General features: G+C 40.5%; 2 protein-coding genes across 8 annotated transcripts; both read left to right on the forward strand.

Annotated features, from left to right (window-relative positions):
* The first annotated feature begins 22,249 nt into the window (after positions 1-22,249).
* Positions 22,250-34,470, forward strand: LOC125461463 (serine/arginine-rich splicing factor 6-like). Of its 2 annotated transcripts, none has more exons than XM_048550284.2 (6): positions 22,250-22,497; positions 24,613-24,773; positions 25,386-25,504; positions 25,598-25,800; positions 28,944-29,033; positions 33,258-34,470. In XM_048550284.2, exons 1-6 carry the CDS (start codon positions 22,391-22,393, stop codon positions 33,628-33,630), a joined length of 1,053 nt encoding a protein of 350 aa, XP_048406241.1. In that variant the 5' UTR covers positions 22,250-22,390; the 3' UTR covers positions 33,631-34,470. The 2 variants fall into 2 exon arrangements, with proteins under 2 accessions (XP_048406241.1, XP_048406242.1); XM_048550285.2 differs by lacking the exon at positions 22,250-22,497 and adding an exon at positions 23,016-23,187.
* A 4,693-nt stretch (positions 34,471-39,163) lies between these two features.
* On the forward strand, positions 39,164-121,673 carry l3mbtl1 (L3MBTL histone methyl-lysine binding protein 1). Of its 6 annotated transcripts, none has more exons than XM_048550211.2 (23): positions 39,164-39,236; positions 44,136-44,306; positions 45,745-45,953; positions 50,362-50,512; positions 65,343-65,493; positions 68,477-68,624; positions 71,078-71,192; positions 78,679-78,773; positions 82,422-82,526; positions 88,951-88,989; positions 89,066-89,201; positions 89,813-89,904; positions 92,339-92,490; positions 94,733-94,809; positions 101,195-101,280; positions 101,422-101,532; positions 102,212-102,326; positions 102,783-102,885; positions 112,713-112,910; positions 114,287-114,348; positions 118,103-118,272; positions 119,995-120,057; positions 120,546-121,673. In XM_048550211.2, the coding sequence occupies exons 2-23, from the start codon at positions 44,171-44,173 to the stop codon at positions 120,678-120,680; spliced, it is 2,649 nt and encodes an 882-aa protein (XP_048406168.1). In that variant the 5' UTR covers positions 39,164-39,236; positions 44,136-44,170; the 3' UTR covers positions 120,681-121,673. The 6 variants fall into 6 exon arrangements, with proteins under 6 accessions (XP_048406168.1, XP_048406169.1, XP_059508755.1 ...); XM_048550212.2 differs by lacking the exon at positions 39,164-39,236 and adding an exon at positions 39,492-39,737; XM_048550213.2 differs by lacking the exon at positions 39,164-39,236 and adding an exon at positions 39,745-39,808.
* The last annotated feature ends 223 nt before the right edge of the window (positions 121,674-121,896 follow it).

Consider the following 121,896-nt stretch of genomic DNA (forward strand, 5'->3'; position numbering starts at 1 on the left):
GCCATTGTAAACACAGAGGTGAAAAGATACTCCTAGTTAGATGTATTGGCAAAATGATTTTAATTAAGTTCCACACAGATCAATAGAACCAAGCATTTTACTCATTAATAGGCATGAGATGAATGATGAATTAATTTTTCTAATCAATTTTAATCAAAAACATTCTGTGTTTGTATGTAGTCCCATGTGAGCTGTTATTTCCTTTAGTACACTGATTGATGTCAAGTTGAAATCTCAAGAAAAAGGTTTGTCAAAATCATGTTAGCAAACTTAATGAACTAAATTAACAAAAAATTTAACCCCTGATGCTCTAACTTCATTTACAAGTTTGCTGATGACACCACCGTAAGTGGGTCAGATCTTAAACACTGACGAGACAGAATACAGGAAAGAGATAGAGTGCTTAGTGACGTGGTGTAAAGGCAACAATCTCTCCCTCAATATCGGCAAAACGAAGAAGCTGGTCATTGTCTTTTGGAAGTGGAGTGCAGGACACACCCCTGTCTGTAATAATGTTGCTGAAGTGGAGGTGGTCGAGAGCTTCAAGTTCCGAGGAGTAAATATCACCAACAATCTCTCCTGGTCCATCCACATTGACACCACAGTCAAAAAAGCATACCAATGCCTCTACTTCCTCAGAAGGCTAAGGAAATTCAGCAGGTTCTTAATGACTCTGACCAACATTTATAGATGTGCCATAGAAACGTATAACAGCTTGGTATGGCAGCTGCTCTTCCCAACACCCCAAAAAATTACAGAGAATTATGAACGTTGCTCACGCCATCACCCAAGCCAGCCTTCCATCCACTGACTCTCTCTATACTGCCCGCTGCCTCGGGAAAGCAGCCAACATCATCAAATAAGCCTCCTATTTTGGTTATACTCTCCTCTATTGGGTAGAAGATACAGAAGTTTGAAAAGACATACCAACAGATTTCAAGAACAGCTTCTTCCCCACTGTTATAAGACTTCTGAATGGACCTCTCATATATTAAAGTTGAACTTTCTCTGTAGCTGTAACACTATATTCTGCATTCTGTTCTATTGTCCTATGTCCTTATGTAAGGGATGATTTGCCTGGATAGCTCACAAAACAATAACTTTCACTATCAAGGTACACATGACAATAATAAAATAAATCAAACTCAAATCAAAATTTTCTGAACAAGTAGTTTAATTACTGGATTGGAATCTCTATATTACTAAACATCTCAATCCATCTATTTTTCTTTTGGCAATGGATCTGTATGGGGGAATAGATGATACCATCCTATATTGGTATGTCATTAACATATGACCTAATTTAGTTTTCACAATTGATGATGTGTACAATGATACACACTGGGAAACCAAAAAGTGAACATTGTTTCATGGATGTGAAAATGTCTTAATGTTGATTACATTTTAACTATATAATTCAGAAACATAGGCAGTACTTTAATTAAGGCTAATATTCAAATTGCAAAATAGGTAGGACTCAATAAAAGTCACGCTGCAATGTTTGTGGATGTGTTTCAAATTCATATTTCTCCATTCTTTTATTTACTGTAGTCCATGGGTTTGCACCAAAATGAGCTGAGTTTTCAGCACTTTGCTCTAGCATTCTGTCACAGTGGTAGGAAATATCAGGCAGTAACCTGGATTGGCTCAAATTTTGTTTGCCCTCTGGAGAAGCACCTGCCATCTGTTTGGCCCTTTCACATTACAAATCTGTTGAGATCAAAGGCTCAGTAATGCATCAAAGTACATCTATCTATTTATAAATTCAAATAGTTGCAGTCTGTTAACCATTCCTTATTTGGTGAAAATCAGAATATCTATGAGTCCTCCATTTCATTTGCAAACAAGAAAGTAATATCAAGGGAAATTGGAATTAATAGTAGAACAGAAACAAGAAACTTTGTATGGCTCTGAAAGAGTTAATGCTGAAGTTGCATTAGCTCTACTCAATGAAATATAGCCTTTGTTGGAGAAACAGGCAATATTGCATGAAATAGCAAGAACTGCAGATGCTGGAGTCAGAGATAACACAGTGTAGAGCTGGAGGAACACAGGAGACCAGACAGCATCAGAGGAACAGGTAAGCTGAGGTTTGGGGTCAGGACCCTTCTTCAGAAAATTAGATTAGAAAATTCCTGAAGTAAGGGTCCCGACCCAAAACGTCAGCTTTCCTGTTCCTCTGATGCTGCCTGGCCTCCTGTGCTCCTCTAGTTTCAGCTCCATACTGTGTTAATCTTGCATGAGGTCTTGGTGGAGGTAGATGTGCATTATCTGACTCCTGTCAGTTATAATTATTGCCTAATTAATGTTTTGGCACCTTTTCCTATAATGTATTAAGCTACACTGTGTAATGTAAGACTCTTCTTGTCAACACTTTCAACTAGATTATTCCCTATCTCTGGAAATTAGACAATCCCTGAGACTCAGTTTAGATTTATGGCAGTGAATTACCGGAACCATATACCACAGGTGGTTGGTAGCCAGAGGCCAAAACAACTGTCACATAGTGATTATATTAAGAGATACTAATTCAGAATCTTGCAATAATATCTGTAGATGGAAGTTCATTTTCAAGTATGTCTATTGGGGAATTTAAATTCAGTCATTTACAGGGAACATTTACTGGTTTTTGTGCTGAAATGATGGATTGGTCATCAACAAGCTTTGGAGCTGATACAAGCCTTAAACATTTGCATTTTCCGATGTTAATTCTAATTATCTATATAGAATAAAATTCTGCCTTGAACTATGTTGATCTTTGGGAGCTCCCCCAAAGGGAGTAATGACAACAATTCTATTTGCCAAATGGATAGTCCAAGTACATAGGTCAAAATATGTTACTGATTAGCTTGACCGAAGATTATTACTGGTCTACTCCAAGCCCTCACTCATATTTTGCATTGCTGTGAATAGTTTGATTTATCATGATTTCCATGCAACTTCAATTGAAAGTCTGGACATTCTCAAATCATTGAATGCTCAGTAACAGAATTTTTGTACAACAGAAAGAGGCTATTAGGGTCCATCACGCCTGATGTGGGTAAATCATCAAAAGTTACCTTTAATTTGTTTATTTACTAAGTAATCTCACAGACAATTAAGTACTGAAACAATGATTTAAAACTTAATTGCATGTAGCAATCAGCATAAGACCCCTTAAGAAAGCAAGTTAAGCCTCACAACCCAAGGAGATAGCAAGAATTGCAGATGCTGGAGTCTGAGTCGATAAAGTGTGGAGCTGGAGGAACACAACAGGTCAGGCAGTGTCAGGGGAGTAGGAGAGTCAATGTTTTGGGCCTAGACCCTTCATGAGTACTGGTCTCAGCCAGAAACGTCAACTGTCCTTCCCCTCTGATGCTGCCTGACATACTGTGTTCCTCACAAACCAAACTGATGATTACCCATTAATAGTGGGACTTGGTCGCAATTCCGCAACAGCGTCCGCCCTTGGAAGTGTCCAGGATTTGATTCTTTGCAGTGTTGTTCTTCAAATCTCTGTGGAAAGGGGAGTTCTGGTGTTCAATTCTTATACAGATTTTTGTTCTTCAGATCTAAATGTGATATTATTAATTTTTTTTATAAAGTCCTTTCATCCAAATTACTGCAAATCTACAGCTTGCCTTCTTATCAGAAGTAGCTTCTTTGTTATATTTGGCATTGACTGGCTGTTTGAAGACACAGCTCACCTGCAACTAACTCCTTAAATTCTTCTGCAGGGTAATCAGTTATTGTCGTGGCAATAAAGCAGCCAATTATCAAGCAGATGTCAAAGCAATTTTTTTCACAGAGTTTTAACTCCCTCTTTTCTCAGATGTGGCTAATTGCTTTCACTTCCTGTATAAGGTTTTTTTCTATGTCCTTTCATAGTTTATTCCAGACAGAGTTATCGTTGCTTCTTTCCCTGACTAACAATTTATCTTTGATCTTTTTCAATTTATGAACATATTAAAGTTCTGTAGTTTCTAATTTCACCTGTCTGCATCAGCACCTTAAACCAGCAACTTACTTAGTGTAATTCTTCTGCCTTCTCCCCCTAGGCCTTCACATTCTTCATTTTCACACAACAGTTCAATTCCATTTTGAATTGAACCTGCCTCAACCATGCTCTCAGGCAGTGCATTCCAGAACTTAAACACTCACTGCATAAAGAAGTTTATTTTATCATATTGCTTGTGCTTCTTTTGCCACTTATTTTAAATGTTCCCTTTGTTCCGATTCCTTTAATAGAAACATGGCAAAAACGGAAAGTAAGTGTAGCCATTGCGGCACATTGAACCTGCTCCGCCATTCAATATGATCATGGTTCTATCTCAATGCCATATTTCCCCCTATTTCCTAATACCCCTTAATGCTTCTAATATCTAAAAATTTACTAATCTCTTTCTTGAATATATTCGGTGATTTGTTTCTACGATCTTTGGTGGTGGACAATTCTACAGGTTCACTACTTTTGAATGAAGAAACTTATCCTCATTTCAGTCCTAAATGGTCTACATCATATTCGCTTGATCCCTCTTGTTAATCTCCTTGCTCTTCCACTTGTCACCTCTTGTTCTAAACTCCCCAACCAGGAAAAACATCCTCTTGCATCTAGTTGAACCAGCCCTGTCAGAACTTTATTCATTTCAATCATCGTTCTAAGCTCGAGTATATACAGACTTTATCAATAGTTTGCCATTACTTACTACCAATTGTTAGCCACGAACAGTCTCCATTACCAGCTATTCAGTCTCCTAACCAGATCATCATCTATCCTTTATCCATCCAACTGTTCTTCACTCTCTTTGGGCTCTATCCTCAACTACCATTTACTCCTTATCCCCTCCACCTGCCCTATCTCCTGCATATAAACTGACATTTTCCTAGCTACTATCAGTTCTGAGGACGGGTCACTGAATCTGAAACGTTAACTCTGATTTCTCTTCACAGATGCTGCCAGACCTGCTGAGCTTTTCCAGCAACTTCTGTTTTTATGTTAAGTGAATACAATCCCAGTTTAACCAGTCTCTCTTCATGAGGCAAGATAACAAAGGGTGGAGCTGGATGAACACAGCAGGCCAAGCAGCATCTCAGGAGCACAAAAGCTGACATTTAGGGCTTAGACCCTTCATCGGAGACGGGGATGGGGAGAGGGTTCTGGAATAAATAGGGAGGGAGAGGGAGGCAGACCGAAGATGGATAGAGGAGAAGATAGGTAGAGAGGAGAGTATAGGTGGGGAGGTGATAGGTCAGTCCGGGGAGGATGGACAGGTCAAGGAGGTGGGATGAGGTTAGTAGGTGGGAAATGGAGGTGCGGCTTGAGGTGGGAGGAGTCTATAGGTGAGAGGAAGAACAGGTTAGGGAGGCAGGGACGAGCTGGGCTGGTTTTGAGATGCAGTGGGGGGAGGGGATGAGCTGGGCTGGTTTTGGGATGCAGTGGGGGACGCACCTCCATTTCCCACCTACTAACCTCATTCCGCCTCCTTGACCTGTTCGTCCTCCCCGGACTGACCTATCCCCTCCCCACCTCCCCACCTATATTCTCTTCTTTTCTCTCCATCTTCGGTCCGCCTCCCCCTCTCTCCCTATTTATTCCAGAACCCTCTCCCCATCCCCCTCTCTGATGAAGGGTCTAGGCCCAAAACGTCAGGTTTTGTGCTCCTGAGATGCTGCTTGGCCTGCTGTGTTCATCCAGCTTCACACTTTGTTATCTTGGATTCTCCAGCATCTGCAGTTCCAATTATCTCTCTTCATGAGCTCCAATAGCAGCCAAGTGAATCTCCATTGTATTTCCTCCATGGCAAGTATATTCTCTTTCTTAAATAAAAGCCCAAAACTGCACATGCTAGCCCATGTGTAGTCTCACAAGGCCCTGTGTAACTGCAGTAAGACATCCCTATTTCCCCAAATCCTCATGCAATTAACATCATGCTTCCCAATTACTTGCAGCACTTGCCTGTCTATTTTCATTGACTGGTGTATGAGGATGAGGACACTGAGGTCCCTTTGTACAATGACATTGCCACCTATATCACCATTTAAATATACTATGTTTTTCACAACAAAGTGTGCAACTTCACATTGTACACATTGTACTGCATCTGCCATGTTTGTACATTCACTCAAATTGTCTAAATCATCTCGAAGAGTTCTTGCATTATAACTCTCAATCCTACCCAATTCATGACTTCAACAAATTTGACATGTATCATTTAGTTCGTTCATCCAGATCATTCATTTACTTTGTGAATGGCTGGTGCCCAAATACTACCTTTGTAGTACCTAACTGCTTGCTATCCAGAAAAAAAGACCCTTTTTTCCCATTGTCTGTTCCCTGTCTGTCAACCAATTTCCAATCCATGCCATTATATTACTCTAATCCCACTTGCATTACTTTTGCCCACTAACCCCTTATGTGGAACCTTTTCAAAAGTCTTCTAAAAATCCAAATATGCCACAACAACTGGTTCTCCCTTATCATACCTACTATTTCCATTCTCAGAAAACTTCAGTAGATTTGGTAAGCATGATTTATCTTTCATAAACTCACAATGGCTTTGTCCAATCCCGCTAACGGTTTTCAAATATTCTGTTGTCAGATTATAACAGACTTTTATGAACAGATTTATAAATAATGGGAAGAGTTTTTCCCCATCTATTTTTGTAGAACACTCATTATTTTAAATACCAAATCTCTGCTCAACATCTATTCCCGAAAGAAAATAGTCCAAACTTCTCCAATTGATCTTTATAATTGCTGTTCCTCATCTTGGAACTATTTGTGTGAATCTTTTCTAGACCCTGTTCAATGTCTTCCCATTCTTCCAAAGTACATTACCCAAAATTGGATGCAATACTCAAGCTGAGGATAAGCTATCCTCATATACAAGTTCAGCATAACCTCTTTGCCCTTGCATTCCGTGCTCCTAATAATAAAATGTAGGGAATAGAATGCTTTATTACTCATGTTCTCAAACTATCCTGCCACCTTCAACTGTCTAAAAACTCAAATCGCTCTGCTCCGACGCCCCATCGAGAATTGCATGCTTTATTTAATATTGTCTTTCCTTCTACCAAAATGAATCAGGTCACATTTAAATTTTCACTTAAAGACATTGTAATCCCATTGTAATGCTTCCATGATCACATATTCATTTATACAGTGGTTGCAGATTAGGCATTTGTCCAACTCTTGTTCCTTGAATTTGTAACATGTCAAGACTAATTCTCCTCTTTGCTCAGCAAGATGGCACATAACCCGACAGAGCAGAACCAAACTCTTAAAGAGCTTAGAAATAACTAATAAAAATAGAAAACACTGAAAGCATTAGACAGTGGGGAAGAAGCTGCAAAGGGAAAAATAGAATTAATGTTTCAGATGTGTAGCCTGTTATTCGAGTTCTTTATTCAACAGGTTTCAATAACTTGCAAAATGCAAAACTAGTGGATTTTGTTTTTTTAAATTTGAGGTTCAACAAAACTGCAATAAACAAGTGGTTCAAAGCTAATTAAGTGCTTCTGAAACAAAAACAGAAACTATAGGAAAAGCTCAGCAGGTCCAGCAGATTCTGTGGAGCGAAATCAGAGTTAATGTTTCGGGTCCAGTGACCTTTCCTGAGAACTCTGAAGTACTTTTGAATGTTAAATCCCTATAGTAGGGAGATACAGCAGCCAGAACAAGACTCCACAAATTGGAATAATATAAATGACCATACCCATTTTTGTAATGTTAAATAAGGGCTAAATTTTTATCAGATCACTGGAGAGAACTCCCCTGATCTTCTTCAAATTGATGTGCTAAGAACTTTGACAGCCACTTGAAAAAGCAGCCTCCATTTAATATTTTATTGAAATACTGTTTTAGGAAGTTTTTAAAGTCAATTAAATGATTCTTGATTCAGGTTTGAACCTTAATATTATGATCCAACATGTTTTTGAAATGTCATGTTATTAGTCAGATATTAAAGTATAATGGCTATTATGTTTATGTTATAGATTCAAGCAATCCAGTTTTTCCAGATCCAAGGCAATTAAGTTTATCCTTGTAGATGTTGTACCTCCGTCCTATGAATTTTCACATTTAGAGGGCATTTTCCCTGCCATTTTTTGTAATCATTGTTAGTTATATCACCAGATATCCAAAATATTAGATTGAAGCAAATTCCTTCTTGCTCAATATTGATTCTTTACATAATGAGCATCATGATGGTTTAACTGTTAAGCATTTAAGATCGTATAAGCCATTTTGTTCCTCGTAATCTCAAATAGTTAAGTGATACTATTTGAGCATTTCTATTTTTCTGGTCAATATTTTAAATGATGGGGGTACAGCCAACATGTCTGCTATAGTTTCTAGTGCCATTGGTTTGGTCAATAACAACACAAATTCAAATTCAGTTTAGGACAGAGGCAAAATTGAACAGTACCAAAGTGCCAGCCTCAACTAATAACTTCATGGATAGTAGGAACTGCAGATGCTGGAGATTTCTAAGATAACAAGGTGTAGAGCTGGATGAACACAGCAGGCCAACCAGCATCAGAGGAGCAAGAAAGCTGCTGTTTCGGGCCTAGACCCTTTTGTACAAATATATCAGGCTTGTCCAGTTTGCTTTAACTGCCGGCAGAACTGTCAAAATGAGCTGTCAAAAATAACTTGTGAAAATGAGCTATCAAAATGAATTGTCTCAAGGATTTATCAAGGCATTTAAAACTTTCGCCATTTAAATGTTTGGAATATAAACTAACTGTAGTGTTTCTTAAAAAAAGTGGGCCTGAAACATCAGCTTTCCTGCTCCTCTAATGCTACTTGGCCTGCTGTGTTCATCCAGCTCTCACCTTGTTACCTCTATAACTTCATGGGTCTGGAATGGCCTTTAACACACAATTCTTTGAGTTAGCTTTGAGAGTACTACCACTCTCAGCCAAAACTGAGGAAATACCATTCAAATATTGTAACAAGCAAATAAATGTTTTCAATTTTAGACTTTGAGTCGAAACTATCATAAGAATTCAAGAGCATTGAAGTAAAATTCAGACAACAATGCATATTGCTCGTCACATTCACTTTTTGGACAACCGGCATCTTATTTTAATTTTGGATCTAAATACAAGTCATATAGATTGGTCTTGCAAGATATATGCAATTGGGAAAATATTTTATTAATGATAAGTCTGCTGCTGAGTGGAAGAATACTTAGCAGGCTGAACGGGCAGATAAGCAGTGAGAAAAGCAGACCAAGGCATGCCATTAATAAATACTCATATGATGAATAAAATTCACAGGACTCTGTTAAAATAATAAAGGAATATAATATGAAATGAATAAACATTAGTTTTTATTTTACTACCACCAGCTATAATTTCTGTCTTTGCTCTTTAGGATGATAGTCTGATCATTGCATGAAAAGAGACATTTCACTAGTTCCAAATCTTGATTCAACCTGCACTGAATTGAAAACTAAAAATCGAAAGGCTTTATCTACAAGAGATACAATTGCTCGCAGCAGTCGAGGAATACAATTTAATGGGATTTTTTCTAACTCGTTCTGAAACTCAAATAAAATGAGCTTTGGCAAAATTTTCTGAAACGTGCAGTAAGACACAAACTTGATTAATCTTTGAGGTTGGTTGGCTCGCTAAGCTGGTTTCTTGTTTTGCAGACGTTTCGTTACCATGCTGGGTAACATCCTCAATGCAACCTCCGATGAAACGTCGGTGTGTTTTCCAGCCTGGTTTTTACACTCTGGGGTCCATTGAGATGGATTGCCTCACTTCTGGTTTTCCTTCATAGTGGAATGTATCTGGTGTCGAGTACAATATGTTTATTAATAGTGTGCTTTGTGAAGTGCCATGCTTCTAGGAATTCTCGTGCCTGTCTCTGCCTAGCTCATCCCAGGATCATGGTGTTGCCCCAGTCGAAGTGGTGGTTCCCTTTATTCATGTGGATTGAGATGAGTGAGAATTGGTCTTGTCTTTTTGTAGGCAGTTGGTGTTCATGTAATCTTGTTAGTTTTTTTTCCCTGCTGGTCCGATGTAGTGTTTCTCACAGTCACTACAGGGGATTTTGTAGATGACATTGGTCCTGTCCATGGTGGGGAGTGGGTCTTTAGTTCCGCTGAGCAGCTGTCGTAGGGTTGACATGGCTTGTCTGCCACTCTGATGCCCAGCGGTCGCAGGAGTCTTGTGGTTTGTTCCGACGTGTTCCTGATGTAGGGTAGAATGATGAGTGTGTCGGGGCATGTAGTGTCTTTCTGATGTTGTTCATGGAGGCATCTTCTGGCCCAGTTTTTTGGATGCCCATTATCCTTGAAAAGCTGAAAGAGGTATTCTTCTTAGTCTTGGCGTAGTTCCTTGCTGCTGCAGTGTGTTGTCGCCCTTTTAAACAGTGTTTGCGTGCAGCTTCATTTGTGTGTGCTGGGATGGTTACTGTTGAAGTTTAGTACCTGGTCTGTGTATGGCTTTTTGGTGTACTTTGGTTTGCAGTTCCCCATTTGTCCTGCGCTCTACCATGACATCCAGGAATGGGAGCTGCTTGCTCTTCTCCTCCTCTCTGGTGAAATTTATTCCGGTGAGGGTGTTGTTTATAAGTTTGTGTGTCTCCTCTAATTTGGTCCATTTAATGATGACAAAGGTGTTGTCTATGTAGTGTATTCATAGTTTAGGTTGGATTTGTAGAAGGGCTGTCCTTTCTAGACCGTGCCACACTGCTTCTGCTATGAGTCCGGAGATAGGTGATCCCATGGGTGTCCCGTTGATTTGCTCGTATGTTTGGCCATTGAAAGTGAAGTGGGTGGTGAGGCATAGATTCAATAGTTTGAGCATGTTGTCCTTGGAGATGGTTTCACTGGGGTCTTGCTCTTGTTCCAGTAGTACTGTCATTGTTTCCTTTGCTAGTGATATGTCTATTGATGTAGGTAGGGCAGTGACATCAAACAATATCATGGTCCTTATGTCTTTGATGGAGTTGGGGAATTCTTGGGCTTAGTGGATAGAGTGGGGTGATTTGTTGATGAGATGCCTGAGTCTCCTTTGTAGTTCTCTGGCTAATCTGTGTGATGGAGTGCCTGGTAGGGAGACTATAGGTCTGAGGGAGACTTCCAGCTGTGCACTTTAGGGAGGCCAAGAATCAGGGTGTGTTGGTTCCTTCGGGTTTCATTCTTAAGATGTCTGCTTTGTTGATCTGTCCTGATTGTTTAAGTCTTTTTAGCATGTGCAGGATGTTGTTGCCTAGTACTGGCTGGTATGTGTTCTCGTCGGCTAGCAGTGCTTGTGCTTTGGAAATATAGTCCCTTTTATTCAGTATCACTGTCATGCGCCCTTTGTCTGCAGGTAGTATAGTGATGTTCTTGTCCTTCTTTAATCCATCCAGGTCCTGCCTTTCCCGTGTGTTGAAGTTGTTGAGTTTGCTTCTTCTGGTTAGTGTCGGGATTACTGTCTGTCTTATCGTATGGGGAAATGCAAACCGCAAACGAAAGTACACCAAAAAACCACAGACACAGACCAGGTACTAATCTTCAACAGTAACCATCCCAGCACACACAAACGAAACTGCATGCGAACACTGTTTAAAAGGGCAACAACGCACTGCAGCAACAGGGAACTACACCAAGAGGAAGAAGAATACCTCTTCTAGGTTTTCAAGGATAACGGGCATCCAAAAAAACTGGGTCAGAAGATGTCTACATGAACAACAACAGAAAGATACTACACGTCCCAACACACTCATCACACTACCCTACATCAGGAACACATCGGAACTCATCACAAAACTTCTACGACCGCTGGGCATCAGAATGGCACACAAGCCCATGTCAACCCTATGACAACTGCTCACCCGAACTAAAGACCCACTCCCCGCCATGGACAGGACCAATGTCATCTACAAAATCCCCGGCAGACACTGTGAGAAACACTACATCGGATAAACAGGAAGGAAACTAACAACAGGAGTCCAACTGGCTACAATTCTCACTCATCTCAATCCACGTGGATAAAGAGAACCACCACTTCGACTGGGACAACACCAAGATCCTGGGATGAGCTAGGCAGAGACAGGCATGAGAATTTCTAGCAGCCTGACACTCCATGAAGCATGCTATTAATAAACATATTGAACTTGACTCCATTTACATTCCACTACGAAGGAAAACCGGAAGTGAGGCAATCCATCTCAATGGACCCCACAGTTTAAAATCCACATGGGAAAACACACCAACGCTTCATCAGAGGTTGCACTGAGGATGTTACCCAGCAATATAATGAAACATCTGCAAAACAAGAAACCAGCTCGGCGAGGCAACCAACCTCAACACCCACGACCCAACCTATAAATCTACTCCAAAACCTTGATTAATCTTTTCTCTGCCAAAAACGTTTAATAGAAGGAACTTTTGTGAATGTTGCTAACTTTACTGCTCATTTAAATTACGTAGTTATATCTTAGAATAGAAGGAACTTTTGTGAATGTTGCTAACTTTACTGCTCATTTAAATTACGTAGTTATATCTTAGAATTAGCAGTAAGAAGTAGTTTGTCCAAATCAAGGCTATTTCAGAACAAAGTTTTGATCACAAGATTGAAGCCAACTATTCAACAATGGGAGTCTTTATTAGCGATGATGTGCAAAATAGATTTAAAAATGACCAGTCACAAGTACAGATAGTTTTGCTATAATGCATGTTTCGTTAGTGTGATTGATGAATAGTGAACACTGTTTGAAAAATGCGAACTTTCTGCGGTATAGGTAAGGTGATTTTCCTATAACAGGATATTTTACGGTGATAGTCTATTACACAATTTTCTATTGCACAAGATCACACAAGAACGCAACCATCACATTATAGGAGAACGTTCTATAAGTGAATAAAACAAATTAACTTTTTTCTTTCATCAGTAACTACTTGCAGATCATTAGATAATATTCATCCATGTGTTGGGAAAAAAATGTTCCTTAATTTTCTATACTTTTCCTACAAACCTAAAATCTGAGACTAGGATTGGTTGAAAATGGCAGAGACACTTTGATTGATGGACAAAAAACAACAAAAACAAACCACTGCAGATGCTGGAGATTAGAAATGAACACAGAACATGCTGGAAATGCATAGCAGGTTTGGCAGCATCTCTGGAAATAGAAACATTATTAATGTTTCAGCTCTATGACCTTTCATCAGAGCTGTGAAAAGTGAACAATGTGAAAAGAAGACTTATGATGGTTGGATGGTAGTAGAGGTTAATTGACAAAACAATTTAATTGCCAGAGTCCAAAGATGCCATGGAACTTAGAAGAATTGTAAACTGTGAGGAGCACAATTTGGTACTTTTAAAGATGGTATTCTGGGTAATCCAAGGTGGAGGATGGGCAATAATTGTGGTTGCAAGAGCTGCTCCTTTATCGAGATATTTTCTGTATTGGAGTTGAGTTCCTTGAATTCTAGGAGCAGTAATTATTGTTTTATAAGCTGTTGCACGGTTTTGGAACTTTGGAGAAAAACAATCAAAACAACAGCACTTTAAAAAGGAGGAAGAGAGACAAAGGTAGTGACCAAATGAAAAGTGATTCAAATGGAGTAAGAAACCTGCTGTCTGACCCATCAAAACCCGCATTGCTGCTGCCTTCAATGTTTGGTTTCACCTATCTCTTGACGTTGAAGTGTTATTCTAAGCAAAATAAACAAACAGCGGAATTTGCAGCTGACCTCAGGGAAACCTGTGGAAGCTCACAGAAGGGGTAGCACCTAAGTGGCTTTTAAAGTACAACCTTGCAGTTATTCTTTTCTGAATCTAAAATAGTGAGTAGGGTGTTTTTTTCTTTGATTATTGAGATTTTTCTCTTGATTAAACTTCAAAAATATAAAAACGAAAGCTAGTTAAACTACCTTGGAGCAGTGTTTTTAGAGCAGTAAGACTGTGCTATTTTCAGGGTGTGTAGGTTGTTAAGGTGCAAAAAATGGCTTTTAGTAGAGTGATGTGCTCTTCCTGTTGGATGTGAGAGATTAGGGAGAGTTTCCATGTTATTGATGATTACGTGTGCAGGAAGTGTGTTCGGTTGTGAAACCTATCAGATCACATGGATCGGTTGGAGCAGCAGTTAGAGGCAATGAGGAATTAACAGGAGCTGGGGGTGTGATGGATCGCAGTTGCAGGGAGGGAGATAAACCAAAGTTACAGTCTGGTAGCTGGGTGAACTCTGAGTAAGGTAGGAGTGTAGGAGTCTCCTGTGGCCATTCCCATTTCAAACAAGTATGCTGTTTTGGAAAATGTACAGGGTGATGAACTCTCAGGGGAATGTAGCACTGACAGCCAGGTTTCTGGTACCAAGACTAGCTCTAATGTAATGAAGGGTACGCCAGGTTAAAAACTATCGATTATAATAGGGGAGTCTCTAATCAAAGGCGCAGGCAGATGATTCTGTGGCCGATAGCGAGATATCAGAATGGCGCGTTGCCTCCCTGCAGCCAGGGTCAAAGATAACTTGGAGAGGGTTCAGAATATTCTCAAAGGGGAAAGGGATCAGCACGAGGTCATTGTACACATTGGAACCAACTACATAGGAAGAGAAAAGGACAAGATTCTGAGGAAAGAATGTCAAGTTCAGCAGGAATTTCAAAAGTAGGTCCTCGAGGGTAGTAATATCTGGATTACTCCCATTGCCACATGCTAGTGAGGATAGGAATAGGAGGATAGAGCAGATGAATGTGTGGCTAAGGAGCTGGTGCAGGGGAGAAGGATTCACGTTTGTGGATCATTGGAATGTTTTCTAGGAGTGACCTGTATAAGAAGGACGGATTGCACCTGAACTGGAAGGGGATTGTCATACTCGGGGGAGGGAGGGGACAATTTGCTAGAGCTGCACGGGAGGATTTAAACTAGTAAGGTGGTGTTGGGACCCAGGGAGATCATGAAGAAAGAGATCTGTATGAGACTGGTACAGTTGGGAAAAGGAGCAAGTCAAACAGACAGGGCAGGTAGGAACAAAGTAGAGAACGAAGTAAGACTGATAAATTAAACTGCATTTATTCCTATGCAAGAGGCCTAACAGGTAAGGCAGATGAACTCAGGGTGTGTTTAGAAATATGGGATTGGGATATCAAAGCAATTACAGAGATATGATTCAGGGATGGACTGGACTGGCAGCTAAATGTTCCAAGACATAGATGCTACAGGAAGGATCAAAAGTGAGCAAGGGAGGAGGGGGAGTGGCATTTTTGATTAGGGATAACATTACGGCTATAGGGAGGATATTTTTGGGAATATATCCAAGGAATTATTTGGGTGGAACTGAGAAATAAGAAAGGGATGTTCACCTTATTGGGATTGTACTATAGACCCCTTCCAACAATCAGCAGGAAGCTGAGAAACAAATTTATAGGGAGATCTCAGTATCTTTTAGAATAATAGTGTGGTTATGGTAAGGGATTTTGACTTTCCAAACTTAGACTGGGACTCCCATAGCGTAAGGGCTTGGATGGAGAGGAATTTGTGAAGTGCCTACAAGAAAATTTTCTGATTCAGAATGTGAATGCACCTACTAGAGAAGATGCAAAACTTGACCTACTGTTGGGAAATAAGGCTGGGCAGGCGATTGAGGAGTCAGTTGGGGGGCCCTTTGGGGCCAGTGACCATAATTCTATCAGTTTTAAAATAGTAATGGAAAAGGATAGACTGGATCTAAAAGTTAAAGTTCTAGATTGACGAATGGCCAATTTTGACATATGATGTATAATACAAGGACTTTCAAAGGTTGATTGGGGACGGATGTTCACAGGTAAAGGAACAGCTAGAAAATTGGAGGCATTTAAAAATGAGATAATGAGAGTCCAGAGGCAGTATGTTCCTGTCAGGGTAAAGGGCAAGGCTAGTAGGTGTAGGAAATGCTGGATGACTAGAGAAATTGAGGTTTAGGTCAAGAATAAGAAGGAAGCATATGTCAGGTATAGACAGCTGAGATCAAGTGAATCCATAGAAGAGTATCAAGTCAGTATGTGTATACTTAAAAGGGAAATCTGAAGGACAAAAGGAAGACATGAGGTAGCTTTGGCAAATAGGGTAAGGAGAATCCAAAGGGATTCTATAAATTCATTAAGGACAAAAAAAGTAATCAGGGAGAGAATAGGACCACTTAAAGATCAGCAAAGTCACCTATATGTAGAACTGTAGGAGATGGGGGAGACACGAAACGAGTGATTTGCATCAGTGTTTACTGTAGAGAAGGATATGGAAGATAGAGAATGTGGGGAAATAAATAGTGACCTCTTCAAAAATGTCCATATTACAGAAGAGGTGGTGCTGCACGTCTTAAAACACAACGATGGATATATCTCCAGACCTGATCAGGTATACCCTAGAATTCTGTGGGAAGTGATTGCTGGGCCCGTTGCTGAGATCTTGCATCATCGATAGCCACAGGTGTGGTACCAGAAGACTAGAGGTTGCTAACATGGTGCCACTATTTAAGAAAGGTGCAAGGAAAAGCAAGGGAACTGCAGACCAGTGAACCTAACATCGGTGGTGGGCAAGCTGCTGGAGGGAATCGTGAGGGACAGGATTTAAATGTATTTGGAAAGACAAGGACTGATTAGGGATAGTCAACATGATTTTGTGCATGGAAAATCATGTCCCACTAACTTGATTAAATTTTTTGAAGAAATAACAAAGAGGGTCGATGAGAGCAGAGTGGCGGACATGATCTACGTGGACTTCTGTAAGGTATTTGATAAGGTTTCTCATGATAGACTAGTTAACAATGTTAGAACACATAGAATACAGGGAGAATTTGCTATTTGGATACAGAACTGGCTCAAAGATAGAAGACAGAGGGTGGTGGTGCAGGGTTGATTCTCAAGACTGGAGGCCTTAACCAGTGGTGTAGGTCAAGGATTGGTGCTGGCTCCACTGCTTTTGTAATTAGTATAAATGATTTGGATGTGAACATCAGAGGAATGGTTAGTAAGTTTGCAGATGACACCAAAATTGGAGGTGTAGTGGACAGCGAAGGTGATCTCAGAGCACAACAGGACCTTGGTCAGATGGGCCAATGGGTCGAGGATTGGCACACAAGGCTTAATTTAAATAAATATGAAGTGCTGCATTTTGTAAAGGCAAATCAGGGCAGGACTTATACAATTAATGGTAAGGTCCTGGGGAGTGTTGCTGAACAAAGAGAACTTGGGGTGCAGGTTCATAGCTCCTTGAAAGTGGAGTCACAAGTATTTAGGATAATGAAGAAGGCATTTGGTATGCTTGCCTTTATTGGTCAGTGCACTGAGTATAGGAGTTGGGCAGCTGTACAGGACATTGGTCAGGCTACTATTGGAATATTGCAGGCAATTCTGGTCTCCCTGCTATATGACAGATTTACAAGGATGTTGCCAGGGTTGGAGGGTTTGAGCCACAGGGAAATGCTGAATGGACTGGGGCTATTTTCCCTGGAGCGTTGGAGGCTGAGGGGTGACCTTTGGGAGGTTTAAAAATCATGAAGGTGTGGATAGGGTACACAGATAAGGTCATTTTCCCAGTGTGGGTGAGTCCAAAAGCAGACCATATAAAGTTCAAGGCGAAAGAGGGAGGATTTGAAATGGACCTAAGGGGCAAGTTTTTCATGCAGAGAGTGGTGTGTGTATGGAATGAGCTGACAGAGAAAGTGATGGAGGCTTGTAGGATTATACCATTTAAAAGGAATGTGAATGGGAAGGGTTTAGAGAGATATGGGCCAAATGCTGGTAAATGGGAAAAGATTTGTTTAGGATATCAGGTCAGAATGGACAAGGTGAAGCAAAGGGTCTGTTTCTGTTCTGTTTATCTCTATGACATTGACTGGTTGGTGGTGTGAGCAAAATAAGTGGCAGGTGAGGTTCAATACAAAGAAATGTGAGGTGATGTACTTTAGTAAGATGACTACTGAAGGACAATATAAAATAGGACATATCATTCTAAAAAGAGCATGGGAGCAGAGAAACCTGGGGGTATATGTCCACAGATCACTGACAGTGGCAAGACTGGTGGAGAGAATAGTTATTTGACCACATTGAGTGGCTGGAGCTGTGGACGGACCCACTATGGAGCATTTATGATGCTGAAAACCAATTGCATGATTAGCGAGCTGGTCCCAAGTAATGGCTACACAGGCAGAAAAATGTTGGGTGACGACAAGGAGCCTCGTAAATATGAGCAGGCAGTGCAGAAGTCTTCTTTGGCCATCCTCCTCTTAAACAGATATACTGTGTTGGATACCGTTGAGGAGGTGTGTGGCAGGATAATGACAGGAAAGCAGCAACATCAAGTTTGTCGCACGACAGTTGGTTGCGCTGCACAGCAGGGGAGAAAAATGACTGAGAAAGCTTTACTGATCAGGGATGTGATTGGAAGGGGAACTGACAGACGTTTCTATGGCAGCAATTGAGACTCTTGAATAGTATCAAAAATAGAAGTTGCTGGAAAAGCTCAGCAGGTCTGGCAACATCTGTGCAGAGAAATGAGAGTTAATGTTTTGGGTCTGTGACCCTTCCTCAAAACGGGTCTTTTGTTTTTTTATTTCATCTGGAATGGTCTGTTGCCTCCCTGGTGTCTCAGAGAGGTTTCAAGGCATTCTGAAAGGGGAGGGTGAACACCAGCAATCATAGTATATATCAATGCCGACTACGTGTGTAAAAAAGGAGTAAGGTTCCACAACAGGAATTTAGAGTGTTAGATAGTGGATTAAAGAGGAAAACTGCTAAAGTTGTAATCTTCGGATAACTTTCAGTGCCATGTGCTAATGGGAATAGGAATAGGAGGACTGGTCAGATGAAGGCATGGCTAAAGCGATAGTGTATGAGAGAGGGCTTTAGCCTTTTGCGTCATTGGGACAACTGGGATAGGTCAGATCTGTACAAGCTGGATGAGTTGCACCTGAACTGGAATGCGTCCATTATCCTTGCTGTGAGGTTTGCTTGCACTACTCAAGAGATTTGAAACTAATTTGGCAAGGGGAATGGGGCACAGAGTGAATGTAAAGTCAGGAGCAAATCCAATCAGAGAAAGAATGAATGATAGGACAGTCTAACAGGTGGACCAGATATGGACAGAAAAGGCACACAGAACGTCCAGAAAGTTAAATTGTATCTATTTTAGTGCAAGGAGATGGACTGGTAAGATGGATGGACATAGATCATTGACCAGCATGTGGGAATATGATATTGTTGCAACCTCTGAGACATGTTTTAAGGAAGGACAGGACTGGCAACTCGACATTCCAGAGTATGGAAATGTCGGGTGCGCTGGGGAGAATGTAACAGTGGTAGGGGCTCTGCACTATTGATAATGGTAACCATCACTACAGTAATAAGGGAGCATGTATTAGAAGGATTCTCAAATGAGGCCTTCTGGGTAGAGCTTAAAATACAAAAGTGAGTGCTTACTTTGCTGGGAGACACAAGTCTCTAAAGTCAGAGAGAAATAGAAGGGCATTAATTTAGGCAAATCACAGAAAAGTAGGAGAGAAACAAGGTTGTAGTTGTGAGTATTTGAACTTTGCTAACGTTAACTGGGATTGCCTTTGTGTGAAAGGTTTGAACGGGTGGAGTGTTTAAAAGTGCATTCAGGAGAACGAAGCCGGTTATTGATGCACAGGTGCTACTTGATAGCACTGCTGAAGACACCTCCCAACTCTTTCCTGATGTTTGAGAGTGCACTGATGGGCACTAACTAGCTGGCTTGGATTTGTCTTGCATTTGTGTACAGGACATACCTGGGCAATTTTCCACATTGTTGGATAGATGCTAGTGTTGTAACTGTATTGGAAGCGTTTGGTTAGGAGAGCAGCAAGTTCTAGAGACAAGTCTTTGGTACTATTGTCGGAATGTTGTCAGAGTCCATAGCCTTTGTACTATCTAGTACCTCTAATCATTTTTCCTGATATCATGTGGTGTGAATTATATTGACTGAAGACTTGTGTCTGTAATACTGCTTACTAGTTGCTGGTTAAGTGGTTGAGGTTTCAGTGGGCAAAGATTTTGGGGATAGTAACCAAAACTCAGTAAATTTCAATTAACTTGGAAATGGATAAGGATAGTGTAGAAGTTAATTTTCTTAACTGGGGGAAGCATCAAATTCAATATTAGACAGGATCTGGCCAACATCAACAGAGCAGTTACTTGCAGGTAAGTCTACATTTGGAAAGTGGGAGTCTTTTAGAAGCAGTAGTGAGAATTCAGGGCCAGTGTGTTCCCCTAAGAGTGAAGAACAAGGGAAGCAAGTTCAGGTGACCCTGGATGTCAAGGGAAGAAAGATCACTGGACCCAAAAGTCAACTCTGCTTTCTCTCCAATAGATACAACCCAGACCTGCTGAGTTTTTCCAGCAATTTTTGTTTCAGATTTCCAGCATCAGCAGTTCTTGGATTCCCACCCCCTAATCGCACGAGTTTCTCAGACAGTTTCTCATTTTGCTGCAGGGAGAAGCTTTCAGTACTTGGTCCCATTAATTAACCAGAAGCACAGCACGTGAGGGTATGAACAGAAATAACAAGGTGTTGAGATAATAGGAACTGCCGATGCTGGAGAATCTGTGATAACACGCTGTGAAGCAGGATGAACACAGCAGGCCAAGCAGCATCAGAGGAGCAGGAATGTTTGACATTTCAGGTCAAAGATCCTTCTTCAGAAATGGGGGAGGGGAAGGGGATTCAGAAATAAATGGGGAGGGCAGGGGAAGGTGGATAGAAAATGGATAAAGAAAAAGATAGGGTGAGAGGAGACAGACAGGTCAAAGAGGCGGGGTTAGAGCCAGTGAAGATGAATGTAGGTGGGGAGTTAGGGAGGGGCTAGGTTGGTCCAGGGAGGACAGACAGGTCAAGGAGGCAAGATGAGGTTAGTGGGTAGGAGAGGAGGGTGGGGCTTGGTTAGGGAGGCAGGGACTAGCTGGGCTGGTTTTGGGATGCGGTCGGGTGAGGGGAGATTTTGAAGCTTGTGAAGTCCACATTGATACCATTGGGCTGCAGGGTTCCCAGGCGAAATGAGATGCTGTTCCTGCATATTTCAGGTGGTGTCATTGCGTCAAGCGGGAGACCCAGGATGGACATGTTGTCCAAGGATCTGGGGGGTGGGGGGGAAGAAGAGTTGGAATGGTTCATGACTGGGACGTGTAGTTGTTTGTTGCGAACTGAGTGGTGTTCTGCAAAGCGGTCCCCAAGCCTCCAAGATAACAAAGTGTGAAGCTGGATGAACACCAAGCAGCATCTCAGGAACACAAAAGCTGACGTTTCAGGCCTAGACCCTTCATCAGAGAGGGGGATGGGGAGAGGGTTCTGAAATAAATCGGGAGAGAGAGAGAAAAGAAGATAGGTGGAGAGGAGAGTATAGGTGGGGAAGTAGGGAGGGGATAGGTCAGTCCAGGGAAGACGGACAGGTCAAGGAGGTGGGATGAGGTTAGTAGGTGAGAAATGGAGGTGCAGCTTGAGGTGGGAGGAGGGGATAGGTGAGAGGAAGAACAAGTTAGGGAGGCAGGGATGAGCTGGGCTGGTTTTGGGATGCAGTGGGGGAAGGGGAGATTTTGAAGCTTGTGAAGTCCACATTGATACCATTGGGTTGCAGGCTTCCCAAGTCGAATATGAGTTGCTGTTCCTGCAACCTTTGGGTGGCATCACAATGTCAGAAGATGATGCAATGGATTTGGAGGTTGGTGGGGTGGTACGTGAGGACGAGGGGGATTCTGTTTTGGTTATTATTGCGGATAGGGGATGTGAGGGATGAGTTGCAGGAAATGTGGGAGACACGGTTGAGGGCATTTTCGACCACTGTGGAGGGGAAGTTGTGGTTCTTGGGGAAAAAAAGGGCATCTGGGATGTTCGGGATGGAATGCCTCATCCGGGAACAGATGCGTGGAGGCAAAGGAATTGGGAATAGGGTATGGCCTTTTAACAGGGAGGTGAGAGGAGGAATATTCTAGATAGTTGTGGGAGTCGGTAGGCTTAAAATGGATATCGGTTTCCAGAGCTGGAGATAGAGGGGTCCAGGAAGGAGAGAGATGTGTCAGAGGTGCAGGAAAGCTGACGCCTCGGGTCTGGACCCTTCTTCAGGGAAAGGTGCTGCTTGGCCTGCAGCGTTCATCCAGCTCTACACCTTGTTATTTCAGATTCTCCAGCATCTACAGTTCCTACTGTCTCAAACTCTTTCACAAAACGAACTACAATACCCAGAAGGCAGAGCGTGCAGTGATGACGACAGGTGTGAGCTGGATGGCAAGTCCCGGTGACGTACCCGGCGAGTTTCTCCCCGAGGATGGGAGTGCAGAGATAGAGGGGAACGCTGACTGGTGTACCACATCACCCGAGAAGCACAAAGAAATAAAGCGGCGGGTCGATCGGAGTGAGGGAGAAAGCGCGAGCCCGGGGTGGGGGGCGGGGAAGAGAAATAATAAATAAATAGAAAGGGAAGATGCCGCGTGTTTACGTCGGGAGGTTGAGTTACCAAGTTCGTGAGAAGGACCTGGAGAGGTTTTTCAGGGGTTACGGCAGGCTGCTGGAGGTGGACCTGAAGAATGGGTGAGGGACGCGCGGCGGCGGCGGGTGCTGACGAGGTTGTGATAGGAGCCGAGGGGCCCCACTTTCCCCCTCTCTTCTCACCGCCCTTTTCTCTCTTCCCCTTACCGCTATCGCTGGAAGTTTACTGCCTCACTCCCCATCACCTCGGCGATTGTGGGAATGCCGCCTCCATTTTCACCCCCTCCCCTTTGAGCGGCGTTGGGGGAAGGGGGTGCCGCGTGGATTGGGATAAAATGGCGGCTGGGAGAGGGGAGGGTGAAGCGAGGCCAGGGCGGGAGAGAAGTGGCTCCAAACGCGAAAGGGTACACCTTTATTTAGTCATTCTCGGCCCCCCCATATACTTTGTTTTTATTTGATTTCTCTCCCTCTTGCCTTCACCGCCGAGCGCCTTGCGTTAGCTTTACTTTTCCACATTCCGCTCGATGCATTTCCCGTGCAAATGTCACACCAGGGACCACCTTCCTCCCTCTGCTCAGTCCGCTCTTCCAAAACGTGAGGCGGTTTCTTTGTTTATACGCTCGACTTCACGCCATCCTCTCGCCCTCGCCGCCGACAAATGCCCATTTGTCAAAATCTCGCCTTTAATAGTTAGTTCATGCTGTCCACGTGGATTCGGCCAATCATAACAACATTCCGTCGTCGACCTGTCGCTTTTCCACACTCTATTCGCGTTTTAACACGACTGCCCAGGTGCTTTCCTTCTGCAAATTGTGCCCTTTTAAATTCTTGCAGAATCACTTGCTGTGTGGTAGTATTTGACCGGCTGTCGCAAAAGCTGTGGTTATGAAAGTGATTGGGCAGAACTGCAGGAATTTTAAACTTACAGTTTTGGATCCGAAATGCAGAAAAAGTAAGGTAGCGCTTAACATCAGAATTGTCGTTTGTTCCAAATGAGGCCTTTGAAGACTTGAGACGCATTTTATTAACACAGAAGGTGGATGGTTCGTGTGTGTAATGAGCTTCTTGAGGAACTGTGTACAATTCCAGCACTTAAAAGGCATTTGGATAAGTCCATGAATAGGAATGGTCTGGAGGAATATGGGCCAGGAGCAGGCTGGTGGGACCTGTTTACTTTGGGATTATGTTTGGCCTAAACTGGCTGGACAGAATGGTCTGTTTCCTGGCTGAATGACCCTATAATGAAAAGGGATTTTTGTTTTGCCTCCATAATTAGAGGGAACTGAGTTGAAGTTAGTTACTAGTTGGTGAAATAACAAAGGAATGTCTGGTTGAAATTGATCTACAGTGTTGGAACATGAAATTTCCTATCAGATGATAGTGAAAGAATTCATATTTCAAAAGGGCGGTGGATATTTGAAACATATTAGGGTTTGAAGAATTTTCAGGATAAAGGACTTAATGATTTGCCACTGACCAATAATTCCGAGAGGAAATTGCTGTCAATGTTAAGAATTTCATTTAACTTGTTGGACTTCTCCACAGCAGTCAGGGTTGGAATATCATAGAAACAGAGAGACTATTGTGTCAAAATCTGTACAATCTCATTTTTCACTTGTTAGCATTGATCCACTGATTTATTTTTAAGTTCTACAACAAATGTTTTGTTAACTGGCAGCTAGAGGACCAGGAGTGTATTGGTTAATCAAGTATGCTGATTAATCAAGAGGTCCATGAAATCAATGTAAAAGCACGCTCCTAAATATTTGAAATGTAGTGCAAGGGGTGTGTGTGTGTTTGTATGTATATCACTTTTTACAGCATTAATCACTTAATCTTGCAACTTTGCCTTAAGTTAAACTTAACACCATATAGTCTTCGCACCTTCAACTGACTACTCGAACATCACTGAGATGACAGTAACATGGTAAACCTCTGGTAATTCAGGTATATAATTCTTGCTGATTTATCAAGGGTGCCGGTTAAAACACAATTTGCTGTAGTTACATTTAGAAGCACTTGCACTTGCATCCTCTTTGGTTTATTAATTCTCCACATTTTGAATTGACTTGCAGAAACCTTTGAACTATCAACGATAGTCCACTTTGAGGGTGCAATAATTGCTGGAGGATATCTACCAAATAACCTAGTTGCAAGATGTTCATCATGTGAGCCATGCAAAGAGTATTTCATAATGTTCTAATTGATTCTTTTCAGCTATGGGTTTGTTGAGTTTGAAGATGCACGTGATGCAGATGATGCAGTCTATGAACTGAATGGGAAAGAACTTTGTGGCGAGCGCATAATTGTGGAGCATGCAAGAGGACCACGTCGTGATGGAAGTTATGGCGGTGGTTATGGTGGTGGTGGAGGTCGCAGTGAGTGGTTTAATATCTTGCTTAATATATTCTTGCATTTAACTTTTTTGTATTTGCTTTTAAATATTTCTAATGGCATTTTTATTGTTTTAAATTATATAACATTGTTTAAATTATGTAAGTGTTCATCCAAACCTTGTTAACAAGACCTTGATCTTTTAATTAAAAGAATCCAGTGAGGCTAAGATGTCTGCCCGTTCCGATTGACCTTGGCTTTACCTTACAATATGTAGCCTTTGGCGTTTGGCTGACCTAATGGAAGCCATGACGACAGCTGCCTTTGCCATTAGACCCTGGGTGATGAGGATGCCAAGGGTTAGACATTACTGGTTAATCTGAACTAGGTGCCTGTTACCATATGTGTGTTGTACCAAACTTCTAAAATCTGCTAGAATGTAAGTACATGATGTAATATCTAGTTTTAATATTTGGCAAAATAAATGCAGACATGCATGGTAACATAATTGTAGCATTTAGTGTAAATGCAAAATCTCTGAAATTAATAATTAATTTGAGTTTACTTTATAGTCTAATCTGTTTTTATTTTCCTGTAAAATATTGCAGATTTATTGTAAGTTAAGTGCTCACTGACTCTTTGTTAAACTTCTTAAGGCAGTGGTGGTTATGGATATCGAAGGAACGGAAGGGAGAAATATGGGCCACCTGTCCGTACAGAGTTCAGACTGATCGTTGAAAATCTTTCAAGCCGTTGCAGCTGGCAAGACCTAAAAGTAAGCATTGGGACTGCGTACAAATTTTTCAGTAACATTGAAATTGCAGTTTCTTTCTTATTTGCATTTTTAAATTTACTTTCACTTTTGAAGGATTTCATGAGACAAGCAGGAGAAGTGACCTATGCAGACGCTCATAAGCAGCGTATGAATGAAGGAGTCATTGAATTTAGATCATACTCTGATATGAAACGAGCTTTGGATAAGTTGGATGGCACTGAAATCAATGCAAGAAAGATTCGATTGGTTGAAGACCGCCCCCGTAATCGACGCTCCTCTTCTGGTAGTCGATCGCGGTGAGTGCTGTTTTCAGTGCATGTTAGCTAAGAAGTATTTAGTTGATTAGGATCTTGCAATAAAGTTAGTGATTGCATCTTTAATTGGTTTGCTATTTGGAAATTTTAGTTATTGCATTTATGGCAGTAAGTCTATAATATCCTGGAGACATTGTACACATAATGTGATTTAATGCAGAATTAGACATGGGAGTTGTGAATAAAAACATAATTGTGGAAATATTAGCAACTATAAAAGAAAAACACCAGTTAATGTTGCTTTGAGTTCTGACGATGGGTTCTGGTCTGCAGACAGTTTTTTTTCCATATGATTTTGACGTGAATTGTTTTTAATCTCCAACCTTTGTTTTCTTTATACTCCCTGGTGTTGAAGGTGGTTTGAGGCAGAGGCAAGATATCACGTCCGTTAGAAGGTGGGGAGAAATGTCTCGGGCTAATGGGTTTAAAAGTATTTAAGAAGTTAGGAATATGCTAGTTGAAAATTTTACTTCTGATAGCAGGTATAGGACCAAGTCATTGCAGCGAATGAACTGAATGCGGCACTTGGTATCAAGCAACTTTCCTTAGCAAGATTAATTGACAGATATCTTACGGATCAAGGAATGGGAAACATGTGAAGTCAGTAACCAGTCGCTTGTGCCAAACTCCCATCTGTTAAATAATAAAGGTTGAACTGCAGCGGCAAGAGTGGTCCTTGCTAAAATTCAGGACGAGCTGTCACTTAGTTTTGGGAAGATGTATCTGCTAAATGAAGTAACTAGGAAGTGCAGAGATAAATTCTGAAGAACTATTCACAGGCATTGGTGTAAAGAAATGCTAGTGAGGGGTCTGTTAGAGCATTCAGAAACTGAAGAAGAGGGCTGATGTGGGTATGTAAGTAAGGGTCGTGCATTTGGAGTCACAACAGTATTAAAGATTTTCCCTAACATCAAGAAAACTGCTTAGAACATTTACTAGGAAAGATGTTGCTCAACTAGAATAGAACATCCTTTATTGTAACCTCTACCCTAGTAGAGGAGCACAGTGAAAAGTTTTTACAATGGCTACCTTTTAATGGCACTATCTTAGGTACAAGTACCCTAGGTACAAATTTTAGAGTTTAAAAAAATGTTGTTATTACAAAAGAGGATTAAGACGAAAGATGTAGTATTACTTACAGTATCTGGGGAATGAGTTAGAAATGTAGCTATAGCATTGTGAAAAGGATTTACATTGCAGTCAGGCAAGAATTTCAAACAACAGTAGCTCAGCACGTGGCGCCAGGTGCAAGTCCAACGGCTGTCCTGCATTGCTCCAGCCTCCAAACTGCTGCTCACCAGTACTCCGCAGCAGCAAGGTGAGTCAAACTGTGCCAGGATTCACTTCTCCATGTGACGTTCCGGGACTCAGCCCAGACAATGCTTGTTCAATGTCATTACTCTGGGACTTGGCTCATGTTTGTTCTGCTGCCGCAGCCGGACATGGGAGCTAGAGAGAGTGCATAAAAGATTTACAAGGGTGTTGCCAGGCTTGGAGAATTTGAGTTATCAAGAGAGCTGAGTAGGCTGGGGCTTTATTCCCTGGAGCTTTGGAGGTTGAGAATTGATCTTTTATAAAGGTTCATAAAATCAAAAAGAGCATCAATAGGGTGAATAGCCACAGTCTTTCCCCAGGCTAGGGGAGTCCAAGACTAGAGGGCATAAGTTTAAGTGAGGGGGAAAGATTTTAAAGGGTCCTGAGGAGCACTGTTTTCACGCAGAGGGTTCTGTGTGTGTTTGGAATGAGCTGCCAGAGGATGTGGTGGATATGGGTACGATTACAACATTTTTAAAAGGCATCTGGATTTGTTCGTGAATAGGAAGGGTTTCGAGGGATACAGGCCAAATGCTGGCAAATGAGTCGAGATCAGTTTAGGATATCTTGTCAGTGCAGATGAGATGGACCAAAGTGCCTGTGTCTGTGGTGTGTAACTCTATGACTCTAGAGTCCCCTGTTACAGTTCGTAATGCTTCAGCCACCCAAGATGGTCATGTTAATTTGCCGTGGCTATCTAACTATTGTAGGATAGGAATAAAGTTGAAAGGATGTGAACATGGACTGATGGAAAGAAGGAAGTTATATTCATTTGCGTGTTTCACAGTTTCGGCATCTTGTAGAGTAATATTACAGCCAATTTACGTACCTCATTATTCCAGGTGAGTTTAATGACCAGGAAATCCTGCTTAATTGATGTTTGGTTGAAGGAAGTTTTTGGCTTGGTGTCTAAGGACTTGTGTGTTTCCTAACTTTTTTGCTTACCTTAAAAGTCACGCAAGTGTCTGTTAGTGTCTTTGATAAATATGGCGTGCATCTGTGCAGCAGCCCCTCAGCACCACACTGAGCTCGATTGCGAGATTTGAGGTCAAGTTGAGATTTGACCTCAGTCTTAAGGGGTGTGACTGCTGCTACTAAATCTTGTGGAGCTGAGACTGAATTCTTTTGAGAATCTTCAACAATGTGGCATTGGATCATGTGGTTGTAGATAACATTTGTGATTGGACCCTCGTCTCTGATTCCAAAGGTTTTTGGTTGAAACCCCACTTCAGTACAAAATTAAGCTGACATTCCAGTGTCTATGTGCAGTCCTTCAGATGAGTTGTTAAACAAAAGCCTTGCCTTTTTCTCTTTGAAATGAAAGATCATGTATCACTCTTGGAAAGAGCATTCTCCCCAATAGTTTGCTCAATATTTGTCCCTCAAGCCAACAATACAAAAAAGATGATGTCATTATTGTCAAATTGCTGTTTGTGAAAGAACACTGTGTGCAAAATGGCTTCTTTCTGTATCTGTCCGTCTCTTTCTCTGTCACGGTCTTGTCTGCATCTTGGGGCACTTGAAGCCAATTGTTGTCTTCTCCAACTGTGATATGAGGACAAATTAAACTTTGGTTGTCAGATCCAGATGCTTCAACAGCATGTTGTCACCTTTTTATCTTGATGTTAAGCTGCTCTGTGTATCTTAAAAGTATCTTTATCATTTTTACAAATCACACTGTCCTTCCTATTTGTGGTTGTTGATAAACTTGGAACTAAGGTGCATATTTCAATCTATAATAACTGACAAAAAGAAATGCCAGTTAGTTTGCCGCCTTATCACATTTTTTTTCATGACATTTTAATTTACAGATCTAGGTCCCGAAGCCATCGTCGTAGTAGAAGTCGTAGGAGCAGTCAAAGTCGGTCTGGCAGTGCATCAAAGAGCAGGTCACGTTCTCGGTAAGTAAATTTATTGAATGGCTGGAATTTTCTTTCTTTGAAGGCAAATTCTGCATGGTATTATGTAACTTTACACAAAATTATAAAGTTTGCTGAAGGTACACAATATCTAGCGAATTCATGAAAAAAATCTCTCTGATTATATTAAGTGTGGACAGGTACAATTTTAAAAAGTGCTGAAATATTCAGCAGATCTGGCAATTCCTGTGAAGGAAGAAATGCCATTAGTATTGTAGTAACCAGGTCATGACCTGAAACGTCAACTGTTCCTCTTCTCAAACGCTGCCAGACCTGTTGAACATTTTGAGCACTTTCTCTTAATTTCAGATTTCCAACATCTACACTGTAATGCTTTATGATAAAAGCATATTTAGGTAGTCTACTATAATGGCATGCGGTAAAAGCAGTGTATAACTGAATAATGAGCAGAATTCTGATAAATCCAATGTAGCGTGGATATGTTGCATGTGATCTGAACTCCGGCAACTTGGCTGATAATCCAACAAACCTAGTCTTATTTGCTTTCATATTTGTCAGTTTTAGCATGTTTTATGTTGTTGGGATCAGTACACCTTCAGATCTTATTTGTTGCTTAAGGTAGATGTCCATGAGGGAAATTGTAATCTGTGGTTCAGCGCTTATTGGTGAGCGTTGTGCATTAGGATTGACTTGTATTCCTAAATCAATGATTATGTTTTGGGACAACATCAGAATTTGCTGGAAAAACTCAGCAGGTCTGGCAGCATGGGTCTGCTTTCTCTCGACAGAACTGCTAAATTTTCTAGCATCCTGACTGTGTGGAAGCAAGCTGTTTGGCCCAGCAAGTGCACACTGACTTTCTGAAGAGCATCCCACGCAGACTTGCCCACACCCTCTATCCTATCCCTGTAACCATGCATTTCCCTTGGCCAGTCCAAATAACCTGCGCATCTTTGGACTGTGGGAGGAAATCAGAGCACCCAGAGAAAACCTATACAGACTTCATAGACAGTTGCTCAAGGCTGGAATTGAATTGTTTTGGGTCCAATATCTCTTGATTTAATATTGAACTTTGTGAATATTCCATTTTTTAATCTTTTTTGGATTGTAGTGGGTGGAGAGATGAGTTAGTTTTGTGGTTAGCCAGTTTTAAGACCCTGTTTGTAATTTGCTAGCTGTTGGGGAGAGCCGAGACATTTTTAACTTGGTAATGACTCGAGGATTAATGATTTATTTTTTAAAAAGTTGGGTTGTATTCATGCATGATATGGTCATTGCATTTGTTTTTGAATTTGAGGCATGCAGACTTCCTTTAGGAAGTTTTATATTCCCAGAAAAAGTGTTACTTAGTTTCAAATGTTGCATCAACTCCTATAGACATCAAGATTTTTGTTGAAGTTTGCCACAAAACAAATTACTTGCCTTTACTATCTAGTTCTCCTGTTCTTTAATTTGCTTCGTTAACTTCAGTAATCAATGCAGGCAATTAGCGGTTGATATTTTACTCAGGAATTTAACTACTGTTTTCATAGAAGATGTGTATTGGTTCATTTAAAATTTCTGCAGGTACAAGATATACATTCACAAATGAATAGGAAAATAACCTTGTTTCTGTAATTCACCGCTACAGATGGGTTTTTTTTGTCTCTGCATTTACCCAACACGGTCCTATTTGTGAGTTGAACCTATTAAGTGATGTTTAAGCATTACGTTTTTGCCTAATTTTTCTCTTTCATCCTGTAACTTGTTAGGTGCTTCAGGGACCATGTCTCTGTCGTCATAATGGTCAGCAGCAGTGAGGTTGGGAGTAGCTTTCAGGACTGAACAACTCTATTAGCTGGAAATAGTATGTGAATATTCGTTTGAGCACTGGTAATAAAGTGTGAAGCTGGATGAACACAGCAGGCCAAGCAGCATCTCAGGAGCACAAGAGCTGACGTTTCGAGCCTAGACCCTTCATCAGAGAGGGGGATGGAGTGAGGGTTCTGGAATAAATAGGGAGAGAGGGGGAGGCGGACCGAAGATGGAGAGAAAAGAAGATAGGGAGGGAGGGAATAGGTCAGTCCAAGGAAGACGGATAGGTCAAGGAGGTGGGATGAGGTTAGTAGGTAGGAAATGGAGGTGCGGCTTAGGGTGGGAGGAAGGGATGGGTGAGAGGAAGAACAGGTTAGGGAGGCAGAGACAGGCTGGGCTGGTTTTGGAATGCAGTGGGGGGAGGGGACAAACTGGGCTGTTTTGGGATGTGGTTGGGGAAGGGGAGATTTTGAAGCTTCTGAAGTCCACGTTGATACCATTGGGCTGCAGGGTTCCCAAGCGGAATATGAGTTGCTGTTCCTGCAACTTGTCCTCACCCTCAACAACTTCTCTTTTGATTCCTCCCACTTCCTACAGACAAAAGAGGTGGCCATGGGCACCCGCATGGGCCCCAGCTATGCCTGCCTCTTTGTAGGTTACGTGGAACAGTCCCTCTTCCGTACCTACACAGGCCCCAAACCCCACCTCTTCCTCCATTACATTGATGACTGTATCGGCGCCGCCTCTTGCTCCCAAGAGGAGCTCGAACAGTTCATTCACTTCACCAACACCTTCCACCCTAACCTCAAGTTCACCTGGGCCATCCCTTACCTTCCTGGACCTCTCAGTCTCCATCTCAGGCAACCAGCTTGTAACTCAAGCCCACCGACTCCCACAGCTACCTAGAATACAACTCCTCCCACCCACCCTCCTGCAAAAATTCCATCCCCTATTCCCAATTCCGCCGCATCTGCTCCCAGGATGAGGCATTCCACTCCCGCACATCCCAGATGTCTAAGTTCTTCAAGGACCGCAACTTTTCCCCCCACAGTGGTCGAGAACGCCCTTGACTGCGTCTCCCGCATTTCCCGCAACACATCCCTCACACCCCGCCCCCGCCACAACCGCACAAAGAGATCCCCCTTGTTCTCACACACCACCCCACCAACCTCTGGATACAACGCATCATCCTCCGACACTTCCGCCATCTACAATCCGACCCCACCACCCAAGACATTTTTCCATCCCCACCCCTGTCTGCTTTCCGGAGAGACCCCACTCTCCGTGACTCCCTTGTTTGCTCCACACTGCCCTCCAACCCCACCACACCCGGCACCTTCCCCTGCAACCGCAGGAAAGGCTACACTTGCCCCCACACCTCCTCCCTCACCCCTATCCCAGGCCCCAAGATGACTTTCTATATTAAGCAGAGGTTCACCTGCACATCTGCCAATGTGGTACCCTGTATCCATTGTACCCGGTGTGGCTTCCTCTACATTGGGGAAACCAAGCGGAGGCTTGGGGACCGCTTTGCAGAACACCTCCGCTCGGTTCGCAATAAACAACTGCACCTCCCAGTCGCGAACCATTTCAACTCCCCCTCCCTTTCTTTAGATGACACGTTCATCATGGGCCTCCTGCAGTGCCACAATGATGCCACCTGAAGGTTGCAGGAACAGCAACTCATATTCCGCTTGGGAACCCTGCAGCCCAATGGTATCAATGTGGCCTTCACCAGCTTCAAAATCTCCCCTCCCCCCACTGCATCCCAAAACCAGCCCAGCCTTTCTCTGCCTCCCTAACCTGTTCTTCCTCTCAACCATCCCTTCCTCCCACACCTCCATTTCCTACCTACTAACCTCATCCCACCTTCTTGACCTGTCCGTCTTCCCTGGACTGACCTATCCCCTCCCCACCTATACTCTCCTCTCCACCTATCATCTTTTCTCTCCATCTTTGGTCCGCCTCCCCCTCTCTCCCTATTTATTCCAGAACCCTCACCCCATCCCCCTCTCTGATGAATGGTCTAGGCCCAAAACATCAGCTCTTGTGCTCCTGAGATGCTGCTTGGCCTGCTGTGTTCATCCAGCTTCACACTTTATTATTTTGGATTCTCCAGCATCTGCAGTTCCCATTATCTCTGATTCATTTGAGCACTGTTGAGTGGCAGTTAGCTGGGGACCTACTGGTTTGATAGGACAAGTGGGGAACTAAATAGTTCAAATGCCAAGACATTAGGTAGCTCAGCAAACTGAAGCACTTTCTGATCCAAATATATTTGCTGAACAAACACTTTTTAAAAATGATTTTAATGCATTTATATTCAATTTAAGTTGAATTTTTATCTCAATTTCTTGCTGCTGCCTGTTTTGCTAAATTTATAATGATGCAAAAAGAAAGGGGGCACTTCAAAATTTAAGTAATAATTTTCCTTTGCATTTCTAACTTCAGATCTCAGAGCAAGGGCCGTTCGAGGTCCAAGTCAAAGTCTCCACAAAGGAAATCTAGATCAAGAGATAATTCCAAAGTCATGTCTGATAAGGGCTCTCGTTCTCGATCTCCAAGCAAATCAAAATCTGAATTGAATAATGAGTCACACAGCAGATCCAGATCACCTCAAGTAAATGGTAAAGGAGATGCTCAATCAATGTCTCGTTCACGTTCAAAGTCCCGCTCAAGATCAAGAGAAGCGCCTCTTCTTGCATCACCAATTAACTCAAAGCCAAGATCAGTGAATGCCTCTCCATCCAACTCTCGTTCTAGATCAGCATCTAGGTCCCGATCTAGATCAATATCCAGGTCTAGATCTGGCTCTAAGGATTAGCAAGCAACTGCTTATGAATGCTGAATTTGAGCTGGATGTTTTTTTCTTAAAATAGCTGTATATGTAAACACAACTCTTGGGACTCCAGATTTTTTCCAAACTGGTGGTTTTCTTTTTAGTGTAGAGTACAGTATAGGGCTATTGTACATAAACCTCTAAATTACTCTGAGCAATAAGTGCAAATAGGCCAGTTGCTTTTTTTTTCTTCTATTGATAACCTTTTCAAAGTGTATTGTGCTATTTTAGGGTAGCTTTGGTTTTAATTTCCTACTTTTTTTCTATTGCTGGGATATTGCACAAAGTATTGTGCATGAAGAATTGTATAAAACATCCTGATAGTTACACTTAATTTTAGTGCCAAAACTCTAATTTTAAAATAAGAGCAATGTTAACTCTAAAAGTTTGATTTATCTACTTTTGGCTCCCCGGCATGATCTTGTGTGTGGCAGACATAGAAGTACTTCTTTTGGAGGTGGTAAGGCTATAATTGTGTATAATACTTCCTGAAGTATCTAATGCCATGCTTACGATTCCCAATCTTCAGTGGTTGGTGTCTGTGTAGTTAAACTATACAATTTAACAGTGTAATCTTGTCAAGCTTACGTGCAGCCGTGATGAGTTTTGTCGGCTGAAATGACCTTTCTAGATAACATTGAATATATTGTAATGGACACATTATTTGCAATTGAATTTGTGTAACTGTCCCCCTATGCTAAAAGTAAACTATTCTAATTTAGGTTTTTGATCTTTGTGCAGATCAGCATTTACAGATGCATGTTTTTTTTTACACTAGAACATACTTGAAATATGCATGGTTTCAATAAAGCATTTTTATTGCAACTTTTTTGACCTTTTTATTTCTCAAGAACTTCATTATTTTGTCTTAAGCTACCAAACAAGCATAATTAGAGATAAAGTGTGGAGCTGGATGAACACAGCAGGCCAAGCAAGCATCTCAGGAGCACAAAAGCTGATGTTTCAGGCCTAGACCTCAGAACAAGCATAATTGTCCTTTTTTAAAATTTAAGGTTTTTCTAACTGCTAAGCAAGGATAACTACATGTATCTAGTTAAGGTACAAAAGTTGACTTCAATATAATAAAATTGAAGAATTTTAGGCATGATATTTTGGAAACTGGTATAAATGCCATCATTTTTCACAACGATCCAGAAAGACTGTATAGTTTGCAACTAACGTCTTTTTCAACACACATGAATAGGTATGTGACCATCTTCTAGCCATGTCCCCGTTCTAAGATGGTGTAGCATAAAATATGCAGACAGCACCATGTTTCTACTGATCTAATATTTCACTTTAGAAGTGAACATCATTTGGGAAAGCAAAAATCAGTTCTCCTTTTCTCTGATAAAGCACTGATTTGTAATTTCTCAGTTAGAGCAATACATTGCTGAGCAGAGATCTATTATACAGGAGGAGTAAAGTGCCACAGACTAACGTTAATTATTTCTCTTTCCATAGTGGATGAATAGTCTTAACAACAGAAATTCGCAATTATGTTGGCAACAAGTGATTTATAGAGTGGAGGGAAAACTTGTGTTTTTAAGAGAAATTTGTGCCTCCTTGTTTTGTACTAAAATTTGGAAAACTCTGGTTTGAATTTTTGTATTTTAAAAGTTTTTAGCAGCATCAATTTCCAACCTAGCAATGTGCTGCTGTGTACAGCAAAAAACAATTCAGTTGTTTAAGATTCTGCAAAAATTAAGTTTGTTTTTTCCATTTTATTCTTGGGATTTGGGTTTTACTGGTAATGTTAATGTTTTATATTGTCTGTACCTCCATTTCCTGAGAAAGTTGAAGCCCCTGTCGAAGTACTGAACTCTAAAGAAGCAGCTATATTACTGCTATGTTAGGAGTTCAAGAATGTTGATCCTTTGAGAAGGAAGGGACAGTCATATGCCCAAGTCTGGATGGGGTGAATCTTAGGAGCTTTTGGCTATCTCTCGTAGGGTGATGGCATATTTATGTAGTATTCTTTAAGAAAAAGTTTTCCAAATTGCTGCAGTGAAGGCGTGCACACTAGCCAAATGTCAGTAATGGGTGTATAGGTGAGTGCATGAAGCACTGATTAAACTGCGTCTTTTGGGGCAGTTTGCAGTTGTATTCATCTGAACAAATGGTCAGTGTACTTCATATTTTGACCAATGCCTCATTAATAGTACAACAATTTTGGGCAGCCACTTACTGCAGGATACCCAGCTTTTGATTCTAAGTAGCAGGGTAATTTTGTGGGTAACTGAACAAGATTTTTTGGCTTAATGCTGGAAACCCCTCTTCCATTTGGCATATTGCTGGAGGAGTCAGAGGTCTACAGCACAGAACAAGATCCTTTGGCCCATCAGGTCTGTGTGAGCCAAAACTTACCACCTAACTATTTTAATCTCACTTTTCCTGCATTTGGCTCTTATCGATACGGTATTGAGAAATTGTTTGATTTTGGGATGGTCATTCAAAGCATTTGCAAAGTGTGAATTGTGAGATGTTGCTTTCTTTTTGTAAGCAGTGAATATGTTTGGATTTACACAGCTGCCTGGGTGAAGTCACATTTCCTGTGGGTGCATTATAAATGTGTGATAAACAAGGTAGACAGCTGCCTTCACTGGCTTAGAAAGAAGTTAATTTCGATGGTAAAACGTATACTAAAAGGACACATGCATGAAAATGTTTTTTTTTGTTCAAGATTGAATATGATTTGCTCCTAAATGATTATTTTTTTTTCCCCCCTATTTGGATTAGCTATCAGCACCAACTGGGAACTGCAAGTGGATCTTTGTGGCAGACTTGTATTTGGAATAGTTACCTAAGCATGTGAGAAAAATTGAAAAATACAGGGAAGATGTCAGTTTTTGTAAAGAAGAAAAATTAACAATCTGCTCCAGGCTTTTTGAGTGTATTTGTTAGGTTGTAGATAGTCAGATACAATAAAGTTTTTCTGACTGTACCCTCTGTACAACTATAATAAGCTCTCAAACTGAAACTGCACTAAACTTTCTAAATGCTGCTGCTTGTAGCTACTGCCAGGAGATCTGCTGTCATGTCATACCTGTTTGTCTTATGCCATCCTCACATGTTTGCTGTAGCTCATCTCTGTCCACTCTGATGCCCACATCAAATTCCACCTATGTTGACCCTTTATTGCTCTCAAGGAGGGATCTCTGATATTTGGCTCTGATGAAATGGCTAAAATAATGACTTTTTCTTGATAATTAATGGAGTCTATTTTGTGCTCGTAATATTAAGTTGCAATTGTCATGTGGAATTTTTCTAAATCGGAAGTACTAATTTAAATTCAAAAGTTAGTCCTAAAATGACTTGCAAGAACGGATGTGTGGTCAGAATGCTTCAAAGAATTCAAACAATAAGAATTTATTCATGATCCAAGTAGACAAGGTTTTCTGGCTGTTCCGCAAAGGTTGGAAGTTATTGAAAAGTGTAGACGTTCATTGAAATATCAACTTTTGCTAAATAACAATTAGTTCAAACAGGTGAAAATTTGTGTATGGTGTGATAGTTTTCTTTTTATAAAAAATGCAGTTTAACTTCGTGGAAAGAGAAGAACACATGTCTTTCTAGAGATAGACTCCAGGAACCAAACCTAATCTAACTTGCATGTTAGGTTGACAGCTGACAGCTGTGTGCATTTAATGATGTTTTACATCTTGTTAAAATGCGTCCATGTCTTTTGAGTTACAAAGGAAAATACCTGTTCAAAAGAAAGCAATAATAATTACACAACATTTTATTCTTTTTGCAGTCATTAAATTATAGATTTGAAATTGCTAAGATATTTTACTTCTAAGAATGTTTGCAGTTTCAAGCAGACGGCAAAACCTGCAGAAGCTTCTCATTGCATTTGGTTGTTTAGCATCTGGGTGGAGTGTTCACTTTGGCAGAAAAATACAAGTCAACCGTGTCCTGCACATATTAGAAAATTGTAGGCAAGGACTGTAAACGTGGATGCTGAAGGCTTTAAAAAAAACAATGGACTGAAGTTTCTCAGATTTTAGCTTTTTTTTAAGAATGTGACTCATGTTACTCCAGCCTGTAATAAAGGACGATGACTTTTCTCATGCATTTTTTTTGTATTATGTAAGTGGTTTCTTCAGTGGCCATCTTGTGGTGGAAGAAGTGAAAGTGTTCATTTACTACCCAGACTTCAGATGTTGTATATCGTGACACTGTGGTCCTGTACTGTAATCCCAGAGGAAGTGGTCCAGATTGAAAAGTTTGCTTTTCCTTAGTTCACTGTCGAGGATCTGGAGGTGAAGTGGTGGAAAGGGAGGCAGTTTTTGTTTTTGGCTCTAAAAGACCCTACATCACCAGAGTCAGCCAGCCTGAACAGAAGTAGCAGTCAGCACTTGCTGCAATAGCCCAAGTGAAACAATGCACAGCATTGCAGAACAAACGTTAATGATCTGTGCTCCATAAGAGTAATTGCTACCATCTTCTGTTTGCCATCTTATGCTCACAAGGCTACCATTTGCTATAATTCTGCCACTGCACACATCTCGCCAAATTTCAGGGACTACGGTGTTCATTATTGCATGGCCAATCAAGGGCTCTGTCAGTATCTACTATTCCAGCTGTCCATGTTTCCCATATATTCACTGGGGACACCCCACTATCTCTTTTGCTCCTACACTGCCACTAATTTCTCTTTCATTCACTATCATCATACTCAGTCTCCCCTTTTGTTTAATCGTAGGAGACATTGATTTACAGGAATTAAAGGATTGATGTACTAGTTGTTCATGACCTGCAGGACTAACCTAACACTGCACTAGATTTAGACATGTCCCTTGACCTACTGCAGCAGTATCACCTGAGTGACCAGGGAGAAGCATTTAAGTCGTGTGTCTGACCTCCTGACTGAAGTTTTGAAGGTCAGAAGTTGATCTAAGAGCATACAAGCATCATAGTATGCAGAGTTTGGTGGCTTGCTGATGCCTGACTGGCTTGGATGAAGGGAAGAGAATGGCACCCATTGGAGTATTTAGGAACATTATGGTGAAAGCAGAGTTTGATTAAGGCTCAGAGAAAAGCAAGCTGTGACTTACTGTTGCTAGATCATTTTTCTGACTTTCACATCAGGATTTGGTGCTGCCTAGTTCCTTGGGGAAAGATAGCAAAATGGGAAGCTGTGGAATTGAGATGAAATAGACCATGAATGTGATGCAAGTGATGGAAATAGGTCAGTCACTAGCTACTAGTGAAATTTGTAACTTGCAATTTGAACCTTAAGCAGGAAATCAAAAGTATTGTTCTTGACATCGAGATTCTGAATTTAAAAATGTTTTGCCCTATATTCCCACATTTCCTGCCCATGCTGCATGGGTGGGGGGAGAGGGGAGAACTGGAAAAATTCTAATGCTTCTAAGAAATAGACTGAAGTATCAAAAAAAGTATTAGAAGGAAACAAACAGTTAAAAAAAAACCCTGTTGGTGAATGAAGATGAAACCCTTAAGTGTACCAGAAATTATGCAAAAAACTGGAGGATCTGCAGAAAGAGGGTAACAGGTACTGAGAGCATTGCACATGCGCAATCTCATCCCTCAGCCCGCAGCTAAGACGCGTGAATATTGTATTGGTAAGAAAACCAATTATTTCACTATTAGTAAAATATCGTAAATGACTTCAGTGGGGCAAAAAAAGACAAGATCCCAAGAGGGCAAATAGCGTCACCCTTTAGTTAACATCTATTTCGGTATATTCCTGCCAAATTAATTCATTGCCTCTCAGTTGCATTCTGTTTTTACCGCGGGTGTCAGTTTTTAACTAAATATCATGTATATTTACGTGAGGGAGTCAGGAAATCGATGGGAACTCCGCACACATTCGCTTCAGAAGCGCCGCGCAGTGTGTGCGGTAGCAATTTGCGAATTTGATACCTTTTTCATTGCAACTTTCTAGTTAACTGTATCTCTGCCTAGAATTAAAGGCGTACATTAGGGAAAGACAAGCGGGGGCTCAGAGGCGGTGGATCCACCTCTAGTATCTCAATTCAGGGTGTTCATATGTATCTAAGTGTATCCCACTGAATTTTGCTGTGGCTTCTGTTCTCTGGCTCGCTGTCAGCTCCGCCATTTTGGTAAGAAATAAAACCTAGTGTTTGGATTTATTAGTCAATAAAAATGAATGGACGTGACATTCCCCGCTCAGGTAAATCTGAATATCATGATCTATTCTGTTAATTGATTTATCATGATCACATTCACAGGAATGGCAAGATTGAAGCCATTTAAACTGCAGTGATTTAATGACCTGTTTAGTCTTTGCTTTAACTAGAATTATTTTCAGCCGCCTTTTCGGATCATTTCAGGCAGGGTGTGAAATATACTTATTCAAAAATAGTAATAATTAGCCTTCAATTTCAGAAATCCGGTGAAGAAATATTTGATTTGTCCAGCAATATTTATTTATCGTACGCTGGAAATAAAGTGCACGTTGATAATGACAAGCAATATATTTTAAACTTAATTCATGCCCCGTGCATTATTTATACAACGAAAGGGAAAAGAGATTTAGTGCACGTCGAACATCATCTCATTCGATAGAGCAATGTAATGTGGCTTCACACCGACATATACCAGATTAAGCAAATAAGGTTAACTAAATTTCTTGAATTATTGTAATACTTTTTAAAATTGCTGTATTTTAACAGAACACATTTATAAGCCTCAATTGCAATTCTGAAATTTCCCTTGTGGCCAACTAAATCTCGTAATAATTGATTATAAACTAATCGGCAAAGTGGAAAACAAAGATTTGTTTACTTCACAGAAATGGACATGATAGCTAGACAAAACTGTGATAAAATAATGAAATAGGGCAGTGTTATTGATAAGCATTTACTTTTTAGGCAAATAGTTATACCATTTTGTTGGATAGAAAAAGAGGGAGAAATAAAACATGACTTGTCAACAATGGAAATCTGACTTTTTTTGAAAAACTGGAAATCGTCAACAGTTCAGTCAGTATCTGTGGAGGTAAAAACAGCATTACTATTTGGGTTGACCGTCTTTTATTGCAACTGGAAGATGTTGGAAATATTTTAAATTAGCTGATGATTTAATGCTTGTGGTGTAATTAAGAGCGTAATATCACCCAACTTTGTCCCTGCATCAACTGCTTTGCTACTAAAATCCTCATTCATGTCTTTGTTACCTCTAGACTTGAGTGTTTCAATGCAGTACTGGCTGATATCCCACATTCTACCCTTTGTAAACTTGATGTTATTACAAACTTTTTGTCTTGCAAAAGCCTCCAATTCCTTATGAATCGCATTGGTTCCTGATCAAGCAAGGCTTAATTCTTTATTTTCAAATTCTTACATGACCTCCTGTCTCCCTAGTTCCTTAATTTCCACCAGGCCAACAAAATTCTGAGGTATCTGTGCTCTTCTAATTCTGGCCATATAATTCTGAGTTTTAATACAGTTTCAATTACTGTACCTTAGGAGGTTGTGCATTCACTTGTGAGGCTGCAAGCTGCAGAATACTCTCCCTACTTCATAGAATCCCTACAGTGTGGAAACAGGCCCTTCGGTCCAACAAGTCCATATCGAACCTCGGAGCATCCCACCCAGACCCATCCCCTTTAACTCACCTAATCGACACCTCCCTAAACACTATGGGCAATTTTAGCATCGCCAATCCACCTCACTTGCACACCTTTAGACTGTGCAACGAAACCGGAGCACCCAGAGGAAACCCATGCAAACACAGGGACAATGTGCAAGCCCCACATAGACAGTCACCCGAGCCTGGAATTGAACCCAGGTCCCTGGTGCTGTGAGGCAGCAGTGCTCGTGCTACCTCATCTCTCTACCCTGCTCTTGTTAACTCCTTAAAATGACTCCTTTTGTCCTCACTATTGGTCATCTGATCCTACGTGACTTGGCACTATAATCCTGTGGAATACCTTGGGACTTTTTGTTATCAATTCTCTATAATGTAATTTGCTGGTTGTTGGGGAAATGATGTTGCAGGTGACCAAGAAAGGAGGCAAAGGGAGAGTGAGTAGAGTGATTAAATGGCAAAATTGATGGAAATGACAAGGTAAAACAAACTGAGAGTGAGACTGTTGAACAGACAAAAGATCAGTGTTAATGGGTAAAGGGTAAGAGAGGAGGAGGGATACATGGTAAATCTGGCATAAGAAGGAGTTTATGGCCCAGGTGGAAAGAAAAGGCAGAGATAAATGTCAGGAGTGAATCCTGCTTGAAATGCATCTGTACATCCTTCCAATACAAATACTAGTCCGCAGTTCCTCCAGTGGCGGTGGTGCTGAGGCAGGCATCCTCCATTATCACACCTGCTGTCTCAGACAAACTTGAAGCAGTTGTTAAAATTGTTAAACTCATTGTGAGATAGTCAGAAGGCTGCTTTTTATACAGTAAAAAGATGAGGTGCTGTTCCTCAAATTTATATTGTGTATTGTTGGTGAAAAGAAACATAAAGAGACACACATATAAATCTTTTCATTTATATGGTTCTTTTCATGACCTCATGGTATCCCAATGCACTTTAAGCCAGTTAAGCAATCCTCAGTCGCAAAGTATGAAGCATAATGGCTAATCTGTATACAGCAAGCTTCCAAAAATAACAGTATAATAGTGAGCGGGTAATTAGTTCCAGTGATGTTGACAGAAATAAATATTCACCAGAACACTGAGGATAACTTCCCTGCTATTTTTCAAAATGATGCCAAGAAATCTTTTGCATACATCAGAGAGTATAAGCAAGACTTTGGTTTAATGTCTCATCCAAAAGATAGTACCTCCAATGTATCAGCACTTCCTCAATACTGCACTCAGTGTCAGTTAGAATTATGTGCGCATGACTGTTTGGTGAAACTTGATCCCAGACTATTAATCTCCCAGCCATGACTGACTCAAACCGTGGAGAAGTGCAAGGATAGGGAATGAGAATGGAATGGAAAATTAAATTGGCAAGCAATCGAAGCTCAGTGTCATGATTGTGGACTGAACAGTTCGGGAAACTGATCACTTAATTTGCATTTGATTTCTATGGTGAGAAAGGAATAGCATAATAACTCAGAAGAAGTAAATCTCTGTTTCACTTGACTGGTGGAACGAGTGTAGTTGAAAGGAATTTAAAAAAATCATTCACAGGGTGGAGGCAACACTGGCCTGGCCATCATTTATTGCCCATCCCTAATTGCCCAGAGGGCAGTTAAGGGTCAAACATGTTTCTGGAGTCACATGTAGGGCAGACCTCCTGGTAAGGACAGTAGTTTCCGTCCATAAAAGACATCAGTGAACAAGATTTTTATTTCCTGGCAATCAACAATAGCTTCATGGTCATCATTAGACTGTTAATTCCAGATTTTTATTGAATTTATTTTCCACCATCTACCATGGGAGGATTCAAACCCAGGTCTCCAAAGTGAGACTTGAATCAGGGGCTACCATTTTGACAGAAGAGTACTTCCGTATACACACATTCATAAAATTAGCATATTTATAATTTCTGACAGGAGTAAGCAGGCAGAATCTTGAAACTTCTTAAGGATTTTCAGATTTTGGGATCATTAATCCACGAATAATCTCCTGCATGGTATTATGGTGGTAGCGAATTAGGAGGCTGTACATGAGAGCACTATCGAGTTAGGGATGGCAGCAGCAGTTCCTTAGCTGGACCAACAGAAGGGCATGTAGCACTGTTCAGCCAGTAGCTCCATGGGACGTGAGGAGCCCTTTGAGAAATTGCAAGCTTTTTAAAATTTTTCTCAGGCACAGCTGTCAGATTCTTACTGCAGTGGCCATACTGTTGCCTAGTGGCAGAAACTGACTGAGTGCTGGGCGTCCAGTTCCAGGTGTTTAAATATAGGAAGTTTTGCTGGTTCCCAAGCATGTTTCCAGGAGGTCACTTAAAGGAATATGCCATACTTTGCCAGGATCAAGGGATGGATCTTCTACCTGAACCCAGCGGTGCCTTCAATTTGGCAATGATTGGTTAGAAAATTGAACTAATTGGTGATTTGCTGCTGCCATTGTTCATTTGTCTGCGATAAGATCGGCTAGAGGTGGAGTGCCTTACATCAGCTGCCCGTGTGTCTTTCCCAAGATTCGCTGACCATCCGCTGTCAAAGCAGGCCTCTGACAGCTGATAAGATTCAACTCAACATTGCAGGTACTGACTCTGATCACAATCATGACTTTGTTTCTCTCTCAACATGCAGCCAGCTTGTCGGTTGTTCCCAGCACTTTCAAGTGGTAATTGAGCCCATTTTTGAACTGTTGTGTTTTACTAATTTTGATTGTCCAGAAAGATGTACTATAAAACTGAACAGATGTCTCAGAGTATGACATAATTGGGAGCTCTTGAAATTTTCTGATATGATGACTTGTGAAGTTCTGAACAAACCAAATATTCTGAGCAAGCGTTAGATGAAACACCAACTAATTCCTAATTTGTGACTTTTGAACATGACTGACTTTTCAATTTTCCTAACTTCACTCCAGACCCAGTTGCAATCAACTGCTGAGCCACCTTTGTAATGAATAGCAGAGTGGGATTGGAGGTCCTGTTGCCTAGTAGTGTGACTGCACCCAGGGATGTCAGCCTACAGGTAGTGAGCAGCAACAGCCCTTCTCAAAATGATCGCCTGTCAACTAAAGCCTTCATTATTCCAGGTATTGTGCTGTTAGAAAACAAAGAACATTCGTGAGAATATATTTAAAAGTTGAATTTCATTCGGCAATAACTGATCAACTGCCATAAGCTGAACTCATCTAACATAATTGGACAAGCTGTTAAAAAATTAAGAATAAAACTATTCAAGTATGGACAAACAAACTTAAAATTCGAGTCATATCACATAATTTTTCAATGGATAAATGTTTATATATGTTGCAGTCAAGTTCACTTCTATGTTTTGTATGTGAAGACAAATTTTACTGATACACAGCATGATACTTTGCCTGAATTTGGTATTGTAGTTCTGAAACTTGCATACCTTTTTAAAATTAAGAACATCGTATAAACGTCATTGGAAGAATAATCAAATTATCTTTAGAGATAGTAAGAACTGTAGATGTTGGAGTCTGAGATAACACAGTGTGGAGCTGGAGGAACACAGCAGGCCAGGCTGCATCAGAGGAACAGGAAAGCTGACGTTTCAGGTCGGAATTTTCTGAAGAAGGGTCCCGACCCAAAACAACAGCTTTCTTGCTCCGCTGATGCTGCCTGGCCTGCTGTGTTCCTTCAGCTCCACACTGTGTTATCTCAGATTACCTTTAATTGGTATTTAATAGACAAAGGTAGGTTATTTAACCTATGAGAATTTTGGTGAGAAACAGTTGACTTCAAATTGTAATGTACATAGGAAACGGAGACTTGAGTAGCTTTGTGGGCAAATTATTTCCGCATTGGTACAGGCAGAATCCATTGTGTGACTGGGAGAAATTCTCATCTGGATAAATGAAGAAAAATAGATTACGAGGTAGAAAGAAGATTCTGATTGAGTTCCTGCATTAAGAAATATGAACGTTGCAGTTCTAGTTCCATTTTCAGTATGATTTGAATAGATCTGGATCAAAGCAAACTGATTACCCAAACCAAGATAACGAAGTGTGAAGCTGGACGAACATAGCAGGCCAAGCAGCATCTCAGGAGCACAAAAGCTGATGTTTCGGGCCTAGACCCTTCATTAGAGGTCTGATGAAGTGTCAAGGCCCGAAACATCAGCTTTTCTACTCCTGAGATGCTGCTTGGCCTGCTGTGTTCGTCCAGCTTCACACTTTGTTATCTTGGGTTCTCTGACATCTGCAGTTCCCGTTATCTCTGATTACCCAAACCAAATATTCTTTTAGCTGCCAGATATCATGGTTAAAATTGTATTGTCTTACCAATTGGAATTTTTCTAGTTTGCTTTTAAACAACATTACAGTAGTGATTATGTCATGAAGAAAGCATTATTTAGTGTTACTCACTATAAATATAACAACAGTCAAAGTTATCACACCTTCACTTATAAGTTTGAGGGTCTCAAGGAATGCATGTTTGTTGTAGACTGATGAAATGTATTGTCAGGTTTTGTTTGTCTTCACTTTCTTCCAAATATAAATTCAGTCAGTGCAGCTGAGAATAATCGAAAACCACAGAATTTCTCCAGAGAAAACCAAGGTGCTTCTTTGCCACTCGAAGGGGAACAGTCCAACAGCACTGTGCCAGTGACTGCAGCAATTAGTCCACTGATTACTGCAGCACACAAATGTGACATGGTCAGTGTTTTGGAATGGAAAGATGGCATTGCTACCTTACCTGGGAGCAATTTGAAGGTGAGTTTTCCTGATTGAACTCTACATTATGAAATATTCTTTCTTTTCTTCTTTTACAAAATATACTAAATAATAGATACAATCCGTCAAGCAAGTAGAGGTATGTTGTGTTACAGTACACTTTCCCTTTCTCCTGGTAATCATCTGATCTTTTTTCTTGACCTTTTTTGAGACAATGTCTCACATGAAGATGTTGTTGCTCGGTAATATCTCTCCCAGGTTTTGCGTGTTGTCTTGTTGGTATGTGGGCCTGTCTATGAGTGACTGAAGGCTGTACAACTGTATGGTCATCAATAAACTTGATCAAATTTGGTTAATGAGTTCACAGATTAGGACTTGCATTAGATAGAATGTTGATCTGAATATGAAGCAAAATGTGTATTTACTTTGCCTACCCGATATTTTTGCAATATTTCAAACTACCCAAATATGAGTTCCTCCAATTCACCAGAATGATGATTCTAGACTCTAAGGATTTAATTATAAACAGTAATTAAGCAAACAGGAATCCATGAAATTTAAAAGATTAAGTAGTGATTTGATCAAGCTTCCAAAAGATTAAGGGGATTCATTAGGACAAGTGGAAACTATTTCTACTGTTTAGGAAATCAAGGATGAGGAGACATAATTGAGGAGGTACAGCCTAACCTTTTAGGTGTAAAATTAAGGAACACTGCAATATCAGAAAGTAGAAGACATTTAGAACTGTTTGCCTCAAATGGTAATTGATCCCGGATCAATTGTTAAATGTAAATCTGAAATTGATAGTTTTTGTCTTAATTAAAGATATTATATTTGTCTTTGCTCATTAATGAGTGACACCAAGTAGTGGCCATGATTTCATTTAATGGCAATATTGTCCTGTTCCTACATTCTTGAGTTGCTGGCCCTGTAAAGATTCAATTTTAACTTGGTCTTCCATACTGCTTCTGCATCCTGGAGCATTGTGGACAACTTTAATCAGCTGTGTATTAAAATCTCAAGAAGTGTTCGGGATAATGATGTACTGATGTCTGTAGATTGGCTAGTTAGTTGCATTTGTACTTGAGGAAGAACATCACTGGATGGATGTTTCTGAACATTCAAACAAGTAACAAGAAGAACCTGCTCCTCCATTCAAAAAGATCATGGCTGATTGATGCTAACCTCAGAACTATATTGGCACATATCTCCAATAGGCTTTCATCTCCTTAGTAATCAAGAATCTATCCAAATCTATCTTAAAACTATTTAAAAAGTTTGCTTCCACTGCCTTTCGAGGAAGAGAATTCCAAAGGCTCGCAACTCGAAAAAAATGACCTCATCTCTGTTTTAAATCAGTGTTTCCTTTTTAAACTATGACTCCTAATTCTAGATTCTCCCACGACAGGAAGCATAATTTCAACATCCACTCAGGATTTTATATGCTTCAATTAAGTTATCTCTTACTTTTCTAAGCTCCAGAAATACAGGCTTAGCTTGTCTAGCTTCCCTCATAAAGCAATCTGCTTATTCCAGGTGTTGGTTTAATAAACCTTCTCTGAATTGCCTCCAACACATTAAAATTCTCCCGTACATACGGTAAGCAATGTGGTGCACAGTACTTCAGATATGGCTTTTCCCAGCTAACTAAAGCATAACCACCTTATTATTTCATTTAATTCCCATCGTAATAGAACATAACAGTCTACTGGTTTTGCTGAGTACTTTCTAGATCTGCACACTAACTTTCTGTGATTTATGCAATTGGACACCCAGATCTCTCTGCAACCTGCAACCCTCGTAATTTAGATAATATACTTTCAAAATGTAATTTCTCAAAATGTACAATTTCACACTTCCCCCCCATTGTACTCCATTTGCCATATTTGTGTCCACTTACTTAACCTGTCTATATGCTTTTCTAGGCTCCTTATGTCCTGTTCTGAAGAAGTGACATTGTGTAATTCAGGTCTGTACTTTCTGGAGTTTAGAAGAATGAGAGGCAATCCAATTCATGTGTATAAAATCCTAAAGGGATTGACAAAGTCAACATAGAAAGAATGTTTCCTCGTGTGGGGCAATCTAGAACAAGAGGTCGTCGTTTTAGAATAAGGGATAGCAGATTTAAAACAGAGATGAAGAGAAATTACTTCTCTCAAAGTGTCATGAATCTGTGGAATTCACTACCCCAGAGCGTGGTGGATGCTGGGACATTGAGTAAATGTAGGGAGGAAACAGATAGATTTTAATTAGTAATAGGTTGAAGGATTATGAGGAGCAAGCAGGAAAGTGGAGTTGAGGATGAGAAGAGATCAGATATGATCATATTAAATGTTGGACAGTCTTAATGGTCGGAATTGCCTACTCCAGCTCCGAGTTCTTACGCTCTTCACAACTCACTTTCCTACTTATCTTTTGTCATTAGCCAATTTAGCTCCCATACCTTCAGTCCCTTCATTTATATAAACTGTAAAGTGTTCGGGCTTCAGTATCAACTCCTGTGGTACAGCATTCGTGACATACTACCAGCCTGAAAAAGATCTTCTTATTCCTACTCTTTCCTTTCTGTTTGCAACCTAATCTACTATCAATGCCAATATATTACTCCCTGACATGAGCTTTTATTTTCTGTTATAAACTTTGCTCGGGTGCCTTGTTAAATGCGTTCTGCAAATCTAAATACGATACATCCACTGATTCTCCTTTACCTATAGTACAAGTTATTTCTTCAAAGGACCCCAATAAAGTAGGAAGACATAATTTCTTTTTGACAAAACCATATTGGTTCTGCATGAAACTGGAGAATTTCTCATGCAGGAGACGACCTGAAGAAGCAATAAAGTGGACTAAGTGTGAAATGTTGTTTTAGATAGGTCCTTATCAAATTCTGTTGCACAGAGCAGCCAAGAACCAAAGTCTGGAAGACAACTTTAACTGGTACTTTAACCCTTTTCCCTCTTTTTATTGAGCCTTCTCAAACCCTTTAGTTTGAGGGGAGCTTTGCTGACATTTCTGTTGCTAGTTTCTTGTAATACCCTGTGTTAGATCTGTAATGCCAGGAGGATGATGTAGGAGCTCAGAAATCTCCCTTTTTTTGTATTAAGACACCAGATAAAGATGTATTGAAGGCAAGTGCCTATTGGTATATCTCTGGGGCCTGTAAAGTCCTAAATATTGTAAACACAACAAAAACTTAGTATTTTTCTTTTTTCTATGCTTTGTACCTGGAGAATAAGTGCTGCCCAATGCAACATGTTTCTGAGATTTAGCCCCAAAGTGTATTATTAAGGTTTATCTCAGCCACTTTTGAAAATTAGTATATTTAATAGGCAAAGAAGAATAGCTTTGTCACACTTATCTTGCAGAGAATATACTATACAACATTGTCAGAAAACACTCCAGCTCTTTCCATGCCCTGTTTATGGAGTTGGTTGCAAAAACAAAACTGGTCTGTATTATTTTATATATTATTAATTACATTCTGAATCATAGTGCTACTGAAACTCTATAAAATGATTCCCAATAAGTTCCCATTTATTGACCTAAACTGTTTCCACCAGCAGAGGGAGAGGGTCAGTAACTAACAAGCACAGAGAGTGAGGGGTAGCAAGAACTTTCTTTTACACAGTGAATTGTTATCATCTGGAATGCACCACACGAAAGGGCGGTAGGAGATTCAACTGTAACTTTCAAAAGGGAGTTGGGTATGAACTTAGGAAGGAAAAGGTGTGGGTTATGGAGAAACAATAGAGGATTGAGACTAGAGATAATGGGAACTGCCGATGCTGGAGAATTCCAAGATAATAAAATGTGAGGCTGGATGAACACAGCAGGCCAAGCAGCATCTCAGGAGCACAAAAGCTGACGTTTCGGGCCTAGTACCTTCATCTCTGATGAAGGGTCTAGGCCCGAAACGTCAGCTTTTGTGCTCCTGAGATGCTGCTTGGCCTGCTGTGTTCATCCAGCCTTACATTTTATTACAGAGGATTGAGACTAATTGTGTGGCTCTTTCAAAGAGCACAGTACAATTGCACATACAGATAGTAAAAATCAGCTACATCCATCGAAGCGATCGTAGAAGAAGGGTCCAGATATGAAACATCAGCTTTCCTGCTCCTCTGATGCTGCCTGGCCTGCTGTGTTCATCCAGCTCCATGCCTTGTTACCTGAAACCAATATGTGTGCATTAATTGTGTGATATTTTTCTCTATGTCTTCGATTGGAATTAAATCAATAATCTAATTTTATTCTATTCAATAAATTTTTGAAGCCTAAACAAAATATAATTTTGGAAACTACTTTGATTTTCCTTTCATATCAGAGGGAATTAAATGGAACAAAATATTGCATCATTATATTGTTGAACTAATTCAATTTTTGCAGCTTTTAAGTGTCCCTGTTGCCTTCTTGGATAAGCATCAAATAATGTATTTGTTTATTTTTTCAGTTCCGATTGAATGAGTTCGGTGTCCTGGAGGTTATCGGCACAGAAGGTATTGTGACAGAGTCATTGTCAGAGGTGTCTGTAGACACCAAAACAAAAGCAGAGAGTGATGCTTGCAGTGAGGCTGGCTGGAACGCAACTTCTCTGAATGAATGTAAGATATTCCACTGGAAAATATATTGGTGCTTCCGGTTTCAGCTAAATGTCAATTTGCCATTGTACGCCATCTAAGTGCACAGTGCATTTAGAATTATTTTATGCTCCACATTTTTTGGAATTGTTCTTTAGTTAGCCCTTTCCAGACTCCTTTAGGTGGGAAATGAGAAAACAAAGACCTCTTTCTTAAATTTTCTTCATTTTGGTAAAGACAATGACACCGTTGCTAGCCTGCAGTTTCACATGATGGGGTCATCCAATATTTTTATCAGGTGTTACAAAGTGTGGAGCTGGATGAACACAGCAGGCCAAACAGCATCTCAGGAGCACAAAAGCTGACATTTTGGGCCGAGACCCTTCATCAGAGATTCTCTGATGAAGGGTCTAGGCCCGAAAGGCCAGCTTTTGTGCTCCTGAGATGCTGCTTGGCCTGCTGTGTTCATCGAGCTCCACACTTTGTCATCTTGGAATTCTCCAGCATCTGCAGTTCCCATTATCACTGATACATTTTAATGAGGTGTCGTTGTTTATGTTTGAGCTTCAACAGTGGACATAACAACTTTTTTTAAAATTCATTTCCTAGAAGTAGGCATTGTAGGCAAAGCCAGGAGTCATTGTTCATCCCTAATTGCCCAGAGGGCAGTCAAGAGTCAGTCACATTGCTGTGGGTCTGACTCACATGTATGCCAGATCCAGGAAAGATGGCTGTTTCCATCCCTAAAGGACATTTGTGAACCAATCGGCAATCGTTTCATGGACATCATTACACTCTTAATTCCATATTTTTATTGAATTCAAATTCCACCATCTTCTAGGTCCTCAGAGCATTAACTGGATGCCTGTATTAATAGTCTAGCGATAAGACCACTGTACCGTCACCTCCCCTAAATTATACCATAATGGTCAAATGAACATTTTAGCTGTGTCCAGTTCTACCTGTACTGAAATTGCATAATATGTAAATCTAGCCAGAGCCCTCAGAAAGAGATTTGGAGCACTGGGCATATTTTCCTATCCCCCGGGACACGGAGATCAATTGCAAGTGCTCAATATGTTTTCATGTCTAAAGACTCAGTTACCGAATGAATAGTTTAGCTGAACCAATTTGGCCTCATTTACCACAATAATGCTGAAAGGTCTGCCGTTGGAGAAGCCATACAGTCTAGAGTTAGTTTTAATTAAATTAAGTTATACCTGAATTATCAACTACCACATCTGTGAAAATAAACATTATTTTACACAAAAACAAAATAAAGAACTGCAGCTGCTGGAAATCTGAAATAAAAACAGAATTTCAGGAGAAACCGAGCAAGTCCACAGCATCTGTGGAGAGAAAGCCACGGGTTGAGGTGTGTCTACTTTAACGCCAGGAGTATCCGGAATAAGGTAGGTGAACTTGCAGCTTGGATAGGTACCTGGGACTTCGATGTTGTGGTCATTTCGGAGACATGGATAGAGCAGGGTCAGAAATGGATGTTGCAGGTTCCAGGGTTTAGATCTTTCATTAAGGTCAGGGAAGGTGGTAAAAGAGGGGGAGGTGTGGCTTTGTTAGTCAAGGACAGTATAACGGTGGCTGAAAGAACTTGTGATGAGGACTCGTCTACTGAGGTGGTATGGGCTGAGGTCAGAAACAGGAGAGGAGAGATAACACTGCTGGGAGTTTTTTTATAGGCCCCTGCAAAGTTCCAGGGATGTGGAGGAGTGGATCGGTAAAACTATTCTGGGCAGGAGTGAAAGGAACAGGGTGGTCATTATGGGAGACTTTAACTTACCTAACATTGACAGGAAATGCTATAACTCTAGTAGTCAGATGGTTCAGTTTTTGTCCAGTGTGTGCAGGAAGATTTCTTGACTCAGTGTGTCGAAGGGCCAACAAGAGGGGAGGCCACACTGGATCTGGTACTTGGCAATGAACCAGGCCAGGTGTTTGATTTAGTGGTAGGTGAGCACTTTGGAGAGAGTAACCATAATTCGGTTATGCTTACTTTAGCAATGGAAAGGGATAGGAACATGCCACAGGGCAAGAGTTATAGATGGGGGAAGGGCAATTATATTGTGATTAGGCAAGACTTAGGAGGCATAGAATGGGTTAGCAAAATGCAGGGGATGGGGACAGTTGAAATGTGGACCTGGTTTAAGGAACAGATATTGCGTGTCCTTGATAGGTATGTCCCTGTCAGGCAAAGAGGAAGCGATAAGGCAAAGGAACCGTGGTTTACTAAAGAAATTGCCTCTTGTTAAGCAGAGGAGGGAGGCTTATGAGACGAGATGGTTCAGATGAGGCGATGGAGAGTTACAGATTACCGAGGAAGGATTTAAAGAGAGAGTTAAGAAGAGCAAGGAGGGGACATGAACTGACATTGGCAGGTACAATAAAGAAGAACCCTAAAGCTTTCTATAGGTTTGTGAGGAATAAGAGGACGACTAGGGTAGGAATAGGGCCAGTCAGAGACAGAGTGGGAAATTGTGTGTGGACCCTGTGGAGATCGGAGAGGTGCTAAATGATTTCTCATCTGTTTTCACTGAGGAACAGGAGAATGTCGTAGAAGAGATGACTGAGTTATGGGCTACTAGAATTGAAAGGATTAAGGTTAGTAAGGAGGAGGTGTTATCAATTCCAGAAGGTGTGAAGGTAGATAAATCCCCTGGGCCAGATGGGATTTTTACGAAGATTGTCTGGGAAGCTAGGGAGGAGGTGGCGGAGCCTTTGACCTTGATCTTTGAGTGCTCATTGTCTACAGGTTTAGTACCAGAGGACTGAAGGATTGCAAATGTTGTGCCCATGTTCACAAAGTAGTGATGACCCAGGTAATTGTAGACCTGTGAACCTTACGTCTGTTGTAGGAAAAATTTTGGAAAGGATTTTAAGAGATAGGATTTATAATCATCTAGCAAGCAACAATTTGATTGAAGATAGTCAGCATGGATTGATCAAGGGCAAGTTGTGTCTCACAAACCTCATTGAGTTTTTTGAGAAGGTGACCAAGCATGTGGATAAGGGAAGGGCAGTTGATGTGGTGTATATGGACTTCAGTAAAGCCTTTGATAAGGTTCCACATGGTAGGCTGTTGGAGAAAATAGAGGCACGGGATTGAGGGAGGTTTAGCAGTTTGGATTAGAAACTGGTTTTCTGTAAGAAGGCAACGAGTGGTGGTTGATGGAAAATATTCAGCCTGGAGTCAGATCACTCGTAGTGTGCCTCAAGGATCTGTTTTGGGACCACTTCTGTTTGTCATTTTTATAAATGACTGGGACGCAGGCACAGGTGGATGGGTTAGTAAGTTTGCAGATGACACTAAAGTCGGTGGAGTGGTGGACAGTGTGGAAGAATGTTGCAGGAAGACTTGGATAAACTGCAGAATTGGGCTGAAAGGTGGCAAACGGAGTTTAATATGGATAAATGTGAGGTGATTCACTTTGGGAGGAATAATAGGAAGGCAAAATAACGGGTCAGTGGAAAGATTCTGGGTAGTGTAGATGTGCAGAGGGAACTTGGTGTCCATGTACATAGGTCCCTGAAAGTTGCCCCCCAGGTTGATAGTACTGTTAAGAAGGCTTTACGGTGTGTTAGATTTTATTGGTAGAGGGATTGAGTTCCGGAGCTGCTGTGTCATGCTGCAACTGTACAAAACGCTAGTGTGGCCTCATTTGGACTATTGCGTGCAGTTCTGGTCGCCCCATTACAGGAAGGATGTGGAAGCATTGGAAAAGGTGCAGAGGAGATTTCCAGGATGTTGCCTGGTCTGGAGCGCAGGCCCTATGAAAAAAGGCTGAGGGACTTGGGTCTGTTCTCATTGGAGAGAAGGAGGCTAAGAGGGGATTTAATAGAGACATACAAGATGATCAGAGGATTAGATAGGGTGGACGGTGAGAGTCTTTTTCCTAGGTTGATGACTTCAGCTTGTACAGGGGGGCATAGCTACAAATTTAGGGGTGATAGATTTAAGACAGATGTGAGAGGCAGGTTCTTTACTCAATGGTAAGGGCGTAAAACGCCCTATGTGCCAATGTAGTTAACACAGCCCCATTAGGGGCATTTAAACAGTCCTTGGATATGCATATGGATGATGATGGTATAGTGTAGGAGAAGGGCTTAGATTAGTTCATAGGTCGCAACATCGAGGGCCGAAGGGCCTGTTCTGCGCTGTATTGTTCTATGTTCTATGTTCTATGTTCTTAACACTTAAGGGATAATAAGAAGTGCCAGTGCTGTAGTCAGAGATAACACAGTGAGGAGCTGGAGGAGCACAGCAGACCAGGCAACAACGGAGGAGCAGGAAAGTTGACGTTTTAGGTCAGGACCCTTCTTCAGATTTCTGAAGAAGGGTCCTGACCCAAAACATCAACTTAGCATTTTGGGTCCAGTTCTGAAGAAGAGTCGATTATCAGTTTACATGCAAAACCAATTAGGTCAGTGCATTGACAGCAAAAAAGAGGGGAAAGTAGGTAGAAAGGGAGGGGACCATTGGTGAGACCAGCATGTATTGCCCAGTCCCAATTGCTTTTGAATGGAATGGCTTGCTGGGCTATTTCAGAGGGCACTTAAGAGACAAGCACATTGTATGAATCCAGAATCACATGAGGACCAGACCAGATATGTCAACAGATTTCCTTCGTAAAGGCCATTAGTGAACAAAAAAGATTTTTAGAGCAATAATAAATGGTTACATAATCATTATTAAGCCACATTTAATTCCAGATTGTCATTGAATTCAAATTTCACCATCTGGATTCAAAGCTGCATCCCCAGACATTGTCAGTTCTGGATTACCAGTCAGTGATATTACCACTATTCTGCCATTTCCCCATTGCTATACTTCAGGATATATTTTGGTGGTAAGATGTACATTTGTGCCCGTTTTTTTTCATTGTGAGCTCTTATGGAGATTTCTTCTGTATGCTTCGACAAAGCTTTAAATCTGTTGCGAAAGAATGAACTCACAATGTTGCTATAAGCAGTAGACAAAGACAGCATCTTTTGTTGTGAAGATTGGTGACGGGAGCAGGATGACGAGAAAGAAAACTAAATCTGTTTCTAATTTAGAAATTTGTTTTTAAAATGTCTATTCATTAAATATTCAGTGAAGAGCTCATAACTAATTGGAATCATGTCGTTTTTAAAATGATGTAACATTACATTTCTACCTAATCAGAAAAGCTTTCATAATTACTTTTGTGATGATGCTGTCACTTTAAAAAGCGTTTTTTTTCTGAAAAGAGGTTATAAAAGCAGAGGTGCCGAAGAGTCTACAAAGTTTAACAGTTTAACAATGGAAGGGGAGGGTTTTTTGCCAGTTTTTATCTAGTTTGTTTTTAGCTGTAGCAGTCACAAGCTGTTTGAGTCCATTTGAGTTGCAAGTTTCAGGACAGGACTCCTGGCTAATTTTCTCTGAACTCTGTCTCTGGATGTTGTTCCCTTCCACCTACAAGAATCGTGTTTGAATTTATCTTTTGCCAAGAGGTGTGTTTATGTGATGTTAGCATTATTGGAACAGTTAATTAAAGTTTTTGTATTGAGTATTCAGTTAAATTTTCCAATGGCTAATTTATTCTAAATTCCGCTTTTTCTTTATTCGTGTTTCACTTGTAGTGTTTAAATAAATTTTGTTTTACTTAAAGCCAAATGGTTGCATCAGTTGCAACACACCTAGAACATCCAATTCATATCAGCAATTAAAATAAGAAAAAGTTAGGGTCTAGGCTACTTTCCTAAAATATTTTGAGGGGATCCGGCCTGGTCTAGAACACTTTTAAATGCATAGTTATGTTAACAGGTTTCAAGTTAATTAGTTACCTGATTCTAGTTAAAGGAATATACCATTCTGGTTCCGTAATGATGATAATGAAACTGATATTTGTAGATATTTTATCTGCCTGAAAGCCTGTCAAGGTAAATCATTTGTTATTTTGTTTCTTTAAAGGAGGCAACCATTCTTATTAGTTATTAAACATCTTGACAGTAAATTATTGGTGAAGTGTTAGTAGATAATGTGGAGAACCATGTATATGTACATAATTCGCATAAGTTCCTGATGCTTCTCTCTGATATCGAAGATTGTCATGTAGCAAAATTTTTATGTGAGGGACACAGGAGAAATTTTTATAGCCTGCATTAAATCAAAACCCTGTGAACAGCATGATATTATTTACAGTTTGGTACATGGCTATGAGGTTATTATTTATGCCATTTTTAAAAATGTTCTCAAGAGGTGTGGGGGTGCCTAATTGCTTAGAGAAAGTAGCGGCGGGATGCCTTCTTGAGTTGCTGCAATCTATCACAGCAGGTATGCCCACACTGCCGTCAGGAAGATAGATCTGGGCTTTGATTACATGATATTGCAGGATCAAAACTGTAGTTTCAAATCAGCATTGTGTGTCGCTTGAGAGAAAACTAGTGGCGCTGGTACACTCACCCATCTCCTTCCCTTATCATTCTAGATGGTAGTGATTGTGGGTTTCAGATGTGCTTTTGAAGGAATTTTCATTAGTTGCTGCAGTGCAGAATGTACGTAGTATGTGTATACATTGCTGCCACTGTGCACTGATGGTTAAGGGAATAACATTTAAGATGTCAATGGACGTCCGATTAAGTGACTGCTGTGTCAGGAATGGTGATGAAGGATTATGTATGTTATTGTTTGGGAACTTGGGTTCTAAGGTGGAGAAGTGATGATTTAATTTTGATCTTTATTTTGATATTGTGTATATTAAAGAGGAAAGTCTGTATATTTTGTTTAATTTTAAGCTTATTCTGTGAATGGTGTTGGAGGTCGGGGTTCTCAAGTTTGTTGATATGTATGTTTTTAATGAAAGTTTGCAGCTTTGAAATAGACCTTGATTTGAACAGTTCAGTATATTTTGAAACAAGTGTAGAAGAGAAAATAAATGGCTGTTGTTAGTGTATCACATGGAGATAGACAGAACTGTCCAGAAGGATAGAGTGTGTGCACGTTTGATCAGAATGGAAACATGCTGCACACTGAGCAGTTTCCAGAATGTCAAGGTTGGGAAAAAAGTTCTGATTAGTCCTATTTGCTAGCATTTGGCCCAATTCTCTCTAAACCCTTCCTATTCATATACTCTTCCAGATACCTTTTTAACTGCTGTAATTGTACTCTCCTCCAGCACTTTCTCAAGCATCTTGTTCTATAAATGCACCACGCTCTGCATGTAAAAGTTACCACTCAGGTCCTTTTTAAATCTTTCCCCTCTCACCTTAAACCTATGCCCTCTCGTTTTGAACTCCCCCACCCTAGGAAAAAGACCTTGGCTATTCACCCTATCCATGCCCCTCATAATTTTATAAAACCTCTATAAAGTTGCCCCTAAGTCTGCAATGCTCCAGGGAAGAAAACCTCAGCCTATTCAGCCTCTCCCTGTAACTTAAACCCTCTAGTCCTGGCAATATCCTAGTAAATCTTTTCTGCACCCTCTCAAGTTTTGGATATACTGTTTTGGATACTGTTGGTGGGGACGACTTACCAAGGGTAAGCCATAGGGTACAGGCCTCTGGCACAGAGTCTGTCCCTGTTGCTCAGTAGAGAAGGGGGGAGAAGAGGAGAGCATTAGTCATTGGGGACTCCATAGTTAGGGGGACAGATAGGAGATTCTGTGGGAATGAGAGAGACTTGTGGTTGGTGTGTTGCCTCCAGGTGCCAGGGTCCATCGTATTTTCAGGATCCTTTAGGGGGGACAGGGGTGGCGAGCATTCCCAAGTCATGGTCCACATAGGTACCAACGACAAAGGTTGGAGAAGGGATGGGGATGTTAGGCCAAAATTCACAGAGCCAGGGTGGAAACTTAGAGCTAGAACAAGCAGAGTTGTTATCTCTGGCTTGTTACCCATGCCATGTGTTAGCGAGTCGAGGAATAGGGAGAGAGAGCAGTTGAGAGCTGCAGAGATGTGCAGGAGGGAGGGATTCAGATACTTCGATAATTGGGGCTCATTATGGGGTAGGTGGGACCTCTACAAACGGGATGGTCTGCACCTGAACCAGAGGGGCACCAATATCCTGGGGGGAAAATTTGCTAATACTCTCCGGGAAGGCTTAAACTAATTCAGCAGGGGGATGGGAACCTGAATTGTAGCTCCAGTGTACAGGAGGTTGAGAGTAGTGAGATCATGAATAAGGTTTCAAGGTCGCAGGAGTGTACCGGCAGGCAGGAAGGTGGTTTGAAGTGTGTCTACTTCAACACCAGCAGCATCCGGAATAAGGTGTGTGAACTTGCAGCATGGGTTGGTACCCGGGACGTCGATGTCGTGGCCATTTTGGAGACATGGATAGAGCAGGGACAGGAATGGTTGTTGCAGGATCCGCGGTTTAGATGTTTCAGTAAGACCAGGGAAGGTGGTAAAAGAGGGGGAGGTGTGGCATTGTTGGTCAAGGACAGTATCGCGGTGGCAGAAAGGACATTTGATGAGGACTTGTCTACTGAGGTAGTATGGCTGAGGTGAGAAACAGGAAAGGAGTGTTCACCCTGTTGGGAGTTTTCTACAGGCCTCTGAAAAGTTCCAGAGATGTAGGGGAAAGGATTGCAAAGATGATTAAGGACAGGAGCGAAAGTAACAGGGTAGTTGTTATGGGGGACTTTAACTTTCCAAATATTGACTGGAAATGCTATAGTTTGAGTACTTTAGATGGGTCAGTTTTTGTTCAATGTGTGCAGGAGGGTTTCCTGACACAGTATGTAGATAGACCAACAAGCAACGTGGCAACATTGGATTTGGTACTGGGTAATGAACCAGGCCATGTGTTAGATTTGGAGGTAGGAGAGCACTTTGGTGATAGTGACCACAATTTGGTTACGTTTACTTTAGTGATGGAACGGGATAGATATATTCCGCAGGGCAAGAGTTATAGCTGGGGGAAAGGCAATTATGAGGCGATTAGGCAAGATTTAGGATGCACAGGATGGGGAAGGAAACTGCAGGGGCTGGACACAATTGAAATGTGGAGCTTGTTCAAGGAGCAGCTATTGTGTGCCCTTGATAAGTATGTACCTGTCAGGCAGGGCAGAAGTGGCCGAGCGAGGGAACCATGGTTTACTAAAGAAGTTGAATCTCTTGTCAAGAGGAAGAAGGAGGCTTATGTAAAGGTGAGGCGTGAAGGCTCAGTTAGGGCGCTTGAGAGTTACAAGTTAGCCAGGAAGGACCTAAAGAGAGAGCTAAGAAGAGGCAGGAGGGGACATGAGAAGTCTTTGGCAGGTATAATCAAGCTTTCCATAGGTATGTCAGGAATAAATGAATGACTAGAGTAAGATTAGGCCCAGTCAAGGACAGTAGTGGGAAGTTGTGCCTGGAGTCTGAAGAGATAGGAGAGGCGCTAAACACTTTTTATCAGTATTCACACGGGAAAAAGACAATGTTGTCGAGGAGAATACTGAGATTCAGGCTATTAAACTAGAAGGGATTGAGGTTCATAAGGAGGAGGTGTCAGCAATTCTGGAAAGTGTGAAAATAGATAAATCCCCTGAGCTGGATGGGATTTATCCTAGGATTTGCAGGGAAGCTAGGAAGGAGATTGCAGAGCCCTTGGCTTTGATCTTTATGTCATCATTGTCTACACGAATAGTGCCAGAAGACTGGAGGATAGCAAATGTTGTCCCCTTGTTCAAGAATTGGAGTAGAGACAACCCTGGTAATTATAGGCCAGTGAGCCTTACTTCGGTTGTGGGTAAAGTGTCGGAAAGGATTATAAGAGATAGGATTTATCATCATCTAGAAAGGAATAACTTGATTAGGGATAGTCAACACAGTTTTGTGAAGGGTAGGTCGTGCCTCACAAACCTTACTGAGTCCTTTGAGAAGGTGACCAAACAGCTGGAAGAGGGTAAAGCAGTTGATGTGGTGTAAATGGATTTCAGTAAAGCGTTTGATAAGGTTCCCCACGGTAGGCTATTGCAGAAAATACAGAGGCTTGGGATTGAGTGTGATTTCGTGGTTTGGATCGGAAATTGGCTTGCTGAAAGAAGACAGAGGGTGGTGGTTGATGCAAAATGTTCATCCTGGAGTTCAGTTACCAGTGGTGTACCGCAAGGATCTGTTTTGGGGCCACTGCTGTTTGTCATTTTTATAAATGACCTGGATGAGGGCGTAGAAGGATGGGTTAGTAAATTTGCAGATGACACGAAAGTTGGTGGAGTTGTAGATAGTGCCGGAGGATGTTGCATGTTACAGAGGGACATAGATAAGTTGCAGAGCTGGGCTGAGAGGTGGCAAATGGAGTTTAATGTGGAAAAGTGTGAGGTGATTCACTTTGGAAGGAGTAACAGGAATACAGAGTACTGGGCTAATGGTAAGATTTTTGGATGAGCAGAGAGATCTCTCGGTGTCTATGTGCATAGATCCCTGAAAGTTGCCACCCAGGTTGATAGGGTTTTTAATAAGGCGTACAGTGTGTTAGGTTTTACTGGTAGAGTGATTGAGTTTCGGAGCCATGAGGTTGTGTTGCAGCTGTACAAAACACTGGTGTGGCCGCATTTAGAGTTCTGGTCGCCTCATTATAGGAAGGAAGTGGAAGCTTTGGAAAGGGTGCAGAGGAGATTTACCAGGATGTTGCCTGGTATAGAGGGAAGGTCTTATGAGGAAAGGTTGAGTGACTTGAGGCTATTTTAATTAGCGAGAAGAAGGTTAAGAGTTGACTCAATCGAGACATACAAGATGATTAGAGGATTAGATAGGGTGGACACCTTTATACATTTTTCCTTGGCTGGTGATGACTAGCACGAGGGTACATAGCTTTAAATTGAGGGGTGATAGATATAGGACAGATGTCAGAGGTAGGTTCTTTACTCAGAAAGTAGTAAGGGTTTGGAATGCCCTGCCTGCAACAATAGTAGACTTGCCAATTTTAAGGGCATTTTAATGGTCATTGGCTAAACATATGGATGATAATGGGATAGTGTAGGTTAGACGGGCTTCAGATTGGTTTCACAGGTCAGTGCAACAACAAGGGCCGAAGGGCCTGTACAGCGCTGTAATGTTCTATGTTCTATGTTCTAAGTTTAATAACATTCTTTCAATAGAAGGGCACCCAGAACTGTTGCAGCATTCTAAACTCAAATGTTGTGACTAATGAAGGCAAGCGTGCCGAACACCTTCTTCACTGCCATGTCGAGCTGCAACTCCACAGTGCACTGCTCCCTTGTGTCTCTTTGTTTGGCAAAGGGCCCTACCATTAAGTGTATAAGTCCTGCCCTGCTTTACCTTATCAAAATGCAACATCTCACATTTATCTAATTTAAACTCAATCTGCCAATTCTTGGCCCATTGGTCCACATGATTAAGGTCCTGTTGTACTCTGAGATAATCTTTTTCATTGTCCATTACACCACCTATTTTGGTATCATCTGCAAACATCTTAACCATACCTCCTATATTCACATGCAAATCATTTGTATTAATGATGAAAAGCTGTGGATGCAGCACCAATCGTTGCGGCACATAGCTGGTCACAGGCTTCCAGTCTGAAAAGCAACCCTGTACCACAGCCCTCTGTCTCCTACCTTCAAACAAATTTTGTATCCAGTTTGCTAGCTCTCACAGGATCCCAAGTGATCTTACCTTACTGATCGGTCTACCACATGGAACCATGTCAAACGCCTTGCTAAAATCCATATAGACAATGTTTCCTGCTCTACTTGCATCAATTTTCTTCGGCATCTCTTCAAAAAACTCAAGTCAAGTTAGTGAGACATAATTTCCCATGCACATCTTTCCAAGTGCATGTAAATCCTGACCCTTAGAATTCCCTCCTCCAAGATACTCACCACTGACGTAAGGCTCACTGGTCTATTGTTCCCTGGCTTTTCCTCACAGACTTTCTTAAATAATGGTATTACATCTGCCAACCTCCAGTCTTCCAGCACCTCACCTGTGGCTGTTGATGGTACAAATATCTCAGCAAGGGGCCCAATAATTTCTTCTCTAGCTTTCCACAACATTCTGGGAAACAACCAATCAGGTCACAGGGACTTATCTACCTTTATGCATCTTAAGACCTCCAGCCCATCCTCGTCTGTAATACGAACTTCAAGCCAGCACCATTTATTTACCCAAGCCCCCCAGCTTTCATATCTTTCTCCACAGTAAATACTGAAGTGAAATATTTGTTTAGTATCTTGCCCATTTCCTGGGGTTTTACACAGCCACAGCCATGTTGATCTTTAAGGGGTCATTATCTGTCTCTAATTACTGTTCTGCTTTTAATGGACGCTTGAACCTCTCCCGTTTTTAACTCCCGAGTCTCATGCACATCCCACGAACCTGCTATCTTACTGAAATAGATGGAAGGAGACAATTAAGCCATGCTGAGCTACAGCTAGTCTCTTGCACCGAAGTAATTTGCTATGGTTGCTTTGTAAAAGTAACTTTGAGGTTCAGGTGTCACAATCAAAACATAATTCGCATACATTTAAGGAGGCCGCTGATTAGTCAGATTTATGTTATGCTGTCTGACAAAAGGCAGATGGAAATACAACGTTAAGTCTATTTTAACAGAGCCTTGTTCAGTTCTTGATGTGTGGCATCAGTCAAAATCTGCATTGTGGTTTCAAGGAATTAAGGGTTAACGAAGGAGGATTCAGTAGAGAAGATCACTGATTTGTGGATATTTCAAGATTTACATTTTCCATTTGAATATATTGCATCTACTGCCTTTTATAAAAATGCCTCAGATTCTGCAACAACTGAACTCCTCAGCCAACTTGGCTCAGGATGGAAAATAAATACTAGCAATGTCCACATCAGATGAATGAATTAAAAAAAAACTAAATTTACTAAGACATATTAGAACATTTTTTAAATTTAACCTTACATACAGTACAACATTTATCACAGGATATATACATGCTGTTTTTATATCCTTTAGAAGCAATGTATCAGGGAAAATGTACCTGGAACATTGTCTTCCTGTAATACTGTATGCGATTGGTTGATGTTTTTCTCTTTCTTGCCTACTACCACAACAGTGACACAATAATTTAACACCTAATCACACATTTTTATCATTGTTTAAACGCATCGTAAAGATAAAATACAAAAGGCAAAATAATTAACTAATCAAACAGGAGCAACATTCTATTTTGGTATTTCTGAAATATTCTGATACTTTTCTAGACAGAAAAGTGTCATTGAATATGTGTCCTTACATTTAAACTCTTGCTGTTACATTCATTTTAGTGATGATTCACATGTCCACGGGTTTTTTTATTTAATCCCAAAGCTTTTAGAACTGGCCTTCCCAAGTGCCATTCAATTTGCTAGCAAGATATGATCTACCCTCCCTTTTCTGTCAATAGATTGTGGACTTCCATTGAGAAGTGGAAGAAATCCTGCAGCAGCTTGCTGATAAGGTTACTCAAGTTCTTCTTTCATCCAAAGTTCCATCTGTAGTTTCCAACAATGATTTACTGGAATAGGAACTTAGCATGGAAGGCACCACCTCATTCATGATACCCTAAATCATTGAACAGCTGTAACATCTCAGTGGACTACTTTAATTTTTGTAAACATTCCTTTCATTCCAATGTTTCCATAAACCAGCTGCTGAAAATATCTCAGGAAAAGAAAATATCAATCCAAACTTGGAAACCCTTCAAACACCACTATTCTGAAAAAGAATCACTGGACTCGAAGTGTTAACCACAGCTTTCTCTCCACTGTTTGGCCAGCTGAGTTTCTCCAACCTTTCCTGTTTTTGTTTCAACCTTCCGACCCACTTTTGTTTATCACACATTCAGATTTTTATATTTTAACTTGTGAATAAGAAAAATTCATTGTAGATTTGCTGAATTTCCTTAGCCTTTTGAGGAAGTAGAGACATTGGTGTGCTTTCATAATTCTAGCATCAATGTGGATGGACCAGGACAAATTGTTGGTGATATTTTGTGTTGGTGGGATATTAGATCATTGTGCATCAGATGGGGGGGGTCTGTTTTTTTAAGGATGGGTGTCAGATTGGAGGGGTGTCCGGTTGTGGTGGTATCAGGTTGAGGGATAGAGACATTGGTGTGCTTTCATAATTCTAGCATCAATGTGGATGGACCAGGACAAATTGTTGGTGATATTTTGTGTTGGTGGGATATTAGATCAGTGTGCATCAGATGGGGGGTCTGTTTTTTTAAGGATGGGTGTCAGATTGGAGGGGTGTCCGGTTGTGGTGGTATCAGGTTGAGGGAGGTGCAGTTAGCAAACTTTGTGAGATTGGGGGCATATTGGATTGGAATGTGTTGGGTCATCGCGCATCAGTTTGGAAGGGTTTGGGTATGTCAGGATGGATGTTGAGTTCGGGTGGGTCAGGTTGAAGGGTGGGTTGGATTGGGGGAGGTGTGGTCAGGATACTAGGTTGAGGACAGGTTTGGTTTGCGAATGTGGTTGGGTGAGGTTGTGTTTGGATGTTATCAGGTAAATTGGGTGAAGGAGCCATTTGAATAGTTATCCAGGAATTAGAGCAGGTTTTGAGTCTGTACATTTTCTTAGGTAGCTAACTATTCAGGTAAGTGAATTGGAACTCTCTGACTTCTGAAATTTTAGTTCAAAGTTGTAGCCTTTTGTGGAGGGCTCCAGATGCAGAGTAATTGACTGTTGGAAGTTTAAATTTCCCAGGGAAATCTCAGGTAGCTGCAATTTCTAAGTAACCTTGTAGCACATTTCCCAGGGTATATTTCAGGAATGGCTATCTTCTGATCGAAAATTCTGGGCCATTAATAAGTCAGAAAATAAAAATTGAGAAGTCAGTTCTGCTGGTGAATATTACATATACAAGCAATTTACCAGAAAAGTGTTTTTATTAACATTTATATTTTTCCTACATCTTTTTCCTTCACAGTGAAACAGACTGGTATATCTTATATGAATGAGCTGCCACATATAGAAAGTGCCTGCTGCTGTGTGAACTGTGGTCACTCTTACACAGTGAACGAAATCAGAAGCAATAAAAGGTTCTGCAGTGAGCTTTGCTTGCGGCAATTTAAAGAGAAGTAAGATGGTTACATATAGATACATTCTTTATACAGTAGATCTTTTCATTTTTGATATTGGTTAACTTTAATTTTTTCAGCATAATGGTAGGGCATATTTGATGGATCAAGTAAATTGCCAGATAATTGACAATCTCAGTGTCATTGATTCTAGCTGGTCATATGACATCTCCCAATTTAAAGTGCAATTCAAGATGGATAATAGCCCTGATCCAATCTGAAGTTGTAGGTCAGTGCATTTAGACATATCTAAGTGTAGTGCAAACAAAAGGACCTGAATCCCTGACCTAATCTGCACAAAGATGCAGCGCAGTGCATTGAGACCTTAAACTATTTCAATTACCCAGCCTTGTGTTATAACCCCATAGTAAAAGGTGGCACTCAAACTGAAATCTCGACTCTCAATGGACTGGCTCACCGAATATCACAGAAACTAATAATGGGAAGGTTGAAAATTTGAGGCACATTGTAACATTTAAAATAAAACCTAAATTCCACTGGAACATTTCAATAATTTTATATCCTGGCACGGAGAAGAATATACTCCATTGTGAATTGATTTCACAAACTGAGAGCACAGAATGACATGAAATATTTTCCAGCAGGCTGCTGGTAATTGAAAAACAAATCAAACAGCTGTGTGGATGCTCTCATCAAATGAATGCTATCTGTAACCATGACAACTTTGATTATTTTAGCACTTAAGCTTTAAGTGTTAAGGAGAAGTCCACAAAGCCGAACATAATCTTCGTGGATGAATGGGATTTGAGAGTAAATATAGAACATAGAACATAGAACATAGAACAGTACAGCACAGAACAGGCCCTTCAGCCCACAATGTTGTGCCGACCATTGATCCTCATGGATGCACCCTCAAATTTCTGTGACCATATGCATGTCCAGCAGTCTCTTAAATGACCCCAATGACCTTGCTTCCACAACTGCTGCTGGCAACGCATTCCATGCTCTCACAACTCTCTGCGTAAAGAACCTGCCTCTGACATCCCCTCTGTACTTCCCACCAACCAGCTTAAAACTATGACCCCTCGTGCTAGCCATTTCTGCCCTGGGAAATAGTCTCTGGCTATCGACTCTATCTATGCCTCTCATTATCTTGTATACCTCAATTAGGTCCCCTCTCCTCCTCCTTTTCTCCAATGAAAAGAGACCGAGCTCAGTCAACCTCTCTTCATAAGATAAGCCCTCCAGTCCAGGCAGCATCCTGGTAAACCTCCTCTGAACCCTCTCCAAAGCATCCACATCTTTCCTATAATAGGGCGCCCAGAACTGGACGCAGTATTCCAAGTGCGGTCTAACCAAAGTTTTATAGAGCTGCAACAAGATCTCACGACTCTTAAACTCAATCCCCCTGTTAATGAAAGCCAAAACACCATATGCTTTCTTAACAACCCTGTCCACTTGGGTGGCCATTTTAAGGGATCTATGTATCTGCACACCAAGATCCCTCCGTTCCTCCACGCTGCCAAGAATCCTATCCTTAATCCTGTACTCAGCTTTCAAATTCGACCTTCCAAAATGCATCACCTCGCATTTATCCAGGTTGAACTCCATCTGCCACCTCTCAGCCCATCTCTGCATCCTGTCAATGTCCCGCTGCAGCCTACAACAGCCCTCTACACTGTCAACGACACCTCCGACCTTTGTGTCGTCTGCAAACTTGCTGACCCATCCTTCAATTCCCTCGTCCAAGTCATTAATAAAAATTACAAACAGTAGAGGCCCAAGGACAGAGCCCTGTGGAACCCCACTCACCACTGACTTCCAGGCAGAATATTTTCCTTCTACTACCACTCGCTGTCTTCTGTTGGCCAGCCAATTCTGTATCCAAGCAGCTAAGTTCCCCTGTATCCCATTCCTCCTGACCTTCTGAATGAGCCTTCCATGGGGAACCTTATCAAATGCCTTACTGAAGTCCATAAATATAATTCCAGTTCTTAAATTTCTGAGACATAGTTTGGTCATTAAACTTGAATTGTTGACGTGGAATAAGACGAAATGAGCAGAAAATAAAATGTTAGTGGCACTCTTGCCCATCAGATGGTTGAAGGTTGGGGAGGGAATTCAAACTCTAAACAGAAACCTAAAACTCGCAATTTAGATTTGCGCAGCACGGTGGCACAGTGGTTAGCACTGCTGCCTCACAGTGCCAGGGACCTGCGTTCAATTCTAGCCTCAGGCGAGTGTCTGTGTGGCATTTGCATGTTCTCCCCTTGTCTGTGAGGGTTTCCTCCAGGTGTTCCAGTTTCCTCCCACAGTCCAAAGATGTGCAGGTTATGTGGATTGGCCATACTAAATTGCCTGTAGTGATAATGGAGCTGTAGATTAGGTGGGTTATAGGGGGATGGGTCTGGGTGGGATGCTCTGTAGTTCATTGCGGACTAGCTGGGCCAAAGGGTGGGCCTGTTTCCACACTGTAGGGATTCTATGATTGTCATTCCAAGGTAATGTTGAATTGTCATTCAACTAAGCTGCCTCTTTCTATTGAAGAAGATGTTAAAAACGCTGAGGACTATTCAAGAAATAATAGAGGCTTTACTTTCAACATGGTGAAAAGATGACTAAATAATTAATTTGTTGTTTGTTGGATCTTGCTTTGTGGAAAGTAGCTTTAGTCTTTGTCATTAAACAAAGTCAATATACTGCGCACAGAGTGAATCATTGTACATGATAAGGTTTTAATTAGTTTAAACTGAGAAGTCTTTTCTCCCCCAGAGGCTAGTGCATACATGAAATAGATTTCTACTTAAAATTATATTGATCAATATCTGGTGAGATATGACTAGCTATGTGTGGCTTTCTAGGAACTTCTAAATAAGTTTAATTATAAAACTGTCAATTTAACGGTCTCAGTTAGGTTAAATTTAACAGTTTAACAATCTCAGTTAACAATATCTCCTAGTCCTCTGTATATGTTTTTATAACAACAACAAAAATATGCAATTTTGCTTTGATTAATTAACAGATCACTCAGAATGGGGAGTGCAGCAATCAAGAGAAGTGCTGGAGCAATACTTAAACGGGTTAAAAAGAGAAAAAGGAAAGTGTGCCTGAGCCCTAGTTCAGACTCAGATGAAGAATATGATTATGAGTTGACTGAGCCAGAGCAGGTGGTAGGTATGCTTCACCCAATATTTAACTGATACAATTTGATTATGCATAAAATCATGACAATTTTTAGGTATTTCTGGATAACTTCAAGAACAAGCAGAAATTGCTGTTGTGCCACAATGAGAACATTGCTAATTAAAATAAATCTGTGAAATTCTAAGTGTATTGCATGTCACTGATCTTTGGAGGTGGCCTTTTTATGCTGATTTTCTTAAATACTTTTGTATATTTTCCCTTATATTTAGGATAAACATGGCCCATGCACACTGCACATTTTTTTTTCTGAAGATATATTTTGAACTCCGTACAAAGAGCTCCCTGGCCAGAATGACATTTTGATAGCACTCCAGGCTTTCAAATCCATTAATTTTAATGGATGGAAAATCCTGTAGGACGTTCTGATCTCCACACTTCAATTCATGACATGTACACATAAGCATGAAACACTGTACTGACAGCATAAATTCTTGAAGTTTATCCCATGATGCACCTAACTGTAAGGCTGTTTGCTGTTAGGCATTTCATTCAAATCTGGTTTTTGTCCTGGTGCTGACAAGCATCTCCAGGAGACCTTTGGTACCCTCTGCAATTTCATATGTCAGCAATCTTGTGTTATATGTTAGCTGGCTCTGTTTGAGAAAACTAACAATGATCATTTACATACCTTTATGAGTTATTACATTTAGAAGATAACAAATACATTTGCATGTCATTTAGAAAAATTTGATTTTTGAGAAAATTTCTGTTAATAACTTAAAAGTGATATTCACTCCTATTCCAAAACGTTAATAATAGTCTACATTAATGTGGTTTACCAAATTGCCATGCCACAGAGCAAGTGAACACCAGGATGCCAACACATTGTGTAAATACAGCCACAAGTTCAAAACTAATTTGCAATTTATAATGCACCAGGTGGAATGCCATTGAGATTATTCATTGGGATGAAGGAAAATTGGAAGTGAGAGTCAGAACTCAGTTGAAACCTTAAACAGAAAGCAGGAGAGAAACTCAGTAGGTCTGGCAGCATTTGTAGAGAGAAAACCAGAGTTAACATTTCAAGTCTAGCGACCTTTTGTCAGATCAGAGCTAAAAATAGTTGGGAATAGGTGATGAGTTGGGAATGGGTAGTATTCATGTTGATGATGAGGGGTGGGGTATGAGAAAGAGAGAGAGAGAAAATGGTACATGGATATTGTGCCCGGAGAGAGAAAAGGATAGGCAAGCAGGGATAGTTGATAATAAGCTGAGAAAGACATAATTGCTGAATATGGTGCTAACAAGAAATTAAATGATTGAAAAGGGGTTGGCTGTGCTGTGAACAACCTATACAAAACAGGATCTAGGCGTGCGGGAGGAGGGTAAGGAACATAAAGGAGGGTGTTTATGTTCTGAAATCTGAAATGCAATGTTTGCCTGAAGGCCCTAAGGTACCTAGGTGGAAGGATGAGGTGTTGTTCCTCCAGCTTGTTTTGATCCTCACTGTAGCATTGTAGCAGGCCCGAGTCAGATATACTGGCATCTACCCTCCACCTAAGCTTCTGCTTGCCTGACAATTCGACACCCCATTGTTTTTCCATGGCAACATTTCAGGTTTCTGGCATCCACAGTTTTGTTTTTATTTTAGTCGGTTAAAACCTCCCTATTCTTAGGAAATTGAAACGGGTGTAAGCCACTTAGCCCTTCTAGCCTGTTCCATTATTCAGTGAGATCACGGTTGATTTGCGAAATAACTTCATTTCCTGAATTTGCTGTACGTCCCTTCATACCTTTGGCTAACAAAAATCTACTTACTTCGGTTTTAAATTAGTCATTAATTTAGCTTCGATTCTTGCATGTGTAAGAGTTCCAAACTTGTACCACACTTTGCATTCAAAAGGGTTTCCCTCAATTTTTATTTAATGCCTCCAGTCCTAGATTCCCCAACTAGCAGAAGTAATTTCTCACATTCCATCCTATTTGTTCCTTAGTAATCAGCCATCATGATAATCAGCGATGACCTGTGCAGCTATTCAAATGGCTCACATGCCAGGTGAGATGAGTGAAGAGACAGTCAGTTGTCTGTGGATATAGCTGAGGACTGTGGTCTATTCATATCATTCACTGAAGGCTCTAACCCTTACAGTGTGTAACATGAAAATAATTTAGAAATAAATCAATAAAAATCGCATGTAGATTAGCTGTAGAAATTTTGTTAAAGAGGAGCATGACTGTGTAACATATCTGGCCAGATATATACCATAAAATGAGAATTGAACTTTATATGCAAAGTCAAATTTTTTGTCCATGATTCCTTGCACAGTTTATCAGAACCCACAGAGCTTATCTTTAGTTTTATTTCACATTTAAAGACCTACATCAGTGTAACAGGATATCTGCATTCTGATCTTCAAACTGAAACATTTACCAAATATAACAAAATCTAAATCTGATTTTTCTTTGAATGCCACAACAGGATGAGAAAAAAGAAGATTTCAAAAATATCAGGCAGCACTTCATGGATGACAACATTCACACGGAATTTAGGCAAAGTCAACTGAATGAATCCAGTTGTACAGTCACTGGACAGAGTATGTTCTGAGTTTCAATGATTTGTGTCCTTTTGAAACAAATTAATCCAGTTTAAGAAAAATGAAGAATTATTTGTTTTGTATTGAGTTTTTATATTCCTCGTTTAACTGAGCCGATGCTACCAAAGTCTATTAAAGCCCTCATTATCAAATTGAAGTACTCCTGGAATAAATGAGTTCCGGAACCAAGAGGTTATGCTGCAGCTGTACAAAACTCTGGTCTGGCCACACTTGGAGTATTGCGTACCGTTCTGGTCACCGCATTATAAGAAGGATGTGGAAGCTTTGGAAAGGGTGCAGAGGAGATTTACTAGGATGTTGCCTGGTATGGAGGGAAGGTCTTACGAGGAAAGGCTGAGGGACTTGAGGCTGTTTTCATTAGAGAGAAGAAGGTTGAGAGGTGACTTAATTGAAACATATAAAATAATCAGAGGGTTAGATAGGGTGGATAGGGAGAGCCTTTTTCCTAAGATGGTGACGGCGAGCACGAGGGGGCATAGCTTTAAATTGAGGGGTGAAAGATATAGTACAGATGTCACAGGTAGTTTCTTTACTCAGAGAGTAGTAAGGGAATGGAACGCTTTGCCTGCAACGGTAGTAGATTTGCCAACTTTAGGTACATTTAAGTCGTCATTGGATAAGCATATGGACGTACATGGAATAGTGTAGGTTAGATGGGCTTGAGATCGGTATGACAGGTCGGCACAACATCGAAGGCCGAAGGGCCTGTACTGTGCTGTAATGTTCTATGTTCTATGTTAAATTTCAGACAGTAATTCAATTGTCATAACCAAGTGGACGACAAAACCCTCAGCTGCCTTCTCAACAGCATTTACAAGTGAAACTGTATGTAAGATTTAGTATGGCAACATAAAGTGTGACAACAACATGAATTTCTAATCTACATGGAGGCAGTGGCATATGGTAATGTCATTGGACTAGTCATCCATGCCACCAAACTAATGTTATGAAGATTGGGTTTGAGTCCCACCTTGACAGTTCTTCCTTTAAGTTTCCTTTTTGGACTCATGAGTTCCATTGAGCCCCATAGGTTTCTGCTTACAGTTTCCAATTTGGATTTCACTTTTCTCCTTTGCACTCAGTATTTTCCATTCTGATCTGAGTGTCAAACTTTGGGGCATTCCCAGCTATCCATTTTTCACCCTAGCCATTTGATTTCCTTTCACTCTCCCATTTTGTAACCCTTTCAAATCAGTTTTGAGGATCAATTCTTAATCATTAGCCATTATTGTTGCCTGTCTAGCAGTTGCAGTTCTCAACATGGGTTCTTATTTGGAAATTAGTGAGTTTTTCCTCAATTCATCTAAGCGAAATTCTCACTAAGAGCTTTGTATATGGTTTCAGCATCTAGTCCTTGTATCCAACTGTGAAAATTACTTTGTTTAACCTTTTCATGTTCAATGTTGGCTTGCCCAGACTGTTTCCTTAAATTTGGCACCTTTGTCTATGTGTCTCAGGCAATAACTTATGTGCAGCCAGTATTGTTTTCACAGCATCAAAGTTCAGACAAACTTCACCTGACAGTGAAACACAGAACCTGGCATTTTGCTTCAGCTTTTTGTAATATTACCGCATCCCAAATCCTGGTCTGTGTTTAAAAAGATCTGGCCACAAATCTCCAAACCCTCCTACAATTCTTTGGGGTTGCAGATGGGAAAATGATCCTTGTTACTCCCAGAGTCATCACAAGAGTTAAAAATATTAACATGGAGGGGTGGCAAAAAGACGTTATTTTACTTCAACAGTAACATGAAGTGTTGAACATACATAGCATGTCTGGTGGTGCCTGTGCAGAGAATGACAGAGGCGAGTGACCTTTCATAAAAACTAATGAAGATTGTGGACCTGACATGTTAATTCATTCCCAGCAATTATATTTCAGATTTCCAGCAACTGCATTACCCTTTGAGTGTAAGCTTGATCTTGGTATTTGTAAACATCGTTAGTTTTAGTTTAAAATGAAAGCAGATTTATCACACAATGCAGAGTGTAATTTTTCTGTTAACAAGTTATGCTAGTATGGATAGAAATAGCACAATGTTGTATGCAAATTGGTTGGTGCTAAGTTACTGGAGGTTATTTCTGTTTCTAAACACGAAAGTGAAGCCAAGAGTCATCTGCCAATAGAGTGTGTCGCAGTCAGTTCCAGGTATTCTTATTTGTACATGAGATAGTTATTTGCAAGTTTCGGGCCTTTGAATGTGTTGTCCAAATATATTGTCAGAGCCTGGTTCAAAGAAGCTGAGCCGATTGCATAGTATGAATGACAAAGACATGTGTAATTGTCTGATACACCAGTGGTTGTAAAGTATGTCACACTGAAACCTGAGCATTCAAAGGACTTTATAAGTGAAAGTGTAAAGCACAAAAACCAATAGGTTTTACTAAGCCTGTACAAAACAGTTCAATCCAATTGTTACCATGATTCCCAATGCTGGACTAGTGAAGGATGTTGGAGGGAGAGTTTGAATTGGGGTGCGGATTTATCAACAACAGAGAGAGGAGAAGTACCAAAGTCCTTGATTTCTCTCCCTGGTCCTGTGGGATATACAGAAGGTAGCAGACATCTTTTTGAGGGAGATAGTAGGAATTGTCAACGCTGGAGAATCTGAGATGACATGGTGTGAGGCTGGATGAACACAGCAGGTCACACAGCATCAGAGGAGCAGGCAAGCTTGACGTTTCGGGTTGGGACCCTTCTCTGAAGAAGGGTCCCGACCCGAAACGTCAAGCTTTCCTGCTCCTCTGATGCTGCTTGGACTGCTGTGTTCATCCAGCCTCACACCGTGTTATCTTTTCAAGGGATATTGCTTGCTCCCAAGAATTCATCCATGAGATATGATGGTGAAATAGAGAACTGTGGAACCTTTGACTGTTGGACGATGAAAGAGCCATGGCATCTGTCAGGGAATTGAGTGCAGACACAATTATAACAGTTGGAGATCAGCTGAAAATTGAGGGAGTAAAGACCCTTCCAGTTAACGAATGTCTTTGGTTGCACGTTTAGAGCCTTGATGGCCACATGGGTGCAATCGATAATGCATTGCGTTTGGGGTGGTCCAGCAATGGAACCAAACCCACTTGGTCAGAACAAAATATAAATGTATCAAACTGAAGTATAAGCCTGTTGAGCCATCGGAAGACTAGGTGAGTTGGGGTGAATTGTCTCCCCCCCCCTTTCAACTCCCCAAGTTGACCTCAGTAAAGATTTGTGTCCTTTTTAACCATGAGACTATATGTCTCACAAATTAAAAGATGATTAATTAATTTCCACTGTAGTATTAAGGAGCCAATTAAAAAGTTACCTGGAGTGGAAGTAAGAAAAGTATATCATCTTCCAGGCTGACCTTTACCCATTCCATTGTTTACCTAACTGTTTTTCTCACTCTTTGGGCACCATCTCCACCTATTGTTTATTCCCTCCCCCCTTCCCTACACCTACCTTCAGCATAAATACCAACTTTTTCCTCACTACAACCAACCCTGAAGAAGGGTCATTGGATCTGAAACATTAACTCTGCTTTTTCCTCATTGATGCTGCCAGAGTTGCTGAGTTTTTCCAGCAATTTTTGCTTTTGTTTCTGAAATACAAGCTTGTTTGTGTATTTCTATGTGTAAGTCCATTGTATCCAAGTTTACAACTGCACCTTGATGTTCACATGTTCTCATCAAGTGTAAAAGAAAAGTTAGATGAGGATTCTTGTTTTCAATCCATGCCTGCATGAGATCAATTGTTTCTTTGCCTTTGGATGAAATGTTAATTTCAGCTCAGCTGCTTGTTGTCTAATCCACATTGAAACTTGACCATGTGTGATCAAAGGATGCTTGTAAATTGGTGTTATTGGTTCTCTTTTAAAACCACTTCATTATATGAAAGCCCAAGGTTTCAATTTGGATGATGGAACTTGAAAATCACTAGTCTATGTCTTACATCATCATGACAACTTTTATAAATGCCCCATATAGTAATGTTTTCAATCTTCACTGAGAAGTCAGATTGGCGCCAAGTGGAAGGTTCATATTTTTAAATAGAGAAAATTGGAGGGCACGTCACACTTGTGCATCATTGTTGTTTTCATGCCGAAGTGATTTTTTTTGATGTCCAGTCATTGTCACATGGACATTTACAGCACAGTAGGAGACCACTTGGCCCATTGTGTCTGCCTTGATCAACCAAAATGAAATGGCGTTAACGCCAATTCCCAGCTCTTGGCCTATAGCTCTGGAGGCAATAACAATGCATGTGAATATCTAAATACTGCTTCAAGGATGACTCAACCACCCTTTTGGGAAGCGAGTTCCAAACTCCCACCATCTGGATCATGTTTATCCATTTTCACAACTATTCTAAATCTAAAAGGTTATGGTCACTATGGCCAAAATGTTCATCTCCAGATATTCCTTCCACTTTCTCGGGCTCATTTCCCAATATTGGCTGCAGATTTACCCGTCCCTTGTTGGCCTTTCCATGAGCTGGCTAAAATAGTTTACCCGGATACAGTTTAAGAATTTTGACCTCTCCCTAAAATTATCCCAGGTAATATTCAGATAATTATGATCCCCTACTATTTTTGCATTGTTATTTTTACACATATCTGAAATGTGATTATATCTTTTGTCCTCTGCCTTTCCTTCACTGTTTGGGGATCTTTGGTACACACCCAACAACATGTTTGCCTCTAATGCTTTTAACATCTATCCATTTAGCCTCATTTGATAATCCTTCCAAGATATCATCTCTCCTCATTGCCATAATTGGTTCCTTGATTAATATTGGGACCCCCATCCCCCTCCCCACCAACCACTCCTCATCTATCACCCTTCCTACGTCATCTCAATGTTCTATAACCCGGAACATTCAGTTGTTAATCCTGCCCATCTTTCACCCAAATCTTGGTCATAGGCTCATGGGTGTACAACATAACAGCTATTTGTGCCATTAGCTCATCTGTCTTATTCTTCAGGCTCCTTGCATTAAAATATATTTCAATTCGCTTAAACTCATTTCTTTCTTATCTACCCTATGTTTACCCTGTCTTTCAAACTCAGTTATTCATGTTTCAGCTTCTAATTGCATCTCAGGTTCTCTCCTGTCTGGGCTACTTATCCAGGTCTTATCTTCTTGCAATCTAGTTTAAATCCACCCCAACAGAATTAGCAACCTCATCATGGAGATGTTGGACCTCTTCCTCTTCGCATCTAACTATCCAACTTGTACATATCTCACTTTCTCCAGGAATGGTCACAATTCCTCAGGAATCTGAAGCCATTTCTTCTGCACTGTCTCTCCACCCATGCATTCAGCTGTTCTAGTGTTTTATTCCTAAACTCACCACTGCATGGCATTGAGAATAGTCTGGAGATTATGACCTTTTTGAAGTCCTGCTATTCACTCTCTTGCCTAACTCCCTAATGTCTGCTTGCAGGACCTGGATTCTGTTTGTTCTTATGTCATTGGTTCCAACAAGGACTGTGACCTCTGGCTGTTAACTCTCCCCCTTTCAGAATATTCTGAGCCATCTTGTGATGTCCTTCACCTTGACACTAGGGAGGCAACATGCTATCCTGGAGCCAGATCTATAGCGATATAAATGTCTGTGTATTCCCCTCACTAACAAGTCCCCTACCACTATTGGTCTTCCATATTTTTTTCCATATTATAAGGCTGAATGTACTTAACAGATTCATTACAGTCTGATCAAAATTAACACAAGAAGACACAGGCACATCAATACGAAGCAAATTTTTAAACTTAATCTACTTAACGAATTTTAAAGCCGTGCACAAAATAATGAGTGAAACTATTAGCTTAAGATACACAATATAGCACACACAGACGCACACACACATATATATATATATGTAAATACATATATGCGTATAAAAATCAAGTGAGTTTCGCACTGTCTTGTTTTCATTGGTGGCACATAGTTAGCTCCCAGTCAAAACAGGCTGTTTTTGCATTATGCCTGTTTTTCATGTGATTCTCTGCTGTCCTTCAATTGCTCATTGCCATGGTCTGGTTAGAAGATATCATTGCCCAGCACACTACAATACCGCTTCCCCTCACCAATTGCTAGACTACCCATAGTTCCATGGGAGCTTAGTACTGACCGGCCACCACAGAAGACCTGTCATGTTTTTCAAAGCTAAAAAATGATTTGTGAGAAAAGTACACACAGGGGATTCCATCGCTACCTGTGTGGTCCCTTCTGTCCAGTGGACTGCAATTCCCCGTTTGCCTGCACTTCCTTAGGCTGTGGAATGATCACATAGTGTAACATGTATCCTTGACCTCCTCAGCCTCCTGAATGTACTGTGGCGTCCCCAACTATTGCTTAAACTCTGAGACTGAAGCTTAAGTTGCTTCGGCTGGAGGCACCTCCTGTCAGTCCTGAACACATGGTCATTCACACAGACAGGAATGCTGAGATTTCATACGTAGTGCAGATTGTGGAAATCATAACTTTCAAGACATACCTTAACTAAATCAGATATGGACCCTTGTTTTTATTTTACCCATACTTCTAATTAAGTATAAACTAGAACCCCTTAACTCTGTCAGGTGAAGAAATTTAGTTTTGAGTTTTAAGCTGCATTTACAGTCTTAAATCAATATCCAGTCATGAGACAAGAGAGAAGTGCTCACCAATTACCTACCTGTTGTCTTATGCCATGATACTTTGATTTTGTTTCTGTGACTTCTCAGCTTTCATTACTCTTTTTAATCTCACTACCACAACTCTAAGTCCTGCACAGCTCTATTACCAGTTTGGTCCTGAGACCTCTCCACTCTCACGGCTCCTTTTATCCTCAATGTAACCACTTCTGGGTGCCACACAGATCTGCTGTCACTCTGTCTGTTTCTGGCACCCCTTGATTTTCACTGAAGCTTTTTAACCTCACTGTTGCTGCATCCATATCCCACACATATCCATGGCTAGTCTTTCTGCTTCAGTGATTTTTGCAGTATAATGTCTTTTGGCTTCTCAGATCTCTTCACAGCCAGGTGTGTGTATATTCACTGCTTTTGTGGAATACACAGTAGGCAGTTTGGTCTCAGCAAAGTTCCACAAAGAGCAATGAATTGAATTATAGATTTATTAGTTTTGTGATATTCGTTGAGCTACTAATATTGGCAGTATGAAGGATCTTTGAATAAATTCGATTAGTTTCTAATAAAACTCCAGCGCTATTTAGGTCATGTGAAATTGATAAATATACTTATTATGCAGCTGTTTTCAGAGCTAGGTAAGATTCTTTTGGATCTGAGTGTAAGGAAGTTAATTCACAAGCAGAACTTAAATTCTCATCAGGACGAACATTTCCATTCGAAACAGGTTTTACACAGAAACAGCCAAATTAAACTGTATGTTTAGATCTATTTTGAATTCCAAACAATAAACCTTTCTACGTCTTAGAAGCAGAGTGAGGACCATTTAATCTTTTGTGTATTTTCTTCTAGCTGCCTCTGTAATAGAAAAGAACAAAATTTGGTCTTGGGCTTTATATTTGGAAGAAGAAAAGGCTATTGCTGCCCCTGTCAAGCTGTTTCGTGAGGTAATAACAATTCACACTTGCTTTTTTTATTGTTATTGGCCTCAGTATTGTCTGACATAAGACATTTATTCAGTATGACTCAATATATGTATAGTTCAGACCTGCTCATCTTTTTTCTAGGCACATTTAACATTATGACCTGTCCATAACAAGAACTCCTCCAAAGTTACAATATATTAGATGGAAGAATGTTGGTGGATGTTATTTTGTATTTTTGCCTTATCTTTCATTTTCTGACTTTATCCGGAACATTGCCAAAACAATAAAGGCTCCTCCATGTTTGCGTCACTGTATGTTGCAATACATGGTGAATAAATTATAATGACTTCTGAAGGTTAATTATTAAGAAACCATTCAATTTTTTTGGTGCAAAGATGGAGATAGGGTTTGGGTTTTATCTAAATTATGAGTCATAGGAGATCCAGTTACATATTGGGAATGGTGCGGTTCCAGCATGTTCCAGTAGCACATCACTATTAATGCAGGTACTCCTTTTGCATCTGACTTGTGAGTTTCCCAAACAACTGATGCCTCATAACAAGCTATCATGGCTCTGCATTTTAAAGGGACCCTGCCTGGATAAAACTTAAAACATGACAGAACAATGTTTCCATTAAACTGCATAGGCCTACACTGTGCACAATTCGAACAGTACTGTGCTGGGATAAATATTGCACATGCACAAAATCCTTTTTATCGTGACTGTGCACTGACTGAACTGGTCTCACAAAATAACTTTGTTTAAAGTGAGCAATGTTTTACGGAGATGTTGATGGAGCCAAAACTGAGACCACTGGATGTACAACAGAGCAAGGCAGCACAGTCCTTCAACCACGCCCCCCTAGAGATGATATGGGTGTGAGGGCTTACTGGAAGAACACAAGTTAGAAGAGCAAAATTAGGCCATTCGACTCATCAGATCTGCTCTGCCATTTGATCGTGGCCGATTCTGTCCCTTACTAATGGAAGGAGGACACCTGCCGTAGCAAACAAAATGGCATGTTTTGAAATCGCTGAGGAGTTCACCAGCAGGAGGGTGGTGCCACATTCTTGAGATCAGTGATAAAAGATGTTTATTGACTCAAAAAGACCAGAAATGTTGAATGGCATGACACGTTTAGAATATCCTAAAGCACATCTGACATTGAACTGCTCTACTCTTCTTTTCCGGAGTTTCCTCCTGCACGTTTCTCAACATACCATCACATCTTGCAGGTGCGCCCATTCCTTTCCATTCAGATATCTTCACAAATCCTCAGCTGACCATACACCACTGATACTCTCTTGCCTTAATGCAATGTCACAACCATTCCTGCACGATGACATCCTTGGTTGCTGTCCATCAATTCTCTGGACACAGTTAATTTTTCAAACTCTGGTGTCTCTCTTTCTCCTTACAAGAGAAGAAAATGCAAAATGCAAGTGGGAGGAAACTGGGGCAGGTCATCCAGTCAAACCTATTCTGAGAGATGCTGAAGAGCACCTGGGGAAAAGCCAAGCCTTGGCCTATGGAGATGGTTAAGACAATTTTTCCCACCTACCTGCTGACGGAATTAAATTTCTCTGCTCTGCAGTACTCAGGAGCAAAGTATAATTGGTATTTGGAATTTTCTGGTTTGGATAGAACCATTAGACTGGCCAACCTCAGGTGGGTGGGTCAACGGGATATAAATATGTACCTGAGACAGAACACTCTGACAAAACATTTTAAGACACTAATATTAAAAATGTTTTATTTATCAAAATAATGTGTCTTCCATGTTTCCAAACTATAATGTTGTACTGAAACAATGTTAACAATATTGAGGGAACTGGCGATTCCAAATAACCCATTTTCAGTAGGCTGACACTGGGAAAACAAGATAAGAATTATACACTAAACCTCCAATATTTAAAAAAAAACTGAGAATAATTTAAGTTTTCAGAAGCATTGTTAATTTACTATTGGTGCAAAAGCCGTTACAACTCCTCCCTAATTGACCAACTCATTTTTCTTTCATATTCTTATCACTGTCTCTCCTGCAGTCTTCTCACTGCAACAACCAAAGCTTGTTACCTTCAACTTCAGTTGATGCAGAGCCCTTAGAATAACTTTGTGGGGCTTCACATTCACTATTTGCATGATTTCTTACAGTGCTGTCAGTGACCCGTCTGTGACTTGCGTGAGCCAAAAAAAATCTCTGGACAATTTGTATTTCTGGACTTCTGGTTTCTGGATGTCATGGTGTATCACACACCTACGTGACATTTGTCACACAGTCATGTTGACTTAATGTAATAGCCGCTTAAAGATTATTGAGTGCACAGTGATAACGTCTTACCTTCTTGATAGTTCTAATTCATGTTTGCCATCTCAATGAGACTGCTGGGTCAGCTCGTTGAGTTGTCATATAGTATTTCATAAATTACAAATGAACAAGAGTGAATGTTGAAAACCTGTCTCAATAATAGTATGGTTTTCAGACGGGAGGATCAGATCTGATTTTGTTGAAGGATGGAGCAGGCTCGATGGGATATATGTCTCCTTGGCAAGGTCAGCACTTTTCACACTTGACTGTCTTGTTTCAACTTACAAAAAGCATAATAACAATGACCAACAATCCCTACATCTGCAGAAAACTATCAGAGACAAAGGAAACATGTTAAAACACTTTAGATAAAGAAGGGGCTGAAGACTCTGTTCTGTTTTGATGGCATCTTGATAGTCTTGACACTAGGAGATTGAAACTCATCAATTACCCCCAAAGTGTGCCATTTCTGTTATATGATCAACTTTACCAGGGACGACAGGTTATTATAAGAATGCAGAAAGGCAGTAATGTCAAAAAATGCCGGAAGAATGGAATAACATCCTCTCTCTCTCTCAATAGATTGTTTCAGTTCGGATCCTAACTCTGTTACAAGTTGGAATATGCCACAGAGATGGTTTATGTTAAAATAAAAAGAATTTCAAATGTCATAGCACCATCTCTCAGAAAATGATTGATTGTGATCCAAAAGAAACTGACTCCAGATGAGTAACTGCCTTGCCTGCAGCTTCAGTGGCACCTCAAGACCAACATTGGAACATGTATTACTCATTGCTTGTGGTCACTAACTTTTAAATTCCACCTCCTTGTTCTGTTTGATAATTCAGGATGGATTTTACCATATTGCTACTGAATTTACTGAAGAAGTTTTTAAATAATAAAAATAACAACTTTACTTGCTGTTTGAAAAGACCTGGCTGGTTTTATTCTCCTTAGCTTTACACATGTTCATGTATATAATGTATTGAAGAGTAAGACAACTTGCAAAATATTCAAAAATGTGTACCAATCCGAGGAGTAAAACAAAAGGAATACGTTCGCTCATCCAGGCTTGGTTGTAACATATTCAGCAGACTCCTAACTTGTGCTTTATAGGTTGAAAATACCGCTTTATGCCAGTGTATAATCTATTTAAAACCACAGAGGTTTACAGAATAGCACTATCATTTTTACGATAGTTCTTTATTTAAGTGATCAAAATTTAACTGAAATATATTTGAGTGTAAAAGTAGTGGGGTCTGTTATTGAAGCTGGTTAGGAACATTTAAATAAACCGGTGGTCAAGGTAATACATTGTAATTATTTTATAATGTGACTACAATTATCTTCTTTTGAACAGTATCAGTCCTTCCCACTGAATAAAAATGGTTTCAGAGCAGGAATGAAGTTAGAAGGTATTGATCCTACACATCCATCAATGTACTTTGTACTCACCGTGTTTGAGGTACTGAAAGCATTATTTCATTTTTAATGTACCTATATTCATTTAACTTACAAATGAGTAGCTGATGCATTGAAAGAACAGGTTCAGGTTGTAAATAGTGAAGGAATAAACAACAGAAATAATGCCAGTTCCCGAAGAAGCATTTCACTTACTAATGGTCTAAAACACATCACCTTTGAATGTGTTTGCTGCCTTTTGGTTTTATAGTTTCTGGCTTATTGTTTTTTTGATAAATTAACCCCCTGACAGTGATTCGTCTGAGAACTGTTGAAATTCAAGCTAAAATTCATTTCAGAATATGACACATTGGTGCATTTGCATGTACTGTGAGACAAACGTGACAAGCATGTAGGTAATCAGAATTACTTCGTTACTATTTCAATGTTACATTTATCTGACAAATGCAATGAATGGTTTTGTGCAAAACCATTTGTTAACTGATAAAGAACAGTAAATGGTGGAAATAGTGCAGGGGATTGCCACAGGAAATTGAAGAATATATCGGTTGGAATATGTAACGGAGGGAAATTCTCTGAGACCCTAACTACAGAGAAGTACAGAGGGTATTTGCAAATCCTGTGAACTTTCTGATACGTATCTTGGTTGACTTCTTTTTCAGCATACAAAATTTATAACCCCTCCATTCCTTGCTCCACCCTATTAACTCTATCTTTACATTGTTTTGCAGCATGCTTACTTTGGTCTTCTGTGCAAACTCTGTTCTGATGAAGAGTCACTGGACCAGAAACATTAACTCTGCTTTCTCTCCACAAATGCAGTCAGACCTGCTGAGTTTTTCCAGCAATATCTTTTTTTGGTTTCTGACTTCCAGCATCTGCAGTTCTTTCAGTGTTTTTTCAATTGAAATGTAACTACCATTTCACCTTTAAAACCCTTTTTGAATCTTTTTTTTCAATGAAACTATTGATGAGATGACCTTCGTTTCTTGAATGGAGAGCTTTACTGAGGTTAGTGCAGTTGAGCTGATGTACAGAGACTTCCAAAGGCAATTGATAAAGTGACACCTAACACATCGTCAGAAAAGCTAAAGACCATGGAATAAAAGGAACTATAGCAGCATGGATGTATAATTTGCTAAGTGACAGATCACAGAGAGTGGTTGTTGCTTTTCAGACTGGAAGCGGATGTATAATGGGATTTCTCAGCAGTCGGTATTAAAACGACTGCTTTTCCTGATATTTATTAGTGAGGCAGCCTTGGGTATACAGGACATAACTACAAAACTTGTAAATAACAAAAAATCTTGGATTGTGAACTTTGAGGAGTATGATGATGCTGTCACTTTTAAAACGTTATTTTGTCCTGGGTTTTTTATTTGAAGCGAGGTTGAAAGACAGAGGCACCAAACAGTCTACCAGAACCACTAGAGTAAACAATATGTAAGGCCTTTAGTTTTTTTTAAGAAGTTGGAACAGTAGAAGCAGCCTGAATAGGTATTGCCAGCTCTCACAGACCAGGCTTGCTCGTTTTGTTCAGCTGTAGCATTAGAAGCTGCTTGGGGGTCTCAAAAGAGTTAGAGCTTCAGTGAATGACTCCTACCTGCTACTTGCTCTGAAATTTCTCTTGATGTTTTTTCCTCCAGGATTGGAGAACTGCATGTAAGAATCTATGTCTAAATTTGCCTTTTGCTAAATGTTTGTTTATGGGATATTACCATATTGGAATAGTTAATTAGTAATAGGTACTGTATCTATGATCCAGTTAAGTTTTCCATTGTTGAATTATTCCAAATTCCTTTTTCTTTTGATTGTATTTTAACTGTAATGTTGAAGTAAATTGGGTTTTGCTTAACGTCAAGTAGTTTGACTAGTTACATCGCATCTAGAACAGGTACTTCACACTTAGCTTTACAATAAGAAAAAAATAGGGTCTAGGCTATCTTAAAATATTTTGAGAGGGTCTGGTCTAGCCCATAACATGGTGAAAAACAAGAGGAGAACATATTCAGGCATGCAGAATGGGAGGGCATACTGCAGATGGAATTTAATACAGGGAAGTATGAAGATGTGCATTTTGGTAGGAACAATGAGGAAAGCAATACTAAGTACAGGCTACAATTCTATTTGGAATGCAGGTGTGGGTAAAAATACATGAAGCACTGAAATTATTCCAAGTAGCCCCAGGTTTCAACTTCACAAAAAAATTCCTGATTCAAGTACAAGACTGTGAAAAAAAAGTTATGCTTAAGTTTGTTTCACATCAGCCACCAGGGGTCGCTGTAGAACATGAAGATAGATAAGTCCCCTGGGCTGGATGGGATTTATCCTAGGATCCTCTGGGAAGCTAGGGAGGAGATTGCCGAGCCTTTGGCATTGACCTTTAACTCATCATTGCCTACAGGAATAGTGCCAGACGACTGGAGAATAGCAAATGTGGTTCCCCTGTTCAAGAAGGGGAGTAGAGACAGTCCTGGTAATTATAGACCAGTGAGCCTTACTTCAGTTGTTGGTAAAGTGTTGGAAAAGGTTATAAGAGATAGGATTTATGATCATCTAGAAAAGAATAATTTGATTAGGGATAGTCAGCACGGTTTTGTGAAGGGTAGGTCGTGCCTCACAAACCTTATTGAGTTCTTTGAGAAGGTGACCAAACAGGTAGATGAGAGTAAACAGGTTGATGTGGTGTATATGGATTTCAGCAAGGCGTTCGATAAGGTTCCCCACAGTAGGCTATTGTACAAAATGCAGAGGAATGGGATTGTGGGAGATATAGCAGTTTGGATCGGAAATTGGCTTGCCTGAAAGAGGGTGGTGGTTGATGGGAAATGTTCATCCTGGAGAGCAGTTACTAGTGGTGTACTGCAAGGGTCGGTGTTGGGTCCACTGCTGTTTGTCATTTTTATAAATGACCTGGATGAGGGCGTAGAAGGATGGGTTAGTAAATTTGCAGATGACGCTAAGGTCGGTGGAGATGTGGATAGTGACGAAGGATGCTGCAGGTTGCAGAGAGACATAGATAAGCTGCAGAGCTGGGCTGAGACGTGGCAAATGGAGTTTAATGCGGACAAGTGTGAGGTGATGCACTTTGGTATGAGTAACTGGAATGCAAAGTACTGGGCTATTGGTAAGATTCTTGGTAGTGTAGATGAGCATACAGATCTCGGTGTCCATGTACACAGATCCTTGAAAGTTGCCACCCAGGTTGACAGGGCTGTTAAGAAGGCATACAGTGTTTTAGCTTTTATTAATAGAGGGATCGAGTTCCAGAACCGTGAGGTTATGCTGTAGCTGTACAAAACTCTGGTGCGGCTGCACTTGGAGTATTGTGTACAGTTCTGGTCACTGCATTGTAAGAAGGATGTGGAAGCTTTGGAAAGGGTGCAGAGGAGATTTACTCGGATGTTGCCTGGTATGGAGGGAAAGTCTTACGAGGAAAGGCTGAGGGACTTGAGGCTGTTTTCATTTGAGAGTAGAAGGTTGAGAGGTGACTTAATTGAAACATATAAAATAATCAGAGGGTTAGATAGGGTGGATAGGGAGAGCCTTTTTCCTAAGATGGTGACAGTGAGCACGAGGAGGCATAGCTTTGAATTGAGGGGTGAAAGATATAGGACAGATGTCAGAGGTAGTTTCTTTACTCATAGAGTAGTAAGGGAATGGAACGCTTTGCCTGCAACGGTAGTAGATTTGCCAACTTTAAGTACATTTAAGTCATCATTGGACAAGCATATTGGACAAGTACATGGAATAGTGTCGGTTAGATGGGCTTGAGATCAGTATGACAGGTCGGCACAACATCGAAGGCCGAAGGGTCTGTGCTGTGCTGTAATGTTCTATGTTCTATATGTTCTATCTGAACCATAAGTGGTCCAAACTTATTTCAGTGTTAGAGATAATAGGAGCTGCAGATGCTGGAGAATCCCAGATAACAAGGTGTGGAGCTAGATGAATACAGCAGGCCAAGAAGCATCTTAGGAGCAGGAAAGCTGATGTTTCAGGAAAGTTCTAGGCCCGAAACTACAGCTTTCCTGCTCCTAAGATGCTGCTTGGCCTGCTGTGTTCATCCAGCTCCACACCTTGTTATCACTCATTTCGGTGTTGCAGCATTAGTATTTGCATCATCAGATTTGGACCAGAAAACTTATGAAATCTGAAATTATTTCTGTCCCTGCTCCTCGACCTGTGTTCCATTTGCATTTGTTTGATTGCACATGATAAGGAAAAGAAGCATCGTTCCAAAATAAACAAACAACGTTGCTGCATCTTTGTCTCCAGGAGGCAGTGTACTTCTAGTTCCATACTATTGCCCTGTGTGTTCAGAGGTGGGTAGGGGGAGCATTTACTTGAACAAGAAGCTGCACTGTGGAAACCCTGTCATCTTTCTGTCTTTGCCTTTACCTGATTAATTCTGAGATAGAGTGGTTTGTGGAAGGGCTACCCACCAAAATGCCAGTTGTGGTTCACAAAAAGGCTATTTTTTTCCCATTTAAGGGCATTGCCCCACTTGTATTTGTATGCAATCAGCAGGCTGATGGGCGAGGGGGTCAGGGTGTATGTGGGGGTGTGGGTAGTCGGGGTGGCAGTGGCATTTGGTGTATGTCTGTCCTCCACACACATTCATTGCCCAGTTCAGGGATCTGGCTTTAGGAAGTGATGAGGGACCTCCTGACTTTTATTCTGATTCCCAACACTTCCCCCAACAACTCCCAATCTGCGTTCATTCTCTTTAGGCCTGGTTCTTCAGTGATTCTTGGTGGATGGGTTGCTGGTAATGAGCATTGATCCCAGTGGTGTTGATCAGTCTTGGAAAGCTGTCAGTCGCTGACTGGTGGCAGCTCCCAGGAGTGAGATTTTTATCCCCAGACTCCTATACCGTGGGTAAAGCCAGTGAAGGGTGTCTGATGGGGCTCTTAAATCTGGCGGACCTTCCCTAGGGAAGGTGACAGGGTTACTTGCTGGTGGTTCTGTAGAAGGGGAACAATGGTCCTTTTGTCAACCTTGAAGTTCACCCAATTAGTCAGAGCCAAGTCATTGTGAAATCCTTGTTGCTGTGACATTACTTCAGTTTTCAAACAATGATGGATAGTAATTGTTTGAATTCCTGAGTATAATTGGCAATAGTAATGTTTGTGTTAGGTTATAAAAGTCCAAGATAAGCTCAACTCAAGACTAGATCTGTGTGTGGTCTCAAAAAACATTATTTTTGTCTTGACAAACAACATCAACAGAGATGACTTTATTTTCAAGGAGCTGTTGATAAGTAGATTGATCCCAGTAACACAGCAGACACAGTTACCCTCCTATAATACTTAACAACCTGTAACTCGCCAATCAAATATTGAACCTAAACAATCTCAAGCAAGATGAACCCTTGGGGCTTTTGCACTTCATGACAAGTAATGCTAGCCCAGCAATTTTTAGTTCGAATGTTAATCTTAGAAATTTAGTCTTGTCAATTCTCATCAACATTTTTGGAAAAGGGAAGGCTCTCTCCCAGCAGAAAATCTGGCAAGGGAATGAGGGTTAATTTAAGGCTGGATTAATTGGAAATAAGCAGCTGTGTTGATGTTTGAAATGGAAAAATTTAAATTTCTCCAATTCGTAGTAACAAATTTTGGTGACAAGATAGCAAGATGTTGCAGTTTAAAAGTTGAAAAGAATATTATCAATATATGTCTGAAGGATAAGATTAAATAGGATAGTTTTGATAAGAGTAAATAGGATAGATTGTTCCCACTGATAATTTAGGCTATGTAATAATGAGATTGGAGTAATGTATGTTCCAATGGCATTGTGTGTAGCCACCTATTCTCTTACATGTACTAGTGCTCCTGTGGCTTCCTCTTCTGTTGCTGTTTCTGTTGGTACTGTTATGTAAACAAATGGTCCAGAACCATCATTTTAGAACATTAAACTTTGGGAGTAATGGGATCCAAATGTATTTGTTAAGTCCCACTGAGTTCCTAATTTCAGCCCCCTCACTATTAGTGGTGTCAGGTAAAGAGCATTTGCTCTACTTTTGCTGGGGAAGAGATTCCGACGAAGAGAGTTCTTGTCTTGTTAGTGTGACACATCTCTTTTGATTCATGGCATCATTGGTAGAGCCTGGGATCATTCATTAACCTGTTCTTCAACTATAGTGCAGGTGAGGGTTGGTGAAACCACAGTAAGAATGAAAAAAAATTGTTAATTTGGTTGAAAGGGAGTGTTAGATTAATTATGCCATCTGTGTATGTGACAAATATTTTAATTTGTTTAACTAGTTCTTCATTGTTGGGAATACGGTTGTTATCATTTTGTTTGTCCTGGCACTTTCAAAAGATGAATCTCTTATCTTGCACGGGAAAATGGGAAGCTGAGACTTTGCCACTCAATGCTAGTTTGATTCTTGTTGGTGACAATGATAGCTGCATGGGATTAAATGCCCAGTTTGGATGGCTAACATTTGCCATTATTTTTGTAAGGTAACAAACACTTCGCAGGACAAAACAAGAGAATCAAGAGTAAGTAACTTAACAATTAAACTGTGAGGAAAGCTATATGTAACTGGAAATCATAACAATGTCTTATTTCCTGAAGGTTTGTGGTTATCGTTTGCGACTCCATTTTGATGGTTATTCTGAGTGTCATGATTTCTGGGTGAATGCGAACTCTCCGGATATCCATCCTGCAGGATGGTGTGAGAAGACAGGTCACAAATTACATCTGCCTAAAGGTGAGATATATTCTGGCATCAATTTCATCAAACTCACTCTGTGCAGTAATTGTGGGCAAACTAGGCCATTATCTTACATGTCTTAAGTTGAAGTGACCTGGAATCACAAACAACATCCTGTAATGCAATTGTGTATCGGACGGAAAATGTACAAAAGGGAAAAGTTTTTATCATGTGATTAGTAACTTTTGATGATCTTATTTGCTGCCACTTGTGCTAAATTTGACAAGAGAGCATTAGGTTACGGTGTCAATAAGAATGAACCATGTGATTGTCAAAGATTTACTTTATTAATAAAGAAACATGTTAGCTGTGCTGTATATTATAATTTGTGATTCTGTATGTTAAATTGCATTTTAGACTACATCAGAGTATTGTTTGTGTGAAGACTTTGGGCCATCTTCCACAGGAACAAAAGCATTTTCCACCAGGTGGCGTCTTATTAAACCTAATACTGTCAATTTCTAAAAAAAATTCAAATACGCTTTCTGGACAAGTATGAAAATTAATTCTAATTTACAGTGTAGCTTGATATTATTTAAGTGAAAGGAGTCATTTTACTACAGGGTTGATTCATTTGGGAACATAATGTTATTGTGCTAACATTTCAGGGCACAAAGAGGAAGAATTCAATTGGCCAAATTATCTGAAGATAACAAAGTCTCAAGCTGCACCAAAACAGCTCTTCATCAATCAAAATACAGTGAGCAACTGCACAATTTTTAAGCAATTTCTGCTGTTTATCTGTTTGATAACATAGCTTTCTTCTCAGGGTGGTAATAAGACCTTTCTGTTACAGCTTTAAATTTTTAAATCAATTTTGTAGCTTGAAAATTAAAATAAGAACATAGGAGGCAGGGGTAGGTGTAAGCCTTTCTGTCCATTGAGTCTGCTGCACAATTTAATAAGGTTATGGCTGCTCTTCTACTTCAGTGCAGCTTCCTGCTTTATCTGCATATCCTTTCAACCCTGCCTTGTAAATGCAATGACTAAGCATCCACAGCTCTCCAGGGTGGAGAATTCCAAAGACTCGCATATCGTTGAGTCAAGGAATTTCTTCTCATCTTGGTCCAAATGTTGAAATGTCAGTTGGAACATTCTTAAATGAATTTTATTTTATAATCTGAATTCTGTTTGTTGCTGTGAAATCACATTCACTAATGTAAACAATCATGGAGAGCACATTGGGTGCACTGCACCTGAAGAAGGATACTTTGACCTTGGAGATGATACATCATCGATTCACCAAGATAGCACCAGGGCTCAAACATTGTCTTGTATTGCCAGGTGTTTAGTAGGTTAAGGGATAATCTAGTTTATATGTTTTATCAGGCAAATGTTCTCCAGGTGAGAGGAACTTAAAATTAGAACTAGGTCTTCAGAAGTGACACCAAGAAGCAGTACTTCACACAAAGTTCAGTAGAAACCTTGAGAGATAGTAAGAACTGCAGATGGAATCAGTAATAATACAGTGTGGAGCTGGAGGGACACAGCAGGCCAGGCAGCATCAGAGGAACAGGAAATTTGAGTTTCGGGTTGGGGCCCTTCTTCAGAAATGAAGTTGAATTCTCTTTCTCAAAAGTCAATAGTTGATCAAAATCCACAGATTTTTATTAGATGACGGGATACGATTAAAGATGGTAAATGGAGCTGCAGACTGAGTAAATTGGGTCTACCCACTGTGGAAGTCAGAACAATTAGAAGTGATCTTTTTAAAACATACAGGATTCCAAAGGGCCTTAACAGGGAAGATACTGCAGGGTGGTTCCCCCTTGCTCTGAAACATCGACCATGGAGACATGGTGTTAGGAAGAGGAGTATATTATTTGGTAAGGAGAAATGTCCTCATTCAGATCAATATGAGCCATTTGAACTTTTCTATCCCCGAAGTTGGTGGATTTTCCATGGTCGAGTAAATTCAAGGCTGAGGTAGATTTCTGGTCTCTCAGGGGATTGAGCAATATAGGAGCAGGTGGAAAAATTGAATTGAGACACAACATTAGCCATAAGTATATTGCTTGGAAGATTGCAAGATTTAGGATCACATGATCTATTGCTCCTCCAGTTTGTTATGTTTTTATTTTATAGCTATGCTGTTACTCATTGGAAGAACAGTTCAGAAAAGCTAACTAAAAGCAATTACTCCTGTATTCCCATGAATATTTTAACATTAATGCACATTTATTTGACTGTCAGATTCTGAGGAAGGGTCACTGGACCTGAAACATTGACTCTGTTTTTTCCTTCACAGCTGCTGTCAGAGCTGCTGAGCTTTACCAGCAACTTTGTTTTTGTACCTGATTTACAGCATCTGCAGTTCTTTTGCCTTTTATTTATTTAACTTCTTCCTCTGAGGGGACTCTGCTGTTTTCTCTGGTGTGGAGACTTAATTTAAGCCACCACCAGTTGTTCTCTGTCTAATGAGAGAGTAGGACAATGATGACTTTATGGGTCGGTGCCCTGATGGTATTATCACTGGACTGTTAGTTCAGAGACCCAGGTAATATTCTGGGGAGCTGGGTTTGAATTCTGTCATGGCAGATGATATTGAATTCAATAAAAAAATGAGTTAATTGTCTAATGGTGACCATTGAATCCATTGCCAATTGTTCGGGCTAAAAAACCATTAGTTCACTGATGCCTGTTAGGGAAAGAAAATAACATCCTTACCTGGTCTGCCCTAAATGTGACCCAAAGCAATGTGGTTAACATTTAACAATTAGGGATGGGCAATAAGTGTTGACCTAGCCAGTGGCACCTTCATCCCACATATCCTTGAATAAGAGAAAAGGCCAGGAAGATAGTTGATGAGAGAAATTGAAATAACATTATTGAATCAAATCACTTTTTTGGAATAAGGAGAAATAGGTGCTTTAATGTGCTTTAATATGACTGATTTGTTCCTAAGAGTTCATGAAATTTACCATTAAAAGCTTCATACGTATACAATCTAATTGTGACTACAGTAGTTCTCATCTTTGCATGGTTTTTGTAGTTTGTATAGTGACAAAGAAGAAACTAGTGAAAGTGACTGTTTAAAAAGTGATGTTGGCACAGCTGAGCCAATTCTACAAGAGTTCAAATGATAGGCAAAATGATTGAACCTTTTGATGTTTTAATTATAAGTTTTCTTTCAGATGATTACCCCTTTGGGATTTCGTGTTGGAATGAAACTGGAAGCAGTTGATAGAATGAACCCATCTCTAATCTGTGTTGCCACAGTAACAGATATTGTTGAAAACAGGTTCCTGGTTCATTTTGACAACTGGGATGACACATATGATTACTGGTATGCTTTGCACTTTACCATGGATTCTGAAAAGATACAAACAAAATAAATCAAAAAAGGAACATGAAAAGCACTGTTGAATGAAATTTAAAAAGATAAAGGTGGAAGAAAAACAGGAGGCAATAGTCTGGTGGTAATATCACTGATCTGTTAATCCAGAGACCCAGATAACATTCTGGGGTCTTGGGTTCAAATGCCACTATGGCAAATGGTGGAATTTGAATTCAATAAATAACTGGAATTAACGATCTAATGATGACTGTGAATCCATTGCCGGTTGTCGGAAAAACTCATCTGGTTCACTCATGTCCCTGCAGGAAAGAAACTGCCATCCTTACTTGGTCCGGACTACATGTGACTTCTGACCTGCAACAATGTGGTTGACACTGAACTGCCCTCTGGGCAAATAGGGATGGGCAGTAACTGCTGCCTAGCCAGCGACATCCTCATCCCGTAAATGAATAAAGGAAAAAGAAATTAATCAGTTTATGACTGCTTAAGAAAATGAGGGGAAAAAAAGGGATGTAATCCCAAACGGATGGAATTGGTTTTTGCAAAAATAATAAATGGACAACATGTATATGAGTTATGCTGAGGAATTTTTTGACTCATTCATGTTGTTTCTTCTACCAAACTGATTTTGTTTTTAGCCTTTTCGCTCCATGCTCCAGTATCATACCTCACCCAAGCAGGTCCACTGCTCTTGTGCTACTTGGTGATTCATGGGAGTAAGAGTTGCCCGAGATGTCTGCCTGATTATTTCCTATTGTCATCAGTTCCATTTGATGCCTGGTTGAATATCAAAATAGATATCTATCAAAATAGATTAGTATTTTTACAAAAAGATACAGTGAAAGTGTTTAAGCGGCTATACTCTGACGCCTATGTTAAGAATAGAAATCATGTATTAAAAACAATTAAGACAGTGTCCATCTTTGTTCAATTCACGGCTCACGGGTTCCCAAGGTTGAGGAAAAGATAGGAACCACATTCTCCACAGCTGCAGGAAGCTGACATCAAAGCTGCCGAATTGCGGGCTGTTGCGATCCCAGGCCAGACCACCATGTCACCTAAGACACCGCAGTAGGTCCCCTCGAAGACCCTTCCCATCGCTAAAGCTGCTGCTGAAGCAGACCACTATGCTGGGCTTTTGGAATGCCTGGTTGGAAGATGCCACAGAAGCTGCATCAAGGAATCCTGTGCTGTTGGAATCCCGGGTTGAACCACTGTGCCGCTGAAGACACTGTAGCCACAATTTCAACCACTCACCAAACTGCTTTTTGTTTTAAAGTTGTAGCTAAACTGTTTATGTCTAGAATAGAATCTCACATCATTGGGACAGTGTTAGAATGTAACACTTGTATAATTTAAAGATGATCTCCATTTTCCCAACCATGTGTTACTTTGTTAAAGGCTTTTCTAAAGTAAATGTCAAGTATATCCAAGATAATAAAGTGTGAAGCTGGATGAACACAGCAGCATCTCAGGAGCACAAAAGCTGACGTTTCGGGCCTAAACCCTTCATCAGAGAGGGGGATGGGGAGAGGGAACTGGAATAAATAGGGAGAGAGGGAGAGGCAGACCGAAGATGGAGAGAAAAGAAGATAGGTGGAGAGGAGAGTGTAGGTGGGGAGGTAGGGAGGGCATAGGTCAGTCCAGGGAAGACGGACAGGTCAAGGAGGCGGGATGAGGGGGTAGGTAGGAAATGGAAGTGCGGCTTGAGGTGGGAGGAAGGGATGTGTGAGAGGAAGAACAGGTCAGGGAGGTGGAGACGGGCTGGGCTGGTTTTGGGATGCAGTCGGGGGAGGGGAGATTTTGAAGCTAGTGAAGTCCACATTGATACCGTTGGGCTGCAGGGTTCCTGCATATCCATTTCATTTTGCCCATCTTCTGTACCTGTCACCTCCTCAAATAATTTGATAAGGACTGTTGGTTCTACTCAGTTCTTCTATAAAACCAATATCATATCTAATACCAAAATAATACCAAGTAATTACCAGAGGAGTGGACGTACAAGCAGGTGTATAAGTATCTTATGGTATATCTAGGATCTTGTCAACTATGATTCACACTCAGCAACTATTGATCTCAGATTGTATTGTAATTGCAACTAAAATCTTGATTGTTTAATTTTCTGCTTTTGTTTAAAAATACCAGTACTAATATGCTGATTGTTTCAGCAACAATAGATGAGGAGAACGGATGGATAAACTTCCACTAACTCAACAATTTTCTTCCTTAGGTGTGAAGCCAGCAGCCCTTACCTCCACCCTGTCGGTTGGTGTCAGCAGCATGGTAAACAACTGACACCTCCACAAGGTAAGTGGAGAATATCAATACTTAACTGATCAGAATTCGAAGCCTTCAAATCCATCTGTAATCCATGTGGATGGGCTGAGGTTAGTCCATGAGCACACAGAGAGAAACTGGGAGCAGTGACGGAACAATGGAGAGATGCAGTGATTGTGGAGGCTTTGTGCAGCCAACGCTAAGGAAACGGTATAGTGGATGTTGGATTAAAAATGTTGTCAAATAGAATTCAGAGTAGAATGTCACAATTTTTAAATACCTTGTAAAATTGCATCACCAATTTCTCTGTTGTTCCACAACACCAGGCATACTTCCATTAGGAATATACTTGCTGCTTGTTTGCTACACACCAGAACATATCATCATCTCATATTTATTGAAATTTGAATGCTTTGTGACTCTTTCTAACCCATTCTGCCATCAATATTCCTTTGGACATCGAAAGAATAAGCCACCTTCTATTTTGGTGTAATTTGTAAATATTGGCATGAGACTGTCTAGATCTATATGCAAATCATCAAAATAGTCCTGAGCTGGAACATGATTACACACTTTGCTATCTCCACTATCGCTTTGATTCCCCAGGATACTCATGTTCCACCAAGACTGGCATCCTGAGTGTTCCCCGTTTTATTTGTTCCAGCATTGGTGGTTCTGCCTTCAGCTTCCAAGGCTCTGATTTTGGGAGTTTTTCACTGAATCTCTCCACCTGTCTGTCTCTTATCCCTTCTTAAGGATGCTCCTCAAAGCACTTTTTCTCATTTAAGTTTTTTTTTTGTAATCTGGTCTAATACCTCCTGCTATGGCTCAATGTTAAATGTTGCTTTGTAATGGGCCTCAAAAATACCTTGGGAAATTTTATTGTTAAAGATTCTATATAAATGCAAGCTCCTGTTATTTGAACACATCAAAAAAAGCCTATAAATTTCATTGGTAACAAGGTGTAGATTTGGATGATCACAGCAACATCAGAGGAGCAGGAAGGCCGACATTTCAGGCCTAGACCTTTCTTCATTCTCCAGCATCTGCAATTCCTACGGTCCCGATAACTTTCATTCCTGCTTTCTAACCAACCTGTTATCACATTTGCTGACATCTATATAAATCAAAAGCTTTCAAACCTCTCAAGTATAATTGCCTTCACATTTCTATCCCAACTATATGTTACCTTGTTTAAGGCTTTCTAAATTCTATTTCAAAGAAATCCATTTCATTTTGCCCATCTTCTGGACCTGTTACATCCTCAAATAATTTGATAAGGACTGTTAAGCATGATTCTCAAATTTGAGATCCATACTTAGTTGCTTCTATATCTCTCTTTTCAAGTGTGGATTCATTTATGATTAAATGTTCTCAAATTTTCTGTGCATAGATATTAAGCAAACTGATCCATAGTTAGCTTGATCATACCACTTTTTAAAACCTGCTATTAAATTAACCACATACCAGTGCTTAAGATTACAGGGGAGAAATTATGCGCCATAACCATCACTAAAGAAGTAGTATTAGACAAACTCATGGGGCTAAAGGCAGATAAGTCCCCTGATCCGATGGTTTGCATCCTAAGATCTTAAAAGGTGTAGCTACAGAGATAATCATTACATGGGTTGTAATTTTCCAAGAATCCCTTCAGAACATTTGGAAGATCATATTTTAATCAAACAGAGCCAGCATGACTTTATGAAAGGTAAATAATGTCTGACTAATTTATTATAGTTTTTGGATGATGTCTCAATCAGAATGGATGGAGGGGAACCAGTAGATGTGTTGTATTTGGACTTCAAGAAGGCGTTCAACACGGCACCGCACAAAATGCTTGATCAGAAGATAAGAGCCCATGGCGTTGGAGGTAGTATATTGGCAGGGATAGAGAATTGGCTAATGGGCAGGAAACAGCAAGTGGGGATAGGGGTTTTTTTCCAGGTTGGTGACCAGTGGAGCTCTACAGGGATCATAACTGTTTACAATATATATCAATGATTTGGAAGATGGAAGTGAATTACTACAGCAAAATTTGTAGATGACAGACAAAGTAGGTGGAAAGGCAGCTTGTGAGAGGGACGCAAACAGTTTCAAAAGAGATAATGATATTTAAGGATATTTAAATGGAAAAAGGTTTGCAAATGGAGTACCATATAGGAAGAAGTGAATTTGTTCATTTTAGAAGGGGAACCAAAGGACAGGATTTATTTAAATGGGGAAAAACCTGTAGAGAGCTGTAACGCAAATAGGACTTGGGTAGTTGTGCATGAAACACAAAAAGTTAGCACATCAATGCAGCGGGTAATCAGGAAGGCTAATGGAATGTTGGCCTTTATTTGAAACATAGGGTATAAAAGTAGGGTAGTCTTACTGTAAAAGTACAGGATGCTCTAAGGTCACATCTGGAATACAGTGAGCAGTTTTGGCTCCTTATTTAAGGAAAGATGTTATTTCATTTGAGAAGGCTCACTCAAATGATCCCTGATATAGAAGGATTCCTTAATGAGCAAAGACTAAATAGGTTGGGACTCTACTCATTGAAGTTTAGAAGAATGAGAGGTGATATCATTGAAACAGATGGGATTCTTAAGGGGCTTGACAGGTTAAATGCTGAGAGGATGTTTCCCCTTTAGGGGTGCTAATTTAAGACTTAGATGAGGAGGAGTTTCTTCTCTCAGTGGGTTGAGATTCTTTGGAACCTCTGGCCACAGACAGCTGTCGGGACAGAATCCTTATGCATATTTAAGGTTGAAATAGATTCTTGGTCGGTAGGACAATCAAGGGTTACAGGGAAAGGGCAGACCTGAGGAATTTTGGATCAGCCATGATCCAGTTGAAGGTGGATCAGGCTTAGGGGCCAAATCGCCTATTCCTGTCCCTATTTCTTGTGGTCCAACGGTCTTATAATTCTCCTATTGACATTCAGATGATAACCTTGCGTCTAAGGTGTGATTTTAAACCTGACTGCTTCATTGATCTGTTGACGTACCCACACTGAGCCTCTAGATTTTACTTTTATCCTGCTTTTGAGCACCTACCAGAAACCTCTGAGCTGCCTGTGTAAATATCTAATTGGGCCATGATGATTACTGGGGCTGTACTGCTGTTTCGCCTGTGGGTTTCAGTGTGAAAGTGGTGGCACAAGGTCAACTTAAGAAGAAAGGAGGGCCAGGGAGGCTGTGGTCAACCTAAATGAGTATGCCACTACCATCACAACTGTCATGTCTAAATGTACAGAGGACTATGTATCAAAGAATTTAATCTGACTGTTCCCTAACTGGAAACTACAGATGAACTGGAAGATCCATTCCCTCTGGAAATCCAGATTTGAGATCTTCAAGTGGGAAAACCATGACCTATATAGGAAATCTAGGTATGATCTTCGTAAAGCTGTTAGAGACACCAAGAGACAACACCTGACTAAACAAGAGCCCCAGGCTAACCACACAAGCACTTGCTGACTGTGGTAAACTTCCATGATATAATGGGCGACACAGTGAAGTTGAATAGAATCGCTGACAACAATGCATCCCTCCCCGATGAGCTGAATACATTCAATGCCCGTTTTGAACAGAAAATCAGTAAAATGATGTCCCCTGCCCCAATGGCCATGGGTTACCTGTACGCACGGCACATTGGCCATCTTGAGGGTGAACCCATGGAAAGTAACTGGTTGGACAGAGTCCCCAGCCATGCACCCAGATCCTGCATGGACCAGCTGGCGGGAGTATTTCCCGATATCTTTAACCTCTCCTTCCAACACTGTGAGGTTCCCACCTGCTTGAAGAAGACCACTGCCATCCTGGTGCCAAATAAAAATCATCATTGTGAACTGCTTCAAGACCTTAATAATGGCAGTCATCAACTCCAGCCTCCCAGATTGCCTTGATGCACTCTAGTTCACCTACCGTTAAAATAGGTCCACAATAGATGCCATCTCCTTGACCTTACACTCATCACTGGAATGTCAGGCTAACAAGGACACCCACATCAGAGTCCGATGTATTGACTTTAGCTCTGCCTTTAACACCATAATTCCAACAAAGCAGACCTCCAGACTATAAAAGCTAGGTGTCTGTCCTCCCCTCTGCAACTGGAACTTTGACTTCCTGACCTATATACTGCAAACAGTAAGGATAGGTGACAACGCCTCCTCCATAATAATCCCCAACACCAACGTCCCATAAGGTTGCATACTCAGCCCTTTACTAATCTCCTATACTGTCACGACTAGATGGTGAAATTCAGCTCTACCTCTATTTACAGAATTGTTAATGACACCATTGCATTGGTCAGATCTCAAACAATGATGAAAGAGAGTACAGGAAAGAGATAGATAGCTTAGTGGCCTGGTGTCTAAAGCCAACAATCTCCCCCTCTATGTCAGCAAAACAGAGTTGGTTTTGTCTTTAGGAAGCAGAGTGGAAGACATGTCCCTGTCCATATCAATGGTACTGAGGTCAAGGTGGAGGGCTTCAAGTTCCTGGGAGTAGATATCACCAATGATCCATCCTGATCCATCATGTCAACCTTACTGTCATGAAAGCACACCAATGCCTCTACTTCCTTAGAAGGCTAAAGAAATTCAGCAAGTCAACAATGACTGTTACCAATATTTATAGAGACGTCATAGAAAACATCCTATCTGGATGCATGACAGCTTGGTATTGCATCTGCTCTGCTTACAACTGCAAGAAATTACAGACAGTTGCGAACGCAGCCTGGTCCATCACGAAAACTAACCCTCCTTCCAATGTCTCTGTCTATACTTCCTGCTGCCTCAGGAAAACAGCCAACATAATCAAAGATCCCTCCTACTCCACAGTATCGGGCAGAAGATACTAACGTTTGAAACCGCATACTAACAGATTTAAGAACAGCTTCTTCCCAGCTGTAATTAGACTTATGAGCACACCTCTCATATGTTAGAATTGATCATTCTCTGCCTCTTCTCTGTAGTTATAACATTATATTCTGCACCCTGTTCTATTACCCTGATGCACTCATGTAAAGTATGACATGTCTACTCAGCATGCAAAATAATACTTCCCTTGTATGTGGGTACATATGACAATAATAAATCAAATCAAATCAAAAACTAGAGAGTCAAGGAGGAGTAAGTCCTGTTGCATTTATTAATGTTTCTTCTGCAGCTGATACATACAGTAAAGAACATTCAGACATCACCAGCCTACCCTATTCCCCTCTGTCTTGAAAATGTGGTGAGATAATTGACCCTGGCAGTAACCCCATGTTTCCTGCAGGCACATCCTGCAGATTTCATGTTGGAAATTTAACTCATGATGTGCTGTTTGGCTTAAAAGTTAAATCTTACTTGGAAATCTACTCCTTGATACCCTGGACCAGACTGCTGGACCAGGCTACTGAATTTATGTTGCAATCTGGCTACAGACTCGTAGTTTTACTAGAGATGTTGCGAAATACGCACTGATGATGTCTTCTCGACTGGAGACGAAACGTTTGCCATTCATTTGCCAAGCTCGGCGAACAAACCAACAGTCGTGCTTTTACTTTTTACAATTTGACAAAAGTGTTAGATCCAGGTACTTACTAAAAGAATAAGGCCATGAGGGTCCATGGTTTTGAACAAACAACATAAGTTTTGCCATACAGAATTATGAAAGTAAATCAATCTACAATATCTATACAATTTATATTCCAATATCCAGAATTAATATGGAGTAAAAATGGGTAACAGTCAAATGGTTGTCAGAAACCCCACAGGGTAAATAAAATAGCAAATGCATTCCAGATGGATTTCAGGATTCCTCTGAAAATCTCCATCCATGAGTAACAAGTTAGATGTTGGTCATCATAGCTCATTAAAACTTCACAAGAGATTTCTTCTCTTCCAAAGATCTAGCTCCAGAGCTCCCTCTAATGTCACTTCACCATGGACTGCCTCAATGATGATACTCATGTTCTGTTGGTGTACCTTCCTCTCCCGGGTCTATGTTGCTCTGGATTCTGAAAACTGTGCTGCAGCTTTTCACAGCTAACTTCACTAATCCAGTACTTCCCTGTTTGTTTTATTCTAATCTTGATCATCTTGTGAACCATTCCCTCCATACTCTCTGTGCGCTGAAGTACGAATTGCTTGCCAGTTTCTTCTGAACCCCGCATGCCTATCAGGATGTTTCTAAACTCTAACTCCAATGCCTAGCTGTGCCTACAGCCACCCCACACTTTTCCTGCTATGACCACTGCCCTTGTTCCTAGGCAGGATTGAATTTACCAGCCATGAGATCTCAACTAGAGCAAAAACTTGTAAATATTTGTTCCCGAATGTTACAACATTCACAGCTTGCTGGCTCACACAGGAAAAATTGCGTGTAATGACAAGAGGACTTAATAATAGTACAGACTCTAATATTTTTTTCCCATATCCTAGGTTACCCTCACCCAGAGCATTTTTCTTGGGATAGGTATTTAGAAGAAACTGGATCTTCTGCTGCTCCTGCTCGTGCATTTAAAGTTGTAAGTGACATGGCTTTAATATTTACTAGAGTTGTTACAAGTGCTTTGAAGAAGAGTTTTACAAATTCAGTTTTGCCTTAATGCTTGTACAATAATTTTGAAGTTTCACACATAGTCAGACCTTGTCTCCTTGTGTTTCAGCGTCCTCCACATGGTTTCCAGAGAAATATGAAGCTGGAAGCTGTAGACAGACGCAATCCAGTGCTGATTCGTGTAGCTACAATTATAGACGTTGATGAGCACAAGTTAAAGGTAGTCCAAAGGCTTTTACTCAGGAATAACTGCCTCTTTTAACTATGGGTTTGGAGTAAGATAATTGCAATATTCAACATTACAAGCATGTTGTGTGTCAATCTTGCCACATCATTCCTTTCCCATTCCTTACTTCTTGCAAAGCAAAGACTTGCATTTATATCTCACTATACATGATTCCAAGACATCTAAAAGTGTTTTCTGCCAAATGGGACACTTTTTAAGCATGGTCACCATTAATATATGAAGAAAGAGTGAGAAAGTAGCTAAGATTGGTTACTTTGGATTTGGGAAACACTACATTAGCTCAGATTCTTCTGAAGAATTTCCTAATTAAATTTGTTGGTCTCACTTCAATGCCATAATCACATCAAAATCTTAATTGAAAAGCTGCATGTGATAAGAATGCTTTAGGTCCAGTGTGTGCCCAGTAATGGTTACTGGTTACTCTGGGAATGCTCTCATCAGTTCCCTCCAAATTTCATTGCCAGCCATTGTGGAGGATTATTGCATCGGAAGGAGTTCAAAAAGGTGGCTGACTGTTTTCGCAAAGGGCAATAAGAAGCATAGCATATGCTGACCTTCCCAGTGATATTCAAACTCGTGAATCAATAAAGAAAATTTCAAAAGAATTAATTTCCATTTAAATTTTGTATCATTGTGTTATTTTCCTATGCAGATCTACTTTGATGGATCAACCTCTGCCTACAGTTACTGGGTAGATACTGATAATCCAGACATACATCCTGCAGGGTGGTGTGCCAGAACAGGACATTATCTCCAGCCACCGCTTAGTGAGTGCAGTAATTTTTTTTCCCCCCTCAACTCCCATTTTCAAAATTCTTAATATTAATTTCAAGGTATAAACTAACAAACATAGTTGTTTAGATTTCTTTTGTTCCATGAGACATCATATACGCATTACTGCAGATCCAGGAGTCATACATAATTTTAAGGTTTACGGCAACTTGGTCTGCACCTGTTTATAAGGGGATCTGTAGTACTGTGGTATTCAGTAAAGATTAAAACAATATTTATTTCTATACAGGCTGTAAATCTGCATTCATTCTGATTTAGGAATTTCAATGTAGTAGACAACTTATCCAATCATTTTGTGAGTTGTATACACATAGAAAGCAATGCAGGTTTAATGAATAATATTCAGATTTCACGAAGGTATCATTGTGTCTGAAAATCAACATCCACATTCGGAAAAAATTTGATCAGGAACTTTTCCATTTATTTTATAGAACTGTCAGATTCTTCTACTGAACCTGGACAAAGAGGATGTCCAGCTCCAGGGTGGAAAGCTGTTAGTCAAGCAAAAAGTTCCAAATACACCACCCATCATCGGTGAGTACCTGTTGGGGTGGTACAGTGGCTCAGTGGTCAACATTGCTGCCTCATCGTGGTAGGGACCTGGGTTTGATTCCAGCTTTGGGCACCTATCTGTGTGGAGTTTCCACATTCACACCATGTCTGCACTAACTGAGCCTACCACGAAGGAATCTCCTTCTTAACCTCTCCTCTTGCCTGAGACATGTTGATGCTTAAGTTAAACCACCATTACTCATCTCTATCCAGTGAGAGAGCAGCTGTGTGGCCAGGTGAGTCTGCAGCAACTTTACTTTAACTTCTTTACTTATATGATCAGCTTTTAAAGATTAAAATTCATTATAGTGTAAGCATGGGGAGAATTTCATAGGGATCTGAGGGATGTTAGGCCGACCCAGTATTGTAAGTCAGTGGCAGTCTCCAGTAACAGTCTTGGGGATTGACACATTCAAGAGTTTGCTCAGGATGATTCCAATCAGGTGTTCCATCCCTCTGCAGACTGGGTACATGGACAGTCAGGAATCGTGACATTTTTTACTCGGCGATGTCTGTATGGGTCGTTCAAGGGGGTCAGATCTATTAGAGAAACAAAAAGCAAAGGGAGTTGCTGAGGGGGAGATGGGGTGTGTCAAGGGTGACCATTGCTGCGGGAATGAGGTTCTGCAAGTTAGCCTTTGGGAGTGGGCCTTTAGGCTGTGGTTAATGGAGGATTACGTTGTGAGGGGTCCAGAGGGGCAACAAAACCTGCAATGGGGAAGGTGGTAAAGCATGGCTGGGCTAGGGATAATGTGGGAGGGAGATCACTCTGAGTCAGGAGCACCCGGGCTTCAAGGAGAGAGGTGCACTGTATGACCACGCTTGGCATGGTCACTGCGAATGCCAGGAGCTGGAGTGTTCAGGTGCGAGCACATTAAATTTGGCAAGGACCTGGGCGGGTGTGAAGACTGTGGATTTCCTGGGAAGGGCTGCTTGGAAGGGCATTTGGACATGGATACACACCGACACCTTCAGGAGGAGGCAGGAATCCACTGGCCTAGGAGCATTCATTGACACTTTTGAAATTGAAACTGCACAGTAGGGAAGAAAATAGCTGCATCACACTTGGAATGGACTTGGACAACTGGTGACGGAGGGGTCTGCAGCACTGACTGATGCTGGGAAGCACTGCACATAGACCTATAATTTGTACTTGACAAAGACCTGTGGGGCACCTATTCCCTAACCATCTTAACACATTGCTCCCTCTCTGTATTGCACTTCACAGCACAGATGTTGCTGGACAATGCATTGACAGCTACACTTCTGAGCAAAAGAGGCCAGAAAGAAAGGGGGAGATAGCATAATAAGTGCCAAATTTGTCAGCGTGACCCAAAGCCAGTATGTATTGTTCATCTTTCTTCTCCATGAAGCTGTAGACTGTCAGCGTAGACCTCTATCCATGGAACATTGAGGCCGTGAAGTGAGGCTGATGGTGTCACAGTGCCATTCGGTTTTACACAGGGGGGGCTAACAACCAGATATATGGTTAAAGGACAAACATTTCAACAAAAATTGAGAATCTTTTATAAGCTATTTTAACCTGAGCCATAAAAATGCCTTCAGTAACTCTTTTTCCTCCTGTGCCTCTCACTATGTCTTAGCATACTCCCTCACTCTGCAGTAGGGCTGGAGAGACCCAGCTCAATATTGGAGTCATTGTCAAACTGAAGGTTTGCTTAGTCAATACTGGGGCTACTTTTTAAAAAAATTCATTCACTGGATGAGGGTGTCGCTGGCTAGGCCAGCATTTATTGCCCACCCTTAATTACTCAGAGGGCAGTTAAGAATCTCAAGTCACGTGTCAGCCAGACCAGGTAAGGATGACAGATGTGACATTAGTGAACCAGATGGGTTTTTTCTGACAATCAGCAATGGATTTGTGGTCATCAATAGACTCTTAATTTCAGATTTTTATTGAGTCAAACGTCACCTTCTACCATGGCAGGATTTGAACCTGATTCCCAGAATACTGTCTTGGTCTCTGGATTAACAGTCTGGTCATAATATCTCTAGGCCGATGCCTTGCCTTGTGTCTGAATGGGCCATATAGGCCAAGGGACTTTTAACCACCTTGGCATGAGCTGCAAAGTGTTCAGAGGGGGCCAGGCAGGATGGATGTGGACGGCCAGGTCACCTCAGGACTGTCCTGAGAGAAGACTTCTAAATGAGCTGTGAAGTTGTTCCTCTGGTTGGGTACTTCCCAGCGCTGCCCTGTCTCGATGTGAGGATGGGGCACATGCAGGTAGTCAGAGGATTACGTTACATGCTGCATTGATGGTAGCTTTTGGGCAGTAGGGGGCAGTATGTCCACATAACTGTTTGACAGTCCTGATCCTCCCTGTGCAGATGGATACATTACAGAGCCCTGTCCTGCCTGGCACTTTGCAGGAGCAGGTCCACAGGGATCCTCCAACTGCCATAGGTCTGGCGCCTTTCTTCTTTGGCCAGCTCTGGAGCTGACAGAGATTATGGAGGTGCTCATCAGATTGTGGACCTAAACTCTTGAAGCCTAACGTTGCCACTGAGGTGCCAGCATCCAGGCTGGTGTGGGCTGCAGAAAGTATATTTGCCAACGCTTTCTCTGCAGCCTTGCTACCCTTGTCCTCAGAGGCCAAGGAGGTGGATTCTGGGGGAGCCGGAGCTTTCTCCACAGTTGTGGTGTCAATGCTGGCTGTACCTGCAAGACACAAGACAGAGAGGGCGTCACGGCCTGTGGTTAGCAGTAGTGTGCAGTGAAATGGCACTGCCAGCAGAATTAATGTAAGAATTGCAGTGTAATGAAGAGTGGTACATACTATATTAGTGGGATACGGATGTCTCTGCATTGACGCAGCAATGGTCCAATCTTCTGTGCGGACCACGATTCTCTTCTCATAGGGGCTGAGGAGCTGAACGTCAGGCAGCCTCCACTTCCCCCACTTATGATTGAATTGATCCATATGAAGTAAACTATAACATACAGCAGGCTTTGAAACCAGGTTCAATCCCTAAGTGTTAAACCAACAAGCAGATTATAGTGCAATTAAAGTATTTTCTGAATTTACTCACATCTTTTGTTCTGGTTTTATCCTATTTTATCGTCAGAACCCAGGCAGGTAAAACTTGCCAGGTAAGCAGCTTTTGAAATTGTGCACCAATCCTGAACTTTATTCTGCTTTTTCTGATCCTCAAACTGGTCCTTCTACAAATGAAATCATTGGACCTTGAATTGCTTGACTGGGGAGATTTTTTGGGCTTTTCTGCCAGGGTGACGACACCATAAAGACAATCCAATAGGACTCTTGACATGCAGTGGTAGTGTCTCTATCCTTGGGCCAGAAGGCCCAGGTTCAGTCCCACTTTCTCCAGTGATGTGTTACCATTGTCCTGAACAGGTTAATTAAAAATGCCTAACGAGGCTGGATAAGATACAACATCAAATAACAATACATAATTAAATTTAGGCCTGCCTTTCATCTCTCTTCCCTGAATATGAAATCCTGTCTGTGAGTACTAACCTGTTTCAAGCTGGTAGGTGAGATCTAGGTATTAATTGTTTGAGGGCATGGCAGAAACATTTGTTACCTGTTAGATATCGTAGGTATTTTACAAAGTGCAGGAAGACCATTGACAATTTGTAAGCCAAAATTGAAACCACATTGCAGTTCCACATGCTGGTTAAGCCCAACGATTTGTGTGTTATTATGTTATTCCAAGTCCAAGACAGAAACCACTACACATTAAGATGAAGTGGAAGTAACAATGTGACTTGTAACACTTGGAAGCTCCTCTGCTCCCGATGTACATTAAAGACCAAGAGTGATTGCTGGAGGCAAAGTGGTTAAAAACACATAAAAGAAATAATGTGTAATTATGGTTCTCACGTCTGGCAAATTGTCAATTCCAGATTCTTGGATCTGCGTGAGATGACAGGAGCAAGAGCTATGTTCCTGTATGCTTGCTACAGGTAGACTTATCCTACCCAGTCACAAGATTTTAATGGGTATGAGCAATGTGATTTTATAAAGTTTAAAGGCCAAATCTCATGATTCTTTTGGCTTGGTACGAGCTATGTCAAATATCTTGAAGGGAATGTCATCATGAGGCCCAATGAGATTTGTTGCCATATCTTACCAACATGCCTCATTGAATACCTACCGCAGGCCCATGGTGCCCCTAATATCCAATTCTGGACCCATTTCACATTGTCACAACAATTCAACATGCAATGGATATCAGCCAGACAAAAACATCTTTTGCATCCATGCCATTTTCAAAAGCCTGTAGTGTTCCCAGATAAGTAATGTCAGCCTGGAGCTGGCTTGGATAGGTCTTGACATTTGCTCTGGACTTGGCAGACAGGGGGAAATTGGTGCCCTGCTCTACAGGCAGTGGCCTGGAGGTCCGGTTGGATGGGGTGATACAAGGAACAGTGGTTTGAATCTGTGACACCAGCCCATTCCAGCCTGTTCCCCCTCCCTGCCAGCTCCCCCTGACCACAGCCACCACCACCACCTCAAGAATATTACAGATGTTTTATCCTTCTGGAGGAATACCCAGCAATGCAGGTGGATGGTAAATGTCCTTCTCCACATCGTCAGTGTAAGCACCACCATTTTCTCTTCAGTAGCTCACACAAACACTGCCTTTGCAAATGTTCCCATCTCTCACCAAGGCTCATGCTACACCACTCTCACCATTATCTGTAACACCTTCCTGACTCATTCTCAGCCATCACAAACCCTGCATGCTGTCAGTGCTGTCCTACTCACTTGCTTGGCGCACATCCCCACCTTGCCCTTCTCTCATTCGATTGTGAAAACAGCTCACGGCAGGGCAGAAGACATCCCTCATGTGCAGAGGATCTTCATTCTGACTGCCCTGATTGGCTGATTGAATGTATCCAGCCTCTGGGCTAGTATCAGAGGTAGCTCTTGACATACAATTTCTTTCAACTAAAACTTAGCAAAAAAAAAGTGCAGATTGAAATGGTATTTTGGGTTGTTCACAAAAACTTTAAAGAGAGTAGAAAGACAGAGACACCAAAGTGTTTATCCAACACCATTTCATAGTTATATGGTGCATTTAACCTAAAATTTTCATTGCAGCCTCAAATTGTGACACTAAACCCCATCAGCAAGTATTACATCATTGACGAAAAGCATGGAGAACGAGTGTCAAGGAGTGTCTTGAATAAATGTGGTATAATGAGAAAAAGACGTAGAGAGGCAGAGAGGTGCTGAGTGGGAGTTGCAGAGTAATGAGGCTGAGAAATTGAAGGCATGGCCACCATTGGTGAAGTAACTAAGATTATGATTGTTCAAAGGACAGAACACAGGACAGAAAATAACAAACTGCAGAAAATGGCTGAAAGATTAATGAGGAGAAAGAAATTAAAGTGAGAGAGGAAGCTAACTACAAATATAAAAATTGCAGCGCAGGAGTTTCTGCAGGAGTTTCTACAGGCAGTTAAATAGGTAAAGTGAAAGTAGACTTTGAAAGGGTGCAAATGGGGAGTTAATTGCAGATATAAGGAAATACAGGTGAAATGAAGAGATAACAGGGTGTAGAGTTGGATGAACACAGCAGGCCATCAGCATCAGAGGAGCAGGAAAGCTAACGTCTTGGGTCTGGACCCTTTTCTGAAGAAGGGCCCAGACCCGAAATATTAACTTTCCTGCTCCTCTGAAGCCCTATGGCCTGCTGTGTTCATCCAGCTCTACACCTTGTTGTCTCAGATTTTCTGGCATCGGCAGTTCCTACTACCTCTGCACAGATGAAATGAACATGTATTTTCCAGTTGTCTTCATTTTAGTTGCTGTGGAGGTGCCATTGTTGGCTTGGCTTTGCCTGACAAGGGAGCAGCGCTATAAAAGCTTGCAATTTCAAAAAACCTGTTAAACTATAAACTGGTATCATGTGACTTCTGCCCTTCATCACAGCTGCTTGAAAGAAGTATTCCAGCAATAGGTGTAAATGAGGTGGAAAGGAGAGAGGAACCTGGTGAAATTATAATCACCAGAGAAGTGATACCGAGCAAACTGATGGAGCTATGGGCTGACTCATCTTCAGATGCTGATAGATTTTACCCTAGAGTCTAAAAAGAAATGGCTAGTAAAATAGTAAACGTACTGATATTCAGTTTCCAAAATTCACTGGGTTGTGGATAGTTTCCATCAGTCTGAGGAGTATCAAGTGTAACCCGTCTATTCAGGAAGGGAATGAGGCCGAAAGCATGAAACTGTAGGCCATGTGGGTTGATATCTGTCACAGAAAAAGTGTTAGAAATGTTCATCGAGGGGGGTAAGTAGGGTATTTAGAAACCTCAAGGTAAACAACAAGAGTCGAGCATGATTTTGGGGAAGAGAAATCGTGTTCAACCAAATTATTGGAATTCTTTGAAGAAATAACGTGTGCCCTGGATAAAGGAGAACCTGTGAATGTATTACACCAAGTTTCCACTTACCTTCCAGGCATGAGACGGGTAAGCCTGTAAAAAAGCATCAGAACTGCAGATAAAGAGATGCCAGGAGTCAAGGTCTTTCACTTCACTTCTAAGGTGAGAAGGGTCCAATGTGTGAGGGATCACACATCTGGGACCCAGATAAACAGAGGCCAAGGTTCTGAGCCTCTCTCTTTTACCTCTCAGAGGCAGGAAGACTTGGACCTGCAAGAGACCACATGTCTAGGGCTACCGATAAAGAGAGGTTGAGGTTCAGGGCCTTTTCAGTTCCTTTGGAGGCACAAGAAGAGTCAGCTCTGTGAAAGAGTGTGTATCTGTGGAGCTCTGCTGAGTTTGCAAAACAAGTCTAAAAATAACAGCTCAGGAAAGATGAGTTGTTTGGTTGTTCAGCAGCTGCATTGGGGACAGTGTTTCACCTCCATAATTTTGAAAAAATTGAAATTCTAAACTAATATAGGTAAAATAGCAACTTACACACACAGAGGAGAGAGTTAATTTGTGAGTGATGGGTGAGCAGTGAAGAATTTCTGTTTTCTACTATGCTCCAGCACTTTGTTAATACTACCAAGTAAGGTTAAAATAAGTAAAGTAAAAGTAATGTAAAGCTTAAGTTTTGTATTATGGTTGGTGTATGTTATGCTGGGACAGTATCTCTTTAAGAGATGAATCACATGACCACTGAAGCACACAGTATGAATCAGTAGCTAAGTTCCTAGGCTTGCACAAATTCATCATGTATTTTTACAGAGTATGCATCAACAGATTTGAAATAACTCCACAGAGGCTGGTGTCACATCAGCAAACCACCCTTTAGTAATATGTGTTTCGTACTTGATATTGGTCTGACTTCCACAGAGCCAGTTCTCAGAGTGAAGAGAAACCCTGACAGTTCTGTTCTTATCTGTCAGCCAGGGCTCCCCGATGGGATCAAATTAACACCCCCAGTCAGGGAGCTCATATTATGTGAGGTCCACCTGGCTGATTGCGTTACAATCAATACAGCACTCCCGTCTATGTCCGGGGATGTAGGCCTGTTCTTTCTCTTAGGGCATTTTCGCACAGCGTTCAGTTCCTCTGACTCTGCCAGTATCTGGCAGCAACCTTTGTTTGGGACAATGACTCTTGTTCCCCATAATAAAATGCCGTCCTGTATGGTCATCTGGTCTCGCCTGGTCCAGAACGGTTTCAATTCTAGTTGTGATAGCCCTTTCATTTCCCCCATTGTCATCGGCTGTTTCAGGTTTTCCAGGACGGGATCATTTTGCGTTCACTGCTCACTATTGTTAGCAGTGACTGGAACGGTGTCCAGAAAGTTTAAAACCAGAACAGACTCTTCCAGTGGTGGCACCACTGATGGTGGGAGTGCCAGTGGGAGGCAGCTGGAGCTATCTACCTTTGCTATTTGGCCACATGGCCGATGTTCAAAGTTGTGATTGTACGCACTTAGAATGAGAACCCACCGCTCAATTCAACCTGAAGCTATGGACAGCACAGAACTGTCCTCTGTGAGTCACCTTAAGAAAGGTTTGTAGTGTGTTACTATTACAAATGTATGTCTGTGAAGGTATTGGTGGAACTTTCTCACACCAAAGATGACCACCAAACTTTCCTTCTCTGTTTGTGCTCTGCATCAGTCAAAATTCAGGAAGCATATGCTATTGGGCATTCCTCCCCATTAGGCCATCTGTGAGCCGGCAGTATTCTGATACCATATGGGAAGGTAACACATGTTAGCACCAGAACGTGCTTGGGATCATACTGTGCTGACACTATAGATGGTGATAGCTGCTTTGTCACTTCCCTAATGTCTGTGTCTTGGTTACGAGACTGTTTCCAATGTTGATCCTTTCTCAATAGCAGATGTAAGGGAGCCAGAATGAAGGCCAGGTTACATATGAAGTTTCCCTAATAGTTCATCTATCTAAATACAGACATGGGAACCGGGGCACCTTTGCTCTCACTTTATCTTCTAACAGGTGTAATGTGGTCTTGTCATCTCTGAAGCCCATGTAGGTCACTTGATGTGCCTGGAACACATTTTTCGCTTCTAAGGCATACGCTCGCTTTGGAGAAACATCTAAGTGCCCTTTATTGATCTTCCCTGTTACTGGCATGTTATCCAGATAAATGGCAAACTGGGGTAGACCTTGTAAAATGTTCTCTGCGGTTTACTGAAAAAATGGCACAGGCTGAAGTTAGCCCAAGAGGTAGTCCGCTTTATTGGTACTCACCCTTTTTGGGTATTAGTTGTAGCATACTTTGAGAATCCTCATCTAATCGCAATTGCAGGTACACCTGGCTCATGTCCAGCTTCGTGAAGGACAGTATTCCTATCAGTTTTGTGTAGAGGGATTGGGTACATATCCAACTGAGTGAAGTGGTTTACTGCCTGTTTAAAATGCCCACAATGACGAACTGACCCTTCGGGCTTCACAGTTGGCATGACCAGCGCTGCTTATTCTGTAAACTGTACTCGTTTGATGATTCCTTTTCTTTCAGCCTCCTGATTTCTGCCTCTACTTCTGCATGTAAGGCAAGTGGCACTGGGCACGCCTTGCAATATCCTGGCCGATATGCAAGGTGGCCTTGGCTCCTTTATTAGTCCTTAAACCTTCCTCAAAAAATTCCGGGTAATTAATTAAGACTTCACTCCGGTAGCCATTTTCTAAGAATTGATTTGGCTTAAGCAAAAGATAAGTGTTCAGTTACATTACTCAATGTAATCTATGGACTGCCCAGTAGTGGGAAGGATGTAAAGGAAGGATGTTGCAAAGAGGCGTAAACAAGATGGAGTGGTTATGATGGTAGATTTTAATAGCTACTCAAAACACTTGCAGTCACATCTTCATGAAGTACTTGCAAAATTGTGATGGAATTTCATACATATCTAAATCTCTAGTGAACTATCCACTGAGGCTCACAATTTATATTGGGCACAAGGCATTAGGTGTTTGGGACTTGATGCCAGTCAGGACAGGTCTTTTAGATGACCACAGCTTTATGAAGGAGTAACCATGGGACACCAGTCTTGAGCCCATTGAAATAATCAATCTGGAGGTGCCAAAGGTACAAATGAAGCTCTTATGCAATGAATTTACAATTACAATGTATATTAATTTATATTCAACTTAATTGCATATTTCTGTGGTTATTGTTAACAATGTCAGAACACTGATACATCATGAACATTCTGAAGGACAAAATTCACCTGAATTTCAGTGAAAGAGATACATTAGATTTTCATGTTCATACTAACAGCCTTCTTGAATTTTGATTTCCATCAATGTCACCTATGCTAAGACTTACTGCTATAGATTCCTGCAGTGTATTGACTGAATCTGTTTTGTGTACATCGTTATCTCAGGAAGTGCCCAACTCCTGGTTGTGATGGCTCGGGGCATGTTACTGGGAAGTTCACTGCTCATCATCGTTTATCAGGCTGCCCATTAGCTGAACGGAACCAAGCACGGATGAAGATAGAGATGTCAGATGCAGAAGGATCTTCCCGAAAAAGAAATCTATTGTCCTTTGGTCGAAGAAAGAAATCAAGACATCATGGGAGGTAATAATGCTAAATGCCATAATGTTTGATTAAAATAAGCATCAAACCATGGTAAAGTAATTTGATTATTGATTGGTGTTTATAATGGTTAGATAACTTCTTCACTCCCACATTTTTATTTCCGAACTTTTCTTTTTAAGTCCATCGCAATTTCTTAGCTAGGACAGTTAGAAAGCATCCTGCAGCTGTTAGGCAGTTTGCAAAAGTGACTTCAAGTGGCTGTTGGCTGACTCCCAGCTATTCTTCGGTAACTCCTGTGCTAATTCAGAATTTGAAGTGTTTCCAAGTGACATAATGAAAGATCTTATTCTTAAACTTATGACCAATCATATTTTAAGACACTTCAGTTCATACTGTTTCACCACTAGTCTTTGAATGACAATATAGTTTAGTCTTGCAATGATGAGCAATAAAATGCATGAAAATGTTTCTTCCTAACAAAATGCCCTCATATTCCAATGTGCAGCAATAGTTTAAATACATTCATGATAATTTCTCTGTTTAATAATTTGAATTAAAAGTTTAGTAATTCAGTAGCATTTACTAGGAATGCTCAGATATGAGTAAATACTTAGCGTCAGATACCTTCAAGAAAAGGCAAAGTTATATCGTTCAGACATTTTATTTTTATACTTTAGGAAAGATCTTCACATTATTAAATGTTTGGACTTTCAGAGAAATTTCTCATATTTGATCTCTGCAATTTTTGGTCTGCGTTACACTATTTATTGTACAGATACAGATTGCCAACACATGCCTTTTGAACACTGATGCATTTCGGCATAGCACTTTACTGTATTTATTTAAAAATAAAGGTAAACATATTCTGCACAGGAACATAGTCAAACTCAGGAATAAAATAACAAACATTAAAGTGTATCATAACAATAAAGTTATTGAGGGAAGAAAAACAGCAATTTACTCGAGTTCCATGCCAAATTCTTGCCAATAATGAGTTGGAAAAAAAAAGCCAGAATATGTAAATTTGCTCTTAATTTATAGACATATTTAACATCGCAAGAACTAAAAACATCCAAACTGGCAAGAGGCACATTGTAGAAGCACTTGAATGCCAAAGGGAAACTGTGCACTGTACTGTGATCTTTATCTGTATTTTGTTTTGGTAAATACTGATTTTTTGATAGTTCTAATTTTTGCAACTCATCTTGAGGTAGTATGACTTCAGATAATTTCTTTCAGCTAATGACGAGGATTTTGTCTACTTTTCCCAATTACTCTGCAGTAACACAAAGGAGCACATGCGAAAGGCTGATTAAAACAAAGATCTGAAGTGCATTAGATGTTGAAGCAGGGTAAATCTGAGCAACAGCTTAATATCTGTCTTTAGATATCTACTTTTTCATTTTTTTTTCCAGGATTGGTCGTCCACCTAAATATCATAAGATTCAACAAGAGGAATTAAAAGTCACCTTTCAAAGTGAGTGAACATGCAGGTCTCTTTGCAAGATGAGTTATTTCTGGCAGATGTGGATGCTTTATATATTTAATCTTTGCCTTAGTAAAAATATCCATTTTTCTTGCTTATAAGGGGTGAAATTCAATCAGCAAAATTTACTAAACAAACAGTTAATGTTCTAATACTGCATTTCATTCTGTTATTGGTACACAGGCAATCATCCATTTAAAATAAAAATAGCATACACAGTAAGGCATTTTGAAACCTTAAGTTATTTGTAGGTGAAGTTGATCATTCTGAACCGAATATCGTATGAACTCAATAATGAAACTTATAGAAGTTTCTTCATTCCTGTAAGTAAACTTCACTTTTTTTGAGTCTTTTGCAAAGTGAAATGGAACAACTGGAGCTCAGCTTTTGTAAATTACTTCAATAATTCAGCTAAAGAATGTGCATAAACAACCTTAAACTATTATCTTTACTCAACAGCCAAAACTGTTCTGAATTTTTAAATTTGTTTCGCCATTTTGACATGTTTTCATCCTCTTTCTTTAAGGCAAAGACTGATGCTACGATATGGTTCCAAGCGTACCAATGGTACAAATGTTAGAGTCTGAGTATCTGTCTTAGCTGTGCTGGAAGGCTGTTTAACATGCTGATCATTACTTTTGTTTCATACCTGGTGCCCACTTTGGAGATAGAAATTCATCTCCATTTTACACAGTTTTCAGGGACAAAATTGGCATCCTAATCACAAATTCCTCATGACAAATGGAATAGCCACAGCAGAGGAGCAGGAAGGCTGACTTTTCGGGCCTAGACCCTTCTTAGAAGACCCTCCTCTGATGCTGCTTGGCCTGCTGTTTTCATCCAGCTCCACACCTTGTTACCTCAGCATCTGCAGTTCCTACTATCTCTGACACATTAGGGTTGTTCCAGCTTTGCAGGAGATAGGTAAGTGTACCCCTGTTAAGTTCAGCCTTCTATGGGATTTCTTCCAGGTTGTAACAGGTGACATCAATGAAACCAGTTAAGTTTGTTAGCCATATGGCCATCAAGCAGATGGCAATTCAGTTTTTGCAAGGAGCCAGCAACACATCCATTACCTTTCAAATGCAGCTTGGTGATCAGAAGGACTGAACTGTCAGGTTGCTGCGTTGCTAGTTTCCCCAGGTGCAAGGCATCATTGACTGTGTTTTCTGGTCACATCAAAAGCCAGGAATGGGTTCCAAACCCCGAATATTCATCCACACTTAACCAAGGAAGTCAAAGATAGTATCAAATTGAAAGAGAAAAAGTACGAAGTGACAAAAATTACTGGTAAGCCAGAGGATTGGAAAGTTTTAAAAGCCAATAAAAATGGCCAAAAGAATAACAACAAAGGGAGAAAATGAGGGCAAAATATCAAGTAGCATGAAAATGGAAAATAAGACCTTCTTTAAATATCTGAAAAGAAAGAGAGAGGCCAAAGAGAACAGAGGGCATTTGAAAATGAGGCCGGAAAATAATAATGGGGAACCAGGAAATGGCAGTGGAGTTGTGTAAATACTTTGGATCAGTCCTCATTGTGGTAGTAGCATTCCAAATGTATTAATTAATCAAGGGGCTATAAGGAAGGTACAGAGAGCAGAATCAACTGCGATAACTATCTGGTATCTAGAAAAAGTATTCGGAACATGAATTGAGCCAAAGCCAGTAAGTAATCTGGAACTAATGGATTGCATCCTAAGATTTTTAAAGGAAATAACTATAGATATAATTCATTTACTGGAGTAATATTCCAACAATCGTAGATTCTGGAAAAGTCCCACGGAATTAGACAACTGCCACTGTTACACCCTTATTGATAAAGGGAGGGAGACAAAAAGACAGGTCATTTGGCTTAACATCTGTCATTTGCAAAATGTTAGAGCCTATTAAAATGATATAATAGTAGAGCATTTAGAAATACATTATCAAGTAAAGTCAGCATGACTTCATGAAGGAGAAGTCATATCTGAAAAAAAAATAGACTTTTTAGAGGAAGTAGCAGGCAGAATAGATAAAGGGGAACCAGTTGACCAAAAGTTATGCAGTAAGGCATTGCACATATGGTTACTTAATACAATAAGACCCCATGGTGTTAGGCATAGTATATGAGCACGTATAGAATATTGGCTACCTAATACAACATCTGTAAGTTGGAATAAAGGGGTGATTTTCAGGAACAGGGATTAGTGCTGTTGTCACAATTATTTACAATTCATGTCTTAATGACTGGGATGAGGGAAGTTAATGTACTATCACAATGTTTGCAGCTGATATAAAAATACTTGGGAAGTCAAGTGGTAGGGATTACACAAACAGCACAGAGGGGTAAAGACAGGCTACAAAAGTGGGTGAAACTTGGCAAATGGAATATAATGTGGAAAAAAAGTGGCAGAAATAATAGAGGTGCTGAATTTTATTTACATGGGGAAAGGCTGCAGAAAGTGGGTCTTTGTGCATGAATCAAAAAGAAAAAAACTAGCATCCGAGCTTGGTGGATAATGAGGAATGAAAATAGAATGTTAGCCTCTATTTCAGTATGAACAGAGTATAAAATTAGGGAGATTTTGCTAAAACCAGACAAGGCACTAGTCAGATCACATCTAGAATATAATGACCAGTTTTAGGTTTTTATCTAATGAAAGATATACTGGTATTAGATGCAGAGACATCACAATATGGAGCTGGAGAAGGTCCTGACCCGAAACGTCAACTTTGCTGTTCCTCTGATGCTGCCTGGCCTGCTGTGTTCCTGAAGCTCCATACTGTGTTGTCTCTGTCTCCAGCATCTGCAGTTCTTGCTATCTCTGGTATTGGATGCAGTCCAGAAAGGCTCACTTGGCTGATCTTGGAGTAGAAAGATTTTCTTATGAGGAATGAACGAGTGTATTGGTTTCGTACTCAATAAAGCTTACACGAATTAAAGGAAAAAGCTACAGATATAGTTCTTATTGAACAATATAAGATTCTTTGGGGCTGTTCCCCCTAACAGAAGAGTCTAGGACAATAAGGCACAATATAAGAGTGAGAAGGAGGTTTTTTTTATCTGTGGGAGTTGTGAATCTGGGGAATTCTTTATACAGAGAGATGTCAATGTTGAGTGTTAAGTTTGTTCAAGGCTGAAGTTGCCTTTTAATCCTTAAGGAAATTAAGGGTTATGGGAATAAGACAGTAAAGTGGAATTGAGGAATGAGATCAGCCATGGTATTATTGAGTAGCAGAGCAGACTCAACGGGCCAAATGGCCTACTTCTTCTCCTATGTCTTATGGTCATATGGCATTTAATAAATTCATGACACTTGCCACAGTGTTTTGACAGTTCCTGATGATACTTTTGGTACTCCCCTCAGTCAGGTCCTTTCAATACTTCTGACTGCTTCATATGACAGTTCTTTTCATAATTTCAAAGAGCTTCCAAAGGAGTAGGCCATATGAACAGAATGGATGCATTTTAAGGGAAGTTAAGATGGGTAACCCTTGGATTCCTACTGAGAGAATGAGATGAGGAATGGTGTCAGAATGCTGTTATAGGGCTTTTTCACTATATGGACTGATTGATTCTGTACACACCTTCATTTTTAAATACCACTCACCAATTGTTTAATTAATGGTCAGTTGTGGAAATTACATAATTTGTTTTAAAAGTAACAAAATTAACCTTGAAATAAGCAAATACATTTTGAAGATATTTTAAAGAATTAAAATGTATCATTACAGCCTTAGTGTTTTTCTAACTCTATATTTCTAGATATTCCAAAAGACAGTATGCACCAAGACTTGCATCAATCAGTCTTTATGTCTGCCATGTCCCCACATCCAGCTCGTTCACTGTCCTTATGCTGGGAACAACATTGTAAGCTGCTTCCAGGTGTAGCTGGCATTAGTGCCAGCCGAGTGGCCAAATGGACTATTGAAGAGGTAAGAAGCGGAGGAAAAGTGGTGGAAATGCAGCAGTTTATTAATGTATTTTTAAAGTCCTTTTGAACGCTGGGAATGCTCTGAAGTAAAGCTGCATGACCATACTGTCAATTTATTTACAGTCTGTTTCTCTGAGAGCAAACTATGACCAGAACTAAAATTGGAATAAAGAATCCCAGCAGTCTGTAATTTTCTAAATGTATATTTGTTTCCAAAATGTACAAAACATTTTTCGTGCTGCAAAGCTTGGCTTCTGATTAAACTTATTTGGCAGTTGTTCCAGATGGTTCTGTAATTAATTTGACATTATTTGCCTGATGTAACTTGATTATGAGCAAATATTTATTTAAAACAAAACATTCAGTCGATCTGGTGGTTTATTGGATAAAACTGTAATCCAGTGCTGAAACAGACAAGAAAATCCATGAGGAATAAGACATTTTACGTTCTCGTTTTCAATACTAGACAATGTACAAGCATTAAAGGAAAGTAGTTTGGACACGCGCAGACACACACGCACGCGCGCACACACGCACACGCAAACACCAACATCGTCTCCAGCATAATTAAGGATGGACAGTAAGTGCTTGCTCAGCCAATGGTACCTGCATTCCATGATGAAATTAAACAAAAAGCACTGAATGGTTGTTGGTGTATGTGAAGACATATTGCAGTCCTCACCTTCATGGGAAGGACAGCAAAGATGGAAGAAATCTGTGCATTGAGCGGGAAGCAGCACTGTAACATTCACTGTTATGGGAGGTGATGGCTTAACAGCATTATTGCAGGACAGTTCATCCAGATACCAAGGTAATGCCCTGGGATCTGGGTTTGAATCCCACAGTGGCAGATGGTGGAATTTGAATTAAATAATAAAAATGGGCTAATGGTAACCATAACTCCATTGTCACTCGTTGGAAAAACCCATGAAGGAAACTGCTGCTTTTGGCTGTTCTGGCCTGCATGTGACTCCAGACTCATAACAATATGGTTGACCCTTAACTGCCCTCTGGGCAATTAGGGATGTGCAATGAATGTTGGGCTAGCCCGTGGCACCCTCATCCCATGAATGAATTTAAAAAATATAAGATTGGGCAACAGGCTCACAACTGTCTCATCTGCAAAATGGTGTGGCTAAACGATCTCAGATGCCTTGGATAGATGTGCTGTCACCAATCCTACTTCTTGGTATTTATCTCAGCTCCTGTAACCAAGTGGGGAACGTTGCCCACACAGTCATTGGCAGACTAATCCTGAAAGCAGCTAACCAGAGTGTTTTCCTGACTATGGGGTATATGTCGGATCAGTTATTCTCGTGCTAATTCATTGTAGTTAATAAAATTCACTCTAGTATTGAACCCGATGTCTCACAAGGTGTAATTGTTAATCATCTAGGGAATGTAACTAGATAATAAATGTCCCCTAATTCTTGCCTCACTACAAGAGGAAACATCCTTTCTATGTCCACCTTGTCCAGACAATTTAGGACCTTATAAACTTCAAACAGATCAAATACGTACAAATTTAAAGAACGATGTGAAGTTGGAGATTGCTAATCTCACTTAACATTTTCAGTCTTTCCTCAGTTAAATAGTTCCAATAATTTCTGTATTTTTGTTAACTGAGAAAATGCCTATTATAATAGATAAAAAGAACCAATAATGCATATTTTGTCATTTAATATATTCTTGTTGCTACAATAATGTTATTTGTTTATTATAGGTGGGAAACTTTGTCCAGACACTCACTGGCTGTGAGCAACAGGCAAAGCTCTTCAAAGAAGAGGTAGGATCAAGTTACCTCATACCGCAAATAGTTTTTGTATTATATTGTGTTGTTTTATTAAGGCTCTAAGATTGTGCCATAATATACAAGCCTGTACAGACTTAATATGCTTGGCTGAAATTCCTCTTTCTGCTTCTTAAACCTTAGTAGAATTCTAAGCAACTGTATTATCCTGCCCACACAAAGTCTTTGGCAGATTAACCCTGAAGGCAGCTAATCAGAATGTTTTCCTGTCGAAGTGGTATATGTTGGATCAATTATTCTTGTGCTATTTCATTGTAGCTAATAAAAATTCACTCTAGTTAATAACTGTACTAATACCCCATTGCACAATTTCAAGATGATTGTTTTCTTTAAGCAGTGAAAGCAGAATTTTTTTTTTCAAACTTATTCTTTGGGATATTTCTTAGAAATTAGCAGTGTGAAATGCCATTTTTATTTCTGTACCTTGAACTGTGTTGATGGATTCCTACATTTTTATCTTGCAGTCAATTGATGGGGAGGCTTTTCTCCTTCTGACACAAGTGGATATCGTGAAGATTATGAGCATTAAACTTGGTCCGGCATTAAAGATTTATAACTCAATTCTTATGTTCAAAAGTGCAGATGATACTTCAACATGACAATTCCTATAAATTTAAATGTAATGTAATCTTGTAGAAACAACAAGAAACTTCTCCTGAAGTACTGAGAATTGTGCTTTGTTCATAATTTCTGTTTCTTTAACATTGGTAAGTTTGTGTCAGATGGGCAAGAATATTGATTAAAACAAATTACATTGTAGTTGTCAGTATGTATGTGGAGTTCCAGGCGTTGCTTGATTTACCTCAAAGTCTGTGATAGAATATCTGGATAATATTTCCATTATGAAATCCGGTGATCTGTTATGTGGAAATATATTGGATTTTATTGTGATGATTGGCATTTGTAATGTAATGAAACATGACCACTTTTCTAATAAAAGTTGTGGAAACACTGATGTACAAATAGATACATTTAAATAATATTTGGATGCATTTAAATTATGTTTGGTTTTGAATCATTGAACAAATAATGGATTAATTTAATGACAGGTGACTTGTTGAAGAAAAATGTGATGTATTTTGTAGCACATATGTTTAAAAGGCAGTTACACAGGGCCTTAAATGAAGAATGTAGCTTTTCCAATTACTTATGAGTTTAAATGTGGTATTCCACTAAAAGTTTTTTGCCATATTGAGATAGAGTGAAAAGCTGAATAAAACTGCACTTTTTAATATCATCCCTTCCCCTTACATGTGAAATTTGCATATTGTAATATTATGGGACTGTAACCTTGTTGTAATTACTTACTTGCTAGCTTGATAGAACAAAGAAATGTCCAATGAATTAGTAAGTATTTGTCTAATATTACTGCACGTTACTTCAAAACAATACTTTTGTTTCTCTGGGTGATTTACTTTGATTCTCATACTAAGCCACATGCATATATTTTTACTGGAGCCATTTGGAAAACCATTTTATCATTTTTAAAAATACATGAAGACATTTGGGCTACTGTGCTGATTCATCTTAGCTTGTGGAAAGACTATCTGAATTGTTTAAGCAGTTGTGAATAAATTATTTTACTTAGACAACTTGCTTTGATAATTACATCTTAATATGTCACTGGAACATATGCTTCAATTTTTTTTTCAAAAGTTAAAATTGCAAAGGATATTAAAGAAAAAAATGCAAGTGATGCTTTCTTTAAAAATCATATACAAAATGATAAAAGATTGTCATGAAATCATGAATAAACCAATTATAAACACATTCACAATTTATGCTCAATCAGGGCAGAGAGGAAAGCTTCCTTCT

The sequence above is a fragment of the Stegostoma tigrinum genome, chromosome 19, assembly GCF_030684315.1.
Source record: "Stegostoma tigrinum isolate sSteTig4 chromosome 19, sSteTig4.hap1, whole genome shotgun sequence".
In the NCBI taxonomy this organism is placed as follows: domain Eukaryota; kingdom Metazoa; phylum Chordata; class Chondrichthyes; order Orectolobiformes; family Stegostomatidae; genus Stegostoma; species Stegostoma tigrinum.

Bases quoted from the DNA above. Each gene is read 5' to 3' on its own strand.
- l3mbtl1 (XM_048550211.2), top strand. From the start codon at position 44,171: ATGAATAGCAGAGTGGGATTGGAGGTCCTGTTGCCTAGTAGTGTGACT. The intron at 50,513-65,342 runs GTAAGATATTCC...TTTCCTTCACAG, and splicing joins CGCAACTTCTCTGAATGAAT to TGAAACAGACTGGTATATCT. The intron at 102,327-102,782 runs GTGAGTGCAGTA...TTTATTTTATAG, and splicing joins TTATCTCCAGCCACCGCTTA to AACTGTCAGATTCTTCTACT.
- LOC125461463 (XM_048550284.2), top strand. From the start codon at position 22,391: ATGCCGCGTGTTTACGTCGGGAGGTTGAGTTACCAAGTTCGTGAGAAG. The intron at 22,498-24,612 runs GTGAGGGACGCG...GATTCTTTTCAG, and splicing joins GAGGTGGACCTGAAGAATGG to CTATGGGTTTGTTGAGTTTG. The intron at 25,801-28,943 runs GTGAGTGCTGTT...TTTAATTTACAG, and splicing joins TCTTCTGGTAGTCGATCGCG to ATCTAGGTCCCGAAGCCATC.